The sequence below is a fragment of the Ixodes scapularis genome, unplaced genomic scaffold (assembly GCF_016920785.2).
Source record: "Ixodes scapularis isolate PalLabHiFi unplaced genomic scaffold, ASM1692078v2 PGA_scaffold5__190_contigs__length_132052651, whole genome shotgun sequence".
NCBI classification, from domain to species: domain Eukaryota; kingdom Metazoa; phylum Arthropoda; class Arachnida; order Ixodida; family Ixodidae; genus Ixodes; species Ixodes scapularis.
In genome coordinates, this window is record NW_024609880.1 from 6,135,581 (window position 1) to 6,279,759 (window position 144,179).

The window sequence follows — 144,179 nt, forward strand, 5'->3', positions numbered from 1 at the left end:
GCTGCCTCTATCATCTCACGAGTTAACTGATGATGGTTCTTTGCGATTATGGTGCTATTTTCGAAGTCCGCGGCGCACCCACAGTCACGGCAGTGAATGCCCAAAAGTCCTGAGTTAGCTAATCGGGTGTTGTTGTTATGTTCCCTTAATCTGTCGTTAATATTCCTTTCCCATATCATGCGGCAAACAATACATAGGACAAACTGGAAGATGTATTAACGACAGATTAAGGGAACATAACAACAACAACCGATTAGCTAACTCAGGACTTTTGGGCATTCACTGCCGTGACTGTGGGTGCGCCGCGGACTTCGAAAATAGCACCATAATCGCAAAGAACCATCATCAGTTAACTCGTGAGATAATAGAGGCAGCTCACATCATAAAAAGAAGTGACACCTGTGTTAGCAGTCCATCCATAACGCTAACGGAAAAAGATTTTTTTTTTTACGATTCTCGAAGGTAATGTGCGATAGACATTGCTAATTGTTTTGTACAGAAGAGAATGAAGTGAGATGACAATTTTAAGACGGATAAAAGAAAAACGAAAGAAGACGAAAATACAATTTGAGTTGAAAGTCAGCGCGACGTGAATGACCGTTTTTCTGGTGTGAGTGTGAGTGTGAGTTTGAGGGTGAGTGAATCTACTTAGCGCTTCTCCCACAATATGAATACCCAACTCGCCCGAGCATCCATTCTAAGAAGCTTCATTTCTAGTACTTCGGGCCCATTCGCAAGAACATCTTTGAGCTCGTCCTTCCTCACCACCATGATTGCCATCTCCACTTGTCAAGCGAGGACCTACGGTTACGGTCTCCGGGTGAAAATATTACCCCCCGAAGTCAAGGAGCTGTTTGGGGGCTTTACCCCCTCTGTAGGTCACGGGAGGAGAGTATGCAAGATCTTACAATCCGAGTGGCATAGGCAAACAAGACATTACCGTGATTGCCTTCACTTTAAACTCTGTGACAATGCAAGTCCTTCGACGGGAAAAAAGAGATGGCGAGAGATTTCTTACACTACTGAAAGAACGACGGAGTTTCTCTGGCGTCTCACCCTAAACCATCTTCGCGCGATCACACCAAAGAAAACCACGAGTCCCTGCAATCTTGTACATATCATCGGAGACGTACAGTTACCGCAACATGTGCAGCACGTTCTCAGTATGGGACCCAAGTTCGCCGTAGAACCCAGAAAATCGGCACCTGAGCTACTGTCTCTAGTAAGGCAAGTGTCAAGAAGGGCTTCCTTATCTGAGTGTGATAGATGCACTTCAGAGGGCGTAGACGTTTTATCACGATATAAACCTTCTGTAAGACATCTGCCAATCAAAAAGGTTGAAGATTACTTGAAGGAGAATTCCTTAACCTTAACACCAGCAGACAAAGAAGGCGGTTTTGTTGTCATGCCCAAAGAGGAGTTCGGGGTAAAAGCCCTTTTAGCAATCGAATCTGTGTTCCAACGTCACGACGGCATCTCATTAACAAAAGTAAAATGTGAAGCTAAAAGGCTCCTTCAGGACCTAAATATAAAAGAGCCTTGCCCTTCTTTTGAAAAAAGCAAACACCTTAGCTTAGAAATATTTTTCAGCGCCAAGACGCACAAGGTTGAGTGTCCCTTGCGAGTTATTGTGTCAGAAAGAGACACCTGGCAAAAATCTTTGGCTATATTTTTACAAAAAAGACTTAATTTATTAACAGTTGATGACCCCTTTTTGGTAAAAAACTCATATGAGGTCATAAGCTTTTTACAAGAACACAGCGCCAACCAATACCAGGCCTTCTCAATTGACATCAAAGACTTATACTATGCTTTACCTCAGGTACGCCTTTTAGAGTGCATTGAAGACAGCATTGACTCGTATGGTGCCATAGCTTTCCAGAATACCTCAGGACTTTCCCAAAGCAACTTTCTTGATTTGCTCAGGTTTTACCTCAGGTCTACCTTCGTGTCTTGGAACGGTAACACATACCTTCAAAAAAAAGGAGTCTGCATTGGATCCTGCATAGCGCCAATTCTCAGTGATTTATTCCTAGCACACCACGACAGACTGCTTCAAAAGAGCTTAGATTCCTCGACTGTTGTGAAAGTGTTCCGCTACGTTGATGACTATTTGATACTCCTGGACACCAACGAAAAATACCTCCCGATTCATGTGCCCAATGTGCTCGTCAAGTTTAAAACATGCTTAAACCCTTTGGAGATTACGCACGAGCTTCCAGAGCTAGGATCCCTAAGATTTCTGGACCTAAGATTGTCCTTTCAGCCCCGTCATGTCTGTTGGTCGTATGAGCCAAGAGGGAAAAAAACACTCCTCAATTATAATTCGGCGCATTCCAAATTGGTAAAGAGAGGCATAGTTAATCAGTGCTTCAAAAACTCTATTTTCAAGTCCTGCCCACATTCAGGCCTAACAAGCTTCACAGGACAAGTATCTAGGATAGTAAGTGCGGGATATCCTTCACATATATTAACTTCAGTCGCCGAAAGTCTCCTTAAACAGATTAAAAAAGGTCAAATCACATCCGGCAAGCCACGCGAAAGATTCAGTAACCAGAGACCGGTAGTCATCCCCTACATTCATAACATTTCTCATAACCTGAAGAAGATTGGGAATCGCGCAAACATCGACGTAGTCTTTTCTGCCCCCATCAAACTATCAGGCCTTTGTAAAAAAGTTAACGCCATACCAAAAACTAATACCGTCTGCACTAAAAAGCATAAAACCCCATACATACCTTGCTCAGAAGGAGTGATTTATTCCTTTCCCCTATCATGCGGCAAACAATACATAGGACAAACTGGAAGATGTATTAACGACAGATTAAGGGAACATAACAACAACACCCGATTAGCTAACTCAGGACTTTTGGGCATTCACTGCCGTGACTGTGGGTGCGCTGCGGACTTCGAAAATAGCACCATAATCGCAAAGAACCATCATCAGTTAACTCGTGAGATAATAGAGGCAGCTCACATCATAAAAAGAAGTGACACCTGTGTTAGCAGTCCATCCATAACGCTAACGGAAAAAGAATTGTTTTTTCTCGATTCTCGAAGGTAATGTGCGATAGACATTGCTAATTGTTTTGTACAGAAGAGAATGAAGTGAGATGACAATTTTAAGACGGGTAAAAGAAAAACGAAAGAAGACGAAAATACAATTTGAGTTGAAAGTCAGCGCGACGTGAATGACCGTTTTTCTGGTGTGAGTTTGAGGGTGAGTGAATCTACTTAGCGCTTCTCCCACAATATGAATACCCAACTCGCCCGAGCATCCATTCTAAGAAGCTTCATTTCTAGTACTTCGGGCCCATTCGCAAGAACATCTTTGAGCTCGTCCTTCCTCACCACCATGATTGCCATCTCCACTTGTCAAGCGAGGACCTACGGTTACTGTCTCCGGGTGAAAATATTACCCCCCGAAGTCAAGGAGCTGTTTGGGGGCTTTACCCCCTCTGTAGGTCACGGGAGGAGAGTATGCAAGATCTTACAATCCGAGTGGCATAGGCAAACAAGACATTACCGTGATTGCCTTCACTTTAAACTCTGTGACAATGCAAGTCCTTCGACGGGAAAAAAGAGATGGCGAGAGATTTCTTACACTACTGAAAGAACGACGGAGTTTCTCTGGCGTCTCACCCTAAACCATCTTCGCGCGATCACACCCAAGAAAACCACGAGTCCCTGCAATCTTGTACATATCATCGGAGACGTACAGTTACCGCAACATGTGCAGCACGTTCTCAGTATGGGACCCAAGTTCGCCGTAGAACCCAGAAAATCGGCACCTGAGCTACTGTCTCTAGTAAGGCAAGTGTCAAGAAGGGCTTCCTTATCTGAGTGTGATAGATGCACTTCAGAGGGCGTAGACGTTTTATCACGATATAAACCTTCTGTAAGACATCTGCCAATCAAAAAGGTTGAAGATTACTTGAAGGAGAATTCCTTAACCTTAACACCAGCAGACAAAGAAGGCGGTTTTGTTGTCATGCCCAAAGAGGAGTTCGGGGTAAAAGCCCTTTTAGCAATCGAATCTGTGTTCCAACGTCACGACGGCATCTCATTAACAAAAGTAAAATGTGAAGCTAAAAGGCTCCTTCAGGACCTAAACAAAAAAGAGCCTTGCCCTTCTTTTGAAAAAAGCAAACACCTTAGCTTAGAAATATTTTTCAGCGCCAAGACGCACAAGGTTGAGTGTCCCTTGCGAGTTATTGTGTCAGAAAGAGACACCTGGCAAAACTCTTTGGCTATATTTTTACAAAAAAGACTTACTTTATTAACAGTTGATGACCCCTTTTTGGTAAAAAACTCATATGAGGTCATAAGCTTTTTACAAGAACACAGCGCCAACCAATACCAGGCCTTCTCAATTGACATCAAAGACTTATACTATGCTTTACCTCAGGTACGCCTTTTAGAGTGCATTGAAGACAGCATTGACTCGTATGGTGCCATAGCTTTCCAGAATACCTGAGGACTTTCCCAAAGCAACTTTCTTGATTTGCTCAGGTTTTACCTCAGGTCTACCTTCGTGTCTTGGAACGGTAACACATACCTTCAAAAAAAAGGAGTCTGCATTGGATCCTGCATAGCGCCAATTCTCAGTGATTTATTCCTAGCACACCACGACAGACTGCTTCAAAAGAGCTTAGATTCCTCGACTGTTGTGAAAGTGTTCCGCTACGTTGATGACTATTTGATACTCCTGGACACCAACGAAAAATACCTCTCGATTCATGTGCCCAATGTGCTCGTCAAGTTTAAAACATGCTTAAACCCTTTGGAGATTACGCACGAGCTTCCAGAGCTAGGATCCCTAAGATTTCTGGACCTAAGATTGTCCTTTCAGCCCCGTCATGTCTGTTGGTCGTATGAGCCAAGAGGGAAAAAACCACTCCTCAATTATAATTCGGCGCATTCCAAATTGGTAAAGAGAGGCATAGTTAATCAGTGCTTCAAAAACTCTATTTTCAAGTCCTGCCCACATTCAGGCCTAACAAGCTTCACAGGACAAGTATCTAGGATAGTAAGTGCGGGATATCCTTCACATATATTAACTTCAGTCGCCGAAAGTCTCCTTAAACAGATTAAAAAAGGTCAAATCACATCCGGCAAGCCACGCGAAAGATTCAGTAACCAGAGACCGGTAGTCATCCCCTACATTCATAACATTTCTCATAACCTGAAGAAGATTGGGAATCGCGCAAACATCGACGTAGTCTTTTCTGCCCCCATCAAACTATCAGGCCTTTGTAAAAAAGTTAACGCCATACCAAAAACTAATACCGTCTGCACTAAAAAGCATAAAACCCCATACATACCTTGCTCAGAAGGAGTGATTTATTCCTTTCCCCTATCATGCGGCAAACAATACATAGGACAACTGGAAGATGTATTAACGACAGATTAAGGGAACATAACAACAACACCCGATTAGCTAACTCAGGACTTTTGGGCATTCACTGCCGTGACTGTGGGTGCGCCGCGGACTTCGAAAATAGCACCATAATCGCAAAGAACCATCATCAGTTAACTCGTGAGATAATAGAGGCAGCTCACATCATAAAAAGAAGTGACACCTGTGTTAGCAGTCCATCCATAACGCTAACGGAAAAAGAATTGTTTTTTCTCGATTCTCGAAGGTAATGTGCGATAGACATTGCTAATTGTTTTGTACAGAAGAGAATGAAGTGAGATGACAATTTTAAGACGGGTAAAAGAAAAACGAAAGAAGACGAAAATACAATTTGAGTTGAAAGTCAGCGCGACGTGAATGACCGTTTTTCTGGTGTGAGTGTGAGTGTGCGTTTGAGGGTGAGTGAATCTACTTAGCGCTTCTCCCACAACAACAGCATTGTTTCTTTCTGTCTTTGTAAGCGATTTTTTTAAAGGGTTCTTTCGTTCACTTTTTTCAGAAAGCAAGAAACGGCAAAGAATGTGCATACCTGTAACTGCTTCAACAAGTAGCAAACACGAAGATGGCGACGATTGGCAGGGCCTCTCTTCTTTAGCAACGACGAGGCACCAGGGACGCTTGTGAACGCCTCTCGTATCAAATTACGAAGCCCACTTCTGATTCCAATCCTTCGGCAAGACGGCAACGCGACTTGCAAACACCACGCAGCTGTCTCGGCTCGAACTTGCCGCTCACAGATGTAAGATAGCTACGAAGTAGCAATCAATTAAGAACGTTTTATTATTTCCTCGGACTGTCACACACACGCACAAGTGGTACGAAATTCATTACGCACATTTAGTTTCACAGGATAACATTTTTGATAAATAAATGCGAATTAAAAGGGGGGGGGGGGGGGGGGGGCGTGCAACGATTTCCGGACTTCGTTGAAAAAGTTGTGAAAGTGGCCCTCTGACACCTCTAAAGTAAAGAACAGAAAACCGATTTCGCTTGCCGTGTTAAAAAAGAAAAATATAATATTGGCATTTCTCGTACTCCTAAACTTACTCCCAGTTTTCAGGGTCACACCTGGTCCCACTTCTAGTTACGTAATTAGGGGTGCCATGTACGTTCACGTGCGCTCTCTTGGAGGATGCTTCCTCTCTCTGCTGACATGAGCGGGCGTTATGCTGCAGCATAGAGCCGAGCGAGGTCACTTAACGCCGTAGTTCCTTTGGCCGCCACTCGCGGCTGCAGGTGGGGGAAAAAGCTCGACTTTTGCTTTGCGATTATGCAGCGGAATCGCGACATTTTTTAATGAAGGAGGTGTTTTCTCTATCCTCCGGGACACGATAAACAACGTAAAAATTACGAGATAAAATTCTTTTAACTTTAAAATCGTCCCACCCCCCCTTCTTTGAAGTTATCGTTAAAGCGGGAAGGGTTAATTTCTTCTGTGCGTTGCCTGATCCAATCTGATTCTCGCTCTTGTTGCTGCAGCAACAAGAACGAGAATCCGATTTGATATGCGTATACTCCTCTCCCATTCCCACGCCACGCTGGCGGCTTGGAGCAGGTCGGAGTCTGATCGCCGTACTCCTTCTCCACGTGCGGTCGGCGGGGCCCGGGCTGCTCAGGTGTCGAAGTGAAACGTTCAGAACAAAAATACGACACCATATTCCGCCGCTGTCGCAGAGAGGACGGCTGTAGTACACAAATCAACACCTACTACTGGTTGGAGCTGAGCTAGTTGGTTCATATTCTTGACTGGTGCCAGCTGACACAGATAAACACAGATAAACACAGAAACATACAACCGCCGGTTGTATATTGTTCAGCTGGCACCCCCCCCCCCCCCCCACACACACACACAGCACCACCCTTTCAAATAAAGTTATGGTGTTATAAGGCTGTGTTTAATGAGAAGGCGGATCGTTTGACGAACACAGTGGTCGCGCGACACCGGAAAGAGTTGACATCACGGACACCGTGAGGGACGCCCGAACTTGACGTCAAACCACGTGACGTCACGAGGTCACGTGACATCAGAATTACGTGACGTCAGGGCGCCCCTTGAAGAGTCGAAGTCACGTCGGCCCGGTACCACGTGACGCTATGATGTCACCTGACGTCACGAGGTCATGTGACACCACAACGTCGCGTGACGCCATAGGAACGTGACGTCACACGCACAGCATGCTCGTTCTGAACGCATTCAGCGCGTCTCGGCGTTTGCCGGATAGGATCACGACGAGCTTCGTTTTTCTTTCTTACTGTCACAAGCGAAGCTCATATAGTGCTGGTGCTCATCCTCTGGAACGCAGCAGTTCGTATTTCGTCGTCGGTTGGCTCAACTGAAGCTTGACTGCCTTGCGATGCAGACGGAGGAAACACGCAGCTTTAAAAGGATCGTTACGCCAAAGGACCTTTAGTGTGAATGCCATTTAAGCAGTGCCACGCGGCAACTCAAATGGCATTTAGCGTAAAGGTCCTTTTCGTGAACCTGAGTTCCCGCAACTCCTTTACGGCTGCTAAAGGCCTATACTCTCGTCAGCAGCGGTCTACACTAGAGAAGCGAATTGAAATAAAAGATTGTGCTGATACCTAAAATCGATGTTTTGGTATATTTATTATCGAAAAAGTGCGTGTTTCACGTATATTATATACAGACCTCGCTTTACCAACTGTTTTCTGTACTCACGGCCCCAGCTATCTGCTTAGTAGGCGTAGTCCTCCCGTTGCTCGCCTGCTTGCATCGTCCGTTTGGGCACTTCGGGTTTCCTCCTCTCGATTTTCTTTACAACCTGAGTTATTTAGCTTTTATTTCTCTAATTTTATCATCCTTTAGTAGTGTATTGCTAACAGTTTCTCGTACATACATATTTCTTTTTCTCACTCTCGCGTCGTGCGATATGTCGAACGACGGAGGAGCGTCCACGACTGGGAAGGGGTCGCCGCACTTCCATTGGAGCGTTAAGGCGACCTGGGCGCTGATACGACTTTGGGAGGATCGTCTGGAGGACCTCCGACGCGTGCCATGAAACTCAAGCGCGAGCACGACGCCCAACCGAAGAGGGGAAGAGCGTAGCAGAAGCACGGAAATGAGCGGGAGCACTGAGCAACGTTAGGATGAGTGAGCGAGAAACACACTTTGCTTGCGCTTAAAATTGACTTCGTTGTAATCACTCGACTGAAGTCATGATTTTATCTTTTTTTTAAGAATAACTTAAAAACTTATTCGCCATGATAGTATTTTTCTGGCGTGAACGTGATTTATGCGTTTGAACGACTTACAAGACTTTAATCTCTGTAAACATCGTCTAAATGGCATTTACTCGTGCTGACTGGCACGGCAGAACTTAAAGGTCCTTCGAAAATTCTAAAAGCCTTTGGCTTGAAAGTCCTTTAGGTGCCCGCCTGACAGAGATATTAGATTAAAGGGCAACTCTGCTCAATTCCGAAAAATTTAGGCTTCCATGTGATTCACATTCACAAAGCACTACTAAACAACTCCACGTCTTCGGATTCGCGAAATGTGGAATATTATTTGTGTAATCCTAATTTAAACATCAGCAGATACCGAAACCGAAACTTCGGTTGCGTCAGGCAACATTGGTCTCGGGTCGTCAGACTCATGGCCACGTCACGTCGAACCACCTGGTCTTGTGACATTCGGGAGAGAGCGAGAAACAGGACACGCGACTCAAAAAAAAAAAATTGGCTTGCTCTTTATGTTTATACAGCCTTGATGGAGATGCGCCTCAACGGGTAATCGGTCTCTTAGCTGTAGATGAGAAATTTAGCCAGTGCGGTACAGCCGCTAACCTGGGATTTTTAACGTGCATCACGCAGTAGTGATCACACGAACGCGTGCCGGTACGAAACTCATCCAGATCGAAACGGGCGGGGGCGGCGGGAATCGAACCGGACACGCGACTCGGGCACGTCTTTTCTTTTATTCTTATTTGACGCGGGCAGGTCGCTTCGCATGGCGTGGACGGTGATGGCCCTGGGGAGAGGGGGAAGGGGAGAAAACGAAAGAGGAGAAGGGGAGCGGAGAAACAGACCGATAAGCGCGCGGGGCAGCACAAACTATACTCCGTTTCACCTTCCGTCCGAGCGCAGCGGACGCTAGGAGTAATCCCAGCCAATCCAGCGTGGGGAGAGTGTCATGTGACCTTGAGCTCCCTGTGTCCCTCTGCCCAACCGGCAGGTCACGCGATTTTCTCCCGGCGCTGGATCGGCTGGGATGTCCTGTGGCGTCCACTGCGCTCCGACTGAAGGTGGAACGGAGTATAGCGCATCCGTGTCACGTGGACGCCCGGTCAGCCAACACCGGGAGGAGGAACTCATGACGTCATCGTTAAATTTCGCTCTGAGAAGTAAAAACAAGCAAAACGTGAGAATGACGTAGTCACGCCTCTGACGTAGTGGCTCAACGTTGGCCGCTCCAACTCCGTGGCATTGACTGCGCTGATGATTGCGCCTCGCGCCGCACGCTAGAGTTAGCAGATTTCGGCGACTTGGCTCGCTTGGTAACCGGACAAAAGCTCACCGGACAAAAGCTCACCGGACAGAAGCTCACCGGACAAAAGCTCACCGGACAAAAGCTCACCCGTTTTTTGACAGACCCGGACAAAAGCTCACCCGTTTTTTGACAGACCCGGGCAAAAGCTCACCTCGATTTCTTTCTTTTTTTCCCTACCCGGGCGAAACACGGGCTGAAATAAAGTGCGGACGCAATAAACATTGGACCATTTTTAGGAGAACTTGTACCTCATCCACCATTGAGTTGCGAATTTTTTTTAAAAATACTTTGAAAGAACGGGAGTTTGGCCTATTGGAAAAGTACAAGACAGATGACCAATTTAGAAAATTGTGCGGGATTTTAGATAGGCTCGGGTTCCTTCCACCACAGCTTGTTCCACAGGGAAAAGTCTACCGGTGACATCCGCTACCTGCTCGACTACTTTGATTGCACGTATGTCAACGGCCGCTCCCGTTATGCTTCTGTTCCATCTGCGGCGGCACCCAGAGCGAATTCTTCCCTTCGCCTGACTCTGCGCCGGCGGCGATCGGAGTTTCCCCCGGTACGCTGGAATATGTACGACACCGCTCTTCAAGATAAGGACCGGATGAACACCTGCGAAAGATAGAATACCGGGTTCCAGAAGCTCGTCGGCCACGCCCATCCAAGCGTCTGGAGGCTGATTGAATGCCTACAGCAAAATCAGGCGCTCGTTGCACGGCATTGACAAAAGCCAGGAGAGGTGAGCCCATCTTGACTTAAACAGCGCAAATAAGCCAAGATGTCTATCCAACTCGCCCAGCAACTCATCTTGAGGTGAGCCCACCGTAAAGCGGGTGCGAAAAATTACTCTGCACCTGCAGAATCGTCTTAGAAATGTTTGGCGAGGGCTTGCATGTACATCGATATCTACCAAGACTGCTGGAGCTAGTGGAGGACTGCATTCGCTTCTAAGCAATCGATAAATAAACTTGTTTTTATTGAAATCAACAAACCATATGCGCCTGTCAGATTTAATTTATCGTTGCCTTTTTGTGTCGCGCGCATGCACCTAAGTTGTCCGCACTCGTGTTAAGACCAACATGAAATTTTCTCGTGGTGAGCTTTTGTCCGGGTCTCTGAAAATATGGGTGAGCTTTTGTCCGGGTCTGTGAAAGAATGGGTGAGCTTTTGTCCGGTGAGCTTTTGTACGGTGAGCTTCTGTCCGGTGAGCTTTTGTCCGGTGAGCTTTTGTCCGGGATTCGGCTCGCTTGAAGGTTTGCTTGCCAGTTTATTAAATATATAGACGGAATTCGATCGTAATATTTGACATGGGGTCTTCCTATATGATACTGAAAAGGGATACATAGTTTTCTAAATATCGAAAATGAAGCGGAGTTGCCCTTTAATGCCTTCGGTCATAGTGTGTCGAACAGTTAAAAAAGTGTACGACAAGACCACCGTTAGCAATATTCGCTTACGACAAAAGCACCGCAAGATTCTTTTTAGTTCCCAGAGCTTCCTGCATGCAATGATGACGTCAGCATGACGTCAGTGGCAATCGACGTTATTCGACCAGCGCAGTAACGGAACTGCCGGGTTGTGGTGCGAGAGTTCAAATTCAAAAATTGTTTTCTCGCTTTAAACGAAAATTACTTTGATCAAACTTTCAGAATCAAAAGACAATCGATTGTTTTTCCGAACCGATCATGTTTTGTATTTTTACTTGGACTACCTCAGAGTGAAATAAACGGCTGTTTATGCGTCAAAACGCACTTTTAGGCAACTTCAGGATTTTTTTTTTAACTGCGAGATATTTTATTGAGCGGTTTAAACATTGTTTTGTAGATTATATACCTGCAGGGGCAGCCGGTAAAAAGTTCTATTAAGTCCCCGGAGCAATTAGATATTTTAATAAAATAACAAAAATGCTAAGAATTAAAGAAAATTGTGTTTAAAAAATATATTTAAACTAAACACAACTGCACAAGCCCAACCACATTGCAAGTCGAATGCCATGCAGATTTAAGAAAAATATTGTTGGGTGTTTCTTAAAAAAGCTGATTATTTTTTTGTTGTAAATTATGGAGTGATACCCAGTTTCACGCTATTTTTAAAAGCTAAAACCGTGCTCCTTTATTATTTATTTACACAAATACCTGCTTCGCCGGTAGGCATTATGCAGGGGGGAACAAAAGAAAAACACATTCAAAAATCATTTTCAGTAACGCAATCGACAATCATCCCTTACTACATTTTCACTTGACCATGCTTCTCTGCAGTCTGTCATAAAAGGCGTCATTATTGATAATAGCTATCAGTTCTTCCGGAAGGGCATTCCACTCCCGGGCGGTTTGTACAAAAAATGAATAGCAAAAACAGTCAGTACGATAACGATACTCTGCCGCAGTCTTAGAATGATTCAGCAGGCGCACTCGCGTACGGGTTTTAACCTTTCTGCACAGCCATGCACGCCACTCAGGATCAGATTTTAGTATGCAAATAAATATTATTATTATTATTATTATTATTATTATTATTATTATTATTATTATACATGGTGTGGTTCGAGAATGTAAAGACCCTTTTCAATGCCCGTTTCCCCGTGATATATATTGTGAAAGAATGTTAACCGCAAACACTTTCTCCGAAGTCTAAGGTCCCAACCCTGTCTGTTCTTCACTTCTGTACAGCTCGAGTACGGACTATAATCGCCTGTGACAAACCTTAATGCCTGATTTTGAATTCGCTCTAACTTATTCGCGGGGTAACATTGAGACGGATCCAAGATAACACAGGGATAATCCAAAATTGGTCTGATAAAAGAAAAATAGAATGTTTGTGTTACGCTACGAGGTGTATTCTTAAAATTCCTCCGAATAAAAAATAACATCTTACTTGCCTTTGCTGCAATACTATCTATGGGGTCATTCCACTTTAGATTATTCGAAAAATTGACTCCCAAATACCTGTGTTTATCTACCCGCTCAAGTTCATAGTTTTTTTTATCTTATATGTAGCCATGCTAACAATAGAACGAGTAAAACACATGTATTTGCACTTTTTTATATTCAAGCCCATTTCCCAATGATCGCACCAGCGTTCTAACATACCTAAATCTTTTTGCATCATACAGACGTCTGCGTCATTTTCTATAACTCTGTATAATACACAATCATCCGCAAATAGCTTGATGTTTGACTGTATCCCCTAGCGAATGTCGTTAATAAATATAAGAAATACCAAAGGTCCCAGTACACATCCCTGAGGCACCCCCGAGGTTGCAAGTACAGGTGAAGATTTTTGACCATTTAATAAAACACTTTGTTCTCGCTGAGATAAGTAAACAGCAACCCACTTTATAATATCTTCATTAATTCCTATTAATGTAAGCTTATTCAATAACAAATGATGTGGCACCGTGTCAAACGCCTTACAGAAATCCAAGAATATACAATCTGCTCGTTTTTTGTTGTCAATGGCATTTGAAAGGTAATGTGTAAATTCAGCTAGCTGAGTTACACACGAATAACCACGACGGAAATATCAAAAATTTTTTGTTCGCCAGAAATATTTTAGGACATGGCTACGGACAATGCGGCAAAAAGCCATGAATTTTTCTTTTAGAAATCGAAGGTGGTGGAGCGCAACGTCTGGAACGTTTGACATGGAATGACCCTTATCTCTTTTTCTGTCTGGTCCGCGCCCCAGTCTCTTGCTTCCAGGCGTCCTGTGCATCTCCGTTGCCCGCCGCCTGGCTCTTCCCTCCCGCCGTCTCCGGTTTGGCTCAACAGTGGACATAATACACTGCGCACCCTTTCTCTCATTTTTTTCATGAAGGTTCTGAATTGCAGGGAGTGCTCCCAGGTAGCACCCAATGTCGTGCGAACATTCCCTGGATGTTCTGAATGTTGAAGGAACGTTAAAACACCATTCGGAACGTTCTGGGAACGTTTGTATGCGAACATTCCCTAAACTGCTCAACATTCTTGGAACGTTCGTTGGCGAAGATTTGTGCTCAATGTTTTCGGAACGTTCCCCTTCGAACATTCATATGCGCAACATTCTTGGAACGTACGCTTGCGAACATTCTAAAAATTTTCGCAGGTGAAGCCAACCGAACGGAGCTCTCACGCAACCTGTGGTTCGAAACACGATTCACTTTATGCCTCTTTGTGCCAAAAAATGCAAATTAAGTGGAGTTTCTGGTAACTTAGCATAAGGGACCAGTTTTACCTTATATGAGTCCACCGAGGAATCTGATATAAGGTGTAGGAGAAAAGCAATGGTTTTCAAAACTTGATAATGAACTTGGCATTTACTCCGTTTTCAAAACTTGGTAATGAACTTGGCACTCACTGCGTATGTAGAGGGCAGTTTTAAATAAACCAGATTTTTTTGTATCTGGGGGTCTAAAAGTTTGGAAAAGGTATTTCCCAGTTGAAGTTGGGATGACTGAGAGGAAACTAATATTAAAGCTTAAAACAATCGGAATTCACTCAACGATTACCGGATGGATAGAGTCATATCTAACTAATAGAAGCCATTATGTAGAAAGTAACGGCCACGCCTCAAACCTTCTTCCAGTTTACTCGGGCGTGCCCCAGGGCTCTGTCTTGGGGCCCATTGCTGTTCTTAATATTGCCGCGCGCAGGGTCACGGACTTGTAGAAAGTTCTCGTTCACTCTTGCTGTGGACATAATTATCGTTCATCCCTGTTTTTGTTGTTCTAGAAAGTGCTTGTTCATTCTCGCCCCGAGCGCGCTACGCTCGAACCTTCTCCGCCGAATCTTCGAGATACTGACTCACTCTAGATAAGAGGCCGCCCGCGACCTTCTCGAGTGAGTCTCGCCCAGACTTGTACGGTACTCATTACAAGTAATCAAATTACTTGTAATTGATTACTTTTTGAAGTAATTTTGTATTCATTTGATTACTTTTGTTTTGTAGTAATCACAAGAGTAATTTGATTACTTTTGAAAGTAATGGAATTACTTGTAATCATTACTTCTTTCCTAACCCTCCCCCCCCCCTCGGCCAACCTAGTCACGACTCGAGACACGAGACGTCTCCACTTTATCAGCTTCTAAGCTTTTGGAATCTGAGAGAATAAAGGCATTGTTGTCGAGCTCTACGAAAGGAGGTCATGCTCTTTGTTTGGACAGTTCGCAGAGTGGTTTGTTGGAACTTAGATTTCGACTCGGTCTGTCAGGTTCAGATTCTCGACAAAAGCCTTTCAGTGCGAAGTTCGATGGTTAATGTAGAATGTTTGCCTCCATTAACTCTTCATACAGTCCACCCCTCTTATATATTAAAAAAAGAACTCTAAATCCTGGTCAAAGGACCTCTACACTCTTCTGCCTCCAAGATAACCAAAGCCATGTAATGTAAATGCTAAGGTGTGACTATAAATGTGAGCTCTAAGAATTCATATCCTTTGGCAGAAGTGACAGCCGCTGCCGGATCATTATCTTAGTGGGAAACTCTAGGAAAGAAAAGGCGCCACACGGAAGAAAAGGGGAGAAGCTGCTTCTTTGTACTAACTTAGAGCAATAAGCCACAAAGAGCGCAAAAGCGATATCTCCGGAGCTGGATATAGGTCACCGTAGCTCAGTGGAACTAACAAGATCTAGCGTCCTTAGCACCCACTTCAAGAAATATTCGAGCTCGCTCTACCACGCCCATGCATTATTACACCCAAAAAGCCTGAATACGGGAATCCGGAAAGGGTGGATCGAGATTATGAGTAGTCCAGCGCTTCTGTTACAACCAAGGAGGGATGAAGGCGTTCCCGGGTGAATAGCTCGGAACTTAGAAATTTTACGGCTATAAAACACGATGTTTCAGTCGTGTTTTATACAGAGATGGCTCATGCTAGGGAGGTCGATGACGCCGTGTCTCCGTGGCCGCAGCTGGCAAGCTTGTTTGTGCTGAAGGAAAAGCGAGGTGATGGCAACCTCACATTTCAGTGTTTACTTTGTAAGCCTAAAGAAAAGCTCCTGTCTTGTTCCATGGTGACGAACTCAAACCTGCGGAAGCACGTAAAGGTATGTTTTATTGGGATGAGGACGATTCGTCACATGCGCATTCGTCACAGGACGATTGGTCAAAGGATGATTCGTCACATAGGAACATTCGTTACAGGATGACTCGTCATGCGGGCAACTGGTCACATTGATCGAGCAGGGGACGATAGTAAATTGTAAATTTCAACATCTGCCCACATACCCTGATGAGGAGTTTCACGATTTTCCACTGTCACGTAAACCAATGGTTATATAAACTAATATTACAATACTCATCCGCTTTTCCTTTCATTATATTACGGGTCTTGAGCAGGTTGATCTCAGTTGCAGGCTTGAACGAGCAATAATCCGACTGGCAGCCAAATTAGTTTTTAGTTTTGCCTTGCATACACCTATTCGACAAAACCAACAAGTATCGGAATTCCTTCTGCCGAATGTGTACGAGTACCCCTCGTGCAGCATCATGGCTCTACCTCTCTCTGTTGCGATCACCTCCATGCTTTCGAATGTAGTCTGAGTTCAAAAATAGTCGCTCTTTTATGGCCTCCGCATTCACCGTTCAGGACGGACCCAGATAGCTAAAACGTCTGTTACAAATTCTTTGACCTCGAGAAGCGAAAGACATGCTAAGATAAGAGGTGACCCACTTTGTGAGGCCCAACCAACATTCAATGTTCGGGACCGAATCAGAAGCTAAAACGTTCGTTACAAATTCTTCGCCTTTGTCCACCCGAACCAAATTGAACAATACATTTTTGGGAGGACGAACTATTGTGGGACCGGTTGGCCGCGTGACGAGTCATCCTATGACGAATGTTCCTGTGTGACGAATCGTCCTGTGACCAATCGTCCTGTGACGAGTGTGCATGTGACGAATGGACCGTATCCCGTTTTATTAGCCGTGCATGTCCGCAGTATGTGTGTGTGTTTTTTTTTGTTTTTGTTTTTTTTAATTTATGTATTAATCACAATCGTTCTTTTAGAGTCAACACCCCGGGAATCTGGCTGACTTTGGGAACTCTTCGCGGAAACGGAAGCTGTCTGAAGCTGCTTTGACGTCCACGCCGAAACAACTTACCCTCAACTTTGCAAGCGGGCGGGTGCCTCAAAAGCAGCTGGGCAGCCTGATTGTGAATTTTGTTGTAGATTCCCTGCAACCTTTCTCTGTCGTCGAGGCTCCCAGTTTCGTTAAACTTGTGGATACCTTGGCCCCTGAAAACACGGTACCAACACGGAGAATGCTGATGGCGAGAATCGACGATAGGTACGAAGAGATGAAGACAAGCCTGCGGAAAGCTTTCGACGAGGTTCCTTACGTCACTGTGACCGCCGACTGCTGGACATCGTTCCGACGGTAAGCCTCTTTAAGATAACATCGTGTATTCTTTTTACGTTCTTGTCGCATATCCAGAATAATCGTTTCAAAGCTATATGCGTGGGTTTGTATTTGCTGGTCTCTGTATTTAAATATAAAAGTCTCCTCATGGAAGCTTTTTGTCCGGCGTCCTCGGCACAGTGCGGCTGAAATAAATTCAATTTATTTCAATTATTCTCACTTTAAAAAAGAAAAAAACCAAGAAGGTGAGTTGTCGCGGAAACTTTTTTTTTTTTTTTTTATTAAATTCGGTGATATAAAAGCGCTGATACTGCTAAAATACGTAACTAGTTTAAGAGACATAATATGACCTTAATGTTCAGACAATACCAGTATTGTCTACTGGCAATTAAGCTGGCGGGTTCTTGTTTTCGCAGTACAGTTTATACAAAATATTTTTTTTTTCGCAGGTTGTTCTTTTGCATGTAGAAACTGGCAGCGACAGTTTCTTGGCTCGAGCCGGCTTCCCTGAAGGGGAACTCTGCAGTACCGATCTGCCAAAGAATGACGGGCAGCGTCACGCACGACAAGATTGCAGACCTTCTTCTGGAGGTTTTCAAGGAGTACGGCCTTCAAGGAAAAGTCACCAAGGTTGTGACCGACAATGGATCCAATTTTGTAAAAGCCTTCAGGTAATATTTGCCGCATACAGTAATAGCGGCCTGTTATTTATTGATAAAATTAATGATAGAATTGCAAAAGCGCTTGCTTAGCACATCAGAACAATTCCACGCATATACCTGATCATGACAACAAGCAGACCCACTTTGTGAATCCAATATAGCGTTCAAATTCCACCAGCAAAGTGTATCCGCTTGTTGTCGTGGTTCAAACGTTCAAAAAGTAAACGCAGGTTGTTCTTTTGGGTAACTATTATTTTCTTCATTTATAACACAGGGTGTTTGGCGAGCCTGTTCAGCCTGACGACCTAGAGCCTTCGGAGCAGGACGATGAAGGCCTGGAGTTCGTGGAGGTAGCACCCCTGCTTGAAAACGTGGACCAAGGAGCTGAACCGCCCATGCTACGGACGATCGCCACCGGCAGACAGGACTCCCCCCTCACCATAGATGTGCTGCGCACACCCTAAATTTAGTGGCTACGACCGACACCGGAGCAGCGGAGCGTCACGAAATCTTCTCGAGACCTTTTCGCTCCGTTTTGCGGACATGCCGCGCCTTGTGGAATAAGCAGGGACAGTCGGCGGTTGCTGCCGAGACCATCCGACGCTTCTGTGGGCAGGCATTAATAAGGCCCGTAGCAACGCGGTGGAACTCTCTCCACGATGCGCTAGAGTGCGTGCACAAGTTGGATGCTGAGGGCAAAGACTTCGACGGGTTATGCAGGACCTTACAAGTTCCTCCCTTCCAGCGTCCACGTGACCTACTCTTCATAGAAGAGTACTGTAAGGTGAGAGTGCCATATCTGTTATTTCTACGTTTCACAAAAGGAGGTTGAATTTATGACGAGGGATCTGCGTATCAATACCGTAAACAAAACATCCATACTGCTAACCTTCCCCTCTATTGCATTTGCAGGTCATGAAGCCCCTCGCCTGTGCGATTGACGTGGTTCAAAGAGAAGAACACATGTTCATGGGGTACCTGCTGCCAACGATCACGGTACTCCAGCAGCGGCTCAGCCATCTTCTCCAGGCGGGCCTAGCTTTCTCCGCGCCGCTTGTGAATGCTCTGCTTGATGGAATCCAGAACCGGTAAGTTTCTGAAGAAGCATAATCTGCTTCCACTTTTTGCGGGACGGAACTGTGTTAACCTATCAGATGCGATACTTTCTATTTACAGGTTTGGTCCCCTGATCAACGACCGGGAGCTGTTGCTAGCAGCCATTGCGCTCCCCGGGTTTAAAGTCGGCTGGGTTCTTGGCGAAGCCAAGCGGCAGGAGCTAGCTCAGCTGCTAACGGACGAGCTGAACCGCCCATGCTACGGAGGATCGCCCACCGGCGGACAGGAACCTCCCGCTGACTGCGGAGGTTCCCCTGTTGACGATTTCTTCGCTTTTTCGGCGCCAAGATCGACCCGGGACAGTGGGGAAGTCTCACGCTACCTCAGCTCTCCGGACAGTTCGACGGAAATGCTGAAGGAGTACCCCCGTCTACAAAAAGTGTTCATTATCACTCTAAAACCGGTCTCTCATAAAAAACGCTGTCCCTCTGATTTTAGAGGGGACAACAATGCTTTCAGGGGGACAGCTCTTTTTAAGAGGGAAATTGAAAAATAAAATAGCAACATCTAGAGGGACACCAACATATTAAGAGAGACCAAGGAAACCGTTTCGTTAGTCCCTCTGAACAGGAAAGACCGACAGAAAGATTCACGCGTCTCCCTTCATATTAAGAGGGGACTGGTCCCTCTTAACTGGACCAATGTAGTTCGGTCAGGAGGAGAGGGGCAGGCGCACTAATCCACGGCAAAGAGTTCGGACGGTGCGAAGGCTTCGCGCCAATTCACGGAGAGCTGGAAACGGTCGTTGCCGGAGAGTCGCAAGCGTCATGCTGCTCGTTTGACTTCCTTCGGGTGAGTAATCCTGTCATATTGACGCTTTTGTTTTGGGTGCATTGCGGGTGGGAATAACGAGCCATCAATATTTTCACGCTGGCTGTGAGATGTACGAGCTCTGCATGTAGAGTAAGAGTGTTCAGCTGTAGTCCGCGGGCACGGTCGCTTCCTGGATCTGCTCGTTCAGCTACGACAAAGCGTCGATAATCGTTTGCCCTGCCGTGAGCCGCAGGGCTGTCTTTCGCACAAAACACTTTTAGCGGGTTAGAGTGCCCCAATGTGTACGCGTCTGTCTTAGGCTGGTGATATCAGACCATTTTCTGCCCGACGCTTTTGTCTACTTTTTAATGCCAAAGCTAGCAGCTCGAGCTGCTAGCTTTGGCACTGCTACGCCGGCATTTCATTACAGGCAATTTCCTTGTATTTTATCCGTGAGCGTACACTGTCGGCATCGAGTACTACAAAGGATGGCATCACCCTCCCTAAGGCAAAGCCAGCATAAAGGCACCCTAGCTGGGGCAGTCAGTGTTTGTAAGCTTGGCTAGCCGATTTGTTTCTCGGTGTGCACTCTAAATGCTTGAGGTTGACCGCCCGAGAGCGTTGACTGACGGAAACAATGTTGGCGATTTTGCGTTTGTTTGCCTTCAGAGTTCATTACAGCAATTTACACTGCAACGCTATGTTGTAGACATCGGTAGCGTTACAGTGATTATGAACTTCTTTCTGAAGTGGGAGGCGAGCAAAAACCCATAATGTGTGTGTATGTATGTGAAAAAGGGGGGGGGGGGGGGGGAAGGGTGGACAAGCTTCTAATTCAAACCCCACAAAAAAAGAAGAAAAAAGTTTGTTTCTTTTTCTTTTGCGCGTAGCGTCGGCGTCGCGGCGTCTGCGGAGAGAGGGGAAAAGTGCCGCGATGGCCCTGGAGTACATTTTCTTTTTTTTATATATTTTCTTGCCGTACTTTTTTGTTTGTTATATTTTGACGGTCGCGCCAGCAAAGCTACCGGCTTTTTTTTTTTTTTTTTCGGCGCCGATCATGTTTTTGTTTTTGAAGATTTTATTTGTGATGTTTATTATGCTCCTTGTTTTCTGTAGCTGGTTGAATATCTTTTTTTCTGTGTGGTACATCTGCGAAAAATATATAAACAGAAGTTTATATGACTGACCGTTAAAAATATTGTTTTCAGAGTGAGGCAATGGCAACAAACGTCGACATGAAGGGAATCAGACGGGGGTTCTGCTCGGATTTCTCGTGTACAGAGCTCTACCGGGACCTTCTGCACGGTGGAACGCACCACCCTGACTGATGAGTCTACTGCGGCCACTCGCACACGGCCCACAATGAACTGGGTAATTATGAACTTTTTGTATTCTGGTATGTAGGTAGGCTTGTATTCTGGTATGTAGGTAGGCTCTATTTACGTTCTGTTGGCATATGCGTTGCTTCTGAAAAAAAGAATAAATGAATGACTTGCGCCGAAATGTCAACAGAAATATATATTTTTTTTTATTTGATTATGTTGCTTTTTAAAACATGCATTAGATCTCTTCTGCAGCTTCGAGCCGCAAATGCAATCCCTGCTTTCCAAAGCACATGAGACTTCTAATGTTCATCTACTTCTAAATGCGTTTTCGTTTTGTCTTGGTAATACAAAAACGATTCGCGTAAATTACTTAAAACAGCAGTCTATTCTCGTACCAAATATTATTAGTAGCAGAAGTTACGTCATAAGCTAATGTCACTCGCTATTTCATCGTATACAGATTGGGCTCCGAATCTTTGAACTGTTTGCACTTTAATTTCGCATTTGTTTCCTACCGCCTGCTTGAAAACAGGTGAAAGCGCTTCATTACCTTCATTCTAATTCCAACTCTCTGTATATAAAGGAAAACAATATGGTCTTTCATTCAACTAGAGGTGGATGCACAGCTTCGGTTCATAACACGATCGTCACCATGCTGAAGAAACTGGAGGAGGTAAAAGGGGCCTTCTGCGGAGACAACCCAACAACATTTTTGAACATGAAGATCATTCTCCGGTCTCGATTGGCCAGAAGTCCTCTCATCGTCTATGGTATGTGAAAAAGCGAATGCAAAAATAGAAATGTAAGTTTGACGATGACGCTTTTTTTTTTTTAAACAATTACTGCTTGCAGGACGATTTCATCCCTGACGAAAAAGTTCCAGGACCCAAGTCTTTCTTCGGTTCGGAGAAACGGATCGTTTCTGGGAACTGGTCAGTGAAACTCCGCTAGCACGACTATGGAGGGGGCACCAGTCATGTGCTTATGGGTGTATTACATAACGGGACACTCCTACCCTGTGGCATGTGGACAAACCCTTGGACTCCTCTAAATTCTGCTCGTTGAAAATAAAGTCTTTCGATTCAGTTTATGTCGGAGAAGCTCAGAAAATTGCTTATGGCCGTTCGAAAACAACAGGAATTCCGAGCTTCTGCTGATGACAAGAGACGCCGAATAATTCGCTTTTAATGCTATGAAGTAGGTAACTACGCTCCAAAAAAAAGCACAGGAATCTACTTTCCCGAACAGCACTTGGAAAGTCAATCACCGTAACTCACGGAAGCAGCTCAGCGAATCACGATGCCGAAACATAAGATTAGACAGAAAAACCCAGTCCGAGTTCTGACATTAAGCAATGCAAAACGTCACGCTTGTTGTGGTTAGTGTCGCAACTCATTTTTTTGGTATAATCACATGTTTCGGCATCTACATTCGCTGAGCTGCCTCCGAGAGTTATGGTGATTGTCTTTCCAAGTGTTGTGCGGGAAAGTAGACGCACGGGCTTTTTTTAGAATGTACTTATTTTTTGTGTTATCCGCTAAAAAAAAAGTTTTTTTTTTTTCAGCACGATTGTATTGTTATTGTTTATGATAGGCAAAAGGAGTCACTTTGCAGCACGAACTATTTTGTGTGATTGTTTCCAAGAAACGCCAATTTCTGGCGTCGTTCTAACGTCTTTTTTATCCGTAAAAGCTACAAGAACATTGTTATAAAATTACTATTTTGATAAAGACATTTCAAAATATTTTCTTGTGTCATGGCAAATAAAACACGTGTTTACTCTTAAAGATTGTGACTGTTTTATTTAACACATTGATTCCGCTTATCAAACATAATACACAGATCAAATTTCAATTTTGTTGCGCAACACAGAATAACTTTGGTTAAACAATATCAGCGAAAGTGCGAGAACTGCATCACTGCAGTACAGCATGTCAGCTGACAGTCCAAACACGAAGGAGCAGAAATTCTACGATACAATAAAAGAGATAACCTAAAGTCGGGGTCACGCTGCTTATACATCATACAAAATACATTCTGCAGACATGTTCCGGAACGAGTCACCGCGACATCCGTGCTTTGTATGCCACGTGACAAAGCAACCTCTTGATTCGGTTGCCTCGTGGCGTACGAGGCTCGGATGTCGCGGCGACTCGTTCCGGAACATGTCTGCAGAATGTATTTTGTATGATGTATAAGCAGCGTGACCCCGACTTAAGGGAGACTATACCCCTGCATTTTAAGCGGGCCACCGTCCCTCCAAATTTAAGGAGGAAAATATCTAAAAAATGTCCCTCTTACCAAGAGACTCTGACGTCAAAGTTAAGGGAGACGCCGTATCGCCTACTTTAAGAGGGCTGGTGTCTCACTTAATTAAGAGGGAGAATCTCCATGTAATATTAAGAGGTCTGTCGCCCCCCTTAAAGTTAAGTGGGAAAAAATCGAAGAAATGTCCCTCTTACTAAGTGGGACAGGGCTTAGAGTCTAGGTTTAACACTGCCCTGCCATCTGTGGAGGGGGTGTTTAGCGTAGCAGCGGACATCCTGACCCGAAAACGCGGGAAAATGAGCGACTGCAACTTCGAGCGCCAGCTTCTGCTTAAATTAAACAAGACATAAGAAGTGTCTGTGGCATCTAAAATGAAATAAACGTCTCCCTAATATACACGTGCCTTTGTCTTCATATGATGTGCCTCAAAGTAGCTGATTTTTATTCCGTTTCTCATTGTTCCGAGTGCTCACGGTGCGAAGCTTCGTGAGCACTCGGAAAAGTAACGAAAAAGTAATCGGAAAAGTAACGATTACTTTTTCAAGTAATGCCCAATTACTTTTTCTGGAAAGTAATCTAGTAATCTAATTGAATACTTTTAAACCAAGAGTAATTGTAATTGTAATCGATTACTTTTTTCGAGTAACGTGTACAAGACTGGCCTCTCGCCCCAGCGCTCGATTCTGCTGACACGCCGACTTCGACGCCCGCGACGCTCTGCTTTCTTCTGTTTCCTTCTTTATTTTTGGTACAAGTTCGCCACATTAAACGTTTATTTATTTCTGTTTATTTCTTGTTTATTGGTCACGACTCACCACCCGTGACAATATATACAAAAATGACATAGTACATGAGACTCCATCAGACATTCATATAAGGCTCTTTGCCGATGACTGTATTATTTACTCAGCTGTTAATTCAACCGATCGACAAACTTCACTAAATGAATATCTTAAACGCATTAAAGAATGGTGTGACAAATGGTATATTGCCACCCTCAAGCCGACGAAGTGCCGGTTTGCCTACGGAGAACTGAAGTTCCTGGGCCACGTGGTGAGCAACGAAGGTGTAAGTCCTGCGGTCCTGATTGCCTCTAAAACGGCCCGAAGGCGTCGTAAATGCTCGTCGAAGTTGGCCGAGAATACCACGACGTCATCGAGGTAAACGAGACAGCTCTGCCACTTGAGGCCTGCCAGGACGGTGTCCATGACACGTTGGAACGTTGCCGGCGCCGTGCACAGTCCGAAGGGCATCACCTTGAACTCAAACAGCCCGTCGCACCGTGGACGGCTGCTTCCTTCCACGGTGAACTGTACGAAGACGTCGAAGACTGGATTGACCGGTATGTACGCGTTGCTCGCCACAATGGCTGGACCGACGAGCAGCGCCTGCACAACGTCTACTTTTCGCTTGAGGGGACCGCCAAGCTACGGTGCCACCACGACGTCAACCTCCAGCGCCACAGTACTACCAACGTCGCGAAGAACGACAGCACGTGCGCCCGGAAAAACCAGCACCCAGGAAAACTGACGTGTGGCGAACGGCCGACCGACGCCCGCTTTGTTACCATTGCGGGGAAGCCGATCATGTCTACCGCCGTTGCCCGTACCGGCAGCTGGGGTTACGAGGCTTCCACCCCGACGACCCGCGACCACGCTACGGAGAGCGACCTAGGGACATCGACGAATACCTCCGCCGTTCGCCATCCTCCAGACGTCGTGGCCCATCCCCAGGACCGTCTCCCCGCCGCGGTTACCGATCGCCATCACCGCAACGCCTTGCATCGCCTCATCGTAGGTCCCGCCGAGAAAGCCTGTCCCCCCTGCCTCGCCGGGAAAACTGAGTGCGGCAATACCGGGAGGTGGTATTGCCGGTGACGAACGACGCCAATATCCTCCACAAACGTCGGAGGGCTCCCACACTAGCGACAAAACGGATAGGAACGACGCTTCTGTGACGGTGTCGAATAACCTCGACGTTACCATCGACGGCCACGACGCGAAGGCACTCGTCGACACCGGAGCAGACTATTCCGTTTTAAGTGGGAAGCTCTCTCGCCGCCTTCGGAAAGTGATGACGCCATGGGATGGCCCAAAAATACGAACCGCCGGCGGACATCTCATCACACCAGTGGGAAGGTGTACTGCGCGCGTGGACATCCACGGAGAGACCTGCCCCGTGAAGTTCGTCGTCCTCAAAGACTGTTCGAGAGACGTCATCCTTGGCATGGACTTCCTCTGTGAGTACGGTGCTGTGATCGACCTTAGAGCAAACAGGTTGACGCTGCGAAAGCCCGTGCTACCTCCGGAGGAATCCAAAACGTCGCCAGCCGCCGTCCGAGTCATTGCGGACCACGTGAACCTGCCGCCACGGTCGAGTGTTCTTGTGCCCGTCGTGACCGACGCAGTTGCCAGCGGGAAAGTACTTCTGGAAGGCAACGTCCAACTGCTTTCGGAAGAGGAATAGGCGTCGCAAGGGGCGTAGCAGAGCTGCAGGATAGACGTTGTGTGGTCCTCGTGACGAACTTTCGACCGGAGGCGCAGCATCTAACGAAAGGTGCCACTATAGGACACGTCGAGGAACTCCGGGCCGACGCCGAAATCGCCGCGATCTTCGACGAGCCCTCGCCATGTCAGCCGTCCAGTACAGTGCCGCAACAGCTTGACGTTAACCCCAAGCTCAGCGCCACGGAACGAGGACAGCTCGGAGACCTCCTCGCCGAGTTCGGCGACTGCTTTGCGACGACGTCGAGGGTGCGCCAGACAACAGTTGCGAAACACCGCATCATTACCAACGAGGACGCGCTCCCTGTGCATCGGCCGCCGTACCGGGTCTCCCCAAAGGAACGAGAGGCCATTCATGAACAAGTACAGGAGATGCTCAACGACGACATCATTCAGCCTTCGAGCAGCCCGTGGGCCTCTCCAGTTGTGCTGGTAAAGAAGAAAGACGGAACGCTTCGATTCTGCGTTGACTACCGGCGGCTCAACGCGGTCACGAATGTTATATATTGATTGTTATCGATTGAATCGGACCCAGACCCATGGATTCAGACGGGCCGCCAACATGTGTGTGTCCCACACAGCTAGGCCTGACTTTTATTCACGAGGGCAAACTGCCACTAAGAGGGCGCCACTAACATGTCGATATATATATATAACATGCCGCCACACAAGTAACAAATGCACAAAAATAAAATGTCCGACTGGGTTTAGTACAAGAACCTTGACGGAATCTTCACAGGTCTTCCTGAGCGAGTCTGGCGGGGTTGAGCTTGTGGTGGCGAGTCTGTTGCATTGGACTGACGAGGGTAGGTGCTGGCAGTGGGCGAGGAGTCTAGAGGATAGTAGTCCTCAGCCGTCAGTCGGGGTTTCCTCGGGTCATCTTTCCGGTTGGGCTTGGACTCTCTGGAGTCGATTCTCACACGAAGGTGATGGCGGTTACGTGCGTAGCTCTGGCCATCTGCCGATGTCACCTGGTATCTTCGTGGAGCTGGACCCACCTGTGTCACAACTGCTTTTCTCCAACTTTTTCCATGCCAAAACCAAACTGGCTGGTTCTTCTGAAAAGGAGGCATCTCTTTCGCATGTTGATCCGCATGTTTATGCTGTGCACGCTGCCTTGCTTGAAGCTGCTTGGAGAATGACTTGTGTGGATAGTGTGGCAGCAAGCTGCTTGGACAGGCTGGTAATAAAGTCCTTATTCTTCTTCCCATCAACATTTCTGCCGGAGATGGAAGGCCGTTACTTGGCGTTGCTCTGTAGGTCATCAACACTAGTGCCAAGTCCTTTCCTTCGGAGAGAGCCTTAGTCATTGTGGCCTTGATGGTTTGTATTGTCCTTTCTGCTTGTCCATTGGACCTCGGAAAGAGTGGTGACGATGGGTTGTGGACGATATCCCACTCCTTGTTGAAGCTTCTATACTCCACAGAATCAAATGGGGGGCCTTGGTCACTGACAACTTCACTTGGTATGCCGTGGCACGCATACAGCTCCTTGAGCACTGATATAAGAGCAGATGCCGTTGTAGTCGACATTTTCTTGACTTCCACAAACTTCGAGTAATAATCTACCACAAGCAAATAAGTGGTGCCACCGTGGTAGAAGAAATCCATGGCTACTTTCTCCCATGGGCGTATTGGCAAGTCTCGGTCAAGAAGTGGTTCTCTTTGATTTGCTCTTTGGTGGCGTTGACAAACTTCACAGCTGCTGATCAGCTCCTCGATGTCCTGGTTTATCCTAGGCCAGAAGACGCTTTGGGAAGCCAGGTTTTTGCATGCGACAATGCCGCGATGGGTTATGTGAAGTCTTGAGAGCACATCCTTCTTGCATGCTTCTGGCACTACTAGTCGTTCGCCATAGCAGACGAAGCCATCGGTTATGTAGAACTCACTTCTTCTTGAGTAGAAGGGTCTGACTGACGGGTGGACCTCTGAGATTTTATTTGGCCAACCGTGTTCGATGTAGGTCGTTACACGCTTCAAGACCTCATCTGCTGCCGTGCTAGCTTGGATTTCAGCCAGCTTTGCTGTGGATGCGTGAACCAATGTGCAGACCAGGACACCATGTTCCTCGTCTACTGTCTTGATGGTCTGCGCTGGATTAGGTGCACGAGACAGTGTGTCAGCAACTATCAAGTGTTTTCCAGGCACATGGACTGGCTTCACCGTGAAACGCTGGATACGAAGGAGCAAGCGTTGGAGTCTGGGGGAGATTTTGTAGAATTCCTTTTGGTGCAAGCCGATGAGGGGCTTGTGATCAGTCTCCACCACGACGCTTCGACCACAGATGTAGTAGTAGAACTGCTCACACGCAAACACTATGGCCAACAGTTCCTTTTCTATTTGCGCGTAGCGCTGCTGTGCCGGCGTTAGTGCTGCTGATGCGTATGCCACTGGATGTCCGTCCTGCAGAAGGATGCTGCCAATTCCATACGAGCTGGCGTCGGTTGATATCACAATTGGTCGCGAAGCATTAAAGTAATGCAACACTGGAGCAGTGGTCAGGTTGTCTTTGATCTCGTTGAATGCATTGGACATCTCGCGAGTCCAGTGCCATGCCACGTCGGACTTCAGGAGCTCACGCAGAGGTTGCGTCTTTGTTGAGAAGTTTGGAATTAACTTCATAAGGTATGTTGCCATTCCGAGAAATCGCAGGAGCTCTGCCTTGTCATTTGGTGGTTGTAAGGCCCGGATTGCCTTTACCTTTTCAGGGTCAGGAGCAATGCCTTCTTGGGTAAGCTGGTGACCAAGGTAGGTTACTGCAGACAGTCCCAGCTTGAGCTTGTCCTTGTTTAGCTTCAGATTGTTGTTGCGTGCTATTTCAAGCACCTTTCGCAGATGGGTTGCATGGTCACTCTGCGTTCTAGAGGCTACCAAGATGTCGTCAAAGTACGGCATCACAACGGTTTGGCGCTCGAAGATTCTGTCAATGGCTTGCTGAAAGAGCTCTGGAGCTGTGCTGAGTCCAAACTGAACTCTGAGGAACCTGTACCGACCCCAAGGTGTGGCAAATGTGCACGGGTACGAGCTCTCTTCATCAAGAGCCAGCTGCCAAAATGCACTTTTGGCATCAAGCACTGAAAACACAGTGCACCCAGATAGCCGCGCAAAGAGTTCTTCTGGAACTGGAATGCGGTAGTGCTGCCTCTTAACTGCTGCATTTAGGTTTCTTGGATCCAGACAGATCCGCACATTTCCATCCTTCTTTGTGATGATGACGATGGGATGAACCCAGTCAGTTGGTTCTGTCACGGCCTTGATAATGCCATTGTCCTGCATTCTTGTGAGCTCGGCCTTCACAGTCTCTTCGAGTGCACTTGGCACCCGGCGAGGGGCAGACACCGTAGGCTTTACATCCGGTTTCAGGCGAATGCTGTATTCTCCTGGGAGTTTGCCGATGCCCTTGAATACTTCTGGAAATTCTTGAAGTATTTGTTCAAAGTCCGGAGCAGGATGAGAGGCTTTATTTGCCACTTCGATGTGCCTCACTCGATGCAAAAGGTTTAAGGCTGTGCACGCAGCTGCTCCAAGTATGGGCTTGAGATTTCCTTTCACAAGCAAGAACTTGACGTTGAACTGGGCATTCTTCACAGTGCAAAGGAACTGGCACTCATTTTCTATATCAAGCTGCTCACCCAGATACGTTGTAACCTTTGCTTGAGTCTTCTTGATAGCTGGATGGGGTTCCCATTTAAACACAAGCTGCTCTGGAAGTATGTTGACATCGGAACCCGTGTCCAGCTTGAAATTCACTGGGTTGCCGCTGACGTCGACAGTCTCAAGCCAGTCAGAGAGTGAATCTTCTGCGATGTCGTTTACAGTCAGGCTGCCCAGACCAAAATCTTGAACAGTCACTTCTTCCTCCACGTCTAGAGTTCGGACGTGTCGCGGTGCCACTCGCTGTTTCTGTCGGCATAGCTTTGCAAAATGTCCAAACTTGCCACAGGCGTAGCAAGTGGATCCGTAGGCGGGGCACTGTCGGGGCAGGTGAGCGGTTCCACACCTACTACAGTTTTTCTGGTGCTTGGCTTCTCTATGTTGTGGATGGTTGCTTCTTTGTTGATATTGGGGCTGTTTTCTCGGTTGTTGTCTGTTTTCCTGTCGCTGTCTTCCGCAGTTCAAGTTGTCGACCGTCGCCTCTTGTCTATCGGAAGTCGTCAACAGCGAAGATACGTGCTGCTTTGAAATTTCAGCCGCTCTGCACGTCATGATGATCTTTTCGAGAGTAAGGTTCCTTTCCCGAAACAGCCGCTCTCGCAGAGCTGTGTCGCGAATGCCAATGATTATCCTGTCGCCTAGGAGGCGGTCGTGCTGGTCGCCAGAATCGCATTTTCTCGATTGGCCTTGTAGCTCAGCGATGAAGTCGTCAATCGGCTGATTTTCTTTTTGGCACATTGAGTTGAAAATAGCTGCCGCCTGCGTCACGTTTTTGTACGGCAGATACTTCTCATCGAACTTCGCAAAGATAGCGGCCACTGTGTCTGTTAGAGACTCACCAGTTGCCGGAGCTGGAAAGACGAATGTGTCGACAATTTTCCGTGCTGCTGGGCCGATGACGTGTAGCAGGAGCGCTCGCCTGGTTGCTGGGGGCTTGTCGGTATACTCGCAGGCTGCCTCATAGAGTTCATATGCCGTCTTCCATTCCGACCACGTTTCGGCGGGGTTGCTGCCTGGTTCAAAAGGCTTGGGCGGTTGGATCAGGGGAAACGCCATGGTGATACAGTCGTTGCTTTACTGTAGTTGTTTCGGGGAGTTGCCGAGTTGCGAAATTTTAACTTCTGACACCATGTTATATATTGATTGTTATCGATTGAATCGGACCCAGACCCATGGATTCAGACGGGCCGCCAACATGTGTGTGTCCCACACAGCTAGGCCTGACTTTTATTCACGAGGGCAAACTGCCACTAAGAGGGCGCCACTAACATGTCGATATATATATAACAACGAAGAAAGACGTGTATCCGCTCCCCCGCATCGACGACACGCTGGACCGGCTGCGCCACTCCCGATACTTTTCGTCGATGGACCTTAAGAGTGGCTACTGGCAGATCGAAGTCGACGAACGAGACCGAGAAAAGACTGCCTTCGTCACGCCCGACGGACTGTTTGAGTTCAAGGTGATGCCCTTCGGACTGTGCACGGCGCCGGCAACGTTCCAACGTGTCATGGACACCGTCCTGGCAGGCCTCAAGTGGCAGAGCTGTCTCGTTTACCTCGATGACGTCGTGGTATTCTCGGCCAACTTCGACGAGCATTTACGACGCCTTCGGGCCGTTTTAGAGGCAATCAGGACCGCAGGACTTACACCTTCGTTGCTCACCACGTGGCCCAGGAACTTCAGTTCTCCGTAGGCAAACCGGCACTTCGCGGCTTGAGGGTGGCAATATGAAAATGAACTACACAAAGTCCGTGTATTGCCATATCACTAAGAAACGAAGCGTTTTGCCATTTAAATACTGCATTGGAGACATAGAGTTGAGCAATGTCGAGCACTTTAAGTACCTTGGTGTCACGTTTCCTAAAGACCTAACCTGAACCAAGCATATTGACACCGTCTGCACATCGGCATATAAAAAGCTTTGTTTTTTGAGACACAAGTTAAAACATACAACTAAAGAGATCAAAACGGTTGCTTATAAAACATACGTTAGGCCCATCTTGGAATATGGTAGTGTCGTCTGGGATCCTTATACAAAAAAAGACATTGATAGGCTAGAAAAGGTCCAGCGACAAGCTGCGCGTTTCATTTACTCTAACTACAGACAGACAGCATCCCCAACGGAAATGCTCAGAGCTAGTAACATAGAACCTCTGCACATAAGGCGGGAAGTCGCACGTCTGAATTTGCTTTATTTAATGATCAACGACAAACTAAATTTAAGCCCGAATAAATACATTCCCCCATCCAGTTCAAAACGATCAAGTAGATTGAATCATACAAAAACATGTCAAACGCATAAAAGCCGAATAGATACCTTTAAACAGTCTTTCTTTGTTGAGGCTTGGAATTCCTTGCCCAATGATGTTGTAAATTTGGAAACCGTGTCCTCCTTTGAAGATTCCATTGCAATTATGTGGGTTAATTTGTTCAATTTGTTTATTTGTTTAGAGGGACAAGGTTGTGCATTGTTGTCATTGCTTGTTCGAACAGCAGTGTCTGCTACATTGACAATTTCTTATGCTTGCGTTTTTTTTTTATGTGTCATCACAACGATGGATACTCTCCCTGTAATAGCCCTCAAGAGAGGGCTGACAGTATTTTCAAATAAATAAATAAATAAATAAATAAATATGTGTATCTGTTCTCAAGCTCGGTATGAGTAATCTGTTATGTATACAGCACATTTTGAATGAAAGAAGTTGACAAGTGACAGGTACGAGTAAACTTTCATTAGTACGTGCTTAGGCTGATGCGCTGGGAAAGCGGCTAGCTTGAGCTTGCGCCTTCTACAAATATGTTTCGATGAATAAATATCGCCCTGTGAGGAGCTTTATCACATCCATATATGTAGTGCGCCTCATTGCGGCTGGAGCCTCAGCAAGCCGTAATTGTGAAATCTTTGTAAATTGTCCTCAGAGAATGAATGTGAACATGAACGTAGCGATTTACTCACGCCACGTTCTGAGAAGATTGACAGGATATGTCCCTGCATAAATTTTGCAACATTTGTAGAAAGTTACAGAAGTTCTTTGGATGTTATGAGAACGCCCTTAGAACCTTGTTAGGATATTTGACTGTTGATTGAATGCCCTGGTAATGTTCTATGTCATTCTCAGGACGTTCTAAAAATGTCCATGAGAAAACATTCTCTGAATGCAACGATAAGTGCCTGCACCACATTCTGACAACCTTGATAGAATGTTCTTACGTAAATTTGCAACATTCCAAGAATGTTGCGTATATTCTTTTGAATATTCCCGAAGTGTTGTCAGAACGTTTTCGTGCTACGTGGGGCTTTTAAAGGGGTACGGAAACAAAAATTGAAGTATTCAAATTTCGTTCGGAAATGAGTCAAGCATAACGGATGATAACAGTAATGATAATCGCACGTTTGTATTTTGAGCGATTGGCTATATGTTTCGTTCCAAACGGTGCACTCGAGCAAGCGCTCGACGAGAAGCGGAGAGCGCGATGCGTCATGGGATATTCGGGGCAAACAAAAACAGAAAGAAAAGATTCCCCGCATTTGTGACGTAGCAATGCTGGCGTGGTTATGAGCTTTACCCTTGGTGGCGTTGTCAGCGATGAAAGCGTTACAACCGAGCCGTTCGAAGTACCCGTGGGGTGGCGAGCGTGTGACTGGCCCAAGGTAGCCCAAGGAGCACGTAGCTTCCACAACGCTGTGAGCTTAGGGCTGATCGGGGTATCAACAGCAACTTTTGTCCGAGTTTTGAGCGACGGGCTAATCTTCTAGGGGGAGAATGGCTGTATCCGGGTGCACAAACGAAGGGAGTCCCACCTTTCCGTCTTCTTGGACTGTTTGGTACAATACGCGGGAGGAAAGCTAAGAAGGAAAACGTTGAAATGCCAAAGAGCGGCGCTGCTCCGATGGAGCTTGCTACGTCATAATTACGTAGCAAGTTCCCCAACGTTGATAGATTACCTCCCAAATAGGCTCCACATGCATCCACCAGGTGCACATTGAAAGATCGTTCTTTAAAATCAGCTTATGCCTTTCAACGAAAGTCTGGTATTTTTGAGGTTATGCTGCAACATGCAACACGTTAAAGCTAAAAAAATGAGCGCTGGAATGTCCTTTAAAAGACACATGCAAAGGAAAAAAAAACATTTTTTTAAACAGCTAAGATGGAAAAAGCATGTCATAAAACGATTTTACAACGAAGAAAAAATATTCTAGAGCTATATTTACGGCGCTATACGAATTTGTGGTTGGCGCCCGCGGCCGCCGCGGAAAAGCGGCCCTTTTTTATCACGTGACGGGCCCATATTTGTCACGTGGTGCTTTAGCTCTTTCGGAAGCTTCCTATGGCCTCCAAGGGCCCTAAACTCGTCAAACACAAAGTTCGGGCCAAAGTTGACGGAGCGCAACGATTGGACAACCACGACGATGACTCCGCATTTTTGTCGCGGACGTCCAATCAGCGCGCTCCGCGAACTTTCGGCTCCAACTTTGGGTTTGACGAGTTTAGAGCTCCAGAAGTAACTTATTCATCTTTGTTTCAGGTATAACAAAAGTTAAGATGAATAATTAACTTTTACGGCCCGAAGGAAACTCCTCAAAAAGCGCAAGCAGACGTGATAGACCTGTGCGCCGGTCAGATGACGGCGGCGGCGTCCCGAAGCAGACGAACTTCTGCGGCGGCGGCGACGGCGGCGTGGAGAAACGCGTTGAAGTGGCGTCGTACAATGCTCAGCGTGCGGCTGCGGCATGACTTTGCGGCTGCGGCAATGCAGGGCGGCGGCGCACAGGCCTCCCACGTGACCAGCGGCGGCTCCCGCGGGCGCCAACTACAAATTCGTATAGCGCTGTAAATGAGGGCTGCCTTGCTGCGGATTAATCGGAGGTCGGCGCCCGGGCTGGACCGGGTGGATAATAAGATGCTTGGTAACTTGGCTGAGGAGTGTTTGGAGGCCCTGCTTGATTTCTTCAACGGGTGCTGGAGGGAAGGGAAGCTGCCTGCGGAATGGAAGAAAGCCAAGATGGTTCTTATTCCGAAGCGTGGGAAGCCACCGGGGCTCCAAAACCTTAGGCCGATCTCGCTCACTTCCTGTGTGGGGAAGGTTCTGGAGCACATGTTACTGCGGAGGTGGCAATCCCTTTTTGGAGGACAAGGGGGTCTTCCCGAGCTCGATGTTCGGGTTCAGGGAGGGCCTGGGGGCGCAGGACGCGATGTTGGTGTTGTACCACGAGGTGATTGAGCCGAGGCGGCCGGGCGCGGTTCTGGGTCTGGACTTGCGCAGCGCGTTTGATAGAGTCCGGCATTCTGCCATCCTTCGCGGCGTGGCGGATGCGGGGCTCGGCAGACGGAGCTATAACTACGTTAAGGACTTCCTGTCGGGCCGGACGGCTCGGCTGCTGGCGGGGGACTTGGATGTTGGTGAGGGGGAGCTGGGTAGTGTCGGCACCCCACAGGGCTCCGTCATCTCTCCGGTCTTGTTCAATTTAGTGATGGTGGGGGCCGCCCGCGGTCTCTGTGAGGAGGGGATTCCGCACCCTATATATGCGGATGATCTTACGCTGTGGTGCACCAATCGGAGGAAGGAGGTGGTGCAGGGTACGCTGCAGCGAGGGATCGAGATTATTGAGGAGGCGCTGATGGGTTCGGGGTTGGAGTGTGCTCCCGAAAGGTCGGAGTTGCTCGTGTGTTATGCTGGGCGTTGTAGATGGGATGAGATGCGGCTGATCGCCGGCGGGGGACCCGTCCCGAGGGTGGACGCTTTGCGGGTTCTGGGGCTATTTGTTCAGGAGAAGGCGGGTAATTCGGTCATGCTCGGGAAAATTCAGGGTAAGGTAGCGTCTGCTCTGCGCATGATCCAGAGGGTGACCAGCAGGAGGAAGGGTATCCGCGAGGCCGGTGTGATGAGGATGGTTCAGGCTTTTGTATTGAGTCACATCATGTACGTGGCGCCCTACCTTCGCTGGAGGGCGGGGGAGAAGAACAAGCTGGATGCCATGGTGCGCAGGGCTTACAAATCTGCGTTGGGGCTGTATGCCTTCACTAGCACGAAGAAGCTGGAGATCTTGGGTGTGCACAATACGATAGTGGAGATTGTCGAGGCGCACAGGGCTTTGCAGATTCAAAGGCTGGAGCGCACTGCGGCTGGCAGGGGGGTTTTGAGGCGTGTCGGTCTGCTGGCGGAGGATGCGTCTGACGGCGGGGGACTGACGGGAGAGGTGATGAAAAATGTCAGGGTTAGGCCTGTGCCGAGGCACATGCATCCTGTGCGTGATAAGGGACAAAGGGAGGCCAGAGCGCAGGCCCTCTTCAGGTTGTACGGGCGACAAGATAGTACTGTATACGTTGACGCTGCCCTTCGAGGGGTAGTGGGGGTGGCTGTGGCTGTGAAGGCGGGAAGTGGGGAGGTGCTCTCCGCTGTGAGTGTTAGAACTAGTAATATTTGTGAGGTGGAGGAGACGGCCATTAGTTTGGCGGCCTCCCTGCCAGGGACCAAAGTGGTCATGAGTGACTCTATGAGTGCGATAAGGAACTTTGCGCGTGGACGCGTTGGGGTGGTGGCCAAGAGGCTGCTGCGTCCGACGGGCGCGGTGGACATTGTGTGGTGCCCCGCTCACGAAGCGGGCAACGTGGATGCTGACCGAAGGGCCCGAGAACTGCTTGGCCGGGCCTTCGGGGGCGCCGCGGAGTATTCGCCCAGCGGCTTTGGGGAAGTGCTAAGGACCAGGAGGGAGGAACGGCGGGTGTTCCCGCTGCCCCACGGGGATTTGGTTAGGGAGGATGCCGTGCTGTTGCGGCAGTTGCAGGTGGAGTGCGTGTTGACTCCTGTGGTGGGGCGCTATGTGGCGCCTGAGGTGTACTCAAGTGATAAGTGCGTGCTGTGTGGTGCGCGGGCAACTGCGGAGCACGTGTTGTGGGACTGTGAAACTCGGCCGGCGGAGGCGGCCACGTCGAGTGGGCTTCCGCCGGACATCAAAGCCGGGGTGATGGCTAGTAGCCTGGACCTCCAGGTAGCGGTCGTCCAGCAGGCCCGGCGTCTACTGCGCAGGCAGGTCCGACCTCGGGCCCCCTGCGCTGGGGCGTCGGATGGTGTGGGCCGCACCGGCTAGGCTTGACCTAGTTCTGCAGGCAAATAAAGACGTTTATTCCTCCTCCTAGCTCTAAATATTGTTTTTCTTCGTTGTAAAATCCTTTTATGATATCCTTTTTTCATCTAAACTATTTAAACAAATGTTTTTTTTATCTTTGCATTGATTCATGTTGTTGCCAGTTGGAAGAAATGTTCGTCGTCCCTTGTCCCGAGTTTTATTCTTTCTTGTTGCCAGCCTCGAAGGCAGCTACAACCGTTTACACAAGCTTCCAGAAAAAAAGCTTTTTTCGGTGAATGACGGCGAACAGGCAGAAAACGTGTCTTCAGTTTCAGCACGCTGCCGCCCAGCCTCTGCAACGCTCCAACCTGTCGTCCGGTGCCCGGCCGCATCATTCGCAGAGTGGGAATAGTTGTCTGGAGCGCGTGCCCGACTGATGTATATAGTTTTGTAGCGTGAGCTACACTGACCGAGGTTGAGCAGTTTCGCGTGGCTCGCATAATGAGCCGTGCTCCGTGGTGCACATGCGCGAGGAGCAGTGACGTCACACGGCGCACAGCTGGTGCGCCGGAGCCGCCACAGCGCCCGCCTCGCCGGTCTGCGCACTCCAGAGGAGTGACGTCATAGCCGCGGCAGACGCACTGGCGCCTCCGCGTGCCCAGCTGTGCGCCTCCGTTGCGCAGTAGCCAAGTCTGACGCTGCACCCGAGCCGCTTGATAGCTCCTCTCATTTTGTGCGCATAAGCTCACGCTACGTATATCCTGGCATAACCGAGCGAAGTCACGGCAATTTTACTTATCGCACACTTTTGAACACCAAGTAAGAGGAGGAGAGGGAAGCTGCTTTTGTAAGAATTTTGAGTGACGGGTTAATCTTCTATAATCTTCTGGGGGGAAAATAGCGACGCCTGTACAAATCCGGGAGGCACAAAGGAGGATCCTGATAAGAGGGGAGCTCCTTCTTCCCCTCTTCTTTGGAGGGCAACGGAAGTGACGTCCTGTGCAAGGAGCCTGTTGTAGATTACCGGAATTCAACCACCAGAAGAAAGAAGAAAGAGAAGACAGAGGAAAGCACGAGACCACGAACAGAAGACGATCGGTGCACGAGAGAATGGACTTCTTCCAAAACCGACGCGCCCCATCGCGGCGAAATACCACGCTGTGCACTCTGGGAACTAGTTGGCCAATCAGTTTCGGTTTCGACTGAGCAGCTTCATCTCATGCTATCACGCCGCGACCGAACGCGCTGCTTGCGTTTTCGATTATCTGACTTTTCACGAACGTACAATACACTTATTCTCGAGCGATACAAAACGAAGACCGGGGCACTTATTTTATTTATTTAACAATACTATCATTCCTTGGTAGGAATACAATAGGAGTGGCACAAATCAACACAGAATGAACAATAATAAGGCAGCGCGGTCACGTTCCAATACAACATTACGATAGGAAATACAGATTAGAATCGACATCAGACAAGGCAAGGGTCAAGCAAGTTAAAAAAGAAGAAAACTATGACAATACATGCACAAGTACATATTCAAGGTCCCGCAGCACCAATAAACCAGAAGGTTAATCTCGATGAAGTAGTTATAGTTAGAGTGCTGTTCCAGCTACAAAACAATCTATTTAAACATAAGGTGCGAGTTGGCCTAAAAACAAAGAAACATTATCACAGTCAACGACATGCTTGGGTAGCTTCCTTGGTTCCCGAAACACCGGATATTGTGCGTGAATATGCGAACGTAGTAAGTCGTGGCTTAGTCATCTCACCCCACGAGTGCATCTTTGAGCTCAATGTCAGTAATCCCGTCTAGTACCAGTGAACTACAACTGAAATTTGTTCGTCTGGAGCCTTACACGCATTTTGTTTGCCAAACGTCCGCTCCTTGTTACTTCACTGGGCAAAAAGCAAGCCGCATCCTCACAGGGTATCAAAGTTGAGGCCAGCGTTTAAGCATGAACTTTTAAGGAAACGCAATAAATTCGACCTCACTACTGCACGAAAGTTACTCCGTACGGTCATAGACATCATAGTCTATGATGTCTTCCTCGTGTCATCATATATCTCCCACTCAAATTTCATGCTGATAGAAGGTTAACTTTTCGCAAACGCTGAGATCGGCTAGCTACGACGGAGGCCCTAACAAGCGTCCCCTACTCCTCGCTTACCCTTTTTGGACGAGCTTTCACTGACGCCCGAGATCTGTGCCGGGAACGGTGTCTGAAATTATCTCGGCATACTCAGTCAGAGAGAAAGCAAACACATAACAAATATCATGGCCATTACCAACCGTCAAATGCGCTTTGAATTCGTTCGAGCACTTGTCTGAAGAATGTCGCACCGTGCGCCGGACGGGCATGAACCCCAATGCGGTGCGCATAGCGGTTCATGCCCGTCTGACGCACTTCCGGCGAACGGTGCGACATTCTTCACACAAGTGCTCGACTTTTGCATTCTTAAAACGGTCCGTATGCGCGAATGTGCCTATATGATTTCAGGATAACTTTATGCGCATACGCGATGTTGAATATTAGTGAAATGCAAGCGGGTGGGGACTTCACTTCGTGCAGTGCTGCGTGTCAGTACAGATAAGAGATAAGAAGTGTGTTAAAATTGAGCTTTTCAATGGCACCTCCGAGTTTTACCTCGCATAATCAGGCACATTAAGAAAAACAGTAATTGCAAAAAGAAATATTTCGTCTATGGACGCACGAAGCAAACAAACTTCCTGATCAACAACACTAATGTAAAGGCGCGAGCTCGATATATTCATAATCATAATCATAATCATCTTTATTTGCTCAGGAGAGCCGCGGCACCGCAGAAAGGCAACAGCCCGTACCAAGGTGGCCCGCGGTGCCGCGTCTAGTGAAGAGGATTATGTGATGATGTAATATACAAGATGAAAACCATACTTATTGTTTGCTACAGCTTGTTGATTCGTACACAAGCAATATCCCCGAGCTCCCGAGCTTCGCAGCGTCGAGACTCCCAGCACTGGCTCGTCCACATACCTCGATTGGAGCGCTAACAGGAAGGCTGAAGTACAAAACTACAACAAGCATGTGTTAAAACAAGCTATACGTCTCGGGCTTGTGCTAAAGCTTCGAGGTCTGGCCATTTAGGCTAGTTTCGAGACCACAAATGACGCTCTCGGGACCAGAAAACAATCTCTTGTCGACGTGTCGATCGAAACCGAAACCATGCCACCCTCCTCCCTGGCCAACTAGTTCCCAGAGTGCAACGCGCGCCGTGTTGCATGCAGGGCTTTATGGAAGTAGTCTATAAAACGGCCACCAACGAAACGGACGCGCTCGGGTTCTTTCCTCAACATAATTTGGTGCCGAAACCCGGGAGAAGCCATGGACCGCCTCCGCAGAACCCGTGGCGTTGTCCGCTCCGCCGTGTCTCGCACTCTCGCCCAAATCGACACTCTCCTGGAGAACCCGGATTCCACTGAAGTCCAACTGCGAATCCCACTTGAGTACCTCACGCAAAAACAAGCCGCACTCAAAGACCTCGACAGCGACATCCTCGCGGCCATCACGGACGACGCCTTGGAGGACGAAGTGGAGGGTGCGGAAGAATACCGGCTACGCATCAGCACCTCTCTCAGGCGTCTCCACTACACCCTAGACACTTTCGCCCCCAACGCTCAACCTCGGCTCCCGGAGGCACCTCCCGTCAACCCTCCATCAACCGCAACAATAGTAAGGAGCCACCGGACCGTCGCCCTTCCAAAACTGCAAGTCCCCATGTTTGCCGGTAACCTCCGCGATTGGCAGGGATTTTGGGACCATTTTAATGTTACCATCCACGCAAACCCCGATCTCCCACCAATAGAAAAATTCAAATATCTCATGACGTATCTAACAGACCACGCTAAACGCGCCGTCGAGGGAATTCGACTCTCCGACCAAAATTACGAACTCGCAGTACGAACACTTCAGGACCGGTTTGGACGACGTGACATTCTAATCGACGATCACATTGATCAGCTTTTGAACTTACCTGTGATTAACACCTCCAGCGACGTGGCAAAACTTCGTCAGCTTCACGACGCAATACGTTTCCGCACAACATCTCTTGAAGGGTTGGAGGTTCCACCTAGCAGCTACGCAGTCGTTCTCCATCGAGTTCTCATGCGCTGCCTCCCCGCTGACCTGGCTATCCTTTACCGTCAGAAGCTGAGAGAATCCACACCACCATCTTCAACGAGTACACCGGACCTGGCTCCAGAAGACCAAGTTAATATTATCATGAAGTTTTTGAGGATACAAGTCGAAATCCGAGAAGATGGCCAAATAGATCGAGCAAGTTACCGTTTTCGACGAGGGCTATCGCCAACGACACCTCAAGAATCGGTTTCGGCAAATCACCCTTCAACTCTCGCGCTATCGACGGAATCGGAAGGCTACCGATCAACTGCGTGCCCCTTCTGTAGTTCCCCGGAGCACGAACTCCAAAACTGCCAGGCCCCACTTTCAACACAAGATAAGCGAACCAAGCTTGCACGAGCGCGCTGTTGCTTTAAATGTGGGAAGCGAAATCACATCGCTCGTGTTTGCCGCTCAGGCAGAAGCTTGTCGTGTTCCAGATGTGGGGGTCATCACTTGACCATCCTTTGTGAACTTTCACGTCCCCTGCCAGCCCCATCGTACACTCCGCAACCTGAAGAGCCCCCTGAACACGCCACATCCATTGTTAGCGCGCCAGCTAGCAACTCCTGTTCTTCTCCTGTCCTCCTCCAAACAGCAAGAGCGTGGGCATCAGGGACACCAAGAAATGTTCTCGTAAGACTCTTGCTCGATACTGGCAGCCAGCGCACGTTTATCAGACGGGATGTTTCTGAAGAACTCGGCTGCGAAGTTGTAGGCCGGGAAGATCTAACCATCTACACATTTGGCATTACAGCCACCAAACACTCCTGTCGACGCGTGGCTGTGACCCTTCAGGGCCATCGTAGCAATCAGAAGGTGACATTTGAAGCACTGGAAATCCCCGAGCTCTGCACGTTATCGCACCAGCAACTTGATGATCATCTGCTGATGCAACTTCATTCAAACGGATTTCAGGCCGCAGACATTCCTCCAGACTCTGACACAAGAGTGGACAATAACATAAGCGTCCTAATAGGTTCAGATGTCTACTGGCAAGTGGTCAAGGGAAGGATCCAACGCATGAGTCGAACCTTAACCGCCGTTGAAACCATTTTTGGCTGGGTGGTTCAAGGGACATACTCTGGGAGTATCTGTCACCCTTCAACCAGAACGCGTCCAGCAGGCTTCACAAGGCGTCCAGCTTCGACAAGCTGCTGCCGGGCTCCATCACCTACCTCTTCTCGGGACACTCCGACGGGGAACGGAAGACAGTGCGTCGCAAGAGTTCGGGACCAAATCGTGTGCCCGAGATGGAACAAACGCTGCCTCGGGGCCTGGGGTGCGGCTCGGCGAGGGAGTTCTGCTGCTCGGCCGTGGGACAGGCCCCGTCGCATCGTTGCGGGGCGGCTGGCCCCCCGGGCAGCCCCCGCCGCCATCCCTGCCACCACCGCCGCCCCCGACACCCGTTCCGGCCCCGAGGCACTCCCTGGGGCGGAGGGACTACCACCACTTGGGTCCCGTCTACGCCAACAACCAGGCACTCTCGACTAGGTTGCAGATGGGCGCAGACGACACGACACCCATACCCGAGGAGCAGGGTGAGGAACGCTCTTGCGAGGGCGCCCTCATCGACCTGGACTGCGACGTCGACTGCGTGGCGCCCGTGTGTCGGCGGAGCGCCTCGTCTCCCAACGTGAGCTCCAGCGCTCTGGTGCTGTCGTACCTGGACTTGTTCCCGCAGACCGTGCCGCTTCCAGACGGAGCTCGGAGTCCGTCCCCTACTCTCTATTTAATTGGCTTGCGACAACGTTTCTTTTCCTTCTGCTTGTGTGTTAACGGCTTTTTTTGATCCCGCCCTTTTTTTGTGATTTTGTTTTCACAATACTGTCACTGACCCCTCGTGTATTGTCTTGTCTCTCATTTCTTCGGCCGGCGCGGGAAGTTGTTGTAGATTACCGGAATTCAACCACCAGAAGAAAGAAGAAAGAGAAGACAGAGGAAAGAACGAGACCACGAACAGAAGACGATCGGTGCACGAGAGAATAAAACGGCCACCAACGAAACGGACGCGCTCGGGTTCTTTCCTCAACAGAGCCTATCAACAAAAGTGGCCCTGGAGTGGAAACAAATGACGTCACAAAAGCGGGAGTGTCATGCTGTTGCGTGTCGCGATCCTGCCGGTTAATCGTGGAAATGCTGGCAGAAAGCACGCTCCGCGAACGCAAGTGTCGCTGTCGTCAAGGCGTTGTCCTAACTTCTGGCTACCGAATGTTCCGTGGACTGTCACATTGGAGTGCGACCTGCAGCAGAACAGGGTCCTCGGCTGTTCTGCTGCAGGTCATCCACCGCTGCTGGGACATCGCCAGGATGGCGACCGGTGACAGCATGACACTTGTATGACGTCATCAGGCGGAAATTGAGGGACCAATTTTTCGGACGCGGTAAACACACAAGTCGGAGACGCTTTCAAGGCATAGGTTCCAGGGATACAGCAACGGGTTCCAGCAATTGGTACCAGGCACCATTGACTCCGTAAGTGACTACGTCACAACATGGCGTCAGGGTCCAAACAAACCGTTGCTAGGGGCGTTGCTATGGTTTAATGCAAGGAGACTCCACATGAGGCTAGGTTTTTGCTTACAAGTAAGTAAAGACTTTTTGTAAGCAAAATGTCACGGTCCGGCGCGGAGCGAGAGGGGAAACTCGCCGCAGACCGCAACGGGGGTTCGGACGCCCGCTATCCCACAGTACGTGGGCTCCAGGGACGGGGGGACAAAGACAAGGCACGTGACGAACAAAGCAGTAGAAACATTTAATAAAGGCTATAGTAAGATGGTGACCAAAGTGAAAGGATAATACAGACACAGTCTCAATCAGGCGGAAGCATACAAGAAAAACTTAATAGGTATTGGCAAGACAGAGAGTACACAACAAGAGGAATGGGAACGATACCGCACTTTGGCGCAGTCCGGCACGACGAGGCTCGCAGAGGCGTGGACGCACCTGAGGTCGGTCGCTTGCGACGGGCTCTGTCTGGACGGGGCCGCGGTGCGCCAGAGGCGGGGGTTGTTGGCTTTAGACGCTGTCGCGTCACGGACGGTCGACGCACTGGGGCAGTCCGGCAGAGGAAGGCCGCATAGGGTTGGAGCACAGAAGTAGCTGACGTTCAGTGTCCCGACGGGTCTTCCCCTTTACCGCGGTGCCCGTGGCTACGCCCGGAGCCGACAGGAAGAGCGGGTTGCGCTCTCGAACCTCCCAAGTCGACTGCCGCGCCGTTTCCCAATTTCAACCGAATGGCGCTCTTTCTTAATAAAGTAAACAAAACACACCCGCTCCCCTACAATCGCAATACACTCACACACACACACAAAAAAAATGACCGTCACAGCGGCGAAGACATTCGTTGCCCCAAGCTCCAAAGTCAACACCAAAAACGCTCAACTGGGGCATCTGGCAAACTCATTACCGAATTCCACGAAGTGGTACCGCGCCCAAGCATCGGGCAAAAGCCTCCCCTGAACGGGAGTCGAAGAGGCCATAAACAAGTCAAGTAAGGGTCCCAATCGGGACCGGCGAGGTGCTAACTAGCGCCAACCAAGGAGTGTCACTAGTGGTGCAAAACTATCGATATTACTATCGATAGTATCGATAGTCGCCAGAAATCTGACTATCGATAGTAAAAAAACTATCGATAGTCGACTATCGACAGTCGACTATTGAAAAACTATCGATAGTACTATCGATAGTCGACTATCGAAAAACTATCGATAGTACTATCGATAGTCGACTATCGAAAAACTATCGATAGTACTATCGATAGTCGACTGTCGAAAAACTATCGTTAATTGACTACCGGAAAACTATCCATAGTCGACTATCGTAAACCTATCAATAGTACTGTCGACAGTTTACTATGGATAGTTTTGCGACACTAGTAGTTTGCGTCGCTCCCTCTTGTCTATTTATCGCTTTACTTTTTTTTTTTCAAACGGGGCACCAACTAGCCCAGGCACTTACCATCCCAACTTTGGTTCAGCTTTCAGTGATGACGACGATGGGGGTTTGGGCGAAAAAATGAAAGCCTTTTACAAATCCATGTAACGCCGAATTGGAGCGCAGCTCTTGAGGAGGAGTAGGGAAGGGTACTGAGGGGGGTCACGTCACATGCGGGTAGTCACGTGACCTCGAGGGAGGGGGGGGTCACGTCACCTCGGGGGGGAGGGGGGTCACGTGATCTCAAGGGGGGGGGGGGGTCACGTGACCTCGGGGGGGGGGGGGGTCACGTGATCTCGGGGGGGGGTCACGTGACCTCGGGGGGGGTCACGTGGTCCCCGGCTACGTCGGCGTAACCGGGTCCCCGGTTACGCCGACGCCGACGCTGACGCCGACGCCGCTCAGGCTGGAAACGGGCCCCTAAGAGCTGCGTTCTAAAAAGAAGAAGGGGGAGGCGAGCGGTAGGGCGAGGGCAAGACGGGCCGGGGAGGAGGAAGCAGAAGAACCGCTGGAGGAGAGAGGGGGAAACCTCCTTCTCTCTTTAGCGTTCCGTCTGCTTCCTGCTTCCCGGCCCATCTTACCCTCGCCCTACCTTCTTGAGTTGTAACGGACTATAGTGGTGCAAGACTATCGATAGCACTAGCGATAGTATCGTTAGTCGCCAGTATAGTAAAAAACCATCGATAGTCGACTATCGAAAAACTATCGATAGTACTATCGATAGTCGACTATCGAAAAACTATCGAAAAACTATATATAGTTGACTATCGAAAAACTATCGATAGTACTATCGATAGTCGACTATCGAAAAACTATCGATATTTGACTATCGAAAAACTATCGATAGTACTATCGATAGTCGACTATCGATAGTTCTGAGACACTATCGATAGTTTTGGAAAAACTATCGATAGTATCGATAGTCAATTTATCGATAGTTTTGCATCACTAAGTGTCACACCACCCGCGGCGACCACATGGCCCCGCAGGCAGCGGACGGGGCGCCCTTTACAATACGCAAGGCCCGGCGGGACCAGGCCGGTTTTTGTGACACAATCTGACTTCTTGATATCTAATTATGAAGATGTTCTTGTCGTCTCAGTGTCGTATTGCAGCGATGAAAGCCATTTCTGAAGTATTACACTCCGCTTTGCTTTGATAGCAGACGACATGATAGATTTGCTGGCCTCTGTTACAACGGGCGACAAAAACAAGTGCTACGCCATGGCCGTAGAGGCCACCGCAATGTGCGCTTTTTTCTGTCAAGAACCTGCAGCTTAGTTCAGAGGGGTGAAAGTGCCATAAAATCAAGACGTCCATCGAACCCGCGATGTGAGTTCAATCTGCAATAAACTCACCTTATTTATTTATTTGTTTATTTAGTTCTTTCGCGCTTAGGGGTCTTGCGGAAATCTGGAGAAACCGCAAGTATCTTTCTCCACGCGATGGTTACAACCAGGTACAAAGCACCCTCCCATAGCGCGAGTCCGTAAACAAAACGTGAGATCTCAATCATCGCCTGAAGTGCTTTTCTCACGGGTGCAATGCACTTTTAGCAGACGATCATCTCGATCGACGCCCGAACTTTCGATAAACCACATTTTGTTTCGCACCCCACTATGAATTCTTATAAGTGTCTGAAACTCATTCTATTTCAAACAAATGCAAGATCAATATCACCTTTACTCACACGATTCAGACGCCGGCACCGGCTTGGCCGGCGGGCGTGTTGCAGACGGCGTACTACTTGCATTCGTCGTCTGCTGCAGGCATCTTGAGTACCGGAAGTTGCAGTCATAAATATTTCAGAAACAAGCGATTACCGGCATACTTTTGTTGAAACATATATGGCATTCAAGCTTTCTATATCTGTGATTTTTAGAAGTTTAAATCCTACTCCTGATTTTTGAACGGTCAGGCTTTCATAGCGAAACCTAGCCATATGTATTTGTCCATAACAACGACCCTAGCAACGGTTTGTTATGACTCATGACGTCACACTTACGCAATCCAATTTGTAATTTTTCTATTAAAAAAAGGTGCAGCTATGGCATTATTTTTAATCCTAAATCTCTCTTCTGAGAACATGGCTTGTTCATGAATATTTTTAGCCGAAATCTGAATAAAAGACCCAGACAACCAGACAACGCTTACGAAACCGAAACTTAAAAGTCCCAAAGCCGAAACCTCTCAGTAACCCGATCGACTCAGCGCCATTTCATCACGCTCATTCGTATGTTTGTTTTCTTTTCAGTCGCAACCCTACGCGTGTCTTGGCCGCTACCCAACGTCCCTCATCGTCCGCCGGCACGACCCGTCACCGTAGGTGTAGCTTGTTTACATCAAGAGTTCGCCGACACTCCGTACGTGCGGCATCTGTGAGCGGTAAGTTATCCGTCCGCCGAACGTCCGAAAATGGGGGGCACGTTGCCGGTGCACGACGTGCCACTCCGGTCGTCTCGATACTGCGCATCAGTACCGCTGTTCCTCAGTGACCCCTTTTTTATTTCACGGGAGCGCTATTAGGCTAACGCAGGCTCGTTGTTTAATTCGGAGTCCTCCGCGGAATGTTCCTCTCGTGCGAAAGAAACTGCTGGACCCACTGTTTAAGCTCGCCGTCCGCTGTTTCTTTGGCTGCGACGGTAGCCCCGTTTGACCGCCCAGTCTCGGCATACCAGCGAGCCAGACTGTCGTGCATCCGTCGAGAGAGGCGTTCCTTGCCTAGGAATAGCGCGACCTTGGCGGGCTAATGACTTACCCGGCGTGTATCGTGGGACGTCCTTTTTTTCCGCCCTTCGGTACTGTGCTCGTGTAGAAATCTGTGCACCGGCTGCGGTTGAGCACGTATCGCCGAATGCCTCGTCGATTCACCCTGCCATGTTGCTCGGGGGCTTTGGTGCCAGTGCTTTTAAGCGATAGTTTTCCTTTGGAGTAATTCCGCAAAATATACATTCCAGGTACCTCGGTTCGTCGCGCGAATCCATTTTTATTTATTTAGTAGGAGCACCACCAGCTCCACTGGGCTAGTGGCAGGCGAGGTTGCGAAATGTACGAACAGAAAAAAGGATATAGTTGCAACAGTGGTGCAATTCCAGTGCCGTTGCAAAATTATACAGGAACGTTATGATGACAGTGATTGCTTGTTTGTTCGCTTTAATCGAGTTACTCGAGGTGAGGAGAGGAAGCAACATCTAAAAACGTCAATCTTTAAACCTTTAGTGGATGTGACTCTGGGTCATTTAATAGTTTTCAGGATGTTGACGAGAATGGTGTTAAATAATACCTTTGTACTTAAAGGGTGTCCCCTAGGACTGCATCGTCTGTAGCTGAGCTGTCGCACAAGCAGTGCTCCCACAAAAAGTATGTTTTTGTTTCTTGTTTTTTAGCCACCACAAGCATTCACTTTCCATAACCCTGCATAAAAGGACCAAGCGTACAGCACTGCCATATTGCCGTGCGTGCAGCTGGCCAAGTAGGCAGTGCGCCCGTGGCCCAACGGATATTGTGCTTGCCTCCCACGCTAAAGGCCGAGATTTGATGCCTGGCTGTGGATACACCTTTTTTCTTTTCTGTAATGTTGCATTCTAGTTAATTCGAGAACCTTGTTGCTTAATGAAGATTACAATTTTCTATGCCCCGAATGTACCATGCCGATTGTTCCAGAAGCCTATGCGTCTACATGGTGAGCGTAAGTCAGTCTCGCCCCAGCGCTCGATCCTGCTATCACATGTCTATCGACACCTGCGACACTAGCCTTTCTCTATTTCTGTTTTGGGCACAAGTTCACCCCATTAAACATTTAGTTTGTTTCAGTTTTCGTCGCCTCATCAATTGTCATTCGTGACAATATATATCAGTGTTGCGGAATGGGCACCCCCATTCCATTCCAATTCCTTTCAACTCCTAAGAATGGAGACACTGAGCCCATTCCCACTCCTGGAATGGCTGAATCGTTCCATTCCATTCCTCTAATTGCTAAACGTAAAAGTTGGCACTCGACAGCTACATTGTGTTGCCGGCATAAGCACCGTAAAGTTGACATTATCAAACGCATAGACGATTGCAATGAAATGCAAAATGCCTAAAAAAAGCACTGTTTTTGCTAAGTGGAGCGCTGGTGGGACAAACTGTTTGTTTACATTCTATACAAACATCGAGAAAGCCCCTTGATATGTCGATGCTTGTTTAAAACATTGGTCTTTCGACCACGTGGCTCGCAACAAACAGCAAAACTTAAATCCACAAATTTTTTTGGCAAAAGTTTTTGCATTTGTCTTCTAGGACATACGCAGGGAGCATGTTTGTTTCATGAGACCATAAAAATGTCCAGTTCGTGCGTGGCGCAGAAATGAGCTAGATTACTGTATTCTTCAAATGCCTGCACAGCAATACGGCTAGTACGCTGCTGGAGGCGACTCCATATACAGTGGAGAGAACACATCCTCTGACAAAGTGCAACTTCTACGGCACAGCACGAGAGACTGTATATACCATGTCATGAAACTGTCTTTTTGCAGGTCTAGTCAGTTTGGTCACGCGACAAGAGCGGTGGCGACAATCTACTTTACCTTACGATGGACCGCAACAGACAGCAAGAGAGCCATCGAAACCAATCCAGTGCCTTCTGTTCTTAGTGTCACATGACCCTGGGGCGCAGTAACGCGCCGTGCCTGTAGTCCCCCTCACGGTGCTGGATTGCCTGGGGTGACTCGTAGCATCCACAGCGGTCCATCACAAGGTGAAACACAGTAGGCAGAGACTAAAGTCAAAGGAACTGAGCGGGAATTCGCTAGCTTGCTTGTAACCTTAACCCACTTGAATGTAAAACATATAACACAGAAAACAAGCATCGGAACAAAGACCAAGTAAAAGGCGGACTTACAAGTAAAAATGCAGTATAAAAAAAACAAGCGTCAAAGCAAAGTGCAAGAGGAGAAGAGAAAAGTGAATTTCGCTTTGTTTTAATGCCAAGGCAAACCCAGATTTTGCACTTCAAAATAGTGCGCGCGAATGAACGTGGAAGGCAACAGGCCGCCTGCTAAACAGCGCTCTAACTGATCATCTTTCGGCGGCGCGCGAGTCAACGAGTTATCAGAGCTCTGCGAGGTATGAGTCGTCCCCCGCACGGCTCTGGTCCCCCGCTCCCAGATCTCAGTCTGTGCGCATGTGTATTCTCCACGCCTTCGCGTGTAATCTCCATTCCTTCGTTTCTTTTGCTTGGTTTCTTGTTTCGCTCGCTCTCGTGTAACGCCAGTAAAGCCCGTCGCCTGCGCGAAAGGCGCCGCCGCCAGCCCCACCCCCCTCCCCCTCTGCTCTTTGCTTTGACGCTTCTTTTTTGTATTGCATTTTTTGCCTATAAGTCTGTTAGAGCTCCAAGCGGGTTAGCTGTTTTCCGCCCGCTCATTTTATTTCTGAGAAACTGGCTCGCTGACTGGCTCAAGTTCACTGACTGAAAGCACTAAAAAAAAATAATAGAAGAACCGGGCCCATTCCATTTCGGGCAAAAGGCATCTAATTCCATTCCCATTCCATTCCTCTCAACGTTTCCGCCATTCCATTCCCATTCCATTCCAAGGTCGCAAAAATGCGGAATGATTCCGGAATCATTCCAACTCCGGAGTGGCAACTCTGCAACACTGATATATATAGGGTGTCTGAAGTCAACAGGCTCTATCTAAAATAGACCGTAAAAATCAACGCCTGCACGCTAAAACCCTTTAGCAGAAGCTGGCAATGAGCCACATAATTGCAATAATTATTTCTTTTAACGAAATATATGAACAATGTCCACCTGGGAGCAAGCTAGCTCCAGTGTGTAGACTACATGCATCTGGTATGGGGCGTAGAAAATGCATGGCTGTCATTTTTGCTTTATTTTTAATATTTTACCACCTCTGACTTGAGTTAAGAACGAAGTGTGATTGCCAAAATTGGTTTTCCTAATCATTCATGGTTTACTTAAAATTGGCTAGAATAATTACATGGATGTGCGCTTTTGCGAATGTAGACGACACTGTCATATGTGCATTGAGGAATCAGCAAAAGTTTGTGATTTCGTGAAAAACATAGAAAGCATAGGTTTGGCAAAATGCCATGAATTTATGATTTCTTTTCTGTTTGTATGTATTGATGTTTTTGTTTATGTTGTGCGTACATTAATGATTTTCTTTTCATGGCACATTACCACTCCTGTAATAGCCCTGCAAGAGTTGACAATATCAATAAATAAAATATCTTATCTTAAAAAATAGGCAAAGCTTTCGAAATTACATTTATGTGCCCAATTTCGGGTATGTATGTTTGGAGTTAGAATTTCGCAAGGCGTGCTAAAATGTCTAAGTCCTTACAGCCACACCCTGTACAAGCAACTGTTGTAGGGAAACCCTTTGTATATTAAAATATTGTTTATTTGCTTCTAGAATTTCACAATTACGCGAGTCCCTACAACATAATTCTCTCCGATAAAATTCAGGCTTTTTTTCTTTTCTAACTGACAGTGCTACGCTTCAAATACAAAATATATATTTTTATTACAGTGGTTCAGAATATTTTTGAAGGTACCTGTTTTCATATGATTACAACTTTTAAAGGGGTTATGACACGCCAAAAATAAAATATTACATAACTATACTGCTAGGATCCATTTTATGTTCCTATAATCCTGCTAAATTTGTTTTGAAAAAGGCGCGATAATTTCGTGGATAAATCGATTTATATGCGCGCCCCTCGGAGGGGCACATCCGGGCGGACCTGGAGGCTGATGACGTAGCCAGCCTCCAGCGTGGTGTCTAATTGCACGCACTCACAGACTTGGCTTTCTTGGCGTATCGAGCCTCAGCTTCCTCGCTTACCTTCCACGTTTCCAGCATCCGGTCCGTGACGATTACGTCTACGGCATCGATCGCCTTGTCGAAGCGTTCAACATTGATCGCAGCAGCGATGAGAGTGATTGCTATCAAGAGATGTTAGAAGCTGTTCATTTTGACTGCGACCCGCTGGCGACGAGCTCCAGCGACGACGAGTTCGCCGTGGTCACCGTCGTCTGGGAATATCTCGCAGGTGCATGCAGGGTGGAAGGTCAACCGGCCGGGGGGCGAGAGCGAGAATAGCTTACAGTTTACCGAGCTGTTTGAGCGGTTTTGTTCGTACCGCGACGAGAAGAGCTTGGGCGATCATGGGGGCGCCTAGAATGAGAGTGTTCATGGTCACGTGGTTTATGGACACCATGGTGTGACTAACTTGAGCAGTGTTGCCTGGTCGCCAGATGAAAATTATAAGAATTCATAAATTTAATATTGCAATTATCAGAGCTCTAAAGATTGCAAACTTGTTGTATATACTAAGTAGCTTATGAGCATTCCATTTCAAGAATAATCTATCCGTTTAATTTTCGTGTCATAACCCCTTTAAGGACACACATCACTTTTTTGTGTAATCAACATTCTATAGACTTCTCAAATGTTTTGAAGGGCAAGTAAAAAAAAATAAAAAATTCCAACTTCTTCATTGACATTGCTTCAATGAAGGTTTGTCACAAATTCAACTGAGTTTACCCAAGGTGCTTGCAAAAGTTTTCTTTTGTGTATGCAGTTTGTTTCTGTTTGTTTCGAATTATAAGAGATTTGATTAAAAAGGGGAAAGGGGGGTAAATGTTACACAGGTGCCGTCTTCACTGTACGTTTATAGGGCTCGACAGATATTAAGATGGGAAGACAACTGTCAACGATAAGTGGGCATGTCTACTCAAATATGTCGATTCCCCTTTCATCTAAAGGTTTGATGGGACATGTTAGAATTGCAGTACCAACAGGAGGCGCTGTTAGAGGCTAGAACAGATCACACATTTTGCGAAAAGACAACAGGTTAGAGATCATTTTCACACTTCTTTATTCTGATCTAGAAATTTGATGCAGAAGGAGTGCTGTCACGAGTTCTGTGCACAGTGATGTGACGCATAGAAAGGGTGACATAGTATTTGTTTCAGACAGCTCGTCACTACCTTAGGGAATGTGCCAACAGCTCGTTTACCAAGGCCCCCCAGTGAGGTAGTGTCGAGCTGCTTGGAATGGTTACATCTGTTCGCTACGCGTCAGTAGAAGCAGAGCTTCTGGCGCTCTGTGCCCACTTTCGGAATCGGGTGACAAAAACATGAAAACTGCAGCAGTGAACGTTTTAAAACCCGTTACCTTTCTGCAAATCGTTTACATTTGAGTAGCCTCTGCTTATGACTATTTATAAAACTAATCAGAACAGACCCATAAATCTATTACCGTAAAATCCCGACAGATGCCCCATCCGCTTAAGGTAACCCACCACTATTGTTGGCTTGATTCGCTTTTTTCTTTTAAACACCGAAAGATAGCCCGCTCTTAGTAACCGCAGTATTGGGATCAATGATGACCGCGGTATAAATGCGTCTAGTTATCTATGGCCGGATATAAGCGAGCATTGCTGATTGGTAAGTAGTGCAGCCATGTTTCTTTCATTGCCCTGCCTCGATACCAAGTTCGGCAGGGAGACATGATATTAAAATAGCATTTTTTAAGACTTTTCTCGACTGCACACCAAAAGTTAGCCCGCTCCTTATTTACACCCAACTTTCTCTCAATTTTAGTTGGGCCATCACTCAGGATATTATGGTAGGAAGAAAGTTGATTTATATCTTATAATTAAAATAACAGGCTGACTATGATCCCTATTCTTCTGTGTAACATCTGCAGAGTGCCATAACATGCTATAAAGATGGCATTGATGTAACTCTCATCCATTCTTTTTAACCCCTTAACCATTTTTTTCTGCAATTATTTTTACTTTCTTTTTATCTTTTTTGCGGCCCAGGTTGCAGACTTCTCCTGAATCGGTCGCCATCCTTAAAATCGTGTACAATAGAAAACTTGCTTCCATCTCTAAACAGCGCCACAAACTAAGCTCTGAACGAGCCTAGGTCGTCCAAAACAGCGAAGGAGCGAGTTAGGGTGCACGGACAAGCTACACTCGTCCTAAATTGTTTAAGGACGGCTCCAGCTGCACGAGCTGGGCTTGTACAAAATAACTAGAAAATTAAAAAAATCTCTTAAAAAAAAAAAAAAAATTATCCTGTATATATTTTATTTCCCCTGGATACTCATCTGGATATTACATATGGGGGGAAATGATATAGTAATAAGTGGCTTTACCTTATGGTCATGTATAATATACACACTTACATTGCTGTTACAATAAAGAAAAAAAACTAAGCGAGCAGTAAACATATCTCGAACAAATTGGTTAAAGGACAAATGCAAAGGAAAAAAAAAATTTTTTTTTAAGCATCCTAGATAAAAAAAAAATAAAAAAAAATTGCAGCTATATTTGCGGCGCGAAATGAATTTGTAGTTGGCGCCCGCGGGAGCCCATGGAAAACTGGCCACTATACTGCCGGTGCGACTCTCGCACCCTCTATCAGCTAGAAATTTTCTGCCACCCTCTTGGACTGTGAAAACCCGCTCAGCACGATCCTTTTCCTACGTTTTTGCGGTTTTGCATTTAACGTTTTCTGGCCCTCTTGAAAGTTTCCACTTAATCTTTTTATGCGCGCTGCGTACCCTTTTTGTGTTATCTTCCACTGAGAAATAGGGCTGGTAAGTGCCTGCCATTCAAGCGTTTCTGCTCAACATTCAGGGGACACGAAAGAGGGGAAGGACATGAAATGGCCCTTGAGGCGATTTTGCGAACAATTGCAATTGTTCTCCCCCCTCCCAGAGATAATTCGCGTAGAATCCTCAGTCATCTCCAAAAATAGTTGTTTGGGTTGGGGTGGAAAACGGGTCAGTCGAGTTTGTTCCTTTGCCTTGGTGTGGTTGTGAGAAAAGGAAGCTCTACCCAAAACGTGCCCCAAAACCAAGTCATCTTAGATTCTGTCCGATCGTCGAGATGTGACTGCCATCGACTGGGACTGTGTTATTTGAGTTCTTTCTCAAATAAATTATTTTCAGATAACGCTGCATCATGTGGTACATACAATATATTGTTCGGATGTCAACACTCGCTAAATTGTATGTCCCTGTCCTGTCCACCAATAATCACAATATTTGTGAACGTGAAAAATGCAAGCCTTTCGGCTATCTTCTGTTGGGAATTATTTTCGACAGCTAAGCGCTTTGTCGTTTGACACACAACTAATCGGGCAGCGCTGTCAAAGCTTATCGTAAAAAAACGCATAAAAAACGACAATTAGCATTTTAGTTGCATTCGTTCTGTTGCGTGCATACCCAACAAAAGTAGATAAGGTTTTTTTTTTTAAATGTGGTAGAATGGTTTCTTAATGTCCTCGGGAAAATACATGTATGCCATAAAACACGAAATACAGCGGGAAAAGATGAGAATTTAGCCGCCAGCAGTGTTTGAAACTGCGACTGCGGAGGATGTGCCTATCGAAATCACAGTCTGCTAAGTTAGGGTTAGCAGGGACGCCGATGAGAGTCTAGCCTCAAACCCAGTGACTGGGCTCGAAAACGGTTTGCTGCCCCTGGGGTCGAGTGTTTCTTGGAAAGCTGTATAATCACGTGACTGGCCACTATGTTCGCATGGTGCTTGCGTTTTTTTGGGAGCTTCATATGGGCTCTAAAAATTATGTATTAATCTTCGTTTGAAATGCACGAAATCATGACAATAGGTGACCGGCGTTTGAGCCGGAAGTTTCGTCATCCGAAGCGAGGCACCACGTGACTTCACGCTTCCGGTTCGTCCGGTGCCGGTCGTGGTTCGTCCAGCTGCATCGAGAGCCCTTCTAGGCGTGGTAGCCAAGCTGTTTTCGCGGTGAAAATGGTTTACAGCTCCGCGGTACGTTCTAACGCTAGCCATAGAGGGCATAAGATGTTCCAGTTCCCGTGAAACAAAGCGTGGAAGCAACGATGGGCCGTCGCTGTTAAGCGAGTGCTGGAGCGCGGTTGACCTGTGACAGACAAACGTCGGTGACCGTTTATGCGCGGCCAATATTGTTACAGGCCAGTACAACGTGTTCTTTCTTTCTTCAGGTAGGGGCCGCGGGAAATAACGATCTCTAACAGTTTTTTGCCACCCACCAAAGAGGTCTCGAATAACCCGCGAAGGGGTGAGCACTGCTTGTCGTAGAAGGCATCCGCGAGACGCGGGATTTGATCTCGCAGAGAATCAGTTCATGGCACGACGTTTCTTCGACATACAGTGCCATCGCCAGGCCGTTTAATCGTTACATCGACAGGCTCGGATTAACATTTTCTGTGATGAGCCGCCGCAGACTGTTCCCGCGAAGCGGCGTGAATGGGTGGCTCGCTATAATATAAATAAACAAAAGGACAGGTCAGCTTTCTGTAATATAAAGAAACAAAAGCAAATGGGAAGCACCTTCATATTGACTGATAATAAAGCGGTATACGACCCTGCGTAGCTCATATCAAAATCGGTGCTTGTTTATGCATGCTTTCTTACTTGACATCATTAAAAAAACGTGCGGGGGAGGGGGGAAAGGGGAGGGTTATGGTAGTTCACGGTTGAAGTACCAAAAACGCGTGAGTGTTAAAAAGCAAGCATTGTCACGTAGTCAGATATCGTCAAAACTAACTTTTGTACGGAAGTGGCGTTTCAATCGCCCGAGAAAACATATTAGCTGAGTTTGAAACGCCGTCTGACCGACTTCTTTCCCTGTCTTCAACTTTTGGTTGCCTAAAGATTTTCCTACCCAGGGTCAGTTGTTCTAACAACATGAGAAAAGTACGCCAGACCTCCGATCGGGCATTTCAGCTGGCCGCGTCCCACGGCTTACATTCGCGCCTATTTCAGTCGGTGATGTGATCTAACGTAACCATAAAAAATTAACAGAACCCAAATAAAAAACGCTGGCTCGAAAGGAAAACGAAACATCTAACCTGCGTTTTCATGCGAAGATCCGGAAAGCGCGGTGCGAGTGCCGCTTGCCGCCGGCCGCACTCGCTCTGCGCTTTCGTGGCCGTTCTCGATTCTTCTGCGTACCGATTACTACTTAACATATCCGTAGAACTAACTTGAGACGTTCAGAAGTGCGTAAGTCACCCAGCAGCAGAAGAAGGTGGCCCGGATTGATCGGGTTTCAACACCCGCACACGCTTCCATAGCCGTCATGGGGCTGCGTCGGCTGCTAGCTACGAACCGGAAGTGAATATTACCCAGAGTGCTTTGAGGCTGCTGCCAAACGCCGGTCACCTATTAATAAGGCCCGCTTCAGACGGGGCAACTTTTCCAGCAATTTTGAGATTGCTGGCGGGTTGTTCCCTAGCTTTCCCTAGATCGACGCGAATTGCTGAGATCGGGTCCAGCTCGAACAAGCGAGCAACTCGGAGCAATTCGAAGACCGTTGAAGCGGCTGCAGCCAATCAAAGACGCAATATTTTCACGTGACACCCTGTGGTGGCGATGATGACAGCTAAAGACTTAGTTCTGATTTGGCATGGATCGTTTTCGGAAATAAACAGTTTCAGAAAAATGAGTTAGTACTCTCTTTGACGTTCAAAGACATAAGAACGCGTTTTTAGCGCGTAGCTGGGCGTCTAAATAGTGAAAGAAGAATCAAACTTAATGATGATGATGGCAAGTCGGAGCAATTCGGTTGCTGTGTGTGAACGCGGGCGGCCGGTGTTGCTGGTGTGATGGATGAAAACAAAATTTAACCAGTTTTCAAGGTTTCTTTGATACAGAAGAAAAAACTGCAGCAGGCAATCGAATCCAAGTTGGGTGCTGTTCTTGGAGCTTCATCACCTTCATTTTCCACCACAAGTTTTTGGGATTAAAGCTTGGCCACAGGCACACGAGGGATAAACCACATTCAGGACGTCCAAAAATCGCTACCGCACCAGAAATTGCGGGTGAAATTCATGACGTGGCTTGAGCAGAACGCCGAATAAGAGTGCATTGAATTCATGAAGTCGAGGGCATTTTTGAGGAACGAGTTGTCTTCCTGTCTGGGCCTGGCTTAGGCAGGCTGTTGGGCATTGCCATGTTGGGGCACGTCCCAGATGTGAGGCAAGGCTGTATTCTCTTGTGGATGGCTCTCCCTCACCCTTCTCGGGTGACTTGCCTTAGGCACACCCTTCGGGACCTTGATACTTGGACGCATCCGCCCCTCCGCGGATTGAACCTACTGCCGACAACTCGGGCGCGTCCATTCTTGCAGGCTATCGACGGTGGCCCTAAAGGACGGCCGGGGGCCCTCGCCGGGGGAGGGCCTTGCTCCACGGAGCTCTGTTTGAGGCTCTTCTCCCATCCGTGATTGTCTATTGCGACAGCGTGAAGTTCGACCGGTGATCCTGTCAGATTGAGACATCGCCAATACTTCTGACTTTATTGAGGGCACAGCTTGTTGGCACTTGAGTCATTAAAGGGTCCCTGGTAGGACTTTTTTACTGGTGTTAGTTTGCAGCGAACCTGAGCGCACTGAACGTAGTAACTTAATACAAGTTTCCTTTTCTCGAATTTTGCTTTATCTTAAAAGTTATAGGCAAATTAAAATTACAAGAACAAGCAAAAAATAACCTCCTTCATGACGTCCCTTGGTCGCTTGAGTGACTGAACTGGAGGAGGGGTAGTGAGCTCAGCGAGCGCTCATGGCTGCCGCACTCCGTGTCGACGGCTCGAGAGGGCGCCACTAAACCACGTGTTGGATAGGCTGTATTAAACGGGCAGCCAGGGCGGCTCGCACTTCATTTGTTTTGCAATTAAACACTAATTCAGCATGACACTTCATTGGCCACAAACGACAGCAAACACGGGGTAAAGATCAGTCGGAACGGGAGCCACTTCGTGCTGCCATACCGCCAAACCTGCTTACCGAATTAGCCGAAGGCCTTTGGAACGCTCGGAACCGGTTGGATCCTCGACCGCATGCGCCGCCCTTTCCACCGCTTAGTGGCGGGTATGTCAACGGGTCATTTCTTGTTTCCATACTTTATAAAGTGCATTTGTTTCTTTCCTGACCTCAAATACTGAAGAAAAACTACTTTCATAAATAATTGAAACGGTTCGCGCCACTTATATTTTGTACTTTGACAAAAAAGCTTTTAGTGGCTCTGACCAGTAGTAAGCCCAGGCCCAAAGTCTCCTCATATCGAGCGCTTTCGGCACTGCGGGTCGCCCCCGTAGGTGGAGGAGGTTTCCGCGTCGTCCGGTTAAAATATGACACATTGATATTTAGTTACTCTTTCCGTGCCCGCTGGCTTGCCCGAACCCCAAGAGACGTGGAAATCGCGAAAAGGGTAGATGCGTAAAGAGGATTGCAGGGCCCCTTTAAGTATGTCACTCTATGGACCTGCAGACCAACTGTGTTATTAGTGGCACCCCAACAAAAGGGAAACCCACAACCTCCAGAAATTGTTCTCTAGTTCCCCTCATTGGTACCCTGCGAGGAGTGTGTCATTCATAAACAGGACTTCCTCTTCCTTTTCTTGTCAAGGTTGATGTCTTCACGTCGGGACAAGTGTGGCGAAATTTCACTTGCCGTCCCTAGAAGTACCCAAGAAGCACACGGAGACAATATTGCAGCCGGCACCTGTTCGGTAGCAGTTGCACCAGTTGCCCGACCGCGGATCTTTACGTCTTTCAGATCTGTCCTCGCTTCTCCCTCAAGCCGGCATGAGCTACTCGCCCTACCAACCAGGGACCGCTCCGGGCTACCCACCCCCCTCCCAAGGCTACCCAGCCCCGGGCTTTGGGGCCGAGCAGGGCTACCCACCTCCGACCCAGGGCTACCCGCCTCCGTCCCAGGGCTACCCACCTCCGGCACAGGGTTATCCACCGCCGGCACAAGGCTACCCTCCTCCCGGGATGGGCTACCCCACCCCGCAGGGGGACATGGCATACGGGGGACCGCCGATCACGCAGCCCCCGTCCGCGTCGCAGGGAGGCTATCCTGCCCCCGAAATGGGTGAGTCAGTACGCTCCGTCTGTTCAGCACCTCCCAGATAACAAGGGCGGGGTACGGTGCTTGCATCTTCAACCAGTGTGTTTACTGTCCTTCCACACCCGTGCACGACCACCCATGAACACTGGTCCCGAAGTGGCAACAAACTACGTCGCAGGAGCCGGAGTGTCGGGCGTCGGATTCCTGGCAGTTGGTCGTAGAAATGCCGGCGGAAAAGAAGAGAGGACGCAAGGGTTGCTATTGGAGGCGTGTGTTGAGACACTAGCTTCGTTCAATTTACTTGCACTAATGGGGAAAAGTGTAGGGCAGTCTAATTCCGGTATGTGCATTGAGATACGACCGGAAGTATGCTGCCCTAGACGTTTCTGCATCGGTGCAGGTAAATGGAACGCAGCTAGTGGCACCATGGTGCGACTCGAAGCGGAAGCATTTTGCATAGAGCACGACCATACTAGTATCGACATCATGTGTGGAAGCCAACTTTTCTAATCAATGTCAGCTTACCTGGGCTCGGCACTATACATAACATTCGGGACTACGGTTGGCGCAAATTTTTTCCCTCAAGACCCGTAAAATGAGAACACGGATCCTCTCCATGCACCGTCGAAAAGCGCCGCGATTGTCTCTATCACAGTATGTCTACTCGATCCATCAGCAAGCAAAGAGCAACAATCTGATAATGAAAAGAATGAAAAATACTTGTCGCGTAAATTTTATCGATTAGTTGCAGTGGTGAATGTCATCTGTTAGTGATCTCCCGACCGTCGAATGCACAAACGGTTCGTAGGAACATCTTCTGATGCAGACAAAAAAAAAAAAAGTGGCAGTACGCTGCTGCCGTTGTTGCTGCTCACGACTACGGGACACGCGACTCCTGTGGGTCAGACGACAGAGAACAGTTCCGGAGCAACGTTGGACATGGGCGGATTTCGAATATGTCGAGGTGCCAAACTTTTACTTCGGAGTGAAACCGAGAAACGCAGCCACTGGAAGAAGTGGACGCATGCCAAGACGCTGCGGTTGCATTAGAATGGGTCGGAGCGGGGGGCGCTCCACCATGCAATGTGACGTGGACGCCGTCACCGGTGGCGTTGCAGAGCGGCGTGCTCCCCCATAGACATTGCGGCGTCCAATCTCGTGTCTGGTCTCCCTCGACTAGTCGGCAGAATGGGTGTCTGCTGCGTTGATGTCCACCACTGCGCAACTGCCAAGATTGTGACGCAGCACGATGCTTCAACGACGTCGGGCAAGAATCGAGGGACCAGGTTGGGGGACTCGACGAACGCACCGGTCAGACACTAAGACTACAGTACTTGGAGTGCCGTAGTCGTTGTGCTGGCTTTTTTATGTCGCCCACTGTAGGCCGGCGCAGGACGCAGTTCAGACGCGATTGCTGCATCGGCGTTCGTCAGGGACTAGTGTCCTCGGTGATTTGACGCGAGTCCCGGCCTATCGCCGATGCGGCACTTCTGTCCGATTCGTGTCCCGTGCTGGCCTCCGGTGGGAGTCGTAGAAAAGTCGGCGCTGTAGCCTTGTTCTCTAGAGTCGGAGTCCCCATTCTTGTATAGGAGGGCCAGTTGCATGGTGTGTGTCCCGTAGGATTACGGAGAGCTACAAACGTCTTTGATTTTCTCGACTCTCGGTGGACAAATTTTATCGGATTTCCCGAACCCCGGGTGGTCTTGCAGCGTTAATTCTAGAAATGAATTCTGCGCTTAGCTACCAATGCGGCGTGCAAAAATATGAAAAAAAAAAAAAAAAGAAACGATAAAGCTGTGTGAGGTGCACATTACAAAACCTCCTTGAACATGACTCGAGACAAACTGGGGCATCAAAGAGGGGTTTGCACGGCAATATGTCACCAACATTCATATGTAATACTTGGGAATATGTTTGTGGATGGCACTGCTGCATTCGCCTTGGAAGTCTGCTTTCTTAGCTTCATAATGATAATAATAATATTAAACTTTAGTTCTGATTTGAAATACATGAATGGTATTTCGAATGGAGTACAAACCTACTCAATTTATTTCTCAGCAGAAATGCGTGGGAACAAGATTCTGTTGAAGATATTTTTAGGAAGAAAGAGTCAACAACTTTGTGAAATCGAAAAGTGTATTCGTGCTTCGGTCTATTATTTCAGTAATGCTTACGAGTTAAAAAAAAGGAATTTTTGAGCAGTTAAATCTCCAGTAAGAAAAATCCTGATCTCAAAATTGGGAAATTAACTGTGAGGTACAACCAAGTTTTCTTTTATATTTTTAATTAAACGATCCCCAACTTAAACTGTTCTGTTTTTGCTGAGAATAAGGTTCAAAGTGTAGACATAGAAAAATACACTGGCTGCACTTTTTTTTGGACACAGTCTGTAATAATAATATAAAGTAAATGTTTGAGTGTTTTTCATATAGGTGCAACCCCTGCTTAAAAAATTGGTGTAAGTGCATAATCCCGAGTAAAAGTGTGATGGTCTGGTTATTAGAAATGTTTCTTTGCGTGCTTGAGTCGTCCTTGTTGCCTATCCTAAAAGAACGCAGCATTATTTTGACCGTTTTTACTACCAACCCTTGTCCAGTGTGTTGGAAGGTTTTAGGAATATGATACTCATTGTAGACAAATGGGAGGTTTAATTTTCTTTGTTTATTCTTTACCACCGATCCTCACCAAACTTATTTGGCGCACATTCATTCCTGTTTTTTTGCTAAATACTGAAAACTGGAAACCCTATGTTAATAGTTTGAGTTGAGTGTTTTCAGAGTAATTCAGAAAACTCGAAGGCCCTATTTGCAGTTCATCTTATGCGGGTTCATCTGGTCATTTTTGGTTTTTTAGATTTTCAGTAATTGGATAAGAGCCTGTAGTTTTTTTTGTGTCATGTGATTGCTGCCAATTTTAAAACTTACAACGGGGTTGAGTGGAAATACTACCGTAAAATCCCGAAAGGGCAACCACCTTTTTGCCAGGGATAGTTGTAGCAAAAAGTGAGGGAAGTCATGTTTTGGGAGTCAACTCCAAAAACCACAAAAAATATGAGAAACGGCAGGTTTCTTTGTGCCTTTATTCTCGCTAATCCTCGTTGCTAAATCCATGGAAGGAAACATCACTGCCGCTTTCAAAAATTAAGTCCAAGGCCTCGTCCACCAGGCTCTCGTGTCCCCCGGGGTCCCGCCTCTGCCGCATCGTCCTCCGACACCAAACAGTCATTGAGTCCGCCGTCCTCCGTTCCATCGAGGCTTGTTGAAACGTCGTACCTCCTGAAGGACCGCCGCACCGTTTCCTCGGAGAGGGAGGCCCATGCCTCTGTCACAAAGTCTACGACGTTCTGCCTAGGCAGTCTCTTGGAATTTCCCTTGGGAGTCAGCTCGCCCTCCTGGTAGAACACGTCCCAACACTCGCGCAACGCACCCTTGAATGGTTTTATGCAAAAATGTTGGTGGGCTGCAGTATTGATGCGCAGCTGCCTGGTATCAGGGCTACGTCTGCGTCCCTGGCGTAGAGAGCTACTTGGGCAGCCTCAGTTTTAGGAATCGGCACCTGGTCTAGCACGAGGAGCCTTCACGCGTCGTTAACATTTGGTCCCCAGACCCTGCGCATCCACTCTTGGAGGACGGCAGAGGTCGTCCACCCGTTTCTAGATGATGGGACCCGCACATTTCCTGAAAAGAATACCAGTACAAAACTAATTGACAACTTGGAACTGATTGACTTACGAAAGCGCATGCGGTAAGAAAGCACAAAGGCAACAGGCCTCAAACACAGCCGGTGGATACCTGCGGCCTACCCACTGGGCGTACCTAACAGCCTGACCATTGCAATGGGGCAGTGGCTGCACCATCTTTTGTGGCTATGGCGAAGCAAGACGAAATTGTTGTGGCCCTAGGGCAGGTGTGGCCAGGCTGACCCAGCCAAAGAGCCTCAAACAAAACCACGAAACTTCCAAGAGCCGCACAGGGGTGGGGGGGGGACGATTTTGTCCAGAGCAATAAGTAACACTCTATCTACTTTCGATCCAGCTGAACGTAAGGTAGCAGTAGCACAACACTACCAACCCGCAACCTGCTTTTCGATTTAAAACGCGTTCCATTTCTTTTTTGGGGGAAGTGCTCGTGTGTCCGGGAGGGAGGCGGGGGAAAGGGGGGGGGGGGGAGGTTAGGGGAGGGGGCCGCAAGCCGCACTTTAACGAGCGAAAAGCCGCAGCTTGGCCGCCTCTGCTCTGGGGTAACTAATAGCACCACAATCAGACTTTTCTTTTTTTTTTTGTAAGTTTTAGGGGGCGGTTTATGGTGGGGTGGTTTTATAGTTTTTGTTTCTGTCTTCAGTGATGTGATTGCTGCGCCAATTGCGGCAAACTGCGCCAAGGGGCTAAACCTGCTACATCCTGCTACATTTTGCCAAAATATGGGTAATCTGCGCCAAGCCTGCGCCAAAGGACCAGTTTTGGTCGCCTTTCAAAACTGAAACTAAACTGAGTATGCGTGAGCTAGGTGGCGCAAGCGGCCACCGGACACAAAGTACTCTGCATCAATCGTGACATTGTAACCCTGGAGCCGGGGAAAAGAAGGGACATAGGACAGGCAAAAAACTCCAATCTCAGTATTGAACCAGCTTGCCTGCACCTTTGCTTTAGTTACATCAATCGCCCATCCTGTCTCGCATGGTTTTTCCCGCCGTCTCTTTCACGCTCTCGTCGTCTCGTGAATGTCATCTCGCATTTTTTTTTTTTAAGTTTTCCAACGATAGATGGTGGGCATGTGCGGACGCTTGTACGCTAACGTGCTGGGTACCAGCCATGCCGTCACACTGAAACGAAATTACGTTTTTGCACGGCGGGAGTTACTTTTTGAGCTGAAGCACTCGCTTTTGCAAGCAACGGCCGTGGGAAAACTATATTTGGTCCTGCCTGCCAGTCTGCACGTCGCTACAGATATGGAGCTTCCTAAGCTGAAACATAAGGACAGCCGCATGTTCATCAACATTCCAATTCTTGTTTAAAACATACGCTACTACAAGAAATTCCTCATTAGTTCGAAGGCTGCTGTGTCTAAGTATTGATTGCCTAGGTCTCTCTTGGTTGGCTTTCTTTCGAGAGGGACCCCGGTACATGAAAAATCTGTCGCGCAAAAAAGTTGGTGAAGTGAGCTAAAGCAAATAAGGCAATGTCTGCACGCTGAACCCGCACAGCACGCTTGTGTCTCGAGTTCAGTCGTTGCACAAAGCGCTCCAAGAACTTTTTACCCTGACTCGCAATGTCCTGCATCAATGCGCTCAGGTTCTTTTTTTTTTTCTTTTTTTTGTATGTTTAGCTTGTACCTTGCCTGCCGGCCTTGCAAGCACGCGCCGCTGAACTATTTCTTGTCGCATGCTGGGCAGTTACATTTTACATACATTTTTGGAGACCAGTTGGCGACTGAGCGTAGTGGCATGGTTTCGGTTTCGATCGAACAGCCGTCTTCGCTCGCGCGACGAAGCATGTGCAGCTGCAAGCCTGCCGAAGTTGCCTTGACGTGCATGCGAACATCATTGCACGACAGAGGCACCAGCCGGGACGCTTGCAATCCAGTGTTTTAGGTTTACTTTTGACGAAAGTCTGGCACGTCGGGAATCGGTAAAACGGTGGGAAGCAGTTTTTCCAAATTTTTTGCCAACGCCTAAAGCACTGTACACTTGTGGGGTGTCTCAATGTCTCTTTGGAGACATTAAAAGTGGAAATTCATTACTAGCCTAAGCCAAAGCAAAGCTTGCAGCAGCTTTGCTGAAAGTTTTGAAAAGCAAAAAGTACCCACTAGTCGTACAGCACCATTTTCTTGTGTGCAATTTCGCATTGCACTCCAGTAGCTATGTGTTTCATCAGTCGGGGACTGCTTCCATTTATTATATTATATCACTAGTCAACCTGATGCTGGGATATTTACTACTAAGCTGGTCATTTTCAAACAATTTGTATTATGTGAAGTTTAGTTCAAATAAATTTGAATATGTGAAGTTTGGTTCTTATCTATCTATTGTGGGTACATATATAGGTATCATTTAACTGAAGTATTGCAAAATCTGTCATGTCATTGACATTTCAGTTACATCTTGAAGCACTCCTAGGTGGTCGAACTTGACTATCATTCGTTTATTTCAGCGAGCAAAGTTCCCTTCGTTTGTGCAGCACGTAAAAAAAATATTTTTAATTTTTTTAAGAATATCTGCTCCGAAAGCTATTTTTGGTGCTCCGAAACACTGTTCTGGCTGCTCCAAAAGCCATTTTTCTGCTCCAAAACACTGTTTTGGTTGCTCCGAAAGGTGCTCCAAAATGGCTTAGGCCAATCACATCACTGCTGTCTTGCGTAGTTCTAAGCGTGCAGCTACCTATATTTACGGCAGAGGAAGTTTAAAAACAACATACCTGGATTCTTGAGTGCAAATAATGCCCTCGGGGTTATCCGGCCTGTTGGCTCTTTAAGCACAATCAACGCTGGAAACTTGACTCCCGCTGCCGGTGCGCACAAAGCTATGGTCATAACCAGTTCCATAGGAGTCGAAACAGCCTTTCTGAAGACTGCAATCGCTTCAGCGTAGTCAGTGGGCAGCTTTTGACTTTCGTTTGTCCCAACCTGCATGGACAGGTCGTGGCACTTTTTCCAGCGAGCAATGTTCTGGCACAATGCTTGAAAGTTGCCCAGACCCATCTGTGCTGCTAGCTGTCGCGCGTGCTCTTGGAGAAGCCGGTTGCTGATGGCTCGATCGGCTGATCTCTGTCTCCAGGAAGTCCATTGATGCGTCGTCAATTTCTTCGCTGAAAACGGGTCGTCCAGTACCCATCATTCTCTTTAGCTTGATGTTTCCATGGCACTGCTGCACGAGTACTAGGTATTTCGTGTTCCATTCCCAAACACGCTTTCTGTCAACCTCGAAGTGGTGGGCAGTCTTGCTCACGTTGAGTCCATTCTTGTGGTGCCTCTCCACGATTTCCACCTTCTTCGGATGGTGTAGCTGAAGCTCATCCTGAGACTGCATGTGAAATGTCTTCACAGTTCACTGGCAGATCGAGGAATGAGATGGCCAGGTCTGTCTGACCTAGTTTTCCTCTGCGGTTATCAATTCAGACGATTGGATGCGGGGCACCGAAAGAGCAACCTTGAACCTTTGTCACGTTTTGCCCCCTTACCACTTTATCCACAAAAATGTGACCTCTTCCCTTTGTAAAAGAAAATTAAGGGCCTCAAAAAAAAGGTACTTGCGTGTTTTTGATTTTTGGGAATCGCTATTTCTGGAGGGTGGGCAATGTATCGGCAGAGTGACTGAAATAGATATTTAAACAACAAAGGGGGTGGGTCATGAATCGGGTGGGGGTGCCCTTTCGGGATTTTACGGTTCTGATAACATGCAACAACTTATCAATTGTACAAATCTCATTCTCAAAGACTCCGTGAGACTTAGTCTGGGTAAGACATGGTAGAAAAATGTCAAATAATGTGGGGAAGCTTGGAAACTAAAACTGTAGTGCCGAGGGGCACCGTAAGTACTCTGGTCAGTACCCACAACCTTACTCGTGGTCCAAATTGACGTCACGGGCTATATAATGTGTTTCACCCTCCTCCACGTGGAGGTGCAGGTTACGGTGCAGCACCCCCCGCAGCACCCAACTGCCCGCCGGGCCTGGAATACCTGACTGCCATCGACCAGCTGCTGGTCAAGCAGAAGGTGGAGCTCCTCGAAGGTACCGACTCTACCAAATCCCTGTACCGTCAAGTCCTGCCCCTGCAGCCATGCCCATTCCAGTATAGAAAAATTCACAGGGTCTCTTATGTTAGCCCTAAGACGACTTGAAGGCAAAAGCCCAAGTGCCGATGCATTGAAGACAGACACATGATTTACTTTAATTCAATTAAATGAAATTCCTCTTAATTTGCTTTTTCGTCCCTCTCAATTTCATTTGCCTCTAACTTGCCCGAGTGGTCACGTAAACGTTTTGATACCTTGACGCCGACGTGTTTTTGCTCAAGGACTTTGAAGGTCGACTGAACGATGAGACATATGAGGCTTTCACTTTAAAAAGCCATGGCCGGCATGCGACTGCAACCGAAGCGCCTAAAAACTATGAAACCTTGCTAGCTCGATTCGGCGTCGGGCGTAGATTTTCACGACAAATTAGGGATGGTCCGAAAGTGATTGTCGTACCAAGTTATTCCTTGGCACGTGCCCAATTTTTATGAGGGCCCGTGAGTTGTATTTGAAGGCATCCGGTTTGAGTTAATGTTTTATTCGAACAGGGACATAATGAAAGACAACCAGCAGCAAGCACAACTGGGGGTGCGCTTTCCATAGCCACCCCTAACGGTCAAACGTGAGGTTGAAGACACGTGACCAATCTGAAGAAGTACAAGTCGTGCACTGGCATGATCTAATGATAACATGTTGCAATGACGCAACGTTTTCACTGTTGCAAATGGCAGAATTACCAAGGTTACTCCTAAGAAGTAACAGAGTTACCCTTCACCCATATTTTATGAGTGTGTTGAGTTAGTCGCAGTGACTCCCAAAAAGTAACTAGCTTGGGTTTAAACTTTCATTTTATATACAGGGTGTCACAAACAAAACTTTACACGGTCTTTTTTACCGCAAAAATAAACTAGGCATCGCCGAACGCTCATTTTCCCCTCAAAGGTAGCGCTAGAAATCACAGCCAGATGCCAAAGTTTCAGCCCAATCCGATAACTTAATCACAAGTTATAAGTGATTTTCTGAAAATTTCAATGGGAAAATGGAGCCCATTTCTGCCCGTGCCCCATGTGTTCGAAAACTCAGTCGGCCGCCATTTTCCCGTTGAAATTTTCAGAAAATCACATAACTTTTGATTAAGTTATCGGATCGGGCTGAAACTTTGGCATCTGGTTGTGACCTCTAGCGCTACCTTTGGGTGGAGAATGAGCGTTCGGCAATGCCTAGTTTATTTTTGCGGTGAAAAAGACCGTGTAAATTTTCTTTCGTGACAGCCTGTACAATCGCCGACCGATTTTTGGGACTTTGCAGGGACTGAAAAAAACCTCCAAATAATGGAGCAGCCCGAAAAATGCAGCAGATTAAAAAAACTTGCCTTTATTACGTCTAAGAAGGCTTGAAAAGTGTGGTTATCATTTGAGCCCGTTCTCGTTTCGACCTTCTCACTTGGCCCTTCTCAAAACAACCATTCTCAAAAAGATCTTCTCTCTTGGACCTGTCGCATTTGGTCCTTTCTCGTTTCGTCTTTCGCATTCCAACCCTCCTCATTTGGGCCCATTCTCGTTTCGCCCTTTTCACCTGGCCCTTTTCAAAACAACCATTCTCGAAAATATCTCGCCTTGACCCGTCGCACTTGAATTGTCTTTTTAGGGTAATATTAATACATTGATACAATTTGTGCGTGTGTGTGTGTGTGTGTGCCACATTACAGGCATACTCTCTCTGCTAAGGATTTTAACAGTGCGTCGAGGTCGTCGTGAAGAGCTACTAGCTGGCAATAAAACAGACCAACTATTTATCGCAGCCAGATCATTTTCCGAAATGTCACGTTGTTTGAGGTCTCTCGACTTGGGACAACGCCACCACTTCTATATTGCAGTGGTTTTCAAAAGGGGGTCTGCGAAGGCATCCTAGGGGTCTCTGCAAAGCCCTGTTTCATCAGTCAGGCACGGCAATATTAGTTGTCTTTCTTCACGTTGAGGAGGCACGTTCCAATTTTCGGGAGAGTGCTCTCGTGTGTATGTCAATGAGATAACTCCATTTCACACTAGCAATTAGTTATATCCATTTATTAAATCATTCTCATGATAACCTATACATTTCTATTCCCCTCACCCCGAACGAGGTCCTCCATCATCTCCGCCTTTCTACAAGGGGTCCGCGAAACATCAATGGTTGAGAACCACTGCTATTATGTATGCTATTTCTGTTCAAAGTTTCCAAATTTAATGTTCATCATTCTTTTTTTCCTCATTTGCGTAGAGGAAGAAAAGCAGGCGTCAATGTACGATTATTAGTGCATACCTCTACACATAACATATATCTGATGGTATGTTGGGGGCCCAAGCAAGGTAAGGCTCATCAAAAGCCGCGAAGGCATAACAACATTAGAAGCATGCCGAACTAGTGCCATTTAGTCGTAGTGCGAACGGGCGAAATGAGAATGGGTCCAGTTGTGAAAAAGACGATTCTGATCTTATGAGAAGGTTCAAACGAGAAGGACCAAATGAGAATGGGTCGAAAAGTGCAAGGTTCAAATGCGATTTGGACGTTTTGAGATACACCCGCTTGAAAAAGCTGTGAATAGTGCCAGCTTCAGGTTATGCCTCCATTTGTGTTTGGCAATTTTGTACTAGCTTAAGAGTTGCTGCCTACTTTTCTAGCGTTATGGTCAAGTACTTTCTGCGCTTCTTAGCAACACATTGCGGCAGCGGAAGAACAGATGAGGCAATGACATCCAAGCCAGCATAGCCCAAAAACACGGTACACCGAGGTGAGATAGAGATGAAAGGCGCAAGCCCACAACTGCAGTGGCGAATGAAGAAAGTAAAAAAATAACAGCGATGTTGATGATAATGGTGCACAGCTACGGAAAAATAGCCGTGCATTGTCACCTAGCAGTAAGACTTAGCACTCCTGAAGTAGCGCTGCCAAAACAAGTCAATCCATGTACAGCCAACATATAATCCAAAATGGCCGCTTCTCGGTCGTGTTTCCCGCTGATCTCTCGCGAAGATTTTGTCCGAAAAATTGAACTCTCGGACTTCAAGCTGTCCGAAACATTGGGAGTGAATATGCACTATTTCTATTGGGTAATGTCACGGTTCCTCCTTTAGGTCTGAAATATCAAACCAGTCCGAATTTTTGGCATCCGAAAAATCGGTCAGCGACTGTGTCCCATGATTTCAAGGTGTGCTGAAAATGGGTACCTGACATTTCATCAAACACCATTTCATCAAAGTGCATTTCATCGAGCGCCGATTTATCGAGCACCATTTCATCAAATCTGTTGATGCCGTTTCATTGAATTTCACTTCCCCAAATTTTGGAGCATTACAGTGCTTCGTAAATGTTTTACTCTTGCTTCTGAGTTGTTTTCACTCCGCCGTCGAATCGGCAGAAAAAGAATTCATACCGCTGGCTGCCTCTTCACCAATATTATGGTTAGGTACTAAATCATAGAACATAACAAAACTTGAGTCGTAGGGGACTTGTTGTTTTCGGGTAAGGTAAGCGGCTGCTCACCACCTCACACTTTGTTCCCTCTTCATCCCTCTAGTTGTTCACGCATGAGAAGTACTTCCTGGAAAAAAGATAACAATAAAAGGTGGAACGAAGAATAGTTTTAATTTGTATTGCTATGTTTACTTGTGTTTTCATTCTGTCCTAGGAGAATGACTTCCTTTCTAAGAACATAGGTCGAAATCCCGGCAGGTCCACGGTTCTGTCGATTATGAGAAATTAAGAAAAAGGGGATACACATGTTTTTGTCTGTTTCATGCGACATGGAGACAGGTCATTGCTTCCAGAACTGCTTCGTGCTTGAAGCACAATACGTCCATTCAAGGACGACTATTAATTAGGCATTCTAAAATACCTGATTAAGCGAAATTTTAGTTTAGGTTGAAAACTGGCTACCGGATGGCTAAAATATTCTATTCAAACAAAAATCAGGCACAAATGTGTTTCATGCAGTGCGCATTGCCTTAGATCTGCGCAGACATCAAGCCATCATCACACCCCGATTTTAACGAAATTTACAATGAACAGATATTTTCCATATTCCTATCATACTCTTACGGAAAATCGTGTGCTTTTCTTCCTTTAAGCAATGTAAAACAGAAATAACAGAAAAACCCAAGAGGTTCTTTGGTGATGCACATGACTTAAAGTTTGGCAAGAAAGGAGGCAAAAAAAACAACTAAACATTCTCTAAGCTCTGAGCTTAGACAACCCACTCGTCTTCCTTTCAACCTGTCATTGTCTGGATGTGCTTCAAAGACTTCTTCCAGTTGTCCAACTTTCTTCCAGTTGTCCAACTTTCTTCCAGTGGTCCAATTTTCCAGCAAGACCACCAATAGCTGCAAGAGTTGCAGTTTCAAGGAGTTTGTTCCTCCAAATGGGGTGTCTAAGCTCTTTTGCGTATGTGCTCTGCTAATACGAGCAACACCTGCTACCTTTTTCGGAGCTTAGCGAGAAATGTCACCAAGAAGTGTTTGACAGCAGACGACAGCCTGTGACACCAGAATTTGAATTAATTCTTTTGTGTGTGCAACTGGATTGCCTTTTTTACTGTAGTGCATGGTATCGAGCCAAATGCTGGGGCACACTCTCTCCTTCTCCAAAGGTTGTTTGTATAATGTTACGACTATGCAGTGGCTCGAGCTACTATTGCCAATGGTGCTGGCTTGGCTATGGCTAGCCTTGGCTCTTTGTGCGAGAGCCTGTGCCTGAGCCGTGCCCCTCGTCTCAATTGCTTGCAGCTTTCCTTGGGTTTGAGACACAGAACAAGTACACCATCAAGAACAGCATGGGCCAGAAGGTCTACCACGCCACAGAAGGCAAGTCTGACGTGCTCAGTTCCTGGCCCAAGACGCTTCTCTGTGCCCTTTGGCAGTTCTAATAGTGGGATGCATGGGTTCCCCTTGGTTCCACTTTTAAACATGACAGTCTTTCGACTGTCATGTTTAGAAAAGGTATCCCAGATGACACCGACCAGGTTCTAATCTGGACATAGTATTTCGTTGCCCCACAAATGAGTTAAACACAAAATGAATGAGTTGTGTCGGTGGCACTGAATTTTATTAACAACATTCCACCCTTTCATTCTCCTAACTCTTATAAGCTGTGTCATTTTCGGTGATTGCCGTCGGTTCTCGCATGCTCAATTTGGGAATAAAAAGACCTTTGTCGAAGACATCTAGAAACCATGTTGAATAAACCTGAGACTGGGGCAGAAATGAACATATAAGTCGAAAGAACAGAAAAGGACAGGGCAGGAGACGTCATCCTGTCTTTTCCTGTTCCTTCGACTTATGTGTTTATTTCTGCCTCAGTCTCAGGTTTATTCAACATGGTTAACATTCACCAGCTCACGTGCACCCTTACTATATTGTCGCTAATCAACATCTCGAAAACAATGTAAAGTATGTTATGGTACAGTCAACTCCCGTTTATACAAAGTTCACGGGGACCGCCGAAAGCTTCGAATTTAACCGCAAGAAACAAAAAGGGTAATTTTTATTAGTTTGAAAACTGACTCATTTATGAAAAAAAAATCGGTGGTTGCCGTCTGCTTCTTCTTGCAGAATCTTGCTGTGGAAAGTAAGTTCTGCAGACTGTAGATGTGCCCGAGTGCTTCTTCAGCGATGTTCTCTGCTGCGAAAAACGGCTGCACGAGGGCAAGGCCCGCAGCTACATCAGCAGGCGGCAGTTGTGGCTCAGTTTCAACGTCGTCGTCTTCGATGTCGCTTTTGTTGCTAGCCTTGCGTGGCCAAACAATTTTAATGATTTCAACGTCCTTCAGTGCACCGCTTGTTTCCACTGTGCTGTCCACGGCAACATACTCTTCAAATTGGACGTCGCCGAGAGCTGCTGCAAGACCATTGTCGTCAAGCTCACTTGTCTCTGCTTCCTCCGCTGGGCAGGACGAATCACCCCCTGAAGCACTTGCTATGAAACCACAGGCCCTGAAGCAGTTGGCAATGGTTTCTTCTTTAACGCGTCCCCAAGCTCGCGCTAGCATGTGCATGGCACTTAGAAGCCTTACCTCGCACTGAGTGGAGTTATCCATGCACAGTATCATTCGCTCGAGAAGGTGTTTTCTGTACAACACCTTTACATTTTTTTATAATTCCCTGGTCCGTGGGTTGCAACACCGATGTCATGTTGGCTGGCAAGTAAGCAAGGCGGATGGCACTCGGGGACGGCACATTTATGTGGGCACTGCACTGGTCCACAAGAAACAATACCTTGCGGTTTGATGATGCAAACTTGCAATCCAGATTTTTTGAGCCAGTCTTGAAAAATGTCCGACGTCATCCATGCCTTCCTATTAGATGCGTAGTCCACGGGAAGCCTTCTGAGGCCTTTCAAACACTGAGGCATAGCGGTCTTCCCGATCACCAGCAGGCGACGTCGCTCAGCGCCGGACATATTGGCCGCAATCAAAACAAACACCTTGTCTTTACTACATTTTCCTCCAGCGCAATCATTGTTTTTGAATGTCAAAGTCTTCTCTGGTAACATCCGATAAAAAAGTGTGGTCTCGTCGGCAGTAAAGATATCTTCCGGCTGATGCTCGTTCATGTACTCGCGAAGCTTTCCTTGCTTCCACGTCGCACATGTTTCGTGGTTGACTGACGCCTTTTCTCCTCTCGCACTCTTAAAAACGAGGTCATGACGATGCTTGAAGCTTGTCAGCCATCCATCAGAAGAAACAAAGTTGTCGATCCCTAACATTGTTGCAAGAGACAAGGCTTTTGCTGCAACAATTTCACCACTGAGGGAAAGTTGGTTGCTTCGTGCTTCCCTAATCCAAAGGAGCAGTGCTTGCTCGAATTCCGGGTTGGCGCTGGTGCATATTCTCTTTCGAGACATCTTGAATTGATCATTCCCAAAAGCATCCAGTATCGAGCGCTTGTTCTTGATGAAGTTTAAGAGGGTGTTAGGCTTGATGCCATATTTCCGTGGAATGTCTTGCTTGGCGGCGCCTCCTTTCTCAACTTCTTTCAAAATCTTGACTTTCGTGGCCAAGTCAAGCGTGCGATACAATCCACGAGTTGTCGTGGTCGCGACTGCAGCCGAAATGGGGCACGTGGAACCACCGGTGGAACAAGACCACGCACTCCCGCCCGAACCAACTCGAGGAAAGACGCGGGAAGAGGCAAAAACGATGCCATTGTGCCAACGTGCGGCTTGCGCAGGTCTTGACTGTTCAATCTTGCCGCTTCCTGAGCTGCGGCGCTGTGGTCGGCTGCGATGCCAACGATACCGATTCGGTACACAAAGCTATTTTTGCGCTTTAAAACTGTCACATTGATCAGATATTACGGTTGCCTCGAGGCTTTCGATTGAAAATTAACTTCTAATTGCCCGATATTTTAGACTTTTCGCTTCCAATTACCGAGCATTTTTTTCCACAGGATTGCATGCAGAACTGATGGGGTCCTCACTTCCAATTAATCGATAATTCCAATTAAGCGACTTTGAATCATCGGGAGCCGACTCTAGTTCTCTGCAGCCATGGGTGTCCAGGGGAGATAGGTTTTTGTGTGAGGATTTCTTTGTCTCATCTAGCGGCCCTCAAAAACCTTATCGGTGCTTATGTTTTTCCGAATCATACGCTTCTCTACACCGGCCTCTTCTAAAACATATCGACTAAATTTTATACGTCCTTTCCATCTGCCAAAAGAGATGAGCCAAAAATTGATGGCTTGCATGTAAAGAAACCGGTGTGAGGGTAAGCACTCCTGTGAGACTTTGTGTATACGCTCCTGCTTTAAAGGCTTCAATGGGTGACTTCTAGCCGGAGCGCAATTCCACAAATGCTGAGATGCTCCGGTGCTTGAATGCTACAGTGACTCATAGCCAATAACATTGTTCGCCAAGCTCGCGTGTAGTGTCTTTGTAGCCCTGAAAAGGAAGCAGCTATTTGACTCTCTTTATTCTTAATCTCAGACTTCGGAGTGCAGATTGATCCATTTCACGTTGCATTTATGCACCTGACATATCTGCAATTATTTTCCTGTACAGATACTATTGTTAATTTACAGTGAGTTGTGATGCAATCAGTATGCTCTGTGGTGCTTGTCCTCTACCTGAAAGGCAATGCTTGGGTACATCATGCACGTCTCCCTCTGAGAACGTCCTACTGGGGTTGCTTATACTAATGTAGCGACAAAAGCAAAACTGTTCTGTTTTTGGTGATCTATGGCGGCCCTCTTTTGCCTTCTCGGGTGGCGTGGTCGTAATCGCGATTACTCGTGTATACCCATAATATTTTATATATCTTGTTCCTGTCCTAACCCTGAGTCGAAGCGTTGCATTAATTTTCCAAGATTCTTTCAACACCTAATAATCTCATTTAAACCAGATCTGCTGGAAGAGACTCCTGTAGTCCCTTCTAACCGAATGATAGACTTCCTTGCGCTACTCCATTCATCCCTGAGCTGACACTGTGGCGAAAGCTATGGGCCCGTCGGCCCAGTTGTACGTCCATCTTTCACCACCTTGTCCTGCTCCCGCTCATATCGACATTCCGAGTGCGGGATCAGGTGACGAAAGGGAATGTTTGATTGTTCTGGCAAGCACCTAGCTCCCACCGCACCGTCATCTTACGAGTGAATAGAGTGTAACATTGGCTTCCTAAGCAAACTCGAGGTTTACCTGGTTTCAGGCTAAACTTTTGTGAAACCCTTTTTATTTATATATTTGAAAAGACTGTTATCCCTCTCTCTCGAGGGCCATTACAGTTAGTGTCCAAATGACTGAAAAAATGTGAATGAGAGAAAAATAGTCTACGACAGACAGGTCTTCAAGAAAGTGAAAAGCAGAAACAACGCTAAATATCAAATTCGTAGCAAAAATACAACAACAAAAAGGCATAAAGGGACACACTGAAAACAATCTATCACGATAAATATCACATCAAAGAAAGTAGTTTGCATTTTTATTTATTAAACAGTGCAATGATGGATTGCTCGAAGGAGGATACAATTTTTATACTATTTAAATCTCGTTCGACGATCAATTTCAAGCCTCGATGGTCTTCACAAAAGCTAATTGCTTAAAGGTGTGTATTTGGCCCATGGTACAGTTATCCCTCAATGCACTTTGTCACAGATGGTCTTTGTAGCTTCTGAGCCATAAACCCCCCCCCCCCCCCCCCCCCCAAAACCGTCGTCAGCTTTGAGCGGTCGCACAATTTGAGCGAGGGTTGCGTCCGCATCGCCGCAGACACGGACTGCTGCACGCGCAACTGCTGCGGGCCCGCCCGTCCCTTCGACATCAAGGTGGCGGACAACAGCGGGAACGAGGTGCTGCACTTCCAGCGAGACCTGCGCTGCACCTCCTGCTGCTGCCCCTGCTGCCTTCAGGTGAGGGCACGGTCCCGTCGGCGCCGAGACGTTTCGGCGCTTATCATCGGGTGCAAACACCAAGTTTGACGGTGCATGCAAAAAAATTTAGGCGCGTCTCGGTCGTATCCGATCAACTCGGAGATGCACAGATCATGTTGCGAATGAGCTGGGCACATAGTATGTCTGTGTGTGTGATGTCGCGCGACGTCGTGTGACGTCACGGTCACGTGACCCCACTACGTCACGACAGGGTGTCGTGGAAAATTACCCTTACCTGGAAAATTTTCCTGCCAAATTTAGCGGGGAAATTTGACCCTCGTGACGTCACATGGGACGTCAAGAGGGTAAAGTGACGTCTTGTGTGAATGAAGATTTTGGTCCGTTTCAAAAGGAGTGTTCAGAATGCCGACACGCTTACTATGGACTTTGACATGGATTATGACCGGAGTTTGTTCTAACAGTTGAGACTGACGAAATTTGAATGAATATTAGGAAACAACCGGTTTATTGAAACTTGTGAACTTTGAAGCGTAATGACTTTTTATTGTGCTGTACCGGTGATCATCATCACTGCGTGCTTTGGGTTATACGAGGCTCATGAGGCACAGAGTTTGATGACAGCAGTGCGCAAAATGAATGCCATCGCTACCGAACCAAAGCTGGTAATGTCAGAAATAATGACTGCTGCTGAAGAGCAGCAGTCATTATAATGGAATGATGAACTGCTTATGAACTCTCACATACTAGTCCATTATATCTGAATGTATGTCATAACAGAATCTAATAAGCGAAGTTGGCTCAATGAGATAGGAAGACCAACCAAACTTCACAAATTGGTATATGATATAACTATATATCTGCTGTAACCAGATCAGTTGTAACAATGTTCTAATATATATATATATATATATTTTTTTTTTTAAAGTTTTCTGCCATTGCTTGGCATAAGAAATAAACCTGGTGTCTGGTAAAACAAAGGACGGTGTTTTTCTCGCTGCAAAAGTAAACCGTTCATTGCCAAGTGCTTGGTCTTTCCACTCAAATGTAGCGCTAGGATTTGGAACCAAATTCCAGTTTCAGAACTTAACTTTACCCAATCCAAAAGCATAAGTGATTTTTTAGAAATTTCCACCGAGGACAGACGGCCAATGAAGCCCACAAATACAGGGGAGTTGAGCGGCACCTGCTACCCAGAAGCAGGCTCTGTTTTCTCATTCATAGTTCCAAAAACTCTGTTACAAATTTCTAATGAGATAAGGGTATGGCCTGAAACTTTGCTAGTGCTACCTTTGAGAGGAGACTGAGCATTGGGTGGCACATAGTTTATTTTTGCGGCCACGAGGAAGATGCAGATTTTTCTTTTCACAAACACCTGGCACAGTGATAAACGCAGAATGGGTGAACTGCAGCAGTCTGGCACAAAGCTTAATGTTGAGTTAGGTATAAGCATGGTCTTCGGATCAACTACTTACTAGTCTGGAAACTTTAGCAGCTTCCACCCTACTAAATGTTGACACTACAAGCGGCACTGATCAATGTAGAAAATAAATGGTAATTTGTTTTTAAAGCGGACGTAGCCTCCTTAGTAAGCATTTTGATTATTTTGGAACAATACGACCCCCAGGTTTCGGGTATAAATCGCGTTTCCAGTTGTCGCATCTTTCTGTCACCTCCGTGGGGTTCTACGAAAGAGTAGATGCAGCGGCCCCTCCGAACCCACTTCCATTCGTTAGGTTCACCGGGCGGTCTGATTGGTTGACTCCTAATGACGGTGCTTCAATTCGTCCCCGGGGAAAGTTTTCCCATAGCGTGGCGAAAGGATTCCAGACCAGGTATGCTAATCTAAGGACCGTGGCATAAGGCACCAGGTCCCAGATGTTGGTTTTCTCTCCCACGATTCAACGTTTTCGGAACTGGAGTGGTGAGGCTGTTCGACTCTATACTTTGTTTTGCCTTACGTCTGGCTGCAGCGGGTGCTCCGAGCCGTCGGAGCCAATCCAAGGCCATGCGAGTTTCCTGCGACCTTGGAGAGGAAGCGCCGTGACGTACGGAAGGCATAGTCACTAGTGCACCGTTCGCCGTGCTGAATGGGCTGGGATGAAATTCGAATAAAATTAACTGTGGGGCTAGTTGGCTACTCATCATAACAATTGAAAAGCGACAAGGACAAGGGTTAGAACGAAGCAGGACATGCACCTCCTGTCTTGACAAACGTTTGTCCCGTCTTGTTTTACCTCTTGTCGTCATACTTTGCGCTTTTCGATTTTTATGGCTGGGATGGCCCGTGGCTTCCACCTCGGCCGGACGTAAGGGGAGCGTACAGGTGCTCCCAGGGGTGAGCTTCTGCAGTCCGCGCTACAATCCGCCCGTGCGCCGCGCGTGCAGAGGCTGGAGGTGTCCGCCCCGCCGGGACGCCCCATCGGCTGGGTGGTCCAGGAGTGGAGCATCCTGACACCCCAGTTCCGAGTGGAGAATGCGGCCGGCGAGTGCGTGCTCAGGATCGAGGGCCCCATCTGCACCATGAGCATCTGCGGCGACGTCGAGTTCAAGGTGGGTGCGACGAGGGGCGTCTCTAGCTGGGTCGCCAGAGAGCTGTCCAAAGAGGACAAGTTTTCTACAGTCGCAGCATCTGTTATACTGGAAGTGGAGGTATCCCTCCAGTTCCAGTCTGATTTTGTGCATTTCCTTTTGCTGGTGGGAAAAGCTGCCCTCCACTTGCATCTTTAAACAGAGGCTTAGAGCGTCCTTGTCACATGGACAGCCAGTCCCACACTCTTCCTGGCTATGGTTAAGGCCTCCGCCGTTGTCGTCAGTCCTCAATCTCCCAAAAACAGGAAAGTGGAAGAGACGGCAGTGAGGAGGAAGGCCATGCTTTTTATGTTAATGTCCAAAATGAAAACTAATGCATGTGCTGCAACTTTAACCTTTTCTTTAAAAGAGAAGTCGGCTCTTTTTTTTTTTTTTTTGGCCAAGCACAGCATTTGGTGTGTCCCGTTTGGACTGCCCTTGACGGAGAGCGTATCCAAGTTCGCACATACTGTGTCCAGCATGCGAAGGTTTCTGCGCCAGGAAATCATTTTATATTTCGTGCTGCAAAATATGAAGTGATCTGATTCATTTAATAATTTTATGGCACAAATATCAGTTTGAACCTATGCATTTCATATAAATCATTCTGCTTGGGGCAAGTCTAATTAATATTAAATAATTAAACAAATAGGGTGTTAAATCGAATAGCGCTTCGGCATTCATAGCCTTCACAGCGCTGGGGAAAATTATAGATGCTATCTCTAGTGTTGGAGCTAGAGACAATGCTGTGCTGTTCACTTTGAAGCACCATTCGTGCATCCCTAGGCAGAACACATGTTCTCTTAATGGGAGAGCACCCTCTTATCTCCTTTGATCTACGCTCTGCAGCAGCTGTGCAAGGGCACTGCCATAACCAACCTTCGGTTTTCGTTTCCTATTATTCCGTTTACTTAGCATTGTCGTTAGGGACAGGTTATTGCCAACTTAGATTTTACTCTGCCCTTGTCTCCAGCATAGGCCTTTGTGGAGGCTCTTCAGCGCCTGCTTCAGTGGTTCGGTATATGGATAAGACGAGAGAAGGTCGGCAATGCCGGCCGTGATCTGGTGCATGTGTAAAGAGTTTTTACTCAATTTCATTGCTGACAGAAACCTTTTACACCAGCTCTAGTATACTGGATATATAAACCTAGTGAAATGGATAATTGGGCGAGTTGATAACAGTTCGTCATAACTTGCAGCATGACTGGGACAAGGACAGACAGACAAGAGAAAATGCAGGACATGTCATCATCGTCGGAAGCTTTGTCGGCTTCGTCGACATCCTCACAAATTCGCAACGATATCTCACTGACACCATTGCAAAATGGCAACAACAAGAAACGAAAGAAGGTGGAGACGGGCGAAGCGACGAAAGACCAAATATAATGAAGGGAGCACCGCTGGGAGCCGCTGTTAGCCGCCGCGAGCCGCCGTGAGCAACAAGAAGTGAAACCTCGTTCTTTTCTTTTGCTGCGCGTCCACAACGGGTAGAGCGATGGAGGGGAGGGGAGGGGGTGAGGTGCGAAGCGCATTATGTACCCCTTCCCATCTTACATCGTGAGGGGCATTCGTGAGCGGCACCAGCCGCGAAACCTGACACCCGTGGGATGGACGGGAGTGGCGGCCTGCCAGCTGCCGCTGCTTCGATTGTTTTGTGCACCGAAAGCTTTCTGAAACAAGAAGCGGCACGACGCTACGCTGCTACGACGACGCCGGCTCAGTGACTCATTAGCTCCAGCTCCATGCGCTCGGTAGGATTGCGAAATTTGGTCACGAATGTAGGCAAAATTCTCTGGTCGTGATTGTAGGTCGACCCTTAATTTGACATTTCCGGGAAAAAGAAGGTCGACTTATATTCTAATAAATATGGTACTCTTTCTTCAATTATAACTAGGGCTCCGTATTTTCGGACAAATCCGAAAAACTCAGAAAAACATCCGCCGGTAAAATTTCTGTCAATTTGGATTTATCCCATAAATTCCGAATCATGTGCTCATGCCACCCCCCCCCCCTAACCCCACCCTCACCCCCACCCCCACCCCACCCCTACCCAAGGAAAAAAAAAAAAGTAATTTTATTTTTTTTACAATTTGAGCAGCGCAGAATTAATGGTCCTGGGAAAATGACACCATGATCATCTTTCAAGCCTCAGACAGGTCTTACAGCTTGTCTCGTGAGGGTTGGTTCAGGGAAACAGGTCATCGTACCATTCGTGTCACGACAAAAGCCACTCTTTTGGTTTCCAGCTGGGCCATGGGATTTGGGACTGGGAGAAAGAAGAGGGTATGTTTCTGCGGGTAACAGTGAAAGCGCATGGACCATAGAGATTGTATAAAATAGGGAAGAGGGGCAGTTGAAACTTCTCTATTACATCCTTAACCACTTCACCTCGCGTGGCCAAGGGATAGATTGATGGGATGACTACGAGCTTCCTTGCAGCTACCTCCGGCAGTTTATTGATCTGAAGGTATCGACGTTTATCGAAGCCACACTTGAGTGCAACTTTTGTTGTGGGACAAAATTAGTATTGCCAATGACACCAATGCCAAATTCAACTGAAGAAATCTTAATTGAAACAAGCGCGTTTTATTTTTGATCTGGCATATGTTTACATCCGGTTATTATTCATTATTTTTTATTAGGAAACACTGTGAAGTTTATATCTGAACTCCGGATAATTGGGGATTTACGAAAAATAAACTCTGATAAGCACCGAATTTTTGCTAAAAAGTAAACTCCGAAAAACACCCTCCGAATTTCATGAAAACATAAACTCCAAAAACATGTAGCCCTAAATATAACCCAGTTTGGCACAGTACTATCCTACAAAGCCACAAACCCTTAACCATCATTATCTACAGACTGTGAAGATAATTACTGGGTTTTGTGTTTCGGTCAATACCAAAAAACCTCAGTGAAGCCAGTGGTCTTCAAACAGTAGGCTGCCCTGTTGTTTTGAAGACCGGTGTCGCATGGAGATTCCTGTGGGGAAAAGGGAATTGGAACTGGACCCTCCTTTTTAGGAGTCTTGCAAAGTATGTTCTGGATGAGAAATTGTTAGTAATACATGTTTGTTTTAAGTGGGGCTGTTATAGGTGGGCTTGACTCTACTAGGGTCACGTGCATATTCAACGAAGATTGAGGATTCCTGTGCCTTTGTCCCATTCGCTTCAACACAAGCCTCGATGAATACCAATGTTTGTTCAGTGCCCAATCTAGACCACCAAAAATTGCTCCCAAATTAAAAAAAAGAAAAAATCCCTGAAAACATAAAGCCCTAATTGCGTTAATCTAGTTTTTCACCGCACTGCTTACTAAGCTCCTGCATCGTGTAACCCGTAATTATCATTGTCTCCCGAAGGTGAATATAACCTTATTTAGCGCAGTATGGCCTATGAGGCCTTTGTGACGCGAAGCCCTTGATCATCGTCGTCATTGCCGTCGGGCAGTGCGCTTTTGCGAACCGGAGGTTTAGTGACCTCACGCATCACCCTGGCGTGCCCTCCCCCTTGCAGGTGCTGTCCAAGGACGGGTCGGTGGAGGTGGGCAAGATCAGCAAGCAGTGGGCGGGGCTGCTCAAGGAGGCCTTCACCGACACGGACAACTTCGGCATCAGCTTCCCCATCGACCTGGACGTGCACATGAAGGCCGTCCTGCTGGGGGCCCTCTTCCTCATCGTGAGTCTGCCTCCTTTTTGCGTCACAAAAGCTGGTGCATTGTGCCGTCTATTGTATTTTCACGCGTATGCCCCGCACCCGCCTCTAACCCGCACCCCCAACTTACTACTCTAAGAAAAAAAACAAAAAACCTCACACGTTACCCACACTAACCACACAAAGCAGTGTCTGGATTTCACTAGAAACGATACCTTTATTAACGCAAATGCATTAACTGTCCCATAGAGCGAGCCGACATCCTCAGTTTGAAGCGCAAAAACGGCACCTTAAATCCTTTCTCCAAGTGAAGCCAGCTCCCAGCCATTAAGCCACGTGAAAAGCCTAGACAATGGCACCCAATTTCCCTGATCCCAAAGGAGTGGAGTAAAGCTGATGGATTTTTGGCTTCAGTCCCATTGGGAGGCGCGCGTCGACGAGATTCCCATTGATCACTGCGCATCAGTTTCAACGACAGCTCACTCCATGGCGCTGCGTGTCTGTCAGTGCACCGTTAACATGGAGCGCCCAAGGTCAGCGTGCCCAGGGGAGCGCGCACGCTGACCGGCGACGAAAAGTATGCAGCAGACGAAACAAGGGAGCGGACGAGCGGCTTGCATGCTTTTGCATTCACAACTCGTAAAAAGTGCTTAGGTGTACCTCAAGCCTTTTTCAAATACACTCGTCGCTGCAGCTATCTGAAGTGCCTTCACCATCGCAGGCGTTGTCGTAATCCATGCCGTCAAGGCGACTGCTGATGCGGCACTTTACGAAACTGTTCCGCACCATCTCGTCTGGAAAACTTGCGGTTGCGCCGGATCTCTGTCGACACGGCGTGACCGTGACCTCTTCTCTCCTCGGTGAAATTCTCGTGAGCTTTTTCCAGCTCGGTGAATGCGCCAGTCTTTGGACAGCAAGACGATCTTCGGTCGCAACTTGCAGTTTGCAGGCTCTTCTTCCTTCATTCTCGCGTGCATGACTCATCAGCGTCGTAGCAGTTGTAGTTTCGGCCTGCCGCTCAATTTCTGATCTCTTCGGTGACGGATCTGACGACGGTCGGATTCATTGCCGAAAAGACTGGAAGCCGCGAAGATTGTTGCCATCGACGGTAACGTGCGTTCGATGGCAACGATGCTCCGTGCGTTGCCGTCGAATCGATGGCTCGATAAGGCCGTTTGGTTCGCAAAAACAATTAAAAAGTGGCTACCCCACGAAAAAAAAAAGTAAAGTCTGGAGAAAGAAGTTTTTATGAGAGACCGAAGAAGAGGGACTCTGGGGAATCTATTTTTTCGATTTCGCGCTCGTTGCGGTGAAGCCGAACTGCCCACCGAAATTCGTGTATAACCCATGTAAAACCCGCATCAAAATTTACCATGAAATCAAACGCTAAGTAGGGGGTACTTAGCGTTTGATTTCATGGTAAATTTTGATGCGGGTTTTACTCGAGAAACTATGTTTTATGTGAGTGCCGTAGCTCATTTTCTTCCAGGGATATGAAATTGAAAAGCTTGAGGCATGGACATTGCTTAGGTTCCACTTGGCACTTTACTCAGCTGTCAATTTCACACCGAAGCACGCACGTACAGTAATTCCTCATTATAACGAAGTCAACGGAGCGGAAAAAAAAGTGCAATATACCGTAAGCAGTCGTTTGATAAAAGGGATAGAGCCAAAAAAACAGTGCCAGCAGCCCTCGAGGTGGATTGGAACACTGAGGGACACTCTGACCATATATTTAATCAAACAAACCTTGGTTATGAACAATAAGCGGCAGCTCACCGAGTAAAACAAATAATTAAGTGGAGTTTGCCGCTAATTTCATCCGGGCATCAGTACTCCTCGAACTGCTCCAGGCATTTCAAAAACACTGTGACCGCTGCTGCACTCCACCTTGTTTCGAAGCAGCCATAAAACGTTTCGTGTCTCCGCACTCATCGGCGTTTCCCGAAATGCCTTTCTGACGTCACTTCGTGTTTTCCCTGGCCGCACGCAAGGTCTACGATTGCAGCATTCGTGGCAGGTGCAACGACGGGAACATCCGCATCAACAAGCGTGAACAAAAGAGTTCCTCGGTGACTTCGCCGACATGTTTTCACACCCTCCTGTAGAGACTGTTGCAGCTCTGGGAATAGTGCGCCGGCTCGGCAGGCATGCGCGCCAGAGAAAGACCGACGTGTGCAAAGCAGTTGACAGTCCTTCATCTTCGGGTCGTGGGCGTGCTCTTTCTTGCCTGAGAAACTTCTTGAACCCGTCGAGTAGGCCTTGCTTGTTCCGTAAAATGGTGGACAGCGTTGACTAGCCGGGTCCAGAATGTCGAATTCTTTAGTGATTTCAGGCTTGGGCCGGCCACTTTCTTCCACCTCGCAGATCTAAGCGACTTTTGGTAAACACTCCCATACGATGCACGTGTGCGTGTGGATGCTGCAGGGGCACCTGTGCAAGTGCGTGCGTTAGGGGCTCCCGAAGGGACGATTTTCTCCAAACTCCACCGCTCCCTTGACTTGATCCCGATAGGAATTGGGCAGCATTGGTCGCGTGCGCTGTGAGTAGCGTCGGAACGTAGACGCTGCTCCCACTGCTAACTGCCCGCTTTGGTGCATTGGCATCGGAAGCAGCGCCCTGCCCTCCGTCACTCGTTTCTTCCGTTTACTTGTTTGACGTTTTCCTTACGCGTCTGTGTAGGCTTTTGTGCTTTCGGCATCTTGGCTTTCGTAATAAGTGTGGTCGGCCGCCAATGCACTTGGAATAATCCAGTTCAAAATGCATGCATTTCGGTCGGGACCATGTTGAACTTCGATAAAAGCAATGATTTGAAAAAAGTGATTTCGTTATAAGGAGGGATTGCTCTATAATCATTTCTCTAATTTCGCTAGATTTCGTGGAATTTACCGAAACAACTTAGACTCTCCGCTAAATTGAGCGGTGAAACGTTTCCCACTAATTTAGTTCGGCGGAAGTCTACCAATCAGTGAGATACACTTTTAATTTACACCTTTGCGTCGCACTATTCTGTTCCTTTTATGCATTTTCCTTTTTTTGATGCATTCCTTGTATGAAACCTGAGCGCTCTGGCAACATGTGTTGTGTCTCGTCTCTGCTCTCATTATAATGTAAAAACAGCGCAAACAAACACGGACGAAGGAGAAGAAACACGCAGACAGTACAAGCGCTGACTCGCAACTGAAACTTTATTACTTGAAAAAGGAAAAAGAAGAAAATAAGATAAAAACACGCACACCAGGAAGACCCCAGGGGTCTTCCTGGTGTGTGTGTTTTTACCTTATTTTCTTCTCTTTCCTTTTTCGGTCTTCCTGTTGTGTGTGTTTTTACCTCATTTTCTTCTTTTTCCTTTTTCAAGTAATAAAGTTTCAGTTGCGAGTGGCACTTGTACCGTCTGCATGTTTCTTCTCCTTCGTCCGTGTTTGTTTCCGCTGTTTTTACATTATGATCAACGAATACCAACTAGCCCAACTCTCGGCATTAATTCTGCTCTGATCCCCAGGACTACATGTTCTTTGAGAAGGCTGGCAACAAGGAACAAGACGGCCCCGGAATGCTGTAGCGTCTCCTCGACCCCGCAAGCCTACCCGGATACTTTCCTCCCTTCGAGACACGTTTTCTCTCGCGCATGTTCATCGTCTCAGGTGCCGTGTGCCCTCACTCTTTTACCACATTCACCGCCATGTTCACGGGTGTGTGCGTGATACTCCGCATCACTCTCGTGAATCACCTGCTGTCTCTCTGGGTTCTTCGGTGTGACCAAACATTTACCGTGACGAGCGTAGAGGGGAAAAAACCTGCCGATAGTTTCGGGAAGCTACTTCTTCGCATGCTTGTATGTTTATGAGAGGTGCTAGCAAATGAATGCACGTCGTTCCTATTAATCCAGTCAGAGTGTCTACCAATTAGAAAACCAGGAATTCGGCAGATCTAGAAATTGAGGAATTATTTCTACCCTGGTTAGCAATGAACAGGGAAATTGTGCTTTTCTTTCTTTTAGCAACAGAAATCTATATGTGCGTTTCGTGACATACGTTGAAGGCGACTCTGTTGGCTTGCTGAAACAAACTTCTGCTCAGAAACCAGAGTCTTGAGGCCACCCAGACATTCGACCCGAATTATCTCTCGAAACGTGCACCAAGATTAACTTCTCCCCCCGCCATCATTGCATCTTTGAACGGTGCGGGCAGCTCCTCCGCCTAATGGCCTCACGACGCGAGAGATCATCTTTCGAGCTTCCTCCCTTACTCGTAAATGAACCATTTCTGCTGGCCGTTCCTAGCTTGGTGGCCGAGTTCATTTTTGTTGCTCAGGCGAGAACATTTCAAAGTTCAAACTGGAGAAGCTGTCAGGTGTGACAATATTTTCAGATAAAAGCTGCACTTTAAGACACACGCCCTCTCTTCTTAGGGGTCTGTCGAGGAATTTCGATTAAGTAGTCCGGCAAAAACCCAGGAAAATCGGGGAATTTAAAAACATTCTTTTGGTAGACACCATGTGGTGCAACCTGGATGTTGAAATTCCACTCGTTATATCTTACTCTTTTTTCGACACTCCTTTCATTACTCGTTGAAGTTTTACCCTCCTAAAAATGAGTTCTAAGTGACAGCCCACATCTGCCAAACCAGTGAAACAACATGAAAATTGTGCAAAACTTACTTAGAGCTTTTTGCAGTAAGCAAATTGTATGTTGTTTCTTTGTACAGTGGAATCTCGTTAATTCAAACTCTCTTAATTCAAACTAACATGCGTGTCCCATCCTATCTGTTTCTAGGAAAGAAACTCCTGGTAATTCAGAGTTTGCATTACTATTCAAAGGTTTGGTCCCCCTCAGGTTCAAATTACCGAGATGCCACTGTACTATTCTAGTATAAGTGGGATGCTAGTATAAGTGGGATGCATTGAGCATTGCTTTACTTGAAGGGTGGGGTTCTAATTTTTTGTCTTTTCAAGAACTTTTACAATGAAACATGGTGCTCCATTCGTGTAAAATGTTTGATCTAAAAGTGTTTCCTAATTTCTGAATGCATTCTTTTGTCATGTTCCATGATCATTTTGCGTTACTGTATGACGAGCCTTGGTGATTTTCATTCTTCTGATCCTTTGTTTGCCAACATAAAATGAGATTCTTGTTTGTCGAATAGAGAAGTCATTTTTATAAATGAGAACCTTTTAGATTGGAATTCACTGTTTCTTTGAGGTTTACTGGAACTGAGCCTTCAAACTGCAAGTGCTCTCGAAGAGAAATTCGAAATCTTTCTGTAGTCGCTGGTCGCCTCCACGCTACGAGTTCACTAATATTTCCCCAAAACAGTTCCTGTATGAGAATCTCGTTTACGTATGACGGTCTTATTCGTTTCAGCATGTTTTGTTGGAGATGTTGCTATGTTTTATGTTCTGTAAACTTTCCTTGAACCAGTGTTCATCTATCTGTCAATGCACACGCTTCGAGCATACTCTAGGAAGTTGTGTTGCGATAGAACTTAGTGTGCAACATGGTCGAATGTGATATCTTGCTTTCTCTGAAACTATCTGGTTATGTCGTATGTCTGTCAATGTTGCTTTAAGTTTTGGTGATGCTCCGATACTGATATGAAATATATACTATGCCTGCCGAGCGAGAAATGTTACTCGCTAGCTTACCAGAGCGACCCGTCACTAGCATTTTGAAGCATCCTGCGATCTGGTATTGTTGCTTTACTTGTAACTGCTTCAGTACCCTGACCATGCCAGATGAACGTTATCCCGTAATGAAGGTGCTTTGATCAAGTTTAGTGTCTCCAAGCATGTGGTCTTCTGGTCTCTAGCCAGCCGCACTATCAAATGTTTGAAAAGCATCAGTGTGTGGTCCTCTCTGGCCAGTTTGCCGTATTGGATGCTCGATGCTCGGCTTGGCTCGGGTCGTATATAGTGTCCGCAATATTTGCGCAGAAGGCCAGACTGAACAAAATGGTTAGGTTGCTGTGAAATTGCAACACCTGCTTTACATGATGCGTGAATTGTGCCACGAGCTCCAGTGAGTTTCGCGTTGCTGTTACATTCGATGGCTGGCCGCTCAACCGACTTTCACCGTCATACCCTGCCCAAGCCATTGCGCAACCACGGCCGGGCTAGATTGCATAGCTGCACTCTCTTATGGCCTTCGCTCGTGACTGCGGCTCGATAGAAGTAAGGGTAGGGTCATTGTGACCCTATCCTCACTGCAGCGCATCAACTCCTCCTGACCAGGCACCACAATCTCCCTGTGTTGGCCTCTTCGCTCTGGGATCAAGGCAGAGGAATTTCCAGACTAGTTGTGCCCATGGAACATAACGCCGCATGCTTGCAGAGTCTTATGCGTAACACCTCTTTCTTTGTCTTCTCAATAGACACTAGTCTATAAACAAATGTTTTTTACAGTAGGTACAAAAATTTCATTTAGCACAAGGATCATGTGATGGGCTAGTTGGTTATGCATTACGAATTTAAAAGTAGCGCTAAAGACGAGGACAAGTAGAAGACACGGACAGGCGCTGACTCGCAACTGATATTTAGTGAAGAATAAAAGGAAGATAAACTCAGAAGTGCAAGGACATATACGAAATGAAAAGGAAGACTAGCCAAAACGAAAGCAACAATTATTTCTGACTTCAAAATTAAGAAATAAGAAAAAAGTATGGTAAAAATTAAAAAATTACACTAAAAAAATTTAAATGAAAACCTACTCCAATTAGATGAAAGAAAGAAAAAGAAAGAGGAAAAAGAGGACTCTGAAAATTAATCTAGTTATTTTATACGAGGAATTCGGCGCAGATTTTCAATCGCGGTGGTCGGAATAGTTGTCCAGGATGGCTCTGGCGGCACTGGAAAGGGCAGCGTAGTTGCGCCCCCACGCAGCTAGAAAAAAGATAGTTGCTCTTAGGCTGGAGCGAAGGCCGTAAGAAAGCCGCTTTTTAGCCCTGCCGTGGCACGACATCGAGGCAACAGAGTTTTTATATAGACCCGAGAAATTGGAGTTTATGTAGTTTTATTTTTGCATAGTTGCATAGCCCACCCGGCTGCAGAAGTCACGCATTTGCCCCGAAATGCAGAGAGAACTATTTTGACAGCTTGTTACGCAGTGCAGGATAGCATAGTTGTATCTGCCAGATTGATGTAACCTCACTTTCGTGTGACCTGCCCTTTGGACTTTGCTTTCTAACCTTTTTTGCTGTTGTCACATTGTACCATGTTTCGGCACAAATAAATTGGTCCATAAAGTGTTACTGTCGGGTTATTCTGAATTTACAAACCAAGGGACTCGAATATCAGCGATTTTATTGTTCACAAGCGATTGGGGGGGGGGTCCAGTTTTTCCATTCGTGCAATTGTGATCAATTCCAGCTTGCCTGCACCTTGCTGCATCCAAAGGAAATAGGTAGCTGCACCAACCAGCATTGATGCATTTTCCAGTGAACTAATTGGTTTTTGCGAGCGTTTTCGTTTTCATCTGGCAACCGTTGCAACTCGGTGAAAGTGAGTCATCGCAGTACAACCCCGATGTCCGGCGCTGTTGCAGCCATTGCAGCTGCATGATGACACCACTTCTACCTTACAGCCCTGATGCAGCATGGTTTAGTCAAGCTCAATGGCTTCTTGAAGTGCACTACTGAAGAAGATGAAGCATAAGTAATGTTGTTTTCCTGCTTGCTCGTGTGAAGGAGTGAGAAACTTTTGTGGTAATTTGCTCGCAGATGCTTTTTATTTCGTTAGCGTGCTCAGTAGGTATGTTTTGTAACAAATTGGGGTCTTTTTCTTGTCAAATTCCATAAATCCTTGGCCTCATTGAACATATATGTATTAGAGAACCCAGAATATTTTTAGAGATTAAGCTTTTGTTTAGCGAATCATCCTAGTTTCAGATTTTACGAGATCTAGATCATGACCGAGGAAAAGCAAATCAATTTTTACGTTAAATATTTACACGGTTGGAGGTTGTCAAGAAGTGCCATCATGAATAGTATATTTGACTCAAAGCATGCCTTTACGAGTTGTGATGTTAAAAAAATCTGTATTTTTCATGTCGTGCAAGAGGTCTGCATAGTGCTAATTTACCTCTATTGTATATCGGGTTGGATTAGTACTCTACTTCGATTTTTCATTGATGGTAACACACTTGCAACAAACCTGCTAACCTCGTTTCAGTAGCACCAAATAAAACAAAACGCAAGTTTGTGTCACTCTTTTCGCAGTCGTAGAGGGCAGCTTGGGGTTTTCGTGGGAATCGCGCCGTAGTGACTACATGGATGTACATCAATGAAAAGTGGAAGTTTGTCTGCTTCTCTTGCAGGGGTTGTGGTGATGCAAGAACACCGAGCTCCGATTAGCTCTGATCGGAGGATAGTGGGTCGAGCTCAATGCTAGATGCCTTGAGGCCTACCCTCTATCCTTCCAATTGGAGCTCGGCGTTCTGACGTCACCGCAACCCCTGCGCAAGAAGCAGGCGAACTTGCACTCCGCATACCCCTGTAGTCGCTGACATTATGAGAAAAAGCAGGGAGGAGCTTCAGTTGTCCCACCTCCGGCGTAAGCACCTTCGGCAACGCCGGGGCGTCGCGTGCACCTCGTGCGGAAGGCCAGGCATCTGAAAGATGTTCCCCGTCGTTCCCATTTTGTTGATGACTGTGATGGGAAACTGCGCCGAATTCCTGCTAACTTACGTATGCAGTGCTCCAGAGCTTCTCCGAGATGCAGCGACGGAAGTGCTGTGCCAAATTGCGCCACAAGCGAAAGTTTGCTACATCAACGCACCAAAGTGCCGTTTTTGCTAAGAGTTGCGCTGTGCTTGCACCGAGACGAGTGAAGCAAAAAAATTAAAATATTTTATTGTTGATCGACTTTAATATTCGGAGAAGTGGGATGAAAGAAAAATGACACAAATATGTATTTCAAAGGATCCCTACTCAACATAGTTTGTTTTGCCTTGAGTTGGAGCACAAATGAAGACTAAAACGGATACAACCACGAACACAGTAAAAGCACAAGTCACGGGACATTCACTGCACTTGATTGGTTTAGCCAATGAAAGAACACATACAGGCTGATGGATGAATGTCATGATGTCGTGCACTTTTAATCATTTTTATTTATGGCCTCAAAGTCAAGGGAGCACCAGACGGAAAGCTACCGGAAGCAGCTTGGCATGCATGCAGGACGACCATTCATGGATACAACAGTGAACTACATATAAAAAGAAAGGTATGGTGAATAATAAAATACAAAAAGGGTGCATACTTGCAACATTTAACAGCATTATACAAAGGAAAACAAACAACAAAGTTCCATACACACAACTTCAACAAAATAAGCATCTATATACAAAGAGAAAATGATGCGAAACAAAAATTGTAACAACTTTTAACAGCAATATATGAAAATCAAATGAATGTCAAAGTTAAGGAAGTGCAACTAAAACAAAATGAAAATTATGTTAAAGTTGCATAGTAACCAATTTGGACACCAATATACAAAATGCAAATAAATAAAGTAAGGGGATGCAAAACATTGGTTTCCCCCTTTTCCTTAATTAGAAAACAAAATAACACAAAAAAGTGATTGACTTTCTATATTATAAATATCAATACTATTCATAAAAAAAACTTTCAGTCTTTCCACTCTGGTGAAGAAGGAAGACCAGCGAAGCTGTACTGCCTTGTACTCATAGGTCGGCATTTTAAGCCGTCCTCACTCAAACTCGTGATCACCATTTTTTCGGCAATCGGAGCTCATGCCCACTCACGATCACGATTTATTCAAAATAGGGTCATCACCCGGACTCGCCCTCACGGTTCAACACAAAACCAAAACTCATTCGCTGCCCCATCATCATGGTCGTCACGCTCACAGATCATCACGGTCATCACGCTCACAGGTCATCCCAAATCATCAGACTCGCAGGTCATCAGACTCACAGGTCGTTACACTCGCAGGTCCTCATGCTCACAGGTCATCATGATTCATCAGACTCGCAGGTCATTCGATTCACAGGTCGTCACACTCACAGGTCCTCTCGGTCCTCACGGCACTCACACTCACAGCTCCTTGCGGTCCTCACAATCGCAGGTTATCATGGTTATCACGCTCACATGTCCTCACACATCACGGTCCTCACACTCGCATGTCCTCACACATCACGGTCCTGACGCTCGCAGGTCCTCAGACTCACGGCTCCTCACGGTCCTCACACTCGCACAAGTCCTCACGCTCATCACGCTCACACAGGTCTTCACGCTCATCTTACTCACAGGTCCTCACACTCACAGGTCATCACGCTTACAGGTTGCTTTCTTTGTGTTTTTTTTTCTCGCAAGCCGTCGGTTAGTTTTCGCGTGAGTCGTGCGGCGGGGAAACTATCCCAAAACAGTAAACTTCTGAACCGCTTATTCAACATAAAAAAAATGTGCTATGTTTATGTTTATGCTCCGCACATTTCTACCAAATTTCGTTAACCTGAATTAATTACGAAAGAAACTAAATGCAAGCGGACGAAAGTGGGTGTGTTGAACATTCGCCTGCTGACAAGGGCGGTGGTAAAACACAAACGCGCCTTCCGACAGGTTACACAAACAACGTCGCAATGATTAGAGCATCGCCTCGCTACGCTGTGTATACCTCGCTCATTTGTACACAAACAATTACTACATTCATCACCCCCGTTTCTTTTTTTTTGTTCCACCCACACATTGTTTTACGGAGGTTTATGCAGCATATATATATACATATAGTAAACATATGCATCGACCTTTTTATTTTTTCTGTTTTGAGAGGGCGTTAATATTAGGTAGGGTGGTTTCACGTGACGTACCTCTGGTGTGAAATCTCGCCACAATCCCTGTTGGCAGTGGTGTCCGTCAGTCGTATGCCATTCTATGAGCAGAGGCCGCGGAAGCAGTTTTCCTTCTCACTCGAGTTGCTTCTGCTTTTGTTGATCGACTGTGCTTGCCGGAGTAGGGTGCGATTTAAGGAATCATCGGCCGGCATTGTTTTTCAGTCATCTCAGCCTTTATAAAATACTGTCAGCATTTATTACCTTGATACATGCAGCCGTCCTTGAATGGACCTCTTCCGAGAAGCGTTCTGCACACGCGCGAGCGCCCGATGCCAAGCGGTGGAAGTCGGCACGAAAAATCGAGGAAATTCGGAATGAGGCTGTAAATCGACGATTAGGACACGTAATTGCAGCATATATATAATTGTGTTACACAAAAAAAGAAATTGGACGAAAAGAAAAACGCGACGTTTGGGTGGACGCTACGGATTTCCCTCTCTAAAGTCGCGTTGGGCACGCAACGCTGCTTAGAGAGCGAAGCAACTGGTAGCGTAGCTCCCATAATCGATTGGTAGCACAGGTAGGTCACTTCCTCGATTTTTAGTTCGTGGAGCCACCGCCTGGTGCTGTCGGTATTTGGAAAAGGTCCATTGGTTTCTTTTGGATTGGTTTGGCATGGCTTTGCTTGGTTTGGTTTGGAGTGGTTCGGGGCTGTCCCCATGCGTCTCTTTGTCAGGCTATATCAATTCTTCGACAGTCGATGCTCGACAGAGCATGCTACGTTTCGTGGACACTCTTTTTTTACTCGTATGTCTAGACGACATTTCTCTTTCTCTCTCTTTCATTGACGCGGCGTTGGCTTCTTGACGTCTTTCGTTCTTCGCATGTTCGCAGCGCACTTATACGGCAGGGTGGCCAGATACGGCCGAGCGAATAAGCAAATAGTCATCCCCAACCAAGCCCAAAAAAGGCGTGACCTTCGTGAAGAACCCTCAAAAAAGCGGAAGTTCAATAAATGTATGCGTTCTTGAAAATAGTTTATTAATAATAAAATGAGGAAGGGAACTGGCTTAAATACGAAGGCGAACTCGCTCAAATACGAAGTCAGGGTGCCATGCCACAATCCGCTGGATAGTGGCATGGCACGCTGAGTAACATGCCAGCTTGAGCTCCAGTTCTGGTATCGAAGTCGGGGTGCCATGCCACTATCCGCCGGATAGTGGCATGGCACGCTGAGTAACATGCCAGCTTGAGCTTTGACTACCATAGGTTTAGCCTATGGTAGTCAAACGTGCACTGGAAACTGGCCAAGAGAGTTCCTCACGTGTTGTTTTGTTGCCATGTGCTGAACGAGGCTGGCATGATGAGCGCGGGTCTCGCACTTGCACGCTGCTTTTTTATCGTCTGCGGTGACTGGTCGCAGCCAGTCCTTAAGCTGTGTTTCCTTTTCCCACTGTTTACAATATCTTTTGGCATACTTCGACCACTTCGAAGCCATTTTGCGCAAAATACAATGGCAAGACACGACGACCGCGACTGCTGACTGGCAAGATGGGCAAGGCGCCAAAACTTTTGTGAATGGATAGTAATTGTTTTGTACTTTGTGACGGACGGTAGCTTGCGCCACGTAACTGCGGCGCCAAACGGTCATGTTGTTTTTTGCGTTTTAACGACAAACGCACTGTCAATGAGCCATGACGAGCAATAAAATAATATTTGCGGAAAAAACGCGAATAAGCCCAAAAAACACGACAAGCGACTGGAAAAATCTACCAGCGACTTGGTGAAAAAAAAAGCCCAAATCCGCTTATAAGCAGAACTGGCCACCCTGGTATACAGTGTCAGCTACGAACATAGAGATCATACATGGCTACGGACGGCCGCAGGTGGCACAAGCGCAAATGCTTCTCACCTTTTGTATGCAGTGCGCTGTGCGCTTACGTTGCTGGAGTGGTCCGTGCGGCGTGGCAATCTTTTGGATATGTTTGGCCCACGGTGGCTGTAACCGTAGTTTGTCCGTTTGGGCGTGTGCTCGGCCTGTCTAGCGGATATTTGTTTATGTAAGAGGAGAGTGCCCTATGAAGCTAAGGCTGAGCACTCGGCAACGAGACGGCCAGACGTAATTGTTGCTTTCTGTCATGTTTTTGGCTGCGTGCACACTTGAAGCTTGCGAGATGCTGAATCGTTTCAAACTTTTTCTAAAAGGGATGTTTCTCGTTTTCTCGACACAGTAATGGACTCGTATACCGCTTATATTTTTATAGGCTCATGTGAGGCTTATTTTGTCCCCAGTAATGCACGCAAAATACCAAAACTGATGTTTTGCATTCTCGTCTAGCTAGTGTTCCGAAAAAGGTAGTGACGTAGAGGTTAACCTATCGGTTTCAGTAGTCTTTAAGAGTTGATGAATGAGGTATTGACATTGTGGTAGCTTGTAGAGTCGGAGCTTGTGGAGATCTATCGTCTACGTCGTCTTTGCCATTGGGCAGCTGACCGATTCTAATTGCTCGAGCTCTTGCTGGAAGCGCAATCCTATTTATAGTATTCAACGGTGCTCATCCGTGTGTATTGAAGTGAACATTTCAGGCCCGACATATCAATAGTTTATTGTTATCAACCAGGAAAACGCAATATCTGTAAACACCTCCCGACAAAGAAAGAAAACAAGACTCGCCTTTCGCTTTGACCAATAGACCGATCTGAACAACCATGTCACGTCGTTCGTGTCGTTTCTGTCTTTCTGGTAGCTGGGAACGCAGATGTTTGAACCGGCCTTTATGCTCCTACTTTGATGTTACGCTTGAATGTCACGAAAAATCGGTCTTCCCGCCTTTTCGAGGTGTCGCCACGGGTAGGACCAGGTAGAACTACTAGCGGGGTCTGTTTAAATGATTTGTTCGGCACACAAGCGTCAGTATGTCAGTATACAGGTTATGACTTTGTCAACACTGCCTGCAGCCTATTCCAATTGTAAAATAAAATATCGAAGGCGCTTTCATGTTTTAAGTGTGCGTGCTTGCACGACACGAGGTGTCACAGCTTTGCGACCGCAACACCTCACGCGGACACAATGTCCGCCCATATCGAAACTGAACTGGGCGGTGTTTTTAAATACAACATATAGCATTATTTCGCGCATTTAGTTCCCGGAAATTAGCAGCACATTTGGGAAGTTGAAGTTGAGTGGTATTTGTTTTCATAACTCGCGCAAATTATGACAAACGGTTTCTCTAGTCATTTAGTTGCACATTAACAAGATATATTATAATTTATGTTACATAATCATCAAAACCGCGGCGTTTCTGTAATCATCGGTTCGAGACAGATTCTCTGTCGCTCAGTTAACAAGTATTCATTCAACGCCGTAGCGCACTTCACAGACCCGCTGATCAATCTTGCCCTCTGCTATACCATTGTAAAATTTCATTACGGGCTTGAATCATCGCCATTTGTGTCATAGGCCTTCAAGCGCGATAAGGAGTGTTTCAGAATTGAATTGTAAAAAGTTGGTTATCAAGTATATTCTTTTTTTTTTTAGAAGAAATTCTTACCTGACTTCGAGTACCCATGCATTCAACCATACTAACGTAAAAACGCAACATGAGTAAACAACGGGCAAGGGGAGCAAGGGGAGCACAGCGTCATGCACGAAGCCCGAGAGCTCGGGCAATTGGCGCCTCGGAGTCGCATACAGCCGGCGCGTTGGCAACCCGGCCGTGGCCGTGGTGGTGGTGGTGAATACGTTTATTTAAAGAGAAAAAAAATATATATCTCTGGAGACTCGAAGTTTTCATGACGCGGTGGCCTCAAGGCTTGGCATCGTCTCCTCGGTTAAAGGTGTTAGATGGAGTTTCCCAGGTCTCCCTCAGAAATATACTCTAAGAGAGATCTGAGGATCCTGGTCTTGCGTGAGGTGTCGCCCGCTGGGTGCGTCCAGTCCTGCAGTTTTGAAGGTCTTTCGTCATTCGCCATCTTACTGAAGATGAGTGTTCTGAGGGTGGAGAGGGCCACACATTCCCAGAGTATGTGTTTAAGTCTGGGAATGGATTCCTCGGCTTGACACCGCTGGCATTTGGGGTCGGGAGGGACAGCGTAGGGTTGTTGTTTCTTAAGTCTTGCCAGGTCCATTTGGTATCTGAACCTGGGTGTGACTGCTCCTCCTGTGCGTATGCGGCGGAGGATCACCGATTCTTTTCTCTTGAATTCTTCCCTAGGGAAAGGATGTTGTTCTGGGGTCCATGATCTTGCCAGAAGATGTTTTCGTGTCTTCTAGGCTAACCTGAGTTCCTCCCTTGGATCGTATGGGGGAAGCTCAGAGTCTTGTTGCTGTGGTGTTGAGCCTGCCGTGGAGGACTGAGACAACAGGGACGGTTGTGTGAGATTCCTCATCGCCTGCTGTGCAGCCTCATGGGCTAGCTCGTTGCCCGAAATGCCTTCGTGCCCGGGAGTCCACTTGACATTAATTTGAATTTTCTTGGATCTGTATAGTGAGATTGCGAAGGCGAAGATAGCGTCAATGGTGGGGCTAGAAGAGGACCTGTATTTCTTGAGTTCTCTGATGGTGTCTTGCGAGTCGGTATAGACGATTAGCTGTTGTTCGTCTTGTAGATGGGGTACTGCCCCTCGGATGGCTTGCAACACCGCCTCCCGTTCGGCGAAGCCCGGCGTGTGGTGGCCTCGAGGGTTACCTTGAGTCTCTGTCCAGGTCGCATTCCCTTGGATGTATGTGGCTGCTGTTGCCCAACCCATAGAAGAAATGCTGGCGTCCACATAGGCGATCATGTTTTTTTCGTCTTCAACAAGCTTAGCCAGCTCCTTCTTGTGCATGTGAGCGTAGTGTTCTCGTCTTTTCTTGTGCCGCGCAGCGTCCATGTTTCTTGGGAGAGGTTTGCACCAGTGAGTTACGTCAATGAGTTCCCACGGCGCTTTGCTCGGCGATATGGGGGCCTCTTCTTGTATCTCGATTCCCATGTACTTAGCAATTTTTCTTCCCTCGGTTGTATGTTGTAGACGGGATAGTTGAGCCTCCTTCTGTTGGTTCATAAGGTCTGTGAGTTCTGGGAGGAAGATGCACTTGCTTACTTCCTCTGCCGAAGTGTGGCGTGGGAGCCCAAGGATGGCTTTTCTTGCTCCGTTGATCATGCTTTTAAATCTGGAAAGATGGGTTTTCGTGAGCCGGTAGAATCTCGCCGCATAGGCTATTTTGGATACTAGCACTGCAGTCACGAGTTTTTTGGCTGTTTTTTCCCCAGCTCCTCCCATTTTCGTGGATATTCTTCGGACGAGATTGATACCTTGTTTCCATTTCTTGGAGATCTCGGCCAGCCAAGCTTTGCTTATTCTTGGCTTGTACCCAAAAATAATTCCAAGGATTTTAACGGAGTCTGCTTTTTGGACTGGGTCTCCCGCAAAGGTAAGACCTAGGTTTTTGTTGTCTTGATTGCGGCCGTAGATGGTTTATTTAGTTTTTTCTGGCGATGGGAACATTCCCACATCAGCAAGATATTCTTCAATGGTGTCGAGTCCCTTCTGCAAGGCGACAACTTGGGCTTCGGGAGGCCCTTGATGCGTCCAGATCGTGATATCATCTGCGTAAATCGTCGCCCTGAGGTTGGGTATTTTATAAAGTTTCCAGAGGACTGGTGCCATAACGATGTTCAAAAGTGTAGGTGACAACACTGCGCCCTGAGGAACTTCAATGTTATTTTCTTGAATGCCCCACACTCTTTGTCATATCCAGCTTGGATTTTGTAGATCCGTCCCGAGAGAAATGATTTCACAAAGTCTAGTTGTTTACCCGTGAGGTCTTGCTGCTCCATCTTGCCAATGACTGATTGATGGGGGACAGAATCGAAAGCCTTCTTTATATCGATAGATACAATCACTCGCATTTGTTTTTTTCCTGGGTGCATGTCCACGACGTCTGTGCATATCATCTGCGGACTGTCCTGTATGCACAAGTTCGGTCTAAACCCGGTTTGCGTTGGATGAAAGATGCCGAGGGTTTCAGCGTTGTGCTGAATCCGTGCGAGTACCATTCTTTCCATAAGTTTTCCCATGATTGAGGTCAAGGAAATAGGTCGGACGTTTTTGGGGTCAGTTGCTGGCTTCCCTGGTTTAGGTATTGGTGTGACCAGGGACACCTTCCATTCTTCAGGAAGTTGCCCGCTTTCCCAGATTTCGTTAAACCATTTGAGGATAACAAGACGGGTGGCCAGGGGTGCGTTTCTGAGCATGGGCACTGTAATTCCGTCTTCTCCAGGTGCACTCTTGCTTCTGCACTGTTGTATCGCCGCTCCGAGTTCCCACTCTGTGAAGGGGAAGTCTTCCGGCTTGTGTGCAGGTCCCGAATGGGTTGGGTGGTAAATGATTTCCTCCTGTTTCGTTGGGGGTTGTGGAAAGAAGATGTCTCCCAATTTGTTGAGAATTTCTTCAGTTTTTTCATTGGAGAGGAGTGCGATGACCGGGACAGGGCTGACTCCTTTCTTTTTTCCTGACATGGAGTTGAATGTCTTCCACACGTCTCTAAGGTTGGTTTTCTCGTCGAAGGACTCGCAATACCCTAGCCATCTGTCGATGGATAATTTGTTTGCGTATTTGCTTGCTTCTTCCGTTAAACGGTTGACCTTGTCTAGGTGTTTTTTCCCTTTCCCTTGTCGGTACTTTTCTAAGGCTCTGGTCCTTTTGTCCCATAATGCGAGGAGATGGTAGTCTGGTTCTGGCGTGTCTTCATAGACTTGCCTTACTTCTGTGGCAATCTTTGTAGCTGTTGCGAGTAGTGCGGTGATTTGACATGGTTCCAAGACATCTCCTTGTTCTTTGAGGTTGTGGAGCAGGCAGGGCGGGCGCCGCGCCGCGCGCCGCCGTCCTCCAGTTTTTAGTGTAAGCAGGCACACGGTACACGGCGAATTCTACGAATCCCGATGAGCCAGTAAATTCATAGGATTGAGACACGTGAGAGCGTCTTACAGGCGTCCATTCCACTGATCTCCACTAGAGGGGGCTGGATGGTGCATTGAGCAAACAGGTATGAAGCCACCGGAAGTGAGCGGCTTGTCCCGGAAGTGAGTCCTTGGCAGGCTTTGTAACCCTTCCGAGTGCTGGTTTGAAAAGCTTCGAGGTGCGCTGGATTTCCGCTTGTTCCCTCAAGAAAGCCTGCTTGTTGCGCAGTAAGAGTGCATGCGGACCCGAGAAGTATCATGGGAAGCCATTCAATGTAAACATTTTGAGATTCTAGTTGATCAAGTTGTGAATATGTCTCAAGTTCAAATGCCTCATTCTCGGGATTTAATCCAGAACGGGGATATTAAAACCCAATCAAAGACACAAAAAAGCATGGTCCAAAATATCGACTGAATGCACTAAGAAGCCCAGCGCACGCCCGACTTCCGGGACAATCAGCACTTGTCATTCCGGGACAAGCATCGAACTTCCGGTGGCTTCACCTGCGCCAGGCTCGGAGAGCAGCTAAGCGCCATTCAGCCTCCTATAGACCTTTTCCACAGGGGCGCCGCCATCTTGAATTGTCGTCACTTCCAGTATGGGCGACGACAAAATAGTAAAACGTTTCAACCTGTAACCAGTAAAAAAATAGAGCGGAGCCAAAACGAGAATGTGTGACGGTTAGGCTTATATCGTAAATGTGTTCTATTGGCGTGGCGACGGCAAAGTAATGTTTTCGCCCATACTGGAAGTGACGACAATTCAAGATGGCGGCGCCCTTGTGGAAAAGGTCTATAGACCTTTTCTGTGTACTCCCGTCCCCAGTCACCTAATAGGCGTATCCGGTATGGGCGGCGAAAAAATAATTCGTTTCAACTTGCAAATAGTAAAAAAATAAAGAGGAGGCAAAGCGAGAAAGTGTGACGGTTACGCTTATACCCTAAATCCCTTCTATTGGCGTGGCAAAGGCAAAACAATGTTGTCGCCCATACTGAATGTGACGTCAATTCAAGATGGCGGCGCACTTGCAGAAAAGGTCTATAGTAGAGATCAGTGGTCCATTCTGATGCCACCTGTCTCTATGCGACGCTCGAATAGGCTCCTTGCACTGACGTCACATCGCATACTTTTGAACACCAAGGAAAAGGAGGAGAGGGAAACTGCTTTTGTAAGAATTTTGAGTGACAGGTTAATCTTCTCTAATCTTCTGGGGGGAGAATAGCGACGCCTGTACAAATCCGGGAGGCAGAAAGGAGGATCTTGATAAGAGGGGAGCTCCTTCTTTCCCTTTTCTCTGGAGGGCATCGGAAATGACGTCATGTGCAAGGGGCCTATTGGCCCACTGAGTTATGGTGTACTAGAACTGGGCAGTGTGTCGTCCACGCCGAGAAGCAACGGAGGGAGGAGGTCGGCGCTGCGATGACGGAGCGCAAGGACGGCAGGGGGCGCTGCGGATAACAGGCGTGCTCCTTTCCGCTCGGATTGCCGTGTTGTACTGCTTGTGATTGCATGGTTCGCGTCGTCGCTTTGTTTTGCTGCAGTGTTTTTTTTTCTTTAATGATTGAGTGAAATGGATTGCGATCGGTGCCATTCAGTGGCATGTAGACAACGCGTGCAATGACGGAAAAACGGTGGGATAAGAGAGACAGGACGTGTTTTGTGCCGGGGCAGTGATTTACCCTATCTCCAATTCCTGGGGCCCGTGCCGGGCTGCAACAGTGGCTACCGGTTATGGCGCACCGTGAATTCACGAGGGCGCCCATCAAACCATTCGGCCAATCTTGGCCGCGACACGATCACATGGTCGTGTTGCCGCGGTGTCGATCGGGATCTCGAATTCGGCTCCCGACGCGCCGCTTTCTCTCCTAGCCACTGGAGGGCGCTGCAGGCGCCCCCGTGGCAGGCGAGGAGGAACCTCCTCGCCCATCGATAGTCCTCCTCCTCGCCCATCGAAAATGAGTTGCGCCACCTATAGTTAGTTGGAGTCGCGAATATCGCGACTCCAACTAACTATAGGTGGCGCAACTCATTTTCCAAAATGGCGGTTATAGTGAGGGTCGGAGATGCGGGCCGCTGTTGAGCCTGTCTAGCGTGCTGGCTTTACCGAGTGACACAAATTATTTCAGGTAATACGAGGAAGCTAGGGTATATGGGTGCAGGTCACCTCTTTACCCTGAAAACAAAAACGGTATTTAGCGTAATATTTACGCAAGGATGCGCGTTTTAATTTTGGAGCGAAACTGAAACTAATCTCTATTTTGGATTTAATTTCTCGGTATAGATTTTAATTTCAAATTCTTTCAAACCTCAAGAGGTGTCTCACATCGTAATTATTTAGTTAAAGAAGTTGTTCGCCGAAACTTTATTTTGTGACATACATGTTTCAATCCAGGCTGATATTTGTAGTTGTTAAAAAAAATCAGTGCTGATATTTGTGCGTTCTCGCAGCCTTTTCTTGCTCAGATAGTTGCCATGGGAAATAATGAGCTGCGGGCCTTTTAATGAGTTTTTGGCTATTTAGATGATTAATTGGTTTAACATCATTCCCAGCACAAGATAAGAGAATAATTCAATTTTTTACAATATGTCCCCAAACCGTATAAATTAATAAACGCTGTTCTCACTGCAACAACCCAAAGACGGAATCCGAGTCAGGCAGCTGAAGTGTGTGTGTGTGTGTGTGTGTGTGTGTGTGTGCGTGCGTGCGTGCGTGCGTGTGTGTGCGTGTGCGTGTGTGTGCGTGTGCGTGCGTGCGTGTGTGTGCGTGTGCGCGTGCGTGCGTGTGTGTGCGTGCGTGCGTGTGCGTGCGTCCGTGTGCGTGCGTGTGTGTGCGTGCGTGTGTGTGTGCGTGTGTGTGTGTGCGTGCGTGCGCGTGCGTGCGTGCGTGCGTGCGTGTGTGTTTTATAGCAACGCGTGACGCATAGGACTTTATATTACATCCAGTGTTTGTCTGTTTGTCTATCTTGATAATGATGTCAGAGTTTTCCCCGTGCTAAAAAGAAAGCCAAATTACACCTTTCTGGAAAGACTATTTTGGCGTATTTTCGTTATCTTGGCGTTAATTGGGGGCATACATTGCCGCGATTGGTATTATTAATAATATTAAAATTCAGATATTGTAATACGTAATTTTTTCAAGCGTTGCTCATGATCTAATTTTACACGCGCGAACAAATATGACAACCAAAAGTGTGCTAATTATCATCACTGGAGCCAATTGCAGAATTTTTAATTACCAAGTAATAAAATAAAAATAGTCCAAAGTCAAAGGAAACATTTTAGCTAATGTGAGAAATCCATGTAAAATTACATTAATTTCGGTTAAAGTATATTTTTCTATCAATGTCGCGACTTTTGACAATTGGCACAACGTAAGTCGCCGCCAATATCCTTCCAGACCAAATGCCCAAAAAATATTTTTTTTTAATTATTAATTATTTTTATAACATTTAGTTGCTTTCATTTTTACATTCCGTCGTTTCACCAATCTCAGCCTTTCCAGTTTGAAGGAACGCCTACTTGCTTGGACGTCTGCTCACTGCAGCACGTTTCGTTGGCGTTGGAAGCCAGTGAAACAGTAGTGAGTTTTAGTATTGCGTGTACGAGCGAACGCAAGTGCTGTGTGTTTGCGTTAGCTTTGCGTGTTCTACACTGCGCGTGCGCAGAGCCCGGAATTGCGGTCTTGGATGGCGCATGGCGATGAGGCGCACGCACAACGTGGGGCGTGCAACTCTAAAGGCTAGCCCACATGGTGCGCTTTTCTCCGCGTCTGCGTCGCGTCTGCGCCTGCGCTTTGACGTCACTTCCGGCGCCGGGACGAAACGCAGCGTTTTTTGGCGCATTCCGGCGTATCTGGAGGAGCCAGATATTTTGCGCCCACGCGTCGCGTCTCGCGCTGCGTCCAGAAGGCAACAACCAATGAACCGCCGTGTTCACTAGTTGCAAGGAGCGTTTGAATTTTCTCCACTGTTTTCGTCACTGTAGGACTGTAGTTTTCGCCACGGACCTCGCGACAAAGGCGATAATAATAATAATAATAATAAGACTTTTTATTTGCACATATTGCGATACCCACTCGGCAGCGTGCGAGGCTAGGCAAAAAGGTTGAGACCCTTACGCAGGTGGGCCTGCTAGCCCGCCGCCAAGTAGGGAAGCGGATACGGAAAGGAAAATAAATAAAAACACTCGAAAAAGAAAGATACACATACAAAAACGGGTAGCAGCCCTGTGCCATTCCGAGGCAGAGCACACGCACGCACGCACACACACACACCCGCGCGCGCGGAGTTTACAAAATTTGCACGCTCGCGGCCTTAAATAAAAACGGCTTTTAGGCCCCGCCAACGCTAGCAGCAGAGCGAACATGGGTAGTTACGTTTTTCCCCCCGCGGATATCAGTTTATCATACCTTTTACTCAAGTCCAGGGAATCCTCTCTGCTCCGCGGGAGAGGCTACGCTCCTTCATCCCAACCCAAAATTTGTTTCATGGCCCCTTTAAAGGAGCTGTGCAACGATGTTCAATTGGAATGCTTTTCTCTCTACACGAGCTTACTGGCACACCTTGGACTCAAGGATACTCACACGCAACGCCATTGGCCAAGAAACTCCTTTGTTGCGGTGTAATTTCAAGGACAAAAGCGATCATTTTCATTCAATCTCTCCTTTGCAAAATTTGATGACGTAACTCGGGGATCGCAGTACACCCAAGTGACGATATTTGAATGCGGTTCATAGATTGGACCCGAGCATTGCGTGGGCACTCGACTTGGGCTCGTGACAATTGCTAGCTCGAGAAGCATTCGGGTTGTGACGCGTGTCCAATCGCTGCAACGACGACAACAGCCGAGCCATAACAATGTCTGGAACTCAGCGCGTGTCCTGCGCTTTGCCAACCCCAGCGCGTGGCTATGATCAACACTGGCGGCATATAATCGGCTCCAGATCACGTGGCCGCTTGTTCTGGCTGCGAGTTGAGGGGGTGAACGGTGCTCGTTTTTCTTTAATTTTTTTCTCGGACTTCTAATGCGTGGGTTGAAAAACGAACGCGTGTTTCATAGGTCATTAACGTTAGGGATCCGTTTTAAGCAGTATTTACGCAAAGTAGAAAAACTGTTGCATTGCTCCTTTAATGATCGTTCAAATATAGTGTCCTAGATAGGATGCAAATCATATCATGGTGGTAAATGACGGAGTGCTAAAAGAGTAGAAACATTGGAATTTTACTTTTTAAAATTTAATAAATGACCTTGAAACGTTTGTCAGTAACTCAGAGATGGAACAGCTGGCTGACGTCGTGGAAGTTTATCGTAGTACCAACACGACTGCTGACTGTGAACTGCTACAAAACGAGGTTGAGTCGATTAGCCTGTTGATGTTGTACAAACTCGCTTCTTTTAAACCCCACCAATACTATGGTTGTCTCTTCTTCCGTACGGCAAATGGTATTGCTCATCCCTATAAATTGCACGAGTCACATATTTTAAGGTCTTCAGTTGTACGTTACCTTGGCGTTTTGATTCATTCACGCCTCGATTTAATAACCATGTTCGAAAATTATCAAATATTCCTTACGTATCCTAGGGGTAATTGCAGGCTATACCGGTATTTTCCTCGGTCGCACCTGCATATTAAACCTCTTTCGGTCGTTAGTTTCGCCAAGGTTAAAATTTTCTTCTACTGTGTGGAATTCTCTTCGCGTCAGTGAAATGCTAAGGTTAGAGTGTATTCAGCGAGGATTTGTAAGAATTGTCTATGATCGCTACATTTGACGGAAATCTTTTTTTATGGTGCGTGCGTTTCTTGGATATACTTAGTCGTTCACCTGCTTCGAATAGACGACTGGTGCGCGTCATGTGCATTTATATAAACTGCTCAAGGCTGTTTTGGACTACACCCTGTTGTTGAATAAAATATTACTTCATGTTCCCCAGCGGGAAAACAGTATACGGTTTATTTTTACCCACCTAACTTAAAAGCCAGTCTTCCTCTGACTCGGATGCAGAACATGTATGACAAGTGTTTTCACCCTGACATGAACCTTTTCACTACCATTGCATGTTTTCTTTTTTAAAAAGTGTAATTTGAGGCTAACTTTGTAGTGTGCAAATATTTTCGTATGATTCTCTTTCACTTTGTTCAAGTGTAACGCTCCTAGGGCCTTGCCAGCTGTTTGGGGCGCAACAAAACACAGATTGATTTATTGATTGATTTTTAATAAAGGACAATGATTCCAAAATGGCATATAGCTTAGAATTTTGTAAAAAACGTTTCACGACCCTTTTAATCTTTCACTACTAAAGACGTTTAGAACCTGGTGTATTCCGGTAAACCCGAAGGTGCAATAATCGTCATGCCTTTTGGCAGTATGGTGCTTGCACTTCTTGGAACCCAATCTGCTCTAAGAGATTGAATCAGTAGGCTCTAAGATAATGTTGCTAGCACACTTCGTATATTAGAAAAGAGACGGGCAGAGAGGATTACCTCCTTGCAGGTGTTATAGTTTACGAGAAAAGCTTGAACTCACAGGGTGTAGTGACTTCACAGCAAGGGAGTATTTCTGCATGCATGCAAGTGCCTTTCGTCGATACTCCTCCTCATCCTGGTAGAAGATGTCATGAAGAAAAAAGTGATGCTGACGTTATAAAGTTTAATTGTTTTTTTTTTTTTTTTTATTTTCGCAGATGCATAAGCTCCGCGGCATTTCTATTTATTGAAAGCTTCGTAGGACGGAGAATACACAACTAGGTATATGAAATTTATTGCGTTAAACAACTAACGAAAAAAGTGTAGAGAAATCACGAAATAAAAAAGAAACAACATTGCTCTAGTTCAGTGCTTTATTACTTACTTGCTTATTTATTTAAAAAGAAACTGACACCCCGAGACTTTTTGTTTTTTGCCAGGTTATATATTAAGGTGTCAGAAGACTACTAAAGCAAAATTTTGCTGCAGCGTCACGTATATCTTAATTAAACTAAAAAAAAAAAAAAAAAAAAAAGCCGCAAGGGCCCGGAACCGAAACCGAAACTTGACCGGGGAGGAAAAAGAAATATAGGAAGCGAGCAAGCCGACCGTGTCGCGGCGGTCGCCTATTGTTCGCCGCGACCTGGCGGTAGCCGCCGCAGGAGCATCGGGCAGCAATGGCGACGAACAGCACGGCGGACAGTGTCTCCGTCGTGATTACGACGGAATTTAAGGCAGTTACGAGTTCGGAAGGTTCCTTCGGAAGCCGGTGCCGCCGGCTCAGAATCATCGCGAAGTAATGGCAGCGAACAGCACAGAGGACAGTGGGCGACTAAGAATCCGGAAAGCTTCTTCGGTAGCCGGTGCAGAATCATCGGGGGGAAGCAGTGGCGATTAGCAGCACAGCGGACAGTGTTCCCGGGGTGATTACGACGGGGTTTAAGGCGGTTACGAATCCAGAAAGCTTCCGTGGTGCCAATATGACGAAGAGAAAACTGTTTCATGAACCTGGCCGCGTGTGCGACGTGAAGGAGGTCCGTTTCGATCGACGGACAAGTGGATGTCACGGAGCGCCGTACTCTGCAAACAAAATTAAGCGCGCCAGCAAAAAAAATTTTGTTGGCGTTGAGTGGACTGCAGTAATTATGTACGTTTATTTCTGAATCAGCTTGACAATAACTGGGCGATTTTTTTTCGCGCCGTTTTGCGATTCTCTTTACTATCTTCCTGTAGGCTGATGGAAACATCCAATGGTAGGCTTAGGAGGGCGACCGCATTCCGCTTTTTGATTCCGGTGAAGTATTTGCTGCATACTTTAGAGTTTGCCGTCGGTGTCGATGCTGTTCCATCTTCGCTAGAAAAAAAGAAAGTTAATTGTATTATTAGTCAGCAGCTTAAACAAAGCGCGAACTGGAAGGTAAGAAACACCACTAACCTGTATGGACGCACAAGTCGTACCCAGGTCGCGCAGTACTCCGCCTCATACGGCTTCGAAGGGACGATGCAGTACTTCGTGCCGTGCGCGATCTTGCCGACCACGCAGCACTTGTTGCGGCTTTCTTGGTGCGGAATAGCCATCTCAGAAATTACAGCGCTAACCCATTATAACGCACAACCAACGCAGCGACTGGCAGAAGATGCCCGATACAACGGACCCGTTTGCCGCTAGGGGCGCCCTGGTCGGGGATTGATTTAGATCCGCACGGTTCCTATAGAGGAGGAGAGAGGTGGCGAAGTCACGTGACTGTGATACTTTCTTCTACCATAACACGCATTTACAGCATTTTTGAACCCCCCAAAAATAGTTATCATGTTTATTTACTATTTTAATATTGTGTGCGTGCCTTCGATGACCTACGACTTTGATTTTATTTGGTAATTTGGTCAATACCTTAGAAAACGTCCCGTGACCACGGGGAAGAGGGAGTTCGCGACTCAGATCGGCCAGTTCTCGATCGACGGTTTTCACGGAAAGAAAACGAATTTCGAGCAGCGAATTCTGCTCTGGAAAGTTGAGCTCTCATATGTCACGAACAACTAAAAACCTTGGTGACCACAAATACCCTGTCAGTGTCCCTTGAAATACCCTTATATCCGGTTTCAGCTTTTTTCACAATGAATGGTATGAATAGAATTTATCTGTTATTTCAAAACAGTACGAAGCACTCAAATAACAAAGCATAGGCCACGCATAATTTAGCGAATGACAGGTGTATAAATCATAACAAAATTCTAAATATTATTATACTGTCACAAAGGCATAAGCATTTCGATAAACTCATCGGTTATCACGTTTGCAACGATCGCATTTATCCATAAATTCCGTTCAGCAATTGCAAGTTGTAAGGTGCAATTTACGAAAACATAAATATGAAGCATGAATCAATTTAATTTTACGCAAGTTGTCAACCCTGGAGTGAACTCGGTCGGGAGTGTTGAGAAAGGGCGTTTTTTCTATAGATATTTTTCGCTTACTCTCTCTCGTCTAGCGACATGGTAGCTATAGCCTGTGTTGGAAACGAAAATATACTAAAAATATTAAAATATTTCAATTTCCAAATACTACAAAAATAGCAGTGTGACAACACGAGAAAGGGTGATGGTTATGCTTATATCCTAAATGTATTCTATTGGCGTGGCAGCGGCGAAACATTGTTTCGCCCATACTGGAAGTGGTAATATTTCAAGATGGTGGCCCCCTTGTGAAAAAGGTATATAGCACGGTTCGGCAACCCATGTTTGCAGCGGGCAGAATCGCTGATAATGGGGCAGGAAGAGGGCCCGTTTGGGCAGGAAGGGGGGTTGTTGTAATGAGGGCTGCAAATTAGAGTAAAGATTGCCCTATGATAAAAGGGACGTGGAAATTGTCACTATAAACGCGATTAGCAGTCCACTTCAACCGGTGTGATAGCATTCAATTTTTTTCTGACAAGGCAGTTTTGAGGTGGCAGCGAAAAAAAACAAGGTCAATTCGCGAAGACTACGCAATCAAAACAAGGGGTGCTAAATTTTTGTCAGTGGGACTTCCTAGACCTTGATTGATAAGACATTTTTATGTTTAAAACGAGAGTTAACATGCTGAAAATATCGTGTTCTTATGGTATTCACTTTAATGTTCAACTAATAAAACGTGAGTTGCGTGCGCGCCTTGTCTTGCAGTCAATTCCTGCTCTGTCCCTTTATTCGGCCCTTCAATTATGCTCAAATACTTTCTTGATTTAAGCACATGTAACCTAAGATTTCTCAAGACCCCGCTGAGTAGGAGTTTTGATATTTAATAATGCCGGACATCAAAGCTAGCACCAGAGAGTGGTAAAACTTTCTGGAGGTGCAAGGTCATTTGTCATTCGCACACAAAAATGGGACTTTACGGTCTCTATCTCGAAACAAAATATGTTTGCCAATCTACATTATACAAGGACCTTGCTGTCAGACCTGCTGCGATCGTCCAAGATTTGAAAACTTTGGTTCTAGAATGCAATTGTAAAATTTGACGAAGACGTTCACTGGAAATACATCCTACAAATCATTATTTGTTCCGTCATCAGATGACCCGCAAATTGTATCTCGTAAGCCTCCGGAACCCGGTCGATATCTGTGTTGAGAAAATTTCTTAAATGTAGATATTGTTCGAGTATATCGCAAAGTCAGGGATTCAGACTCCGACCTTATTAATTTCGAGCACTATCATTCATACACTTCTTTATAAAACAGTATGCTCGTTCCTCCTAAACATTTCTCAGCAAAAAGAAAAAAGGAAGAGCACAGAAATTCCTTGCTGGTGTAAATTTTTGGTGTTGGGAGATATCGAGCTTTAGCACAAAAATGTTCATGTCTGAGTCCATGCCACCCAGAGTTCTTCATTTCTTTCTAATATTAAGCTCCGGCCATTAGGACGATCTCAAATATCAGCGAACAATGATAAGTCTAACAGCCAATCAGGATGAGGAAGGCTCTGCCTTTACGTAGGCAAAAGAAACAGAAAAGTGTTTGCCGCTTTTGTGTAGTACATGGCAAGTCTCTGTTCGCCAAAACCGTAGAAATAAAAGGCGCTACATTTCGTAATTATAAATAAATTTATGATAGCTACGACGAATTGGCGAATATTATTACAATGAAGCTGAGTAATTAACTGACCCTGAGGAGTGCCATTTTAAAATTAGCAGGTTCAATTACACCACTCTTGCAACTATTTATAGGTTTTGCACAGTGTTGTATGCATTACCAAAAAAAGTAACTAAATACGTTACTCGTTACTTGCAAATAAAAGTAACGCGTTACCGACCTACGTTACCTCAAATAAAAGGAACGCGTTACCGTTATCATTACTGATAAAAAGTAACGCACGTTACTGTTGCGTTACTTTTTATTCACGAATTAAAACATTTGCTGTTTTGACGTTTGATATGTGCGTAAGCGCCATAGCTAAAATATGTCCATGCGGAAACTTAATTACCCTCTCTTTTTTAGGGTTTCACCCGAATAGTTACAAGAAGAAACGCGGAAGTATATATGAAGCTGACTAATAACATAGGAAACGGGAAGCGAGACGCAGGCTTCGACGCAGGAATCTCCCTAATCCACCCGAAGCCGGACCTCTTTGGCCTTCCAGCCGAGGCGACGGCGGTAGCGAGGTCAACGAGGCGCGGGAGAAAACCAGTGGCAGGTGGCTTGCGACGTCAAATCTGACGAGCGCCGACGTCAAAGAAAAGTCGAGGACAGCGGCATTTTTTTCACTAAGGAATTTATGACTGAGCACTTAACAACGCACAAAAAAAATTAAAAATCATTTTTTTAAGTTTTAGGAAGTAAAGTAACGTAACGTAATTTCGTTACACGTTACTCAAAATAAGTAACGTAAGTACGTTACCCGTTAATTCTTTGGAAAAGTAACGAGTACGTTACTACGGTACCAAAAAAAGTAACGCGTTACCGGTAACGCCGCTACTTGTAACGAGTTACCGCCAACACTGGTTTTGCATCATTGGCCTTGGAGTGTGTGTTTTCAGGGGTGGGAAGGGGGAGGGTATTTACTGGTAGTGTGCCGGGAACCGCGTAATACTGTCTCGCAGGCCTCGGGTTGCTGACCCCTGATCTAAAGGTTGTGGTGATATGACTTCTAAAGATTTAATAATCGGTTACACTGACGACTACATTTATCAACAGCATACAACCGAATTTATAACATGGCACGAGCAATACGCTGTTGCAACATAAAGCGTTTCTGAAAATAAAATTACGAAATTCCACCTGGCCAGAAAGCACAAGATCAAATGTGAACTGCAATTCCCTGATTCATGATTCGCGCGTTGCGAATCCACAAAGCATATTCAACAACTCGGTGCTTACAAACAAGCACGTTTCCGCCTTTTATCTGATGGTACGTTTTCAGTTAGCAAATCAACCGCGAATGGATGAATCATGAACCAGAGGAAACGAGATTATGAGAGATTAAACATATGACTTGGTGTTTTTTTTTGTTTTTTTTTTTCATTTCTCCCATATGCCAATCGGACTAGCGTTCTACGAAAAACAAAATTGTTTTGTGGGCATGCGATGATATTCTTTGTATTCAACTTCGATTTCGGGTAGTTGGTTTATACTGCATAAAATGTTAAAAAGCTCCAACCACAGTAGTCCAATGAAGACCGAAGGCGAGAGTGCAGGCGCTAATTTGGGCTTCAAATTCTTCAATATGGCGAGTCAAAATTGTATCATATAACTTCCATACTTGGTTCATTTATGCTGTTAGCTGATAAACCAAGAATTAAGCTTTTAAGGAAAACTGTTAGTTTTTTTTGTTTTTTTTTAGTGTCTGTCGCATGTTTGGAGTGCGTGTCAATTTGGTGCACGCACATTGTTTAGCCTGCTTACCCCTTCTTTGATACTCATCAGAACCAGGGTGTCGAACCGGAACCGAACCGAACCGAAAACCGGAACCGAACCGTTATTTTTAGCCGAACCGGAACTGAACCGAACCGAAATCTTCGCCGCCATCTTGGAACTGAACCGGAACCGAACCGAAAAAAAATATAACGGTAACCGGTTCAAAACGGTTCAAGGTATTCTTTTTTCGTTTTTGTTAGTATCACAAAACGAACATATGGGAATATGAAATTGGCGGCTGTATTTCTATCTATTGTTCGAATTGTCACATACAGAATTGCAATGTATGGTAAACTGTGGGTTTTCGTGGCGCTTTTGTACTGGCGCTATGATTAACCATGTGTCATGTTGTCACGTGACGTCATGGTGTCAATACATGCTGTCAAGTAATGTCACGTGACCCTGTGACGTCACGTGACTCACTGCGTCAAGTCGATTTAATTTGAGAAAGTCACTAGATGTATTAACCTTGTTGACAGCGTGACGTAACATGATATCACGATTTTGCACCGAGTCACGTGACACCGTGACGTAAACAATTTTCATAGCCCCGAATCGAGTGCTCAAGTTCATGCCAATCAGCATCGCCGAACATTCGGGCAGCGGCTTGTGTTCAATTAAAGATGATAATAGCCCAACTCTAACAATATCTGAAGCTCCAGCCCAAGCTTTTGCTTTCTAGACCCTAGCGCATGACTATGATGAACACTAACGGTATATAATTAGCGTCAGATCACGTGGCTGCTTGTTCAAATTGCGAGTTGAGGAGGGGATCGACAGCTATTTGTTTCTTTATTTTATTTTGCATCTGCTATTTTTTTTTCTTTTCGCAAGCTATCAACGTCAGGGGTTACTTCTTAACAGTATTTATTGAAAGTACAAAAACAAATGTTGCACGACCAATTTTACATTATTGAAGCACCCAAAAATGTTTTCGTTATTGGGGAGGAGGAGTGACCGTGACGCACCATGCGGTTAACTTTAGAACTACACGGATGGGGACAATAAATACAATGACTCAGCGCTCGGCCGACATAACCGAACGCGGCGTCAGCGTTCGGCTGGAGTTCGTGTTCTCCGGTGAGGAAGGGGACAAGCACCACGGATTTTGGCCAAGCAATGGCCAATGTCTGGCGATGGTCTTTTGGCCAGTGGCCAGAGAGTGGCCATTCATTGGCCAATGCTTGGCCGATGGCTGATGGCCAGTGGCCATTGGCCAATGGCCAGATAAAGGCCAGTCACCGGCCAGTCTCTGGCCACTGTCTGGCCACTTGGCCAAGGACCACAGCCAGCCACTGGCCGATGACTGGACAACTCTGTGCTGCTTGGGGGGGCTCTTTTGTTTCCACTCCGGCCTGCATGAACAATGCAGCATGCATGGTCCCAGCTCAGCACAAAAGCCGAAGTGGGCCCAGCTCACATTCTCTGAGGATAGATCCGACACTTAACGTCGCTTCGTCGATTGTTAGTATTTTTTACATTAAACTGTGCCTTGCGCTCTATTGTAGAAGATGACATGGACATGCACATAAGGCCTGTGTGCACGTGCAGAGGCCTTGTGTTGAGTAAACACCTAGGTGTGGGGAAACAAACGGGTAAGAACGCCCCCTATAGTTCGATCGCCTGCCCAATTTTTGAACTGTACGGAAAACAATACTTGAAAGAAAAACAGAAAAAAAAATATTGACCTCAGAGGGAGAGCCGAACATTGGCAGTCGCTTTAAGGCTGTGTTCCAAATCTTACCAAAATGGATCCGAGTTACTCCCGCGGGTCATGTCACGTGACATCACAGATTGAAAAGTGCTGGACGCGGCTAGGTTTTGGAACGCCAGAAAACAAAACCCTTACTCTGGAGTAAGATCATGTAAATTTTGGAACACGGCCTAAGTCTCACACGAGCGTCGTTCTCAAGGTTTCTACCACCTCTGTATTTTGCTTAAAATATTTCTATACATTCACATAACGCTGCTTAAAATCACTTCCTAACGTTATAACTAAATAAACTTGGCTTTGCTCTTTTTTTAGGCAATGGCAGTGGCCAAAAAATTAGAGAAATATGAGCATCGTTGATCCCCTCAACTCGGAGCCAGAAGCGCCCTCCTGGCCTGGTACTTATCTGAGGCCGCCAACGTTAATCATGCCCCCGTGGTGGGGTTGGAAAGGAAGAAAACGCCTGCTGGAGCTCCAGGCATTTTTAGAGTTCGGCTAATCTCATCACCGCAGTGGTTGGACACAAGCCACTACCCGAGTGTCCGCCGAGGCATTGATTGTTACGAGCCGATGTACAGTGCTCACGCAGTTCTCGTGTCTCATCCATGAGCCGCGCTCGACTGTTGTCAGGCGGGTGGTTTCGATCCCCCAATTACGTCGTCAAGCTTTGCGAAGACAATACTGAAAGATATAGTTCCCTTTTATTCTCGTAATTCCACCGTGACAAGGGAACTTCTGAATCAGTGGCGGCCTGTGCGAGTATACTTGGGTCAGACTAGGACGAATAGGCCTCTGAAAATTCATGAACATTCCAACCCGATATCATTTGATGACCGCTTTAAACTTCGCGGGGTGCAAAAAAAAAAAAAAAAAAAAAAGCAATGGAGGGTTGCTGCTAACAAGTGACAAATAAAATAGTGGATTTAGCTCTCACAAACGGAGGAGGCAATTCCTCAGGAATACTTTCAGCCTTTCCACCTTGGTGAAGAAGGAACACCAGCGAAGCTGTACTATGGTGGGAATGAAGTAATGGGCCGGCCGCAAGTCGGCAAGCCAGAGTGCAAAGACAGGAGAGGTTGTCGCCATCAATGCGCGACGGCGACAACCAGACAACCGGGAAGCCGGTTGTCTGGTTGCCGCCGTCAATTATAGATGGCGGTAGCTGTCCAGAGTTTTGTGTCATTATTTGTTTGCTGACTGACATGATGGGAAACTGACCCTTAAAGGGACCATGAAATGATTTTAAGATCGAGTTTCATCCACCGCACGTCGTAAAAGGTATGAAAAGAAACGAAAACACAAAAATAGGGAGCCAAAAAAAGTTATTTGCTATAGAACTTTTAAAAGAAAACTGGACTCTTTTGCGCCTTCTTTCCTTCGCCTTTTCACTACGATGCATCCGCGGAAACGGAGCACGTCAGCCAAATCCACGTCGCCTATTGGGTAAGAGCCTACCTCACCAGCACCGCGATCGTAAACAATAAATAGCCGGCGAATGTTTCCTAAAAGTTTTGTTAAATAATATTCAGATCCACATTTTGCAGCATAATTAGAGATGTGTGGCGAAAATTCCCAAATTTGATAATGCTGAGAGCCAAGCGCCATCTGTCGTGTGGTAAACGAAGCAACTACTGCGCGTGCGCAGTAGGGCAGGGCCGACAGTTACTTGGGTGGCGGCGACCGACGAACGTTTATTTTCTTTGTTTTGCTTCCTCTCAAAACTCTGACTGACTGAACGTTTATTTTTCTACGTGTTCTTCTCGCGCGTGCCGACTTCAAGCAGCAAGAAAACAGTACTTAAAACAGACCACGACGAACAAGAACGCTGGATCCACCGACTCCGACGAAGCGAGCTGCTCAGAATATAGGCCTAGCAGGCATTCTGACTCGGCGCTGCGTTGCTTCGTCGCAAGACCGTCTGCCTACGACCGGCTGGCGTGCTAAATGGAATATGCCCGCGCGACCCTTGTGGACCCTTCCCGTATTATAGTTTGATCGCTGACCTCAATTTTAGATTAAGAGGTGAGGTCAATCTCTTCCCCTTGTTTTCCGAGGCAGTGTTGACGAACACTCGTCGAAAATGGACTCTCGTCGATTCTATCTTCTTGTTTTGTGTGATATAGAGCTGAAATAAACGATTACCTTCGTAACACGGTATGTACACTTTGTTATTGGTATGCCATTTTTATTCTGACAGACTGCACGTCGCTGTCGAGCTATAACAGTTCGTGGGAGGTATACGTGCAACCCCGGTCCAACCTTCCATTGCCGAGTGTCGCGTCAGTATCGAGTTGCAATCGTAAAAGAACGGTCCCGAAGCGCTTACCAACAGCGCGAATACAGCACTTCCATCAAGCGCACGCGTCCGCTCCGAGTGTAAACAGGTATTTACGTGGCTCTTGCTGACACTCGTAGTTCAAACGTATCTTTTTTAACGTCGGCTCGCTCCTGCATCTCCGAGGCCGCGAAAAACGCCGCGGCAATTTGTTTCCATCTACGTCGCTTTGCAAACGACTGACACGGGCCGGCCCTTTTGCCAACAATGACAGTTGGGTTGACTTCTGGAGTCTTCACCGGAAGACTCGCTGCACTTCCCAACAGGCATACCGGCGTATGGAACTAGTCCCATGCTGTCGCTGTAGCGCAACATATCTCATTGAATTTCGCTCAGCTGCGATGCGGCGATGAGAGGCGCCGATTCAGAAAATACGTCGGTGAGATCAGCGCAGTAAAAGCTACCGGCGCACCCCAACTCGTTGCCGCTAACGCTCGCATTCTCCTACTGCCGAGAGAACTTCCGGTTCCGGAAACAGCCTACGTCACGGCTTGTTTTGCGGTCAGTTGGAGAGAATGAAAAAGTCGATATTTCAATAATTTTTTGTGTAGAAGTTAATAAACCGAGACGAAAACGGATGCCTGTTCGGCATTCAGTGAACATTGACGGTTTAATGTAAAAGTTATCTGGAAAAAGTAAAAGGGTCATTTCATGGTCCCTTTAATAGCTCCGCTGTAAAAATAAGCGTGTGTGTGTGTGGGGAAGGGGGGTAGTTTTAAAAACATACTCTGTTGTAAAGAGGTTCCTCTTTCCCTCATCTTTGGCGGAGACCAAAAAGCGTGGGCCCGGAAACTACTTTGTTTGCAAAAACACTCTTGCCAAAAAGCACGTTTTTGTCGTGCCAGACGGTCGCGCAGTTCCTCGCGAAGATGCACTACGAATAATAATACTTGGCTTTCACTGAGCTTGAACCTCCTGCAGCGTGCATTTTGCACCATCGAATTTGATTTTCTTAGCAAGAAGCCACAATGACTACTAGCATATAGTATGATGACGTCACGTGCACGTCATGCTAAACAGTTCAGCTTTCTGGTGAAATGTGATGTTCGCAACACTAGCAATAGATGAATTCCATCGGTCCTTCGCGCTATTCGTGTAAAATTATTAATTTCATTGCGTGCACCTTTACGCATCTCTTTTTGCAGTAAGGCGCTCTGTAAGAGAACATTTAGGAAAATACCATTATTTTCTCTTTTTTTAACATTTCGAGTATTTGCTTTCAGATCTGTCATGTGAACACAGAGTCCTTTTTGGCGTACCCTGCAACCCGATGTTTCACACTGCCAATCAGCAAACAGAAAAACACTTTTACGCAGACTCAACAGCTCGCGTAGTTTCGAGTATCTTCCTTCCGTGTCGGTCTCAAGCTGTTATGTAAACTTTTAAGGTAATATTTATTGATCATTATAAAAATATATTACATTGCTAACTGAATATTTGACAACATAAATAAATGGCCGACCACCCAAAAGCTATGCCCCCCAAAATTATTTGAACTGTGTTCTGCCAATCTTTTCCGGCGTTTGTATCCTCGACAGGCACGTTGAAGGTTATTTGGGACAGCTTTACATACATTTCTGATTTTGAAGCTAATTTAAACAACAATTTGTTCCTCACATATATAACTTCTTAAACATATAGAAGCCTGTTATTGCCTCTTCTATGTGGTAAACATTGCTTTAATGTGTCTCTGGGCTGGACAAAAATAAAGTAAACAGGGGCGCGCGGCTGAACCATGACGATTACGCACGCAAACTGTCAGAAAATATCCAATTAAGTAGCTGCCATGCCGAGAAAAACTTTAAATACTACTTCGTTTTACTTAATAAAGAAGGTACTTTGGGGGACGCTTAAGCTTCGGCTTTAAAATCGCCTCCTCACTTGCCGCGCAAGCGTGCCTCGGTTGCCTAGTCAGGAGCGTCTGACTCGCAACCGAAGGGTCGTAGGATCGAATCCCTCCTAAAATCCTTTTTTTTCTTCTTTAAGGCAAAGAGAAATTATTAGAGACATACGGCGACCTGCAATTCACGTTACATGTCATGTTTTAATCACTTTCATTCCATGCGTGATGTCACGTTTCACGTGAGCATTGTGAGTTGTTTGAAATTATTGAGCGAGGGCATGTAGCTCTGACGTAATGACCTTATCGACAATTCAGGATTTTCCAGTCACGCCACCGAAATCGGCTTTTCTGCGACATGAGCTTCTCAGTGCTATTGCGTTAAAATAATCAATTAGCAAGGGTGACGCTCATTTGCAAATTAAATGACCGGCCTCTTGTCAAGAGCAAACCTCAATAGCCAGGCTATGCCAGCTTATCCTGCATAAGAAAATGTTAACTAACGTGGGCAAGCGCTATATTGGGCCAGATTCGATCTGAGTGCGAATGTGCATATAGATTAGACTGAACAATTTTGATTGCTCCTTGCTGCATGATTAGTCGCATGCATCGCGGTGCTGAGTGTAAGCAATGTTTGGTTAAAACAACAAGCATTTTGATTGACGCTCGGCATTTCTTTAAAAAATAGACTGAAAGGGATTATCCTAGAACTTTCGTGACATTTTGAAAATTTCATTGCTTTTTGCTTAGTTGTGTCGTCATCATATACATATATATATTGTGAAACATATTTAGTAAACAATATTTCACGATATATATGGCCACGAGGCGCCCATTTCATAATTTTGTGCAGTAATTAATTCTTTAGTTCGAGGACACAATCACGATTTAACTTTTAATACTGCCACACAAAGTTGTACCAATCAAGGGTATTTTTGGTGACCATGCCACACTTGGCGTCAACATTTTATACTGTGTGAATAAATCACCTTGAATTTTAGAATTTTACTTAAACACAAAGAAAGGACAGGAAAAGACAGTATAGTTCTAAGTTCCAAGCTGATCAATTTACAGGTATGTACCAACAAGCTCAGCTCCTTACTGTTATACTGAAACATTTGGATTCCGGTAAATATATGTTACTGGTAATGTGTATGTTATGTCGTATGAACACGCCGTTATGTATGTTAAGAAATTAAAAAAAAAATGAATTTCATACTTTTGGTATTTGAAAAAAAAGTTAATTGCACAGATGAGAGCAGAAACTATATAGTTGATTGTTTCACGGCGTAAATGGTGTATAGTGTCAGAACAACGCGGGAAATATATTATCAATTTAGCGGTTCAAACCGGTTCGAACCGGTTTGAACCGTTATTTTTTGCTCCCCGGAACTGAACCGGAACCGAACCGAAGGCCGTGAACCCGAACCGGAACCGAACCGATAAAATTTTCGGTTCGACACTCTGATTACAGTCTTCGAAATTTCTAATTTTGAGCCAAATTGGCTTTGCCGGAAATACGTTGAAGAGCACACCATCATTCAAAAGTATGCCAAACTGCTTAGGATGTTGGCAAGGACACGATAACAGATTAGCTACATAATTTATTGCTAACGGCCTATTATGTCATTAATGCTGTCAAAAAGTATTGAGCAGTTATTGCTGCTTCCCAGACGAAAAAATCGCCTATTTATTTCTTCATGAAATGCAATATCCACTAGACAATTCTACCACCTGAAGGAATTAGAACTGTCCATACGATACATTTTTCCAAAGCAAATTAACAGCGCACATTTTCATAACTGAAAGGCACATCTATAGTGACCTCTAAACGAACTTCAACGCTGCTAGCAGCTCAGCAGGGTACTTTAGGTATGTGGCGTGCATCAGCTTCATGGCAGAGAGGAAGCTGACTCCTTCGAAGCACCTGGTGCCATCCAGTGGCAGTCGAAGATGCTTCTGCCTGAAAGAAAGTCGATTTTTTTTAGTCATAAAGGAACGCTGAACCGAACGTTTATGATTTTAACTGTGTTTGAGAGCATTAATACCTAGGACTTCGGGAGTTATATTGTTTTCAAAATGGCACACCTTTTCAGTTTTTATCTGGGGAGGAGATTCTCAGTTTCTTCCGGTTAACATATATATCCATGAGATTTATCGCTTTATTCCGGTGATATATATAGTATTTTCCTTTAAATCACAAGGAGAAATCGCACTCCGTTGAGGTGAATGAACTTGATAAGCGATAAAAACAAGTCAAATCCCATCCTCAAAAAAAAAAAGAAAAGTGAACTTGACATTTAAAATCCAATTACAATTCACGAGCATGCTCCTGAATGTGTGAGGCCGCATGCATAATGCGCGACTCTGGTCGCATATTCACGAGCAAGCTCGTGAATTGCGAGGTTGGTTAGGTCATGATGGGGCGAAAATATTTGTTTGAGGGGCTCTGCAGTATTTTTATTGGCAGAGCCAAGCTCTGCCACTATGGCCAGGATTCGGGTCGTCCAATCAAAGAACATCAACGCAAAGAACATCAAGGCAGCTACAGCAAACACCATCAAGTTCAGAAGCCAACAAATTCAAGACATCAACCATTCGTTTTCTCAGTCGCAATTTTGGAAATACGGCTCGGGGGAGAAAGAAGAGAAAGAAATTAAACAGTTGTTAGTCTGCGCCAATTCATGCATGTTTTTGTCTGTCCATCTGCATTAACTTCATTTCTCCAGTTTTTTTCCGCGTAACTACGCAGCGCAGCATACCATCAATACTAAGTAGGGTCGGGCAGTATGCCGCCCCGAATCAGGAACTATAAAAGGCCTAGCTTTATGCAGCTGGGAAGACGAGACGCTACACGCTGGGCATCCCGAACTTGGAATATACGACACCCTTAGAGATAGTAAAATAACACTGCGTTAGGAACAACTTAACGTATACGTACCTTGGAAAACAAAGCCGTCTACGCACCGCTAAACGCCTCTGACGACGCGATAACAACGTCGAACTCGCCTTCCGAACGGGCAGCAGCAGTCCGCAGCTCACGGGCCCACGCCGGCCGGCAGCGGCTTGCGCATGCGCGGGTGAGAGATGTCTTCCTGCGCGCGGCGTAACACGGCTCACGGGCACTGTACTTCCGCGGTCTGATAGAGTTCCATAAAAATTGCTGGATATCCGGCACTTTTGGGCGCGTTCAATTCGCTTATACCAGTTGAACCGACTATAAACTGTAGTCTTGTAAGGCTTTTTTTATTTATACGGATAAGCTCATACTTATTGCCTAAATAGCACATTTCAATGCATATGGTACAGTTCCCGTTTTTGAAAGCAAACAGCACATTGTATGCTTATAATGCAATTAAATGCAAAGGTGCAAGCGAGCTGGACAAGAATGACGAAAGTAAACCCTGGAGAAGGGGAACAAGAGGGACAAAGGACAAACATAAATCTCCAAACACAGCTAGGTGACCAGTCACCTAGCTGTGTTTGGAGATTTATGTTTGTCCTTTGTCCCTCTTGTTCCCCTTCTCCAGGGTTTACTTTCGACATTGTATGCGTTTCCAGAAAACGGGACATGTTCTATTCGATTTTTCCACGTAGATTGATGGAATTTTCTAACAGTGTAGGTGTGATATTTTGAACAAATAAATCGCCTGATGTTGCCGTACCATTACTTCTAGCCTCAAATAAAATACAAGTTGAACGTTCGTTGTCTATCTCTTCCGCGAGTTTCCTCACATAATCAAAGGAAACGTTGCAAAGAACGATACTTTCAGGAAATACAGAGAGTTTCCTTGCGATGACTATTCTTGACGCCTTCCGATCCTAAATGCGCGATATAAATATACACGCTTCTTACTGAGAATGTTCCACCACTATTAGTAAACAAACCTCAGTTTTCATAAGGACATATGAGCCCCCGAGATGTCTTAGTCGTCAAGTAGACGTATCGGACAACAGTTTCCGAGGTAAGGCAAGAAAGAGCGGTGAAACGCGACGAAAAACACGAATACAACGCATCCGCCGAGGCGCGGAGGGGAGAGCGGAGCAGCAAGTTGAAGCAACCTAATGGCTGCCGCGTCACGTGATTTCAAGATGGCAGCGCCCATTTAGAGGAGAGTGAAAAGGTCTATAAAGAAAATTTGTACTTGCAGGTGAAGCTCTGTACAAAAGTCGCACAAGGTGTGACTACTTCTTGAGTTTTACGTCAGCAATAAAGCTAAGTGTCAAGAGACGATAAACTTTGCGCAGAAGAACAGGTCATGCCCTTCAAGGGACGTAGCCCGCCGAAACCCTACCACCCCAAGAAGCCTTATCGCCAGGCTTACAAGGATTTTGCTATGAGTAAACAATCTAGCTATGACTTCGAGGTGTCAGTATTGCCGTGGACATCAAGCAGCTTTCAGGTGAAGCCGACCTGAATGCAAGCAGAAACGCAGTCGTGAGGCTGGCCCTCACTACCCTAAAGCGCATTCGATCAACACTTGGCGTACTCCGAGAGCTGGTTTACTTCTGCTCATCTTCAAGTATTTTTTAAGAAGGAGGGAGTCCGCTGTCTCGGCACCGTGCGGCAAACCGACTGCATGGCTGCACAGTTCTAAAAGAACGCGAGATGAAAGACAGAGAACCATATAGAGAAAGGGCGTGCCAGCTGTCTGGAACTAAACTATCAGCAGCCATCTGGTGTGACAACAAGGCAGCCACCTTCCTGTCCACTTTTTCCAAACGTGAAGCTGCACGTGGAGTCAAATGTTACTTTACGAAAGACAATACACGCAAGACTGTGCCCTGTTCTAACGTTGTGCTCGTTTATAATACGGATATGGCGGAGCGGCCCTTCTAGACGTGATTCTGGGATAGTATTCTATCAAAATTTATTTTAAAAGTGGCATCTTGACATTTATGTGGGGGATGTAGGTATTCTATTTATCTGGGCGATGTAGGTATTCGAATAAATAAATAAATAAATGAAATGCTTTGTTTTTTTTATATAATGAACATGACTGGTGAGTGTGTGGCTCTTGTGGTGGACACAAAGAGACAGCAAGACATAGCTACTCAAATTCAAAACGTCTGGAGCAGAGGCACTGCGCAAAACAGAAAAACCGCACGAGACGAAGCGGGCTGCGAAACCCGCCTGAGAGCTGAAAATGCCCATCCTGGCAAGCATAAGGAGGCGCGGTCGGTGGCACTGCCGACAACTTATGTCCTCCTAGACAAGGCGGACCACATGCCAATATGGCTAGGAAAACTGTTGTAAACTGCCCTATGGCAATCACCTCAAATATTTGTGTGGCTTAGCTGCAATGTTGCACTCTGTTTCAACAAGGGGCGCAGCTGTTGCAAGTTCTTTCTTTAGATGTGCAATATCATGATTCTCAGTACTACAGAGCCACAGCAATGAGTGACGTCACTGGACTTTTTCTAGCACTGTATTAATTTGTACTGTAAGATGAAAACCGTCTCTCTTTAAAAGAACGTTTGCTTGTTTTTATTTACCGTTGTACTCCCAGGTCAGACTTGTGCTTAAAAAAAAATGTTTCTTTATGTTCAAACCTATTCAAAACTGCACTTTGTATCATAAAGGATATGCGACAATATTGTTGCAATAGAGTTAGACCCGTACGGTTTTCTTGAAAGCTAAGGTTAGTGAGGTTTTTTCGTCTCAAGTGGATGCCACGTAAATCTTTGGAGCGAAAATTAAAGTTCATGCTATAAGGATTAGATTAACATACTTCGAAAAGCAATAGTGGATAAAAAATAGAATTCCAAGTTTGTTCTGAAATGGCGATATTGAGATCACTATTCGGGCCCTGTGGAACATGGCGGTACTAACGAACCAGAACGTAGTCTTCTGCGATTGGTCAGCGATGCACCGCCGACCAATCACAGAGATGGTGTTTTCCCCGTCCTTCTATTCCACCTGGTCCCGTCGCTTAAACCTGCTTTGTGCCCGAATTCTCTAGCCTCTAATCGATATCCTATCCACGAAAAAAACACAAAAAACACTACATCGGTCGAATGGTCCGTCGCAAAGGCGTCTGCTTTGTCACTCGCCAAGAGAGCGCAGGGGCCCTAAACTCGTCAAATGCAAAGTTGGAGGCAAAGTTGACGGAGTGCGCTGATTGGACAATCACGACAATGACTTCGCGTTTTTCTTGTCGACGCCCAATCGGCGCGCTCCGCGAACTTTCGGCTGCAACTTTGTACATGACGAGTTTAGGGCCCCTGGGGCCCTAATCCGGGCACTTAGTCAGAAACTCTGCGAGACATCTGGCGGCGTTTATTGCCCCGTGACAAGGTCAAGCGCGGCACCGGCCAATCACGGTCGCCGGATTTCTCACCGACTTTTTCCTTAAGTGTCCAGATTAGGGCCCTAGGTCGACGCAACCGATTCCGTTCTCCCCTGCGCCGACGCCCCATTTCGTGTAATGGCGAATGCCTGTGCGGCGCTGTCGGCGTCGTCCTACAGCAATAAATCGAAGGAGATTGACACCCTCTCAGAATTAACTCACAAAAGATGAAGCCACCAAAGACCAGGCACAGCACATTTAAACCAGAGCTGCTGGCCAATTTTCTCAGTGTGAAGCAGTTCCAGAACACTCTGGAGGGCCAGCAAGTTTAACGTATTCAGAGACCACACGCCTCTCACCTCTGCATTTAGAGACAACCACACAAACTATTTTGACAGCGAGATCCGACAGTTGGGATTAATCTCCGAATTTACAGTCGACATTTGACACTTTCACGATTCGAGAACTCCGCTTCGAACACTTTTTCATGAGTTGCGGCTTTTTTACCTCAGCCCGTGCAAGTTGGAATTAGAAGCAATGTACCAAGAACAAGGCGAAGATCCTGACATGTTGGCAGAGCAGAAGAATCGTCGTTGACAATCAGCGACATTCTCCTGCAACTGGGCTCGTGCACAATCATCTGCAAAATGTCCACAGGCCACCCACGTACCTTCGTAGAGCGTTCATTTCAGAGAGCGGTTTTTGAGGCCTCGTTCAAGCCGGGATTCGCAGCACGCAGCGCTTGGTCACAGCACGCTATGCATGGCAAAGTATAAAAAACTGACGTACGTTGCTGAACCAGAAGTTCTGCACAGTGCCCGTGCACCAAGGTTACGCGTTACAACAGCATGTACGCTTCGCACTCCCCAAGGCTCAATTCGACCACGTTCACTTGGAGCTGGTTGGAACCCTGCCACCATGCAAAGGCTTCAATTAAATCTGGGTGAGCAAGTACACAAGATGTCCTACGGTAATTTTTTGCTCAAGCATCACTGCCAAAAGAGTTGCGGAGGCATTTGCCACGCTTTTGGCATCTTGTTTTGGATGCCCGTTTGCTATCATCACCCATCGCAGAAGGTAGTTTGAGAGTGCGTTGTTCACCGCTTTGGCCAAGCTTCTCGGCCCACTACATCTTGGGACGACGGAAATACCGCAATTCAGCCAACAGAATGGTAGAACATTTGTACCGGCAGTTGAAGGCCTCTTTCACAGCACAGGAGGACAGCGCGCATTGCATCCAGAATCATTCTCTCGTACTTCTTGGCATCAGATGTGCATTCAAACCCAACTTAGGGTACACGCCAGCTGAGCTCGTGTTCGGCACAACCCCACGGCTACCTGCAGAGTTTTTTTACTTCTTCACTCCTGTAAATGGACAAGCCCTCCAATCGCCGTGGTCTAACATGAATCTATCGCGAAAAATGTTAGAGCAACTTTTGCCCACTCCTCCCAGAACTCATTCTCCCCGCAATGTTTTCCTGTCCCAAGACCTGGCAATGTACACCCATGCCTTCGTCCGCCGCAATTTGTTCAAGCAGACTGACACCGGCGTACGGCGGCCCGTTTGAAGTACCGGAAACGCGCTAAAGACAATCACCTTAGTTGTTAACAACTGACAGCAAGTCATCACCGTTGACCTCATTCAACCCACTTTCATCGAATCCCCGGCTAATGCTTCAGCTTTCACTTCACCTACGTCGCGTACCGTAATCGGAACCAATTTCCCAAAGTAAATAGAGAGTTTTTATAGATCGTTTTCGCTGTTCCTGAATGCTCTTCGCAACGCGCTACGATCTCCGAAACTGTACAATCAAGGTCATCAACGCGCAGCCGCAGTAGAGGCTTCTTAATTGCGGTGGTCTTAGCGGACGGCGAAACGCGGTCTACGAAAACTTTCTAATACCGGGCTGTGACGTGGGCCCCTATTTTGTTTCGAATTTGTTTATCGTCTCCTGACTTATCAACTCTTAAAGGGGAACTCCGCTGACATTTCGAGCTACCGAATCCAAAGGCATAATCTGAATGCGGATGGCTTCCTGATTCCGAAATGCTCTGTCGTTCTCCCAGATTCACTCTAGTTAATTAAAAAAGTGATATTTTGTTTGCTGCCGAAACCGAAACATCGGTCTCCCTAGTTTTTCCCCAGTTTTCCCCGCCGCCCAAGCGTGACGTCACTTGTGTGCGGCGAGGCGCGCGGCCGGCAATCGGGTACGCTCGCGCCCGCCTTTCTCGCGTCTAACAGCAAAAGAACCTGGCCGCTCGTGCTGTTTGAAGCTGATAATTATCTATATTTGCACAAAGTATGGCCTTGGCCTACGTGCCTAACTATAAGAAAGTAAAAAAAAGAAAAGAAAAACGGAAGCAATTGGAATTTTCATAAAACCGTTTTTGCAACTCGCTACGCTCAAGCCGCGACTCGCTAGTTTCGTAATATCGCCAGTAAACCCGTTCTCCTTTTATTAGAAGATGGCTGACGAAGAAAGGTCGAATAGTCACGCAATACATTTTTTTGACGAATTGACAAAGCACCGCGAAAAATGCTGGGAATGTGGGTACAGATGCCCCACACGCTCGTATGATCTGAAGCAACCTGCCATTTGTTTTAGATCTCCTTTTGAAAAGTTGCTGTTGCAGGCGTCAGCATGTGGCATGAATATGCTCCTTGATTCTTAAGTAATTTAGCAAAAGATCTGTACACCATTTCTGAAAAGCGCTTCTGGTCGATGCCATTTTCAGCGTTCGTGTGTGTGGCGCGTACATTGTTCGCCTTCCAAAGCGATGAACATGTTCGTGCTAGGCTGGGACCTAAGACATGTAGACTGTGATTCTCGTAAACAATGAAATGTACAGAATAGAATGAGCTGCATTCGTGTAGATCAGATGGCAGGTTACTGGTCATGAAGATCGTGTTAAAATGACGATTAAAAGAACTTCGCAACCACCAAGCCAAACATCAAGGTGCAATGAAATTCATTCATTCATTCATTTGTTTATTTCCTGTGCTCATGAACAGCTTGACGCCTTGGTAATGATGCACAACAAAATGTTCACAGGTTAGTTACAACAGTCTTGAAAGCTACGAAATTTGGGTTAAAAACATCAATATCTGCTCCCCCAAGGGTATTGTAGAAGTGTTGAATACAGGTCATGGGACTGGTTTGGAATGCGTATAAAATACACAAACCCACTGTTCATCTCAAAATAAAGAATATTTGCTTGAAGATGCAATAGTGCGTGAGGGTACAGAAATACATCATAAATCTTTTAATTAAAAATAAGTTAACAAAAGTTGCTAAAATATATGTACCCGTATTTTTTCTCTTTACTTTTTGAGTAGAGTGCAACGCGTTCAAGCACCCATCCACGAGAGCACTTGGGAAAAGGGCAATTCTATATAAGATTTTTTTTAAAAATTAAGTTGGTTAGCACAGTTTTCATCAGCTGTAAATCTCAAATGCCTCTCCTCAACAACATTAATATTTTCAAGGTTAAAAAAAAAAAAAAAACTTTTCAGCCCTGTATAAGATTTCTCCGCAATAGAATAAATTAAAGACGTTTTCACCACTTTTTCTGCAAAAGAATGTTGCACGGCAATCATTTAACAAACCAGGCAAGGCTCTATCGTATTTTAATGGAGCTCAACACCTGCTTCATAAACCTCTGTAATAGCAGACAGTAATAGCAATATGTCGAAATTCATGTCTAAATTCAGTCTTGAACTTTGTTTAGACGTTTCACTTCTCGTCTTCAACATATTGGCCGCGCGAGTGGAACTCCGAGAGTAGCCTGATCTAGATTCGACGTCCGAAACAAATATAGTGTTTATAAAAAAAAATTAAAAAGTAAAAAAATCATTGAACTAATTGTGAATAATAAATGTGACTCTGTGGCTAGATCGCGTACTATATTTCTCGATATTATTAGCGCCTTTCTTTAGACGGGGTCACAGCCAGCTTGAGTTCGCGCTTGCCGCTCTTGAAGCTGTTCCAGCTGCTGAAGGAAACTCAACTCGCAGCACGCGGCTATAAAGTACTCCGAGCAAAAGTGAAAATGTTTCACGTGACACGAGTTTTCTCGGCACACAGCTCGCGCAAACGCACCTTGACGCGGCTGGCCTCCATTCCTGCCGGGGAACGCTTTTTTTTTACCCACGAAAACAAGGGTAAAAAAAAGAAGCTTTTGCCCGGCATTGTTTCTACAATCTATCGCGGAGCACAGATTGCTACCCATTGCAAAGGAACTTTTAACCTTGAATCTGCGGAAGAATGATCTCGATTGCTGGCGTCCGGAAAGCCACTTCGCGGGCCGCGGCTGCCCGAGTCGCTCGTCTGCACATTCGTGACGTACGCGGGTAGGGAAAAGTAGGGATTTTTTATTGTTGCCAGTAGAGAGTCGCCTCCTGGAACCCTCGCGGCCGGCGTAACTTGAAAATTCAATAACTTCACGGAAAAGTTTTATTTTCTTAAAATATTTTGGTTATCATTTGAGAAAGGGTTATTGACGCGGCCTGCAAATTTCCAGCCAAATCGAAGTCTACCAAAAAATCGGCGGAGTTCCCCTTTAAAGGGGCTCTGCAATGACTTTTTGACTGGTTTTCAATTTGCACTGAAGCTGAGCGTACTGAACGTAGGAACTTAGTCAAACTTTTCTTTTCTCAAATTTCGCTTTATTTTAAAAGTTATAGGGAAATTAGAATTACAAAAACAAGCAAAAAATAACCTCCTTCATGACGTCCTAGGCCCTGGCTTGAGTGGCCTTGAACTAGAGGAGGAGTAGTGAGCCCATCGAGCGCTCACGGCTGCCGCACTCCGCGTCGACGGCTCGAGAGGGCGCCACTAAAGCACGTGTTGGATAGGCTGTATGAAGCGGGCGGCCAGGGCAGCTCGCGTTGCATTTGCTGCGCGACTAAACACTAATTCGGCATAACACTTCATTGGCCACAAACGACAGCAAACACGGGGTAAGGATCAGTTCAGAACGGGAGCCACTTCGCGCTGACGCACCGCCAAATGGCCAAATCGCCAGTAGGGCCCGCGCCGAAGGCCTTCGGAACGCTCGGAACCGGTCGGATTATTGAGCCGGTATACGACCGCAGCGCCGCTGCGTACATCCGGGACCTTTCTACGCTCCTCGTTCGTCGTAGTCTCATCCCACTAGCCTTTTCTAGTATGCGCCGTTTTTTTCTGCCGCTTGGTGGTGGGTATATCGACGGGTCATTTCTCGTTTCCGTACTATCTAAACTGCATTTGTTTCTTTTCTGACCTAAAATAGTGAACAAAAACTACTTTCATACATAATTGAAACGGTTCGCGACACTTATAATTTGTATCTCGACTAAAAAAAAGCTTTTAGCGGCTTTGACCAGTGGCAAGCCTAGGACCAAAGACGTCACATTTTGCGCGCTTTCGGTACCGCGGGTCGCCCTCGTCGGTGGAGGAGGTTTTTGCGTCGTCCGGTTAAAATATGACGCACTGATATTTAGTTACTCTCTCCGTGCCCGCTGGCTTGCCCGAACCCCAGGAGACGTGGAAACCGCAAAAAAGGTAGACGCTTAAATATGATTGCAGGGCCCCTTTAAGACAGGAAAGTAAGAGGGGAAGCGGGTTTTAGTGGCAGTCTCCGCTACCACCCGGAGACGGCGACCACCCAGGCGGCAACAAGCGTCCCGCAGACTTCGAGCAGCAGGCAAGATGCGCGCGTGCGAGCCGAGAGTGGCGCCCCTGGAAGGCCGCCAGAGGAGACAAGGGCACGGAGGCAGACGGCGATGCGGAGCCGACAGCGGCCCGTTCCGGGAACAAGTTTCCTCTAAGGGGAGGCCCCCCAGAAAGAACGGCCGTTTTTTCGAAAGATAATAAACAGGACCATTTCGTTTTCACTAAGGAGGCGGACGTCTTTCTTTTTCGTACTCTAAAACGCTAACACCAACCCAAAGTAGTATTAGTAGTGAGCACATCCGAAGGATCAATTAAAGTAAATCGTTTCTCACTTTCTGCGTCGCGAGCTTCGCAAGGAAAAGTTAGCATCGAAGTTACAGGACTGCTACGCCAACAGTATCAAACAAAGATACGGATCTGTAACTTCCCTTAAAGCAATTTGGAAAGCCAATCACTGCAACCTACAATGAAAGTTCGTAGAATGATAAGGCTTCACATATATATTTTAAACCTAAAAAAACAGTGTGTGCTCTGGCACTATACGCTTGACCTTTCGCCATGTTTCATTTCATTTCATGACTTCAATTGGTTGTGTTTGAACGCGAAAACCAAGCGTGGTCTTGAACCAGTTTATTACTGCCGACTTGACAGTACAAAAAAAAACAGACATGTCCCCGGAATGTTACTTATAGTATCAATATATAGTGTTGTCCCAGTAGCATCAAGCACGTGTAGTCTACTACTAAGATACAGATAAAACACTAACCTCGGATTATTTCAAGACCACCATACGTGTAATACAGGACCATAGGTACATCAGGTGTAGCCATATCTGTCAGGCTATGTTTTGGGCCTCATGAATCGCAGAGGAGTTACTGGTCCTACTTTCTGCCGAGGGGAAGTTGGTTTCTTTACTATTTCGTACATCATATGTTTTTGAGTAATTCTTTCTGGGTTAGTATCCAACGTTTTTTCTCGGTATTCTATATACATTTCTCGTTTACAAACTTTACGAGTCACGTTGATGCAAACCCAGAAAAAATATTTGAAAAAACAACAACATTGTATTACATCTTGGAACAAGTAAAAGAATATAGAAAAATTGAAACAAGAATGATAGACAGTCTCGATGAAAACGTGCTTCACGCACTGGTCTAACGGGAGCAAAACGATTTTCAAGCAGATACCGAAAGTTCGGCGATTAAAGATTAAAAACAGAGACCTCCGACTTGCATAACAATACCAACAATTTATAAGACGTTTCGTCTCCTATGCGGGAGACATCATCAGTGCGGCCTGGGAACACCCGTAGCTACCAGCAATCCAACGCTTGCGTCTTCCTTCTCTTCATCCGTAACGCTGGTTCTGCCGACTTCTTCGTCCATGGCATACGGGAGACATCATCACCGTCGGCTCTAATTTCAACTTCTTTTACGTCCGTCGTAGATGTGAAGTTAAATATAAAGTTATTTCAGGATGTCGGTGTACACGTCGGGGAGGGGGCCGCGGTTAGAATTACAGGCCTTCCCAAAATTCACAAACCCGATTGTCCTCTACGACCGATTGTGTCGTTTGTTGGTTCCCCCACGTACAACCTATCAAAGTATCTAGTAGAGCTGCTTTCTCCCATAACAGGGAATAACAACTTTACAGTTGTAAACTCTCGAGAATTTGTTGACCTGATACGAGCTCATGTTCTGGACAAGGGAGATGTAATGGTCTCGATTAATGTCATATCTTTGTTCACTAATGTTCCGTCCATTCTTACAGTGGAAGTTGCCGAAACACGCGTGCGCAATGATTCCACACTTTCGTCAGGGACATCTCTTACAGTTGATGATATTGTTATTCTTTTGCGTTTTTGTCTAAATCAGTCGCATTTCACCTTCCGTGGACAATTCTATCGTCAGATTGAAGGTTGCCCATTGGGTAGTCCGGTATCTGTGACCTTGGCTAATCTGATAATGGAACACATAGAGCAAACCGCGTTAGAAGTAAAAGCATGCCCTGTCACATTCTATCGACGTTATGTAGATGACACTTTCGTTATTTTAAATGAGGATCACGTCGACAACCTCCATGCAACCCTAAACAGCCTTGAACCTTCCTTACAGCTCACGCGAGAAGTAGACCAAAATAACACGTTACCTTTTATGGACGTAACTGTTTGCCAAAGTGACACCGGTCATATTGAAACCACCGTGTACCGTAAACCACGTGATAACGGTAATTTTTGTGTTTCGATTCTCACCACGCTGTGGAACATAAGCAAGCTGTTGTAAAATCTTTAATTAGCCCATCAGAACATTTCCCTTCAAATTCAGATTTACGAGCATCCGAAGTTCAGACTGTTATCGGATCCCGTTTGAGGCGCGGGTATTCACAAGGTTTTATTGAAAACACACGTAAACAGATGCAGCGGGGAAGAACAAAAGCGACTAATAATTACAAAGCAGGCGTGGTGACTATCCCTTATGTAAAAGGCGTCTCAGAATCTATTCGCCGGTCCCTCCTTCCACTAGCTATACGAACAACATTCAAATCCCATATAAAATTACGTGACCTCATTTCGAAGCCAAAAGATCCAACCCCTCCTGAATCTGAAAGTGGTGTTGTATACAAAGTGAACTGTCAGGACTGTGACAAGTGTTACATCGGAGAAACTGGCCGCAAACGGAGTACCCGCCTCAAAGAGCACAAAAGAGACGCGGAGAAGGCAACACATGCCACAAAATTAAAAAGAAAAAATTGAACTGGTGGATTATTGTTGGACGACTGGTCACACTTCTGACCTTGCGAACGCTGTGACCCGGGCACGCGAACAACGGTGGGGCCCCAGAAGATTTCTGGAATCATGGTGTATTCGCAGTGACCCATCCGCCTGTAATTCTAGCCGCGGTCCCCTCCTCGACGTGTGCACCGACATTCTGAAATAACTTTTTATTTAACTTCACATCTACGACAGACGTAAAAGAAGTTGAAACGAGAGCCGACGATGATGATGTCTCCCGTATGCCATGGACGAAGAAGTCGACAAAACCAGCGTTACGGATGAAGAGAAGGAAGAAGCAAGCGTTGGATTGCTGGTAGCTATAGACGCTTTAAAGGGGCGCTGCAACGATATTCAATTGGAATGTTATTCACTTTACACGAGCTTACTGGCACTAGTGGGACTCAAGGATACTCGCACGCAACACCACTGACCAAGAAACTCCTTTGTTGCGCTGTAATTTCGAGGACAAAACCGAGTGTTTTCCTTCAATCTCTCCTTCGCAAACCCTGATGACGTAGCTGGGCGGTAGGAGTACCGCCCAGTGATGATATTTGAATACGGCTCATAGATTGGACCCGAGCATGGCGTGGACACTCGATTTGGGCTCGTGATAATCGATAGCTCGAGAAGCATTCGGGTAGTGTCTTGTGTCCAATCACTGCAATGACGACAACAGCCGAACCATAACAATGTCTGGAACTCAGCGCGTGTCCTGTGCCTTGCCAACCCCAGCGCATGGCTATGATCAACACTGGCGGCATATAATCGGCTCCAGATCACGTGGCCGCTTGTCCTGGCTGCGAGTTGAGGGGGTGAACTCTGCTCGTTTCTCTTTATTTTTTTCTGTGACTTCGATTACGTGGGGCGAAAAACGAACGGGTATTTCACAGGTCATTCACGTCAGGGATGCGTTCTAACCGGTATTTGCGCAAAATACAAAACTTGTTGCATCGCCCCTTTAATCACGCTCCAGATTGAGCCGCCATAGCCGACCTTCTCCTGTTTTACCGAAATGACGAGTCACGGAAGCGGGCATTGACGAGCCTCCACAGAGGCCTATGCAGGGGAGAAGGACGCAGTAGCACCTAAAGTGGCGATAACGTGCCTTGCAGTGGCAATGATAAAGTGAAGCGAACGGAATAAGAGGAAACAAGAACTGAAGGTCGGTTATGGCGGCGCCCATGCACAGCTGCTTGAAAGCGTCTATACTCTGTTTCACCTTATGATGCACCGCAGGAATAGCTACAAGCGCGAGCTCCTTGCTGTGGGGCACATCTCGGCGGCACAAGCTTTCGTGCATTAAGGGCAGCAGCCAAGCCTACGAGCTTGCGCATCTAGCCTTCGCTGCGGTGCAACATAAGGTGAAACGGAGTATAGTCGGGTGTTCCCAGGCCGCACTGATGATGTCTCCCGCATAGGAGACGAAACGTCTTATAAACTGTTGGTATTGTTATGCAAGTCGGAGGTATTTGTTTTTAATCATGAATCCCGGCTTTTGGAACATTTTTGCGATTAAAGATGGCGGCGCTCGCGTAGAAATGGTCCATAAATAGCGAGAGCTTAGCTCTTTGCTGCGAATGGTTGCCTGAGAGAAACATCTCAAGTAATACTATACTTTTTGCCTTTGAACGCGCTCCTCAATATATACAGCGTCCTGTACCATAAGGGAGACGATACCTGCTCTTAGCAGCATGCTTAATCGAAGTGGATCCTCATAACAGCTAACTCATCCTTTAAATTTAAATCATACGGTGAATTTGAGGTATGATGGCGTGCACTACTGGCCTCAAAACTACGATGAGAAAAACAAGAACAAATATAGCCGAATCTCGTTACACATTTCTCTAATGCGCGAAATTAATTCCAAATAACCTGTGCCTTCTTCAAGGTCGCATTTGCTCTCAGTCGTTCGATGTACAGTAGTGCTGCGCATGCCCAATCGTTATCACGAGTGATAATTCAAATACATGTATATAAAAAGAGGCAATTTGTTTCTGACGCCAGTTTTCCGTCGTTCTATTCTCGTACCACGTCAGGGTTTGCAGGTCTCCAGTAGCTTAGGTAAATCTTTGGGCATAAAAAAATTGAAAGACGCGTTGCTTATTGTGTTAACTCTAAACGCGTTTTGATTTGTCCTTTACAAATAATATGGGCTAATACGGCCATTTTATTGGCTTCCAATTAATGATAAGACCCTGTAGAGTCGCCTTGCGCTCTATAAGCTTTTTGTGAGAGTAGCGCGTATTCAAATAACTTATATTCCTAAGCGTTTGGTGACATAGACTAAAATGTGGTTCCATATTCTATAAACTCAGTATTTAAGAAATAACCGGTGCGCCAGAAAACGGGATTCAAGAATTTCCAGGATTAAACAATGAGCGTGTTAGGAGGCAGACTAAAGAAGAGCCTTGGAGAGAGCTCTGGAGCAAAAAAACAATTGGCACCAACCTTTATCTCAAAAATCCTGTCATTCATTAAACACAGTATTGAAGGTGCTACTGTTTAAAATTATATCGAAGACATTAAACCGTCTTTTTATAAAGTGAAGAAGAACCTCTCTTTACATCAATTTCCCTTCGAAATTTGGCGGGAAAACTTAATTAATGTACAAATCACAAGACGTCAATTTTCCTACTAGATTTAGCGGGAAAACTTAAGGTGTTTAGGTCAAATTACATCGATATCAAGGTCGAATATAGCGGGAAAACTGAACATTGGTGTTTAGGTCTCGTAACGTCACATCACCTGATATCAATTTACCCGCCGATTGATGTGGCGAAACTTAATTGATGTAAAGATCACATTACGTCTAGTTCGTAATATCAATTGACGTCATGTGGCGTAAACAGCAATTCAGTTTTCCCGCTAAATAAAGCGGGAAATACCTGAACGGAGAGGTGTGCGGAAGGACGAAATGTAGGGATTTAAGAATGCTACTAAAAACAAAACAAAAAACTCATTATTAAAAAAAAAAAATAGGTACAACACGTACACTGCGGGAGCCCAATATGGGTCTCCGCTGCTCAGTGGAGTCAGCAGGATCAAGCTTCCTTGTTCTATGGAGTGCCCGTGCTTGCTGTAGCACGTTTTTACGGGATTTTAGACCAGAACCTACTGGAGTGTCGATTTTCAAAAATGGTCGATCTTATCGAAACGCCACGTAATCCCGGAAGTATGTTAGTTTTGGGATTACGTCCAGTTGACTAACCTGAACGATGGAAGGCTTGATGTTGAGCTTCATGATGACGTCTTTGCAAGATAAAAATGCGTTCGTTACTATTCTGGCTGCTTTTGCTGCTTCAAGCGGGTCTGAAAAAAGAAAACAGTATTTATTCAGGGCGGCTAGTTTCATCCACTTCGAATGTAAGAAACGAAAACATGCTGCATGTGAGTGTTCAGTCCATTTTGCGTGTTGTTAGTATATCCCGAATGTCTGCAGCCCTCTCTAAACTTTACACTCCGTCCACCCGTAAGACGAGGGTCCGGGAGAAGCGACGTGCCCTTTGAATCAGTCATACCTGTATCTCTTATCACATAATCAGCTCCCGGAAGCCACCCGGTGAGAGAGCGGCCTTGCGCTGAACGAGAGGGAATCGACTGGTGCGGCGATAGCTCCAGGAAACTTGAGTACAGAACAGCCTTATCTCTGTATAAATGTTCATAGTTCAGAATTCGATAGACAGTTGACGCGTGGAGACATTTTCAGGCGAGCGGTAATGTTAGTGTCACCAGCGCACACAAGACAATTCAGGCCGACACTGTTCGCGAATCTGCCGAAAAAAAAAAAGAAAAGAGGTGATTGACCGGAGCAATGCACACACGCGAGGATGCGTTTGCATACGCCGTCTTCCCGGCTGGATGGTGCTTGCTGTTCGGACACAGACTAGCATAGCATGGCACGCCTGGTAAGCGAGTTTGATAAAAAGAAGACTAATCTCCACTTGGCTTTGCGTGGCTGCTGATGCTGAACGCTCGCGCGCATTTGTTTCTCCAGCCCCTGTGGACTTTACCTGAACGAATCTGTTAAATTAGTGCATCTAAAGTTTTTTTTTTTGATGAATTCAGTTGCTAAGTTTAGAACAGTGCACAAAACCAAGAAGGGAGTAGAAAAGTCGCTTTTATAGGGAAGCGCCCACTCGTCCAGAGAAGATGTTCTGAACTTTGAAGTAATGCATCACACGTCTGGCTGAGACGAGAAGCTGACGACTGAGTCCTGGCTTCGAATGTAAGAGCCTCCCCGGCTGCAGTGGTGGAGCGCAAGCGCGCAACCTACGACGGCTGTTAGCTTTGGTTGCAATTCCACTGCACATGCATGATACAAAACACAGACACTTGCTAGAGACACGATGAAGATTTATCTGCGGACAAGCCTAAAGCATTTCTGAAGCATGCTTGCTTCGTAGGTATGCATGAGTCGAACCTCTTCACTGACAATCTTGGTATAAATGCGACTGGATTTTCCTGCAAGGAAGAAACTCGGACATCGTCGGCAGACTGTCTGGTGTATGAGAACTGTGACCGCAGATTTAGGAGTTGCAACCTTTTACGGGATAGTGAATATCATTCATTATATCGTTTGATGCAAGAATATTCTCTTGTATAAAAATTCAAAAGCGCAAACACCAAGGAAAAGAAGAGGGGACAGGACAGAGCGCTTACTCCAACTGGAAGTTTATTGCATTCGCCGAGGAAGACATAAAAGAAGAATTAGGCATGTGGAGGTAAAAAAGAAGAAGAAAATTATTGTTATAGTTTATAGATGCATTAAAAATTTTTAAACTAAATCTGACCCCTTGACACTAGCGAAAAAATGTAATAAAAATTCAGAAGTATGAACAAAATCAGCAGGTTATAGGTGAGGTTGGAAAACATTACAGCGACCCGCGTTAAGAAAAAAGGTCGACGTATCTCATCTCTTTCTCGGACAGCGCTATTGATGGTGCGCTTATGCAAGCTCCCCCGAGAGACAATATGGGTTTCGCTTCATAGAGTTCTCGGGATCTTTTTTTATGGTAATGCTTGAAGATCTTAGTCTGTTGGAATATGGGTGTGCAGTGGCAGTCGCGGACATGTATGGCGAGATGCCCCGATGGTGATGATTTCAGAGAAAGGTGATGCTCTCAAAGTCTCACATTCACACAGCGCCCAGATTGTCCGACGTAGACTTTTCCACATGTGAATGGAGTTTCGTACACTACGTTGATGTTGCAGTTGACGTACTTGTGCGTATGCTTGACGGCGCAGTTGTTGTTATTTTCATTTTGCGAATTAATCTTAGGGCACAATTTTTTTAGTTTGTTTGGAGCTGATAGTACCACTGGTACTTCGTACTTTGAGCCTATCCGTTTCAAGTTGTGGGATATGTTGTGGAAGTAGGGTATCACTGCCGGCCGCGTTCTCTTCTCGCAATTTCGTTGTCCTCTTCCCTTGGGAGTTGCCAGACATTCTGCTACATCAAACAATAATGAATTAGTGTACCCAGATTCCTGCAGCCTTTGCACTTGTGCTTCGAAGCTACACTTAGCCGTATGTTCACAGGACTTGTGCAGGGCCGTTTTGAAGCAGCTCTGCACTATATTCCTCTTTTGATGATCTTAGAGTGGGCAGAATCGAGAGGTAGGAGTCTTTTTTTGGACCGTGGTGCATAAGTCCAACAAGTGAGTGATTCTTCAAAGGACAGTTGTATATCTAAAAATTGAAGCTTGCTATTAGTAGGTAACTAATGTGTGAAATTGAGTCCTTGAGCTTGTGTCATGAAAGTGTTGCTTATGATGTTGAATGTAGCACAATCATATTGGTCAGGTCCGATGTAAAGTAAAACGAGATAGTCATCGACGTATCTAAAGATACGTGTTACAAGGTTTGTGGGAAGGCTCTGGGCTATTGCCCTGTCACACGTGAAAAGAAAAATGTCGCATAAGACAGGTGCTACACAGGAGCCAATGCAAATCCCTTTCTTTTGGATGTAAGTATTGCCGCTAAAAGTTACAAAGGTAGATGCGAGGTAGAACCAAAGAAGTTTTATGAAAGATTCGGATGGTGTGCCACATTGATTTTGAAATGACACAGTTCCATTAGCCTCTATGCAATCGCTGACGGCTTCAAACATTCTTGCGTGAGGGACCGAGTAGAACAAGTCCTCCACATCAAGGGAGAGTCCAAACTTTAAGGTTGAAGCACCTGATTTAAGGTAGTCTATCAGAGATTATGAGTTTGGAATTAGAAAAGGGTCATAGAAATTGAGCTTGTTCAGGTGGCGTAAAAGAAATTTGGACATAGCTCCCTGCCAAGATCCTCGTTCAGTTACTATTACACGAAAAGGACAACCCTCTTTGTGAGTTTTGGCGGTGAAAAACATTTCCAATTGATCACTTTTAGCAGTGTTTATTTGTTTTCTCAATTGGCTTAGATCTAGCCTGTTGCACAGCTTGAGTGCTTTTGCCTTCACGTTTTTTGGATTCAACCTCTCCAAGCAGTTAAAATTCTTGTCTATGCAGAACTGGGCTTTATCAAGGTTAATCTCTCTGGTCATCACAACAAAACCTCCTTCCTTGTCCGATATTAGAAGATTTAAATTGCTTTCTCGAAAGTGATTGACTATACCAGTGAAATGTGCCTTCCTGTCGCTTTGAGGGCCAGCTTTTAGTAGTATTTCCATACAGTCAGAAACGCAACTCTGTCGGTTTTCTTCCTGAGCTTTAGTAGCTATGTTATGGACGTTTGACACCATATGTATTCATTGCTGTTGGGGCTCAGTACAAAATTTCGGTCCTTTTTCAAGAACCCCGCGTATATCATCCGGAAGGGACTCGCAGCCTAAGAGCGTAACAGACTCGCCTTTCCGCTGCGTCTTAGATGAACGTAGGTATTTTAGATGAGGGATGTAAGAGCCCCAAAGGAATTCAGTCTTTTGGCTGGCCGTAGTCAGAAAAACCTGTATCTGATGACGTGTCCATCATTGGGGATGCCGATGCCGGCAAGGGCGCTGAGACAGGACCGATAAATCCGGACCACATCTCAGACCGCAAAATCGTGCACATCCTCTTGGCGTGTTGCATTGATGGTCTTGCATTGCCAAACAACGCACAATCGTCTTGTGGAATCACACTGTGTCTGATGGCAAAAGAGTACAATCTTGCTTGGCAAGTAGAGAAGGCGATGGAATTGACGTAAAAAGAAACACAATCTGCAGAAAAGACACACAGAAAAGGGCCCAGTGTAGAAGAAAGATATTGAATAAAAATTAACTGTTGGGCTAGTTGGCTACACAATGTATAAAAATTCAAAAGCGCAAACACCAAGGAAAAGAAGAGGGGACAGGACAGAGAGAGAGAGAGAGGGGTCACGCTTTATTAAAATATTTGGGCGGACTTAGCCTTGCCGATTAGGCCGGCATTGTCCCGCCCAGGACAGGACAGAGCGCTTACTCCAACTGGAAGTTTAATGCATTCACCGAGGAAGACATAAAAGAAGAATTAGGCATGTGAAGGTAAAAAATAAGAAAAAAAAATGATTGCTATAGTCTATAGACGATTGCAAGCTGGGCGACTGGCCGCCGCCATGTCTCTGCTCGAGCAGGCACACCCATGTGATTACGAGCTTGCCAAAGCTACGTTCACCCGCGCGTTGCACGCGCTTGCATGCATGGGGCACCACTTGTGGCGCCATGCTTGCAATTGTCTATAGATGCATTAAAACAATTTAAACTAAATCTGAACCCTTGACACTAGCGAAAAAAGAGTGTATTTAAAATTCAGAAGAATAAACAAAATCAGCAGGAAGGTTAGAAAAGATTGAAGCGACCCGCGTTAAGAAAAAAGGTCGAGGTCTTGGTGAACAGATGAGTTTAAAACAATGAAGAGAGATTTGACTATGATGGTGTCGCCAGTGCAACCGTTGGAACGATTGTCCGAGCATACCTCGAGCGTTTCCGCTGCTGCCCGAGATGCGCGGGGCTTTTTGGTTGAGCCCCACTTCTTCTTTCTTCCTAACAGCTATTTCGCCGTTGAAAGAGGGCCGGCTTGCCTGCCATGCTGCTAGGGGATTTGGCGGTTGTAGCGTTTCAGTCGGGCGACGCGGACGACATCGGTAGGTTTAGAGCGGTTGTCCTGGGGCGGAATGACGGGAGTCACCTCATAGTTCGTTGGGGACAGCTGGCAACAGATGCGAAAGGGGCCTCTGAATTGTTTTTGGAACTTTTCGCATTTTCTGTGCTTGCGAGAGGGCGTCCAAATGAGAACCTCGTCACCCATGCTGTAGGTAACCGGAGTGCGGGGCTCGGCGTGACGAATAAATTGTTGCTGTTGTGATTCTAACGTTCGAATGCGGGAAAATTGCCCAACTTCTTCCGCGCGGTAGAGGATGGCCTGGGTGTAAACGTCCAGAGAAGAGTCGTCTATGTATGGCAGAAGGGTGTCGATTGCAGACAACGGTTCCCGTGCATACAAGTGGGGATACGAAAAGTAACCGGTGGTGGCTTGACGGCTGGTATTGTAGGCGTATGTAACGTATGGTAAAAGTAAATCATCTTGGTCATATGTGATATACATGGAGATGATATCGGTCAGAGCGTGGTTGAACCGCTCCTCCAAGCCATTTGTTTGTGATGATATGCAGTGGTGGCGTCATGAATTGTGTTTGCAAGGCGGCAGATTTTTCGAAGAAGGCTTGTTACAAACGGTGTGCCGCTGTCCGTGATTATAGATTGGGGGGCGCCATGTCGGAGGAGGATGGAATGAAGAAAAAATTGAGCTGCATGAAGAGCTGTGGCGGCGGGCAGCGCTCGCGTTTCGGCATACCGGGTTAGGTAGTCGATACTTACAATTATTCATCGACTCCTTTCTTGTGACTGGGGGAACGAACCGAGGAAGTCGAGTCTTCGGCGCTGAAATGGGTGGCTTAGTAGAGAAAGTAGCCGGAGTAGTCCAGGAGGTGCAGTTGTTGGTCGTTTCTTTGCTTGACATAAGTGGCGTGCGCGCACATATTTATTAATAGTACGATGCATGCCGGTCCGGACATTTTTTTCACAGATTCTGAAATAAGTTTTAGAAAATCCAAGGTGTCCGGCTGTGGGGTCGTCGTGATCCGCCGCCGTTCTTTTTTTTTTTGTAAGCGTCTTGGAACCACAAGGAGCCATGGACGTCCTTGGGGCTCGTAGTTCAGTCTATAAAGAATCTCATTACGAATAGTGAATAAACGGGCGCGTCGTTTGGTGCGTTGAGGGCACGATGTTGATTGGCCTGGCAAATAATGAATCAGTGGTTGCAAGGAATCGCCTGAGAGTTGTGCAGTAGCCATATCGATGTTGTGTAGAGTTGTTGGATCACCTGGTCCTTGTGCGTGAGGAGGAAGATGCGCGTCGTATGGAAACGGACGTCGAAATTAGCTGTTGGTGTCGAGGTGCCGCTTCCCTTATTTGTTGACGACCGTGAAGGTCTGGTTTTGGAGATTTAATGACCAGCGGCCGAGACGTCCCGAGCGGTCTTTCAAACTAGCACACCAACAAAGGGCGTGGTGGTCAGTTACAATACGAAATGGAGAGCCATATAAGTAAGGGGGGGGGGGGGCGAAACTTGAATACAGCCTGTATGACGGCTAAGCATTCTTTTTTTGGTGGTAGAAACGTTGTGTTCAGCATTGGTTAGGCTTCAACTGGCGTATGCTATGACGCGCTGCTGGCCGTTGTGAGCTTGGGCGAAAACAGCGCCTCTTTCACGGCCACTCGCGTCACTTCAGATTTCGGTGTCTTGACCTTCGGCGAAGTTGCCAAGAACGGGAGCCCCGGTTAAGTCCGCCTTGAGGCGTTCAAAGAAGGTTTGTTGGTTTGTACCCTACGTGAAAGCGATGCCACTCCATAGGAGCTCATTGAGAAGCTCAGCGATATTGAAAAATTCCAAAATAAATTTTCGGAAGTAGGTGTCTAAACGCAGGAATGTCTGTGAGTGCTTGATGTTTTGCTGGGCAGGGAATCGCGACTCCGCCCGTAGTTTGTCTGGGTGCGGTCGTGTACCGTCCGCGGTGACTAATTGGCTTTGGTTTTCTGGGCACCAAGAATACATTTCTTGGAATTTAATTGCAGGCCAGCAGTACGCATGCAGTCAAGGACTCTACGAAGCCTAGATAAGTGTTCGTCAAAGGCAGAAGAGAAGACAACAATAACGTCGAGGTAACGAAGGCAAATTTTCCAGGTAAGTCCACAGAGGAGGGCGTCCATCATGCGCTCGAATGTTGCATGCGCGCTGCAGAGGCCGAAAGGCATGGCGTTGAAGTGGTAAAGGCCATCAGGTGTTATAAACGCTGTTTTAGACCTGTCAGCAGAAGTAAGAGCAACTTGCCAATACCCGCTTCGAAGGTGCATGGATGAAAAGTAGGAGGACCCGTTTAACGCGTTGAGGGTGTCATCTATTCGGACAGTGGGTCTTTTTGTTTCACTTTGTTTGAGGCGGCGATAGTTCAGACAGTAGCACCAGGTGCCGTCTTTCTTATTGAGAAGCACCAACGGGGAGGACCAGGGACTAGATGAAGGTTCAATTACTGTTTTTTCTAGCATATCGGTGATGTGATCTTGAATCACTCTACGTTCTG

General features: G+C 46.4%; 3 protein-coding genes, 1 non-coding gene and 1 pseudogene across 4 annotated transcripts; 3 read left to right on the plus strand and 2 right to left on the minus strand.

Annotated features, from left to right (window-relative positions):
• Nucleotides 1-16,836: 16,836 nt before the first annotated feature.
• LOC115331034 lies at nucleotides 16,837-23,010 on the plus strand. Its single transcript, XR_006078408.1, has 8 exons — nucleotides 16,837-16,845; nucleotides 16,915-17,289; nucleotides 17,736-17,938; nucleotides 18,204-18,375; nucleotides 18,546-18,713; nucleotides 18,842-19,017; nucleotides 19,106-19,448; nucleotides 22,996-23,010. It is a non-coding gene; the product is annotated as an uncharacterized LOC115331034 (transcript).
• Nucleotides 23,011-34,679: 11,669 nt separating this feature from the next.
• On the plus strand, nucleotides 34,680-36,645 carry LOC121837945. The gene has a single exon (XM_042293858.1). It carries the CDS (start codon nucleotides 34,708-34,710, stop codon nucleotides 36,640-36,642), a length of 1,935 nt encoding a protein of 644 aa, XP_042149792.1. The 5' UTR covers nucleotides 34,680-34,707; the 3' UTR covers nucleotides 36,643-36,645.
• A 10,303-nt stretch (nucleotides 36,646-46,948) lies between these two features.
• LOC121837947 (phospholipid scramblase 2-like) lies at nucleotides 46,949-90,159 on the plus strand. The gene is made up of 8 exons (XM_042293859.1): nucleotides 46,949-47,105; nucleotides 59,311-59,631; nucleotides 67,229-67,333; nucleotides 72,099-72,176; nucleotides 76,573-76,712; nucleotides 79,080-79,244; nucleotides 82,778-82,939; nucleotides 86,418-90,159. Exons 2-8 carry the CDS (start codon nucleotides 59,340-59,342, stop codon nucleotides 86,475-86,477), a joined length of 1,002 nt encoding a protein of 333 aa, XP_042149793.1. The 5' UTR covers nucleotides 46,949-47,105; nucleotides 59,311-59,339; the 3' UTR covers nucleotides 86,478-90,159.
• Nucleotides 90,160-97,437: 7,278 nt separating this feature from the next.
• LOC120836377 lies at nucleotides 97,438-98,573 on the minus strand (annotated as a pseudogene).
• Nucleotides 98,574-99,871: 1,298 nt separating this feature from the next.
• Nucleotides 99,872-111,258, minus strand: LOC121838033 (the record flags this gene model as incomplete). Its single annotated transcript, XM_042293998.1, has 2 exons — nucleotides 111,244-111,258; nucleotides 99,872-100,612 (listed from the first exon to the last, which is right to left on the minus strand). Coding segments are annotated over exons 1-2 (756 nt in total), but the record flags the coding sequence as incomplete, so codon positions are not given.
• Nucleotides 111,259-144,179: the final 32,921 nt, after the last annotated feature.

What these genes read in the sequence shown, in the direction of transcription:
- LOC121837945 (XM_042293858.1), top strand. Translation starts at nt 34,708, where the DNA reads ATGTTCGGGTTCAGGGAGGGCCTGGGGGCGCAGGACGCGATGTTGGTG.
- LOC121837947 (XM_042293859.1), top strand. Translation starts at nt 59,340, where the DNA reads ATGAGCTACTCGCCCTACCAACCAGGGACCGCTCCGGGCTACCCACCC. An exon ending in GCTGCCCCTGCTGCCTTCAG is followed by an intron (nt 76,713 to 79,079) that starts GTGAGGGCACGG and finishes CCGCGCGTGCAG; the next exon opens with AGGCTGGAGGTGTCCGCCCC. An exon ending in TGGGGGCCCTCTTCCTCATC is followed by an intron (nt 82,940 to 86,417) that starts GTGAGTCTGCCT and finishes TCTGATCCCCAG; the next exon opens with GACTACATGTTCTTTGAGAA.